The 144,179-nt window shown below is 41.4% G+C and overlaps 2 protein-coding genes and 1 long non-coding RNA gene across 6 annotated transcripts; 1 reads left to right on the plus strand and 2 right to left on the minus strand.

Annotated features, from left to right (window-relative positions):
- The first annotated feature begins 3,832 nt into the window (after positions 1 to 3,832).
- On the plus strand, positions 3,833 to 65,443 carry NRAP (nebulin related anchoring protein). Its single transcript, XM_083504733.1, has 42 exons — positions 3,833 to 4,150; positions 4,531 to 4,625; positions 7,344 to 7,431; positions 11,820 to 11,924; positions 13,252 to 13,350; positions 13,546 to 13,653; positions 14,819 to 14,923; positions 15,009 to 15,116; positions 15,767 to 15,859; positions 16,524 to 16,628; positions 18,927 to 19,043; positions 19,656 to 19,760; positions 21,414 to 21,518; positions 23,658 to 23,762; positions 26,648 to 26,746; positions 27,105 to 27,209; positions 27,387 to 27,494; positions 28,708 to 28,809; positions 30,214 to 30,411; positions 31,596 to 31,700; positions 33,256 to 33,354; positions 34,799 to 34,903; positions 35,667 to 35,774; positions 37,981 to 38,292; positions 39,887 to 39,991; positions 41,240 to 41,338; positions 42,856 to 42,960; positions 44,109 to 44,216; positions 46,302 to 46,412; positions 47,348 to 47,545; positions 47,961 to 48,065; positions 49,593 to 49,691; positions 51,468 to 51,572; positions 53,022 to 53,129; positions 54,953 to 55,264; positions 56,545 to 56,649; positions 57,460 to 57,558; positions 58,595 to 58,699; positions 61,146 to 61,253; positions 62,125 to 62,436; positions 63,412 to 63,564; positions 64,993 to 65,443. The coding sequence occupies exons 1-42, from the start codon at positions 4,079 to 4,081 to the stop codon at positions 65,113 to 65,115; spliced, it is 5,211 nt and encodes a 1,736-aa protein (XP_083360859.1). The 5' UTR covers positions 3,833 to 4,078; the 3' UTR covers positions 65,116 to 65,443.
- LOC310707727 lies at positions 56,426 to 62,700 on the minus strand. Its single transcript, XR_014526698.1, has 2 exons — positions 61,907 to 62,700; positions 56,426 to 61,610 (listed from the first exon to the last, which is right to left on the minus strand). It is a non-coding gene; the product is annotated as an uncharacterized lncRNA (long non-coding RNA).
- On the minus strand, positions 64,265 to 100,929 carry HABP2 (hyaluronan binding protein 2). Of its 4 annotated transcripts, none has more exons than XM_083504971.1 (14): positions 100,767 to 100,929; positions 94,690 to 94,723; positions 86,672 to 86,794; positions 85,785 to 85,895; positions 84,857 to 84,973; positions 84,322 to 84,441; positions 82,541 to 82,712; positions 80,286 to 80,380; positions 78,176 to 78,425; positions 76,861 to 77,003; positions 75,359 to 75,493; positions 72,338 to 72,483; positions 70,553 to 70,755; positions 64,265 to 65,091 (listed from the first exon to the last, which is right to left on the minus strand). In XM_083504971.1, exons 1-13 carry the CDS (start codon positions 100,833 to 100,835, stop codon positions 70,579 to 70,581), a joined length of 1,692 nt encoding a protein of 563 aa, XP_083361097.1. In that variant the 5' UTR covers positions 100,836 to 100,929; the 3' UTR covers positions 64,265 to 65,091; positions 70,553 to 70,578. The 4 variants fall into 4 exon arrangements, with proteins under 4 accessions (XP_083361097.1, XP_083361095.1, XP_083361098.1 ...); XM_083504969.1 differs by having other exon boundaries at positions 86,672 to 86,806; positions 100,767 to 100,917; XM_083504972.1 differs by lacking the exon at positions 64,265 to 65,091 and adding an exon at positions 70,055 to 70,434 and having other exon boundaries at positions 100,767 to 100,917.
- Positions 100,930 to 144,179: the final 43,250 nt, after the last annotated feature.

The raw sequence follows: 144,179 nt of genomic DNA on the forward strand, positions 1-144,179 counted from the left end.
GAAGGGGCAAGCGGGGTGTCCCTCTCCGCCGGCGCTCTGCTACGTGGAGCCGCGAAAGTGAAAGCGAAAGGTCCCGCCTGGGCGGCGCAGGAACCTAGCAGCGCCCCCGCCCGGGCGAAGGTCCCAGAGCGGAGTTTCCGCGTCCCCGGCAGCCCTTTGGAAATTAATAAGGCTGTTGATTCATGGCCTGTAGTCACTTTGCACTCGTCAGCCTTCTAGGCGCACCCGACACGCCGCCAACCCCGCGGGGCAGAGGACGGGTCCGTTTCATTGGGTGTTGTCCGGGCACATACGCCCCACGCGCAACCACATTTCCAAGGAAGTGAAGCGACGCTCCATTGGCGTCTAAGGAAGGAAGGAAGGGAGGGAGGACAGGCGGGCGGGCGGGCGGCACTTCAGTCCGCAGTCTAAAATTACCCGATTGCCCCATAGATTCCACCCAAGCAGGCAGGCCCCGAGGGAAGGCGAGGGGGAAGTAAAATCCTAGGAAGGGAATTCCCTCGGGCTTCTCTCTCCCACCATGTGCCTTGATAGGGAAGCTGCGTGGTTGGGGAATGTTGCAGCTGAGCTGCGTTTGAATCCCTGCTCAGGTGGGAAGCTCACCCGGTGGCTATTCTGTGCCGCAGATTCAAGCTAATATATATTTGACTTCACTTAGCAATTTTTTTTGGAAACGTTTAAAAATTGTTTTTTTGTTAACTTTGTGTTAAATATGTACAGTGTTCTGTAGTTGACCTTTGTAATGATTTATTTTGAAATCTTTAAGATAATATTTTAGTTTTCTGTTAATTATGTTGCTTTGACTATATACGCTGTATTTGACTTTCTTCAGATTGTTTTATTGATGTTTTAATATGCAGCAAACCACTTTGAGATTTTTCTTAAAAATATAAAGCAGTATAAAAATGAAATAAAAAATAAAACATAATAATATATCTCTATTGCTGGCACCACCTGCTTTGAGGGGGCTTGGGTACACACCATACATTGAAATTACATGATGCCTCCCAAAGAGTCCTGGGAAATGTAGTTTAAGGGTGCTAGGAGCTGTGGCCCGTGAGGAGTGCAGTTATTATTACGATTTTTTGAGATAGGAATCGTGCGCTTTAGATGTATTGTTACAAGTTTGGGTGAGCGACAGACTCCCTATAATTTCTAGATTCATTAAAGGGTTAGAATATGGGCAAGCTCATCAACTCACAAGTTAAACAACGTGGTTAAAACTATGTCAAGCTCTGTTGCATTAAAGTTTAGGATCACAAGCCCATTGCCAGCTGGGGATAAGCTGATTGCTGGTCATTATCGCATTAAAGATGGGTCCTTGGGTCTGGAGAAAGGTGTAGAATGTCAGCTTCCATTAGTAGGAAAATGGGAGGGAGGAGGCTTTGCTGGGAGGTGGGGAGTGTCAACTTACAAGAGGCTCTGGTTTTTGGAGAAAGGTGTTCTGGAAGATGAAGGGGAATAAAGGGAGAACCATCTTGGCTTTGGCTGAAGGAGGATGCACTGAGGCACCTGGGACCATGACCAACTGCTGCTTTGGTCCCATGCTGAAGCAATGATGGGCGATGAGAGACACTCTGGGGGCATAATGTTCTGCACCACCTCCAGTGAAGACTTCCAGGTGTCAATGAATAAAGGCACTAGTTTCCACTGCTTTGGATCCTCCCACCGGAAACACAACTCTGGGTAAGTGCCTGGAGCTCCTGGAATCTCCTGCAGCCGCTTAGTGGAGATTGGAGTGGGTACACAGTAGGGGTTCCTAGCTAGGCTGACTGAGCTATCCTCCTGTTCAGTCTTCTGAGTGGGTCTCCGGTCTTTGGAAGGGTTGCAGGTCAGTGATGCAGAATCTGCTTTGCATGCAGAAGTTCCCAGGTTCAATCCTGAGCATCTTCTAGGTAGCGCTTGGAATGTTCCCTGTCTGAAATCCCGAAGAGCAGCTGTCAGTCAGTGTAGACGATACTGAGCTAGATGAACTGATGGTGTGACTTGGTCTAAGGCAGATTCCTAAGTTCCTATTGTGTCTCATTATTTTCAGCCCAAGAAAAATCTCAAATGCCCACTCCTGATGTATTTCAGCAGGCGTTTACCAGAAATCCAGGAGAGCCGCTGCCAGGCAGTGCAAACACTATTGAACTGTAAGAGTCTGATTCTGGTAAGACAGGTCCCTATGCTTTGCTGTAAAGTCCTGCTTTTAAATATATATATATATATAAATATAAAATATGTTTATATAAATATGTATAGGACTATAAATATATAGGGCTTTAAATATAGGAATATTTATATATTTATAGTTCAATAGATATAAGTCCTATAGGTATGTTTTTAAAGTAAAATAAAATAAAATAAATATAACGGGTGGGGAACCTCAGGCAGAATGTGACCCTCCAGGGATCTCTATCAGTTCCTCAGGACTCTTGTGCCACCCGCCCTCTCCCCAGGCCATGTCCATAGAATTCCAATTGTAATACAATAAAGTACATTATAAGAAATAAAATGCAATACAATGCTATTAAAATATTACTGTATTTTTCAGTGTATAAGATGCCCCCATGTATAAGACGACCCCTATTTTTTTTAACCCAAAATTAAGAAATTGTTTAGCTTTTAGGGTGGGGTGGGGGAGGTCACTTTCACCAATTGCTCACCCGCCTGCCCGCCACTGCCGATTACTTGCCACAGCCATTGCTGATTGCACACCTTGCCGCAGCCGCCAATTGTCTGCCGGCTTGCTGTCACCAACAGCGCAGCCACCCACTTGCCTCAGCCGCCAATTGCCTGTCATCTTGCCACAGCCACCAATCACCTGCCCAATCGCCGCTGCCATTCTCCTGCTTGCTGCTGCCATTAATTGCACTTCCCCTCTCTGCATTCACTATCTGTGTATAAGACGTCACCCAATTTTTGCCTATGTTTTTTAATAGCAAAAAAAAATTGTCTTATACACGGAAAAATACGGTAAATTACAATACCATAGATATGCCATCTTCTGTTTCAACCACAAAGCCACAGACACACTACAGACCAGCTGACTGAATATTCACAGAACAAAGTTTGGTGAGCCCTGGTCTAGAATGATGGATGTGGGGATACTGAGGAGAATGCCTGCCAACTCTTCCAGGACAAATTTGTCCCAATCACTACAACGCAGATTTTGACTCAAAATGTATGGTATTCTGCACATATGGAATAAAAGTCATAGCTGTCAACCTTCCCTTTTTTTGTGGGAAAGTCCCTTATTCCAGCACCATTTCCCGCTGCTTCCCACTGCTATTCCAGATTGTTAGATATCCCGTAGACTGTCCCCGGGACAGGCGAGGCTGCTGATCCCTTATTTTTTGAGGCTGCTGATTCCCTATTTTCAAATCTGAAAGTTGACAGCTATGATAAAAGTATATACGGTACTTCATCTAAAGAAATATATGCTGTTAACAAGGCTTTTTCAGTTGGGCAAGGTCCGTTAAGGCTGACTGGCCATAGCATTTTGTGGCCAGATAGTGTATATTCTGAGGAACAGTCTTGATGTGGGGTATATTGTGGGCACTGTATTCCATTTCCTGTCAGTGCTGGAAACTGAATCAAGTTGTGTACAGAACTCTCTTGGGAAGCTTCCTTGCCCTGCTCTTCTTTCTGTAATAATGACACTCTGCAAATAGGTAATAATCTAAAGATGAAGCGACATATATTTAGAAGTCCATCCTGAGGTTCTGGCAAGTCAACGTTAAACCCCATAGCTTAAATATTAACAATTAGATGTTCTTGCTCATATGACCATGATGCTTCACTGTGAGTTCACTCTTCTATTTAGAGAAAGGTGTTGCTGAATTCTCCCGTCTCTTTCCCTTCCATGAACTCTTACACAGTTGCCAAAATAGCCCCTCTTAGTAACTGGCAGCTTTAAAAACCAGACAACAGCTGAGTTCGAAGTAGAAGCTCAGCAGTAGGCAAGCAGAAGCTTTGGACTGTGGATTGGTGTGACAAGACCGGAGTGTGATTTATAGGAAACAAGGCATTTTAAAGTTATAATTTCCTTTGAAATTTTTATACAGTCTTTTCTATTTCCTTCGATAATTTCAGGATGAATATTCAGCCTTGTGCCAGATGTGGCTACGGGGTTTATCCTGCAGAGAAGATTAGCTGTATTGATCAGGTCAGTAGATGCTGTTATTCTTCACCATTATGAAAAAAAATATCTTACATAAATAATCCACTAATATGCTTTCAGATAGACAACCTGCATCTCCTTTAATTTAACTTGGTAGAAAATATTCTACACTTTCATAAGCTTAATTCATGTCGGGTAAGTTGGATGTCAGAACTGAACTTTGCCAAGGGTGTAATTTGGCGAAACATTTTACGTCTTTTAAAGGTTACACGCGGGAAATTGATCTTTGGCATATGCTTTTTCAGACTGTGAGAAGAGATGTTTATTAGACTGCCAAGAATAATCAGTTATACGTTTTTAAAACAGACTAATAAAATCTGAAACACAAGCAACTTTCACTGTATTTTTATCCTTGCTATTTCTAGACATGGCACAAAGCCTGCTTTCACTGCGAGGTCTGCAAGATGATGCTTACTGTGAATAACTTTGTTAGCCACCAGAAAATGCCTTACTGTCAAGCGTAAGTTTTTCTCCAGATATATAGCAAGGCAACATTATGCCTATATTATCCATCAACAGGTTCTGTCTGGATTGAATTCTGATACTATGGAAGTCATTTTTAGATTATCAGTCCACCCCATAGATTAGTTTGCTTTATTCTCAGTGTTTTTACTCTGAAAAACTGTAGGAAACTCCTGAGGTGTAGTCATATTACTTTAACACAGTGAACAACCAAAAAGAAAAGAAAAGTCCTGAAAACAGGATTATGGCACCTTAACATATTATGAGAAAAACTTTTATGAATCAGAGCTGAGTAAATTTAACTTGTGTAAAAGCATACTTTGGTACAGATTATTATATTATTTTTAAATCCAAGGAACTCAATGTAGTTGTTGCTTAGGTTAAGAGCCCAGCTAGATGTGATGTGGCCTATCTGTTGAGTTAATGGTTAAGGTATCTCTCATTGCTAGATATCTATATCTCTTTCTCCATGTCAGCCCCTTTCCACCATGTCGTATACCCAATAAAATTGCCCCCATCTTGAAGTTGCTATGTGCTCAGTGGAGGGGAAATATTCCAGTACCTGAACTGTATCTGTGTGTCCCCCCCCCCCATGGTAAGTTAAGTAGCAACTTCTTGGGCTCATTTTCATGAGGAAAATAATTCAGGCAACAGCATTTACGCACATACACATAGTGTCACAGTTCCAAAATTAATCAGACCCTCCCAATGACTGCTACACAATTTTTTAAATCCAAAAGAGAAAAAATAACCATAGATTTCCTACAACACATTACCGTATTTTTCGCACCATAGGACGCACCGGACAATAGGATGCACTTTGTTTTAGAGGGGGGAGAACAAGAAAAAAAAATTCTCCCCCTCTCTGCCCAGCGCCCCTTCAGTGAAGCGGCAGGAGGCGCTGCACAGAGAGGGGGAGAACTTTCCCCCTCTTGTTTTCCCGTTCTAAAACAAGGTGCCGTTTAAGGTGCGTTCAGGCGGCTACCTTGGAAGCCTGGAGAGCGAGAGGGGTCGGTGTGCACGGACCCCTCTCGCTCTCCAGGCTTCAGGTTCCTTTCAACCTGCTCTTTGGGGCTGGCGGGGGGAAGCCCACCACCAGCCACAAAGAGCAGGTCAGGGAGCAGCGGAGAGGCTCCTGCCATAGCCGCGCGTCACCTCTCCAGCCGGGAGAGGGTCGCGGGGCTATGGCTTCTTTAGCCCCGCGCGCTCTCTCCCAGCTGGGGAGGTGACGCGCGGCTATAGAGGCTCCTGCCATAGCCGCGCGTCACCTCTCCAGCCAGGAGAGGGTTGCAGGGTACTTCTTTAGCCCCGCGCGCGCTCTCCCGGTTGGAGAGGTGACGCGCGGCTATGGCAGGAGCCTCTATAGCCGCGCGTCACCTCCCCAGCCGGGAGAGCGCGCGCGGGGCTATGGCGTCTTCGCTCCATAGGATGCACACACATTTCCCCTTCATTTTTGAAGGGGAAAAAGTGTGTCCTATAGAGCGAAAAATACGGTAAATTGCTGTCTAAGACAACATGACTTGTCCAAGGCCATGTTTTGAGTCCCATAGCTGGAGCGGGATTTAGTAAAAAAACAACTATGATCTAGTCAATACACAACAGTGTCTCTGGGATGATTAAATGCACATTTAAACATTGGTAGTCATTTGCAGTTATTACATTACTGTAAGAAACTTGGAATAATCATTATGTTGTAAACATGTACCCTGTGTGCAGTGACATATATTGCCTTCAATGCATCTTGGTGCTTGATGGATAATGTTGTTATATAGTTTAATCACTAGGTGGCATTGGGCATACAATAGCTAGATATGGGTGATATCAGCAGTCTCCATTCTGCTCTTGTTTGAGAGATACAAATAATGTTTTTGTCCAGTTTCCTGATATGCACTGTATACCTTACATGGCACCAGGTAGTAATGAAAAACAGTTTATGAGGCTTGCCTGTCAGGGTGCAATAAAATCTCATTTTGAATCGCAAAAAGCTTTCAGCGTGTGATGGAGCACTCACATAGCCATTATATTATGAAATCAGAGTTGGCACAATGATGCTCAGTTTATCTGGTGGCAGGCATCTGGGATCAATGGATAGTCCACAAGACAGTTGTAAATACTTTTTTTTTAAAGGGGGGCTAATTTTATGTAGCAACTTTATTGAAGACTAATTGACCCCAAGGTTCCTTAGTCAAAATCTTTATAATGTGCAGCACTGATTATGAAAAGGGCCATGTGGTGTAATAGAAAAAAAGAAAAAGAAATTCTCCTTAAACTTGGATCATTTTATGCCCTCTTGATTTTTTTTATTTGAAAGATCAAATATTAATAACCTGGTTACTGCATTTTGACCTTTGTTACATATGATGATAATTTAATATAAGTGTAGTTGTTAGAGCTGAAAGATAAGTAAAATACAGTGTTTTCAACTTGCACGTCAGTATGTTCAGTTTTTCTCCAATGTTCTGAAATGAAGAAGTGGCTTCTGTTTTTTGGATTTTTTTATTCTGCAATTTCCTTTTGTTATTAGAAAAGCAACATTGAAAGAATGAAACTTGAAGATATAGATAACTATGCAAAATTAAACTTTGCATGTGAGATGCTAGTTGTATTTTAGCAATCAGTTCTGTGTTTTAACATACGTACATACATATAAGAAGTATTTGGTTTTTTGAGAGACATTGATTATTTCTTTCCAAATTGTATCTGCTTTCTTTTACAGACATAATCCAAAAAACAACACATTCACAAGTGTTTTTGAGACACCAGTAAATATAAATGTGAAAAAGCAGACTGAAGCCGTAAGCGAGGTAAGATACCTTAGGAATTAATGTGTTTAATATTTGTCAGTCATATAGCCACCCATACTCTTTTTAGGGTGATGATAGATGGACCAAACCCTTCATCTTCCTTTTTTCATATCTGTATGCAGTTTCCCACCTCTGTTGCTGCTTTGGTGCCGTCTCTTTTCCCAGTTTCATTTCTTCTAAAGCGATCTCACCCAGTCAGCAATCACATACTGTATGTGCCCTATTAAGCACAAATGCTACCTTTAAAGTGAGAGTAATGATTCCTACACTCATCATATGGGTGATCCTAGCCAATCAGATATCTGGCCATCAAAAATGAATTTAACTATCAAATGCTGCCCTTTCAAAATGAATTGGAGGGTATTTCAGTGCCAATGAAGTTGTTTACAATGTGGGTCCCTTTCTTGGATCATCCTGTTTCCTTCTGAAGGTTGTAACAGAAGATAGAACCTGTGTTAGCCAAATCTCAGTTAACTAAACCCCATGTGGAAGCCACACAAGGGCAAACTGACTGCTCTCAGGCTTGACCTTGACACAATGGTATGAATTCTGCATCCATTCAAACACCAGGTTAGAGTTGAAGGAATGGGCTTGTACTGGACTGCACAGGGTTCTCTTGTGGACTTATATTGTAAAGGCAGAAGGGAAAAAATACATTAGCAGCCTGATTCTTTAATAATAATAATAATAATAATAATAATAATAATAATAATAATAATAAAATAAATAAATAAATAAAAACCTTTATTGTCACTACACCACCTGTGTGCAGTGAAATTAAACCACCACCCCCCATACACTCAGTCTTGTTCGCGCTCTGTGTGCTTGTCGGAAGTCAATTGCACCACTATTTTTTTCCATTCAGCAGCCCAACAGCCCACGGATAAAAACTGTTCTTTAACTTGTTGCTGCGGCTGACTATACTTCTGTATCTCCTGCCCGAAGGTAGGAGATTAAAGAGGTGCTGGCCAGGGTGTGAGTCGTCCCTGAGAATTTTCCTCGCTCTCCTGAGGTAGCGGTCTCCTGCGATGTCACCTAGCGAACTCTGAGGACAGCCCATGATGTCATGTGCTGTATTCACCACCCTCAGTAGGGACTTCCTGTCCATGGCTGTCGAACCAGCGTGCCATTCATAGAATTGTAAAGCCATCTAGTCCAGCCGCTTCAATGCAGGAATCTCAACTAGCACAACCATGACAGATGGCCATTCAACCTCTGCTTAAAAACCTCTAATGAAAGAGACTGCACCACCTTCCAAGGGAGTCCATTCCAATTCAAATAGTACCACTGCTGTTGCAATGTACCGTATTTTTCGCACCATAGGACGCCCCGGACAATAGGACGCACTTTGTTTTAGAGGGGGGAGAACAAGAAAAAAAAAATCTCCCTCTCTCTGCCCAGTGCCCCTTCAGTGAAGCGGCAGGAGGCGATGCACAGAGAGGGGGAGAACTTTCCCCCTCTTGTTTTCCTGCTCTAAAACAAGGTGCGGATTAAGGTGCGTTCAGGCGGCTACCTTGGAAGCCTGGAGAGCGAGAGGGGTCGGTGTGCACTGACCCCTCTCGCTCTCCAGGCTTCAGGTTCCTTTCGACCTGCTCTTTGGGGCTGGCAGGGGAAGCCCACCACCAGCCCCAAAGAGCAGGTCAGGGAGCAGCGGAAAGGGGCAGCGGAGAGGCTCCTGCCATAGCCGCGGGTCACCTCCCCAGCTGGGAGAGCGCGCGCGAGGCTAAAGCAGCCCCCGCGACCCTCTCCCGGCTGGGGAGGTGACGCGGGGCTATGGCAGGAGCCTCTACAGCCCCGCGTCACCTCCCCAGCTGGGAGAGCGTGCGCGAGGCTAAAGCAGCCCCCTGCGACCCTCTCCCGGCTGGGGAGGTGACGCGGGGCTATGGCAGGAACCTCTACAGCCCCGTGTCACCTCTCCAGCTGGGAGAGTGCGCGCGAGGCTAAAGCAGCCCCCCGCAACCCTCTCCCGGCTGGGGAGGGCTAAAGCAGACCCCCGCGACCCTCTCCCGGCTGGGGAGGGCTAAAGCAGACCCCCGCGACCCTCTCCCGGCTGGGGAGGTGACGCACAGCTATGGCAGGAGCCTCTACAGCCCCGCGTCACCTCCTCAGCTGGGAGAGCGCGCGCGGGGCTATGGCGTCTTTGCTCCATAGGACGCACACACATTTCCCCTTCATTTTTGAAGGGGGAAAAGTGAGTCCTATAGAGCGAAAAATACGGTATGTACATAGCAGTTGCATAACCAAGTGTTAGCATTTCAGTTCTAAGGACAATTCCACGCACGCAGTGAGGCTGTACATTCAGAGCTGCCCCCAACATTGTAGTGACTAGGGATCCTATTTTGCACATTGACATATGTTTTGTCCACCCAAGACCCTTCAGGTGTAAGGAACTGCAGAACTGAATGATTATGCTTATGACACAATGTGAAAACTCCAAGTTTTAATGTCTGTGCATTTTAAAAACCTGGTTATACTCACAAAGTGCGTCTCTGAAGGAGCCCTACTTAAAGAAGAACTGCAGAACATCTTAGTGGTTCCTTCAGCCACTGAAAATCTACGTTCTTCCTCACCAAAAAAATTGCTAGGGATGCTGATCTAAGGTGTGGAAAGTATGCCGGGTTCAGTCAGTTAGAAGAGTTCGTGCGCACGGTTTCTGCCGCTTTGTTTCACGGTCCCATGTCATCCTTTGAAATTTCATTTCAAATGAACCAGGAAACTCAAAGGAAAACTCCGCTGAAACTGTCAAGTCTTTGACACCAAATCAAAAAGTGTCTGCAGATTCATTAGAATCTGAACCTGGGTTTGCTAAACACACACACAAAAAGACTTTTCAAACCTCTGATGAACCTGGCACTTGGATCTGAGTTTTTAACAAAATTGTAAAGTCGAGTGAGTTTTACATGGTTGCATTGGGTAAACTTGGTGAAATGTCAGGGGGCTGCTAGCTGTTGGAAATCTGAAACCCTTCTGTGCTTTCATTTTTTTTTTAAAAAAAACTTCCTTCCGAGTTACAGCTCTTCCAAATTTCTAGATTTAAATTTTTATATCTTGTCCCAGTTTTCACAGTAGAAAGAGCTGATGCCTAGAACAATTTTATGCATGCTTACTCAGAAGTAAAGCCCTCTGCATTCATTTGGGTTTACTTCCAGGTAAGTGTACACAGGATTGCAGTCTGAATGTATGATAAGAATAGGATAAGGCTATCACACACACACACACACACACACACACACACACACACACACACTTTTGTTTCCTCTGAAGTATCGGGGATATTGTTGTCACAACTTTACCAGCCTCATTCTATATTGTACTTTTCCAAGATAATTCTTGAAAAATTATTACGTATTTAAAACACACATGCAGGATTTGCAATATCTCTCACTAAAGCTATAACAGCAACAAATACATTTCCTTCTAAACTGTGCATGACAGATTTGCTCTGGAATGTGTTTGAGATTAACAACAATTTCTATTTCTGTTTGATGGCTGTGATAAGAGATCCAGTTACTTCAATATATGTGTGTGTGAGTGCCAGATCACTTTCCTTTTCTTTTGTCACTTAAGAAACACCCTGTTCCTTTCAATCACAAAAGGAAGTTTGAGGTTCGTAGAGTGGTTTATAAGACTCAATTTTCATGTTAATATTTTGTACACAGCAAATTCTTATTGGGAAACTGACAAAGGTACCAAGAGAAGCCAATACATGCCCAGTTTCCTGTACTGGGATCAAAAGACAGTATTTTCTACTTTGTATTTTTTATACAAATGTTTGCATACCAAAATAATGGGATTGTCTTTTTCATTTGGTAGTATTGCCATTTGTATCCCTTCAAGCACGTGAGACCATGTCTTATTTCAGAATCTCCCCCCCTCCCCAATACCTGCTGCCTTGTCTTTTTGTTGTTTCAAGTGACTTCAGCTCTAACCCATTCATTTTGGTAGCTCAGGCAGAAGTGGAGAAAATTATACCAAAAAAAAAATTCTGAGGCTGCGACAGGATTTCCCTTTTGAAATTCAGAATATACAGTGGAACCTCGGGTTACATATACTTCAGGTTACATACGCTTCAGGTTACAGACTCTGCTAACCCAGAAATAGTACATCGGGTTAAGAACTTTGCTTCAGGATGAGAACAGAAATCATGCTCCAGTGGTGCGGCTCGGCGGCAGCGGGAGACCTCATTAGCTAAAGTGGTGCTTCAGGTTAAGAACAGTTTCAGGTTAAGAACAGACCTCCGGAACGAATTAAGTACTTAACCCGAGGTACCACTGTATAGGGAACAGATTGAAGAGGAAGCCTATCTTTCTTTAATATTGGATATGAAGGCTGGCATATAATCCACTGAAACAGGTTTCAAAATAACATTTTGGGTTCTGTCTATGCAGATTAAGTACCGAGAAGAGGGTGAGAAGTTCAAATCTGTTTTTCACTGGAATGTGAAATCCGGAGACATGGAGGCTACGAGGAAGATGCAGCAGCTAAGCAGTCAGGTAGGAGACCCGTATCGATAACTTACTTGCTAGTGAACATTCAGCAGATGCTCTGCTATCCTCCAGGCTCCTAGGCTGCGCCATTTACAAAACTGCAATTTTATGCCTTTAACTCTGGTCCATGGGGTCACGAAGAGTCGGACACGACTAAACGACTAAACAACAACAACAATTACTGTAATACAAATGACCCCTTTATGTTTTCATTTGGTTTGGAAGCCATTTTCAAAATATGTCTCCAATTATTCTGACTATTGCCATTGGAATGCTGTGACCTGGATCCCAAACACTCTTTGGGTGTAAGCCTCATCTGGTTCTGTGAAAACGGCGCCAGGAGAATGCTTTATACCTCAGGCCGTACATGTCTTTGGCTAAGATACTGGTAGCTTAATCTGAAGATTTATGATGCCTTCATGCAAATACTTAGGATGATGTATTATGCAATTTACTTGCTTTTTTTAAATCCCATACGGTTTTCATTGTTAATTAGCTAGATATTTGCAATTCTGTTTAAAAAGAAAGAAAACAGTTAAGGGGGAGGGGAAGGAAAGCCCCAGGTCAGCAAAAAGTTGTGCTAGTTGCAGTCTGTGTTTCATAGCACCACTACTTCCAGAACCCCACTACTTTCTCCCCTCTTCCTCCTTATATTATATCTGTAACAGCTCAAGAGAATTGGATGTGGTTAGAGGAAGATGCTTTTTCCTACTCTTGCCTGGGGCCTTCCCTTTGCGTAACCTTCCTTCGGATCACTCATAATTTCAAGAAGTTTAGAGGAAAGGGCTGCCAACTAAAGTGCCTTGAGTGGTTCCTGACCTCCCCCCCCCAAAAAAAAATAAAAAAATAAAAATAGCACTGGCAGTGGAGTTCTTCAAGCTGTGCCTACTCACTTTCAGAAAAGTATAGATTATACTACCTTGTAATTATAGTATGTTGCAATTATGGGCAAACACACCAGGCACATAGGATTAGGATCTTGTCCTCTCTAGATGTGATGAAATAAAATTAACTGGAATGTCAGTTCAACTGAAATGAAAGAGGCTCACTGTGCTCAGAACTAAGGTGCCAGAATTTCATGTGCAGCTTATGGGTGCAAAAGTGCAGGGAATTGCTGGGAACTTTTCCCATGCAGCCACCAGCTTTAGAAAAGTAGAAAGAGAATCTGCATGGTTTGGGGCAGGAGCCACCTAAGAAAGGAATGTGGTCACATCCAGCCACATATTAATAGGTTACATCCTGTCAAGAGTCTAATCCCCTGATCTTTAGAGATGGAGTCAAAAGTGTTTACCACTGTGCCCATTCCTCATTTTATGATGTATTCTGTTTTTAGAAAGCCTACCGTGCTGCGTATGAAGAAGGCAAATCATGGTACTCAGAAACCATCCCAGATGCAGAAATGCTTAGGATAGCTCAAGAACAGGACAATGATGTAAGTGAACCTCCAATTTATGACAGCTTTATTTGTGAGTTAAATATATCAAGGAGAGATCATCCACATGGACTTGCATCCTTAGATGAGTGAACTTAAGAAAATTCATGGCAGAAAAGTTCCCTCTTTTCTCCTACCTCAGAGGAATTAGTTTGATGAACAAAGTTTAAACACACCTTTTTCTCTCTGTTGTAGTTGAAATATACTGAGGAATATGAGCAGCAGAAGGGAAAGGGCAGCTTTCCTGCTCTGATCACTCCAGCTTATCAAATAGCAAAGAAGGCATCTCAGCTATCCAGTAACGTAAGTTCCTGGGGCATGTATTTTTGAGGGAGGGCAAAGAGATTGTAGCATAGGGGGGCAATATTCACAGCAAGAGTCAAAGGTCTAAGTTTGATATATGATTAAATTGCCGAAAAGAAAAGAAAAAGAATGTGGACCATATCTAGTGTTCTTAGTCTGCTAGCATAAGAGCCCTTGTGCTAGTAGACAGCAGCGGGCAAAAGTTGTGCAACAAAGGAATTAAATGAAACAACTGTGCTAGCAAAAACTTGTACAACAGCTGATTTTTCTTGTGCAATCAGTTTCACAAAAATGTACTTGTGCTTTCCCTTTCACTTGGATTTAGTGCTATGTTTGATACAACCTACCCGTTTGAGTACATGTTGTGATTACTTTTTAAATGCTTCATAGCCAGAGATATCAACGATTTGGAGGCATGATTACACGGGGTTTGAAAAACAGGAGTATTTCTTCTCCCCTACCTCTTTAGCTCAGCTGTGTTTAACAGTCTTTATTGGCTGATGTTTTCACTACCTGCCCGCTTTCTTTGTAGGGTATAATATCCGCAACAATCTAGAAATCTATTTTAATTAACAATATGCATGTCGTTTATGATGAGAAAGAAAAAGGAAGCCCAGAAAAGATTCACCTTGAAGATCACGAAGCAAAGTTCTCTAGTTGTTATTCCAAGCATTATGTATAATGCTTCAACAGAGATTGAAAATGAAAGCATGTGAGATTGTTATTGATTAGGCACGCTGGGCTTGTGTCCAAGAAAGCGGTTTCACCCAAATAAAAATTTCAGCATTTCCATTTAGTTTAGTCATTTAACAGACTTTAATAGGCTTCTAGATTGAGCTCTTTAATGCATTTACTCCTCCGCTGCCATTTACTTGTTAAGAAATAAACATCTTTGGCAACTGATGGGCTTGGGGTGAATTAAACTGGAGCAGAACATTTTGACAAATAAGGCCAGGATATGTTATTCCAGCCTCTTTTCATCAATAAGAAACTGCCGTTTCATTTGCATTTGCAACCAAGGAATTTAAATTCAGGGCCAAATATTGGAAACACTTATATCCAAAGATCATCTATTTTTACTGTCATTTGATGCTTGATTGCAAGAGATAAGATGGCAGTTCTTCATAGTTTTCAAATGTTCTTTGACTCTGCTTCTCCACAATAGGTGGAATATAAACGAGGGCATGAAGACCGGGTTTCCAAATTCACCAGTGTTGCGGATACTCCAGATGTAATTCATGCAAAGGCTGGGGGGCAGCTTGCAAGTGATGTAAGTAGAACAGAAGAGCAGACCGAGTAGATAGACTTTCTGCTTGCTTATATCTGTATGATTTAAACTCTCCCGATTTTTCCAGTTAAAATACACAGAAGAGTATGAACAACACAGAGGGAAAGGGAGCTTCCCTGCGATGATCACTCCGGCTTACCAGATAGCTAAAAGAGCCAACGAATTAGCTAGTGACGTAAGTTTCAAAAGTGTGGTCTATATGTTGTCACATATTGGAGAAAAATCTGTACTTGGTCTTCCAAAATTATGGCCACTTTCCTGTTGTGAGAAAAATCCTGACATTGCTAGGTCAAAAAATCTCCACTGTTAAGGAGTGGAGACTTCTCTGTATTTTAGCATTATTGCATTGTCCAAACTTATGTTGAAAATAAGTGTCTGCTAATGAAACAAAGGATAGACTGAAGTTTGAAGGAAATATGCTGATCTTAAGATGCTGGTTACTTCACCCCTCTGTGGCGCTCTAAAGTTGGAGCAGTGGCCTTTGGCTGTTGGTTGGAGTGTTTGTTCTGTGCTCAAACTGTATACTACAAAATGCCATAAACCTCCAGTGACCTCCTTCTAAAGAAAACAGCCTTGGCAAAACTTCTCATTATTTGGAAAAGTTGGGTGAGGACAACCCTTTTATACAGCATGATGGTTTGGCATTGTTCCCCTGCCCACTTCTTAAAGATGGATTCTTTCACTTTGCCTTTCTACTGTATGCCCCTTTGAGCAATTTGTATGGAAAATGAGCTCCGTGGGCTTTAAAAGCAAACAAATGCAATTTGTTTAGGTTGTAAGATCAGCAGAATAAACACATCTTTTTCACCTCCATTGCTTTCTCAGGTGAAGTATCATCAAAGATATGAAAAGGAGATTAAAGGAAAAGCAAGTCATTCTGTTGGTGCCTCAAACGAAAATGTGAATCAGTTTAGTCAGGTAAGGAGCAGTGCAAAAGTATTCACATCTATATATATTAATTCATGCATATTGATGTGACTCTCTTCACATCTATGTAAGGATACTGATCTCAAGGCTTTGATGGCTTGCTCTTATGTAGCCATAGCCATACCAACCACACAGAAGAATTAGATAACAGTAGACTCGGAAGAGTAATAAGGTTTGTAAAAGAACAAGAATATTAATTGGGGGGCAGCCTTAGGAAGCCCTCCCCCCAAAAAAGCATCCCACAGAATGCTGACTGGGCATTGAGAGGCATAAAACAAAAAACTCAGAAGTTGGAAATTGAATGAGATGGCTTGAAAAGGAGACTGGATGAAGAGACGAATCAGTCACATCCACATCATATATTTAAAGCATATGGCTCCTCCCAAAAACAAATTCTGGGAACTGTAGTTTACTCCTAACAAAAGTACACTTCCCAGTATCCATAAAAAACTACAGTTCCCATGATTCTTGGGAAGAAGCCACATGTTTAAAATGTGTGTCAGGTGCGCTTTAAATGTATGGTGTGGAGTTGTGTTATAAAATATGGAAACTGTGAAGTATGCCTGCTTGTTAGGAAGACTGTGGTACAGAAGTGTACCAAAATGAATAAGTTAAAGATAAGTAAATGATAAGTAAACTATTGGATGTTTTTCAGGATTATATGGATGAATATGAAGAGCACCGAGGGAAAGGGAGCTTTCCTGCTATGATCACGCCAGCGTATCTCAATGCTAAGAAGGCAAATGAACTGGCGAGTGATGTAAGTATGAAAGAAGAGGTCTAGGTCAGCGTGGGCCAGATGCAAAAGTTGCTTATAATAACCAGAAGGTTCTCTGGTGTCATATTATTTGAACAACTAGTGGGAAGGAGTGAGACCCCTTAGGACTCTGGGTGTTCTTGTACCACATCCAATGATGTCAAATATAGCTGTCTATGACTGAGCGCACTATTTTAGAGGACCTCCAAAATGGAAGTATTGATATGTGTTTGTATGTTGTGAAAGATCAAACTTTGTTCTCAATTGGAATTAGCTCTAGAGGGTCACCCCCAAAGTAACCACAACATTCCTTTTCTGCTTAGGTATCAAAAGTGAGCAAAGTAGTCATGATTTCTATAATGATCAGGAAGGATACAAAGAAATGCACCACTGAGAGGGCTTCAACCAACAGCCCCCATTTTAGTGTCCCCAAACCACTTTCTAAACAGAGAAGATACTTTTGAAAAACAGCTATATGAAAGGGGTGGGGAGTACAAAATCTACCAATGTCTACCAAACTCTTTGGGATTCCAAAGGCAGCCTTGTGCATGGGCTATTGTCTTTAAATAAGTTTGCTATATGTTTGCTTTGAATATTTGTATCCTGTATGCATGTGTACATATATGCGTGCATATACAGTGGTACCTCAGGTTACATACGCTTCAGGTTACAGACTCCGCTAACCCAGAAATAGTACCTCGGGTTAAGAACTTTGCTTCAGGATGAGAACAGAAATCGTGCTCCGGCAGCATGGCAGCAGCAGGAGGCTCCATTAGCTAAAGTGGTGCTTCAGGTTAAGAACAGTTTCAGGTTAAGGACAGATCTCCAGAACGAATTAAGTACTTAACCTGAGGTACCACTGTATATATAATCTTATTTGCTTGAGCACCACCAAAATGTTCTTCTCGCAGGGTTTTCACGCAATCATTGAATTGTAGGGTTGGAAGGCCCATCTAGTCCCACCACTGCAATGTACATCCTTGGCAGATCTCCCCCCCCCCCAAAAAAAAAAAAACCCCCCATCTGTTTAAAAACCTCCTGTGAAGGATAATCCACAAGCTTCCAAAGTAATCTGATCGGCTGTCGAACAGCTCTTACCATCAGAAAGTTCTTCCTAACGTTTGGTTTAAATCTCAAATTCCAAAGAGATAATTGCTTGGATCCCAACATGCTTTTCCATTTCCAGAATGGCCCGCTCTTTGTGTCCCGTCTAATTAGCTTACTCAAGGAACTAGCACTGGAGTGATTAACCTTCATTCGGCGGCATCTCAGAAAATGTATGCACGCCATAAATAGCAACAGCAACAAAAAGCAGGCAGATGATGGAGTCATCATGAATCACCGTTGCAATTTTACCAGGGCAAACATTCAGTACTAGGACCCTTACTCTTTATTCGTCAATATTTTCGTTCCTGTTTAAACAAGGCTTTGCTCACCATCTATCTCTGAGTGGAAATGTAATATTAAACGCTGGGTAACTATTGAATTATTTAGTACTAGCTTAGTGTCCTGGCATCCCAGCTAATCTGCAGACATGAGTTCAAGCTTCTAATAATAACTCCAGTTAATATTAAAAGTTTTGGGCTGGCTGACTTCTGAAATGAGACGGTTCCTATCACATAATCAGTCTGAATGAAGCCAGTGATTGAACTAAGAGGAGTTTCGTGGCTGAACAGGGAATTAGAACCTAGAGCCCTCTGACCCCAGGTACAGCACTCTAACCACCACACCACACTGGTCCAAGTATTAATCATTGCACAGTGGTACCTTGGGTTACAGATGCTTCAGGTTACAGTCACTTCAGGTTACAGACTCCGCTAACCCAGAAATAGTACCTCAGGTTAAGAACTTTGCTTCAGGATGAGAACAGAAATTGTGTGGCGGCGGCATGGCAGGCCCCATTAGCTAAAGTGGTACGTCAGGTTAAGAACAGTTTCTGGTTAAGAACTGACCTCCAGAATGAATTAAGTTCTTAACCCGAGGTACCAGTGTATAATGATAGCTATCTGGACAGTGATAAATTGTTACACTTTTCTAAGTGGTAGGAAGTCCAAGGGCGGTCCTCTTTATAGGGTTTCTTTCTTTGTAAAGGAGCAAGCTGGGGATATACAGTGTGATGTATTTGTAATAACTGTTTCTTTATAAATACTTGAGCAGGGCATATAGGAAGCAACCAAATTCTTAAAGCAGGGCAGCAAAACCAATTGCCATGCTGACTGTGGAGAAGCAGTAAAGAAAACTGAAAGTGTGGCCAGCCTGTAGCCATTATAACTTGATTTGATCCTGCCTTTTTCTTTCTAGATAAAATACAAGCAGGATTTTTCAAAGATGAAAGGAGCAGCTCACTACCATTCTCTTTCTGCCCAAGAAAACCTAGTTCTTAAGCAAGCCCAGAATGTGAACAAGTTGTACAGTGAGGTAAGAAGGCCAGATGTAAATTTTATCAGGACACCCACACTGGTTTGTCAGAGAAACAAATTGCATGGAATTTGATGGGATTTACTGCATAAGCTGATGCATGTCTACTCAGAAGTAAGTCCCATGGTGTTCATTGGTGCTTCCTCCTGGTTAAGTGTGCCTTAAGCATTTACCGTAATTGAGATTGACATCACATCCACACCAAACAATCTGAGAGCTCTTATACCAGCTTAAAGTCATGGAAAATCCTGGGAATTGCTGTTTGTTCAGGGTAGTTCAGTGAGGCCAGCACTCTTAGCACCAACTACAGTTCCCTCGAATTCTCCATGACTGCTTTAAATGTATGGCGTGGATGTGACCAGAATCCCAGCAGGACTTTTGCCTGCCTAACTCTCTTTGAAATAGGCACCATATCCTCATGACATACAGGACATTTCAGATTTCTTTCATGCTTAGCAACGTGATGCTCGTCCCCTTTGTTTATTATGAGAGTGAGTATTGCTATGCAATAAAGTAGCTTCTTATTTCGCTTATTGCAGGATGTAACTGAAATACGTAGCCAGCCATTGAATATATTTTCACTTCTCACTGTTCTAAATTCTCATTTTGCAGGTGGGCTATAAGAAGGATCTAGAAAGCAGCAAAGGCCACAGTATTAACTACTGTGAGACCCCTCAGTTCAGGAATGATAGCAAGAACTCAAAATACACCAGTGATGTAAGTCCTCAGTCATTTGCATGCAGTTCTGAGAAAGCTTAATGTAGTCACTGTGGGAATCGCAGTTTGTACATATGTGAATTCAAGACAAGAACAGGAAATCTGGGTAAAAACAGGGCTGGGTGTTTGAATTTAGAAATCTTTACAGGGAAGAAAAAGTACAATTAATTTATCAGTAATCCAATCAAACAGTTATTTGTTATTTGTTTATGGTCTCATCTCTGTTTCTTGGTGGGTTCTTAACACCACCAGGTCACCTCAGACAACACTGTCTGAGTGCAAATTACAGAGCAGAATATGACCAAGTCATCTGCTTATAACTTCAGATATAGGAAGATATTTTTGTTGCCTAGTGCATTATATTTCTGCAGTTGAATTCAACACATTATCCTTTATAAACAAAAGGTGTCGGAGTAGATACATTGCGCTTCTTAGTATCATTTATTTGCTGTCCCTTTAAAATCAATGGAATTTAAGAATTAAGCTTGAAAATTAAACTTTCAGATACAGTGGGACCTCAGGTTACGTACTGTCCTCCTTACGAACGCTTCAGGTTACGAGCTGTGCTAACCCGGAAGTAGGCGAACTTTGCCCCGGGATGCGAGCGGAAGTCGTGTGCCAGCGGCACGGCAGCAGCAGGAGGCCCCATTAGCGAAAGCGTGCCTCAGGTTAAGAACAGTTTCGGGTTAAGAACAGACCTCCAGAACAAATTAAGTTCATAAACGGAGGTAGCACTGTATAGACATTTTGCACTGGATAAGGCAAAATATCCTTAAAGGGCAGAAAAAGTCAACCATGGCTACACTAAATATATACTTGATAAACAATAAAATTTAATTGCTTTCCATTTCTGTGGTATGGCACTAAAATAGGAAAGTTCTTTATGGGTGGGATTCACTATGACAAACATTCACCTGTGCAAACATATCAGTATCCTAGATGGGGCAATCCTTGCTCACCTCCTCCTGTGCGCAATTCTGTGCAGGGCTGCCCAATGGTAAGCAAGCAGGCCCTGCCTTAAGACCTTGCTATGGAAGGATTTGTTCACTGTATTTGGGACCAAGGAGGAATTTTCCTTCAGACAAATTGGGCCTGTCTGGGAGTTTTGCCTACCTCATAGCAATTGTCACAACTTGATGGGAGATAAGGCATAGGCGTGTATCCTAGTTGGACGATGTGGTCAGAACCATCGCCAGCCCAAGGAAGCAGGTTGTCCCGTTCAAGGGATCCAGGGTGGAGATGTTTCTGTTCAGACACCCAGACTGGGGCTGATGCACCATGGCTGCTGCATCCACGTGATCTTGGACACCCTGATTTGGTGTGTGTCATAGGGCAATCTGTAAGCTTGGATAACCCTGCCAAAAAATAATCAACCAGCAGATGGGTTGGTTGATTCAGGATACAAATACAATGTCTGCGCCAAAACCTGTTGCCCTCTGTAATCAACAAATTTGTGGCCCATTTAATTTATTGAAATTCTACCAGCCTTGGGGCCACTGTCTGCACCTTCACTGCCCCGGGCAGAAGTCCTTGTGTAGGACTTCCATTGAGAGGGTTCGTGAGGTGAATCCTGCCCTATGCCTTGCTCGTTTTCTTTGCAATATAAAAGAAGGGAAATTCTGGGTCTGAGAGGAGGCTTGTTTTTGTACGCAGCTCAAGTACAGAGAGCACTACCAGAACCAGAAAGGTCATTATGAAGGAGTTGGCATAGACAGACGCACAGCACATGCCATGAAGGTTGGAAGTCTGGCAAGCAACGTAAGTTGTTGTAAATGCTTCGGCAATATACTATTTTGATACGGCTTCTCATCTTAGTAGGGTCAAATGAAGGATAGCCATAGGTTTGATTACTTCTGGGGTGGCGAAAGCGTTAGCAGGAAATATGAAAATGGGAAAAAAACTGTGTTTGTAAATAATATTGAAGTATCTATACACTACCCGTGAACTTTGCGTGAATTGGACAGCATGCCTGCATTGTGTTGCTGGATCACTAGTGTAATATTACGGTTTGTAGCTTTTTACTTACACAGCAGGTAGCACAACTCTCCATAGGATTTAACTAAACAAACTTACACACACACACACACACACACACACACACACACACAATTAATGCAGATTAATTGCTGTAACGGGGACGCGGGTGGCGCTGTGGGTTAAACCACAGAGCCTAGGACTTGCCGATCAGAAGGTCAGCGGTTAGAATCCCTGCAATGGGGTGAGCTCCCGTTGCTCGGTCCCTGCTCCTGCCAACCTAGCAGTTCAAAAGCACGTCAAAGTACAAGTAGATAAATAGGTACTGCTCTGGCGAGAAGGTAAACGGCATTTCTGTGCGCTGTTCTGGTTCGCCAGAAGCAGCTTAGTCATGCTGGCCACATGACCCGGAAGCTGTATGCCGGCTCCCTCGGCCAATAAAGAGAGATGAGCGCTGCAACCCCAGAGTCGGTCACGACTGGACCTAATGGTCAGGGATCCCTTTACCTTTTACTAATTGCTATAACAGTGAGCTATGGGATTGGGCCTTAAGAGGCTTGTGTATTGTTCTGCAGCAGACTGGGCATTTTTTTGCTATTGGTTGTTAAGGTCACACAACATCTTCCAGTGCCCATGCCATTTGTCTTGGTTTACAGTGGTGCCTTGCAAGACGAAATTAATTCGTTCCGCAAGTTTTTTCTTCTTGCGAGTTTTCCGTCTTGCGAAGCATGGTTTCCCATAGGAATGCATTGAAAATCAATTAATGCGTTCCTATGGAGACCGCTTGCCAGGCTGGCGGTGCGGAGAAGGGCTTTTCTCCCCACCGCAAGCCTTCAGGACAGGTACGGGAACAGAGGGGAAGGGGCGCAGCACTTCTCTCCGCCCCACCGCCCGGCTTCGGAGCATCCTTCCAAAGCCTGGCGTGGGGAGAAGGTCTCTCCGCCCCACCGCCCGGCTTCGGAGCAGCCTTCCGAAGGCTGGCGCGGGGAGAAGGTCTCTCCGCCCCACCGCCCGGCTTCGGAGCAGCCTTCTGAAGCCTGGCGGCGTGAGGAGGGTCTCCGCCCCACCACCAGCCTTCGGAGGAGGTCCGAGGACAGTGGGGAAGACGCGCTGCACTTCCCTGCTGTCCCAGAGATTTCCCTATGGGCTTTCGTCTTGCGAAGGAAGCCCATAGGGAAATTCGTTTTGCGAAGCGCCTCCAAAACGGAAAACCCTTTCGTCTAGCGGGTTTTCCGTCTTGCGAGGCGTTCGTCTTGCGGGGCACCACTGTATTTATTATTGGTTTCACTGAGGTGCCATTTCATTATTTATTACTTTTATTTATAAAATTTACTGCACACTTTTCATTATAAAATAATCCCAAAGTAGTAGGGTCCAATAAACAATAAAACACAATAAAATCACACCATCTGTAAATAGGTGGAAGTATGCACACAGTAAAATAACCATCACAGCATGCAGTGACATAGGTTCAACTAAAATCCTAGATGAATAAATAGTTGGCATCAAAAGCTTGTAAGGTTCTGTGCCAACTGTATCTTAAGGGGAAGGGAGTTCCTGTACTGAATGATGGGTGCCTGCGTTGAGACATTGTGTACCATGTCTTGAAATGCGTTATTTGAAGCTCTGTGAGAAGCACAAAAAGTAAGCATGAAGATAAAAGCAATGTGTCACAGGTGGAAGTTAAGGTAATGTTTCTGCGGTTGGCACTGGATTAATTGTGCAGCTGAAAAAGAATCAATTAGCAGTTAAACTATGCAAATAATTTCATTTTCTTTGGCATTGACGCCACTGAATTTACTTTGTTGCTTGTGTTTAATATTAATATTACTGGGTTCCCCCCCCTTTTCTCTTGTCTGATAATTATTCAGAACAAATGACAGCTTTAAAAAAAGTTGATTCTTTTTGTTCTCCTTCTTCCAGATAGCCTATAAATCTGATTACACACACGATGATGTTGACTACAATTACCCAGCCACCCTCACTCCTTCATACCAGACAACAAGGAAGCTGATCCCTTTGAAAGATGTAAATAGCCTTCTGAATTCTCACCCTTCTGCTTGCATGGGATGGAGTACGATTTGCGGTCTGTATAAGGCAGTAATTTAATTACAGTGACAAATATAGCTGATGATAACAGCGCCCTGAAAGAAAGAGATAAAAGTTGTTTTCCAGTTGGTAGACTCATAAATTCTCAGGGCACTGGAAATGAGATATCTAACCTCCTGCATTTAGCTGTCCTAGTGTCAATCCTTTTTTGTTGTAATCCCAAAGTGATTACAGTAATCCCACAATTTGCATCCATTTAATTTATGTGCATTCAGCTTTACATATGTGACAAAAAAATTAACAAATTAAAAAAGGGGTGGAAAGGGGGCAGGGTTTCAGGAAAAATGACTTTTGCAATCCTACCCGCCATTGAACCCAATGGGTTTTGACTATGTGCAATTTTGGCTTTATGAGCAATCTCCAGAACATAACCCCTGCATAGCTTGCGGGTCTATTGAACTACTGCTTCCCATGGTGGTAGTTCTGCACTACAAAATGTATATTGCTTTTATACTAATTTAACAACCTCTCCCAAAAAAGGACTTGGACTGCAGTCTTCACCCCACCCATCTGAGAGTAAGTCCCTTTGAATTCAGAATGACTTACTTCTGAATAAGTTTTCAGACAGTTTCCCACCCAGAATCAGATTTGCTTAGATTTTGCATCTTGTGCCTTTAAAGCATGCCATGAGAAATATATTTGGGTGAAATTCCTTACACCCCCTTACTCAGGCTTCCTCAACCTCGGCCCTCTGGATGTTTTTGGTTTACAACTCCCATGATCCCTAGCTAGCAGGACCAGTGGTGAGGGATGATGGGAATTGTAGTCTCAAGACACCTGGAGGGCCGAGTTTGAGGAAGCCTGCCCTTACTGAACCACAGGTCCCAGGATTCCCTGACGATAGGAAAAGAGTCATTTTAACTCTCACTTCAAAGAGCAAAAACAAGGGATTGGTTATAGCCTTATTTCCCTCTTTCTGGTCACTTCCTATCTTTTTATGTTACACCTGACTAGAAAGAGTATCTGATGGCATGCACTAAGGCTCGATTGAAAAACATGTCTGCAAATGCCTAAGGGATCCTCATCTGTTGTGTGAGGATGAATTTCACATAGGACAAAACAGGCTTTGCAGGTTTTGCCTTTTTAACCTTATTGATTATCTGTAGACCACTGATGCTACATATTTCCGATGTTTACTTTATTCCACTGGGAACAGGATCAATACTAAGGCTATAGCTACATCACAGATGTAAACTGGAGAACAGCCATTACTTTTATTATATCTGGGCACTGAAGCTTAGGAAACCATTGTGCCAAATAAGCTGCATGCCATTTCAAACCTTGGTCCATTTAGCTCAGCACTGGGAATGCCAGGGATTGAACCTTTTGCATGTTCTACCACTTAGCATTTCACATAACTCCAAATTTATTTAGAAGGTTAAAAAATACCCTCTACACATTCTAAATTACACTAAGAATTCAAAGGTAAGTTAAGAGGAGATTTTATGGGGTCAACAGCTCAATCATGTGCTTTGCTCTGCTAGCAGAGCAGTCCACGCAAGAGTGGCGTTGTATTAGATATGTAAAGAAAAATGTTACGTGTATAGCTTTCAAGTAACAGCCCCTGCACCTCAAGTTCAGCCAAGCCCTGGTATATGGCAGTTTGAGTGACAAAGTGCCAGACAGCAGGATGACCATGCAGAGAGCTGTAGAGATTTCCTTTATAAACTAGAATTCTGTAGAGGAGAAGATTTCAGAGGTGCAGCGTTGACACTTGAGGATCTATAAAGTGGCATCTGTTGAAATGTCCTGTTCTACACAAGTGGTTTTCATAGCCACAGTTCCTTTTCCACAAAACAAAAACAATGGTTTATTACTAGAGAGTCCTGCCCTTCTTTCCACCATGTACAGCCAGCCCAAATTTCATTGTTTCATCCATTTAAAACAAAACAAAACAAAATGTGGAATATCAATAGGAAATTGCATTGAACACTCCAGATCATCTGCTGATGTGAGAACTGGACATCAAAACAGAAACAGTGAATTCATTGTTTCAGTTATACTGATCATATTAGATAAGTTATACATTTTTTAATGGAAAATATGTAAGAATGGACTCCATAGCATCAAATAAAATTTGGATGCCACATCCCCCCTCTTTTTTTTTTTTTAAAAAAAAAGAGAAGGTGGGGGGAAAACCTCTCACTAAATCAACTACTTTAAAGTAGCATACAATTTGCATTTTAGTGAGAAGGTAATTAACTAGGGCAAATATTAATTAAAGCCTGCCGAGAATAATAATTGTATCCTGTAGTGTAACATGGAGGTCTTTGGGAAGAATAGGCTTAAAGGGAAACCTCACCATGACATTTTATCTTGCATAATGTGGATTTAATATACTGCTTTGTATGGGTTCGTATTGTTACTGCTGCCTTCATATATTAGCAAGTTAGTGGGCTCTGACCTTATCAGTCGCTCACTTTGAAATAACGTTTTTGCCTTATTAAGATTTTTCACGACACTCTGCATATATAGCTTCTTCTATTTAATGATTTCCCTTTATATTTTTAAATATTTAAAACCACAATTTAACACAATTGATAAGGCTAACCAATGAAAAATGCTGGCAAATAAAAGTGAGCAAGAGACAGAAAGAAAGCTGTTAATTTTATATAAATACCACACCAATGAAATTGCACTGTAGTTAAAAAAACCAAAACCCCACAAGATTTCTGCTTTTGGTTAGCTGCTATGAATATTCTAGATAACGATATATTTGCCATTTGTAGTAAAAGCTACCTTGAGAATTGCTTTACTAAACCTTTTGTGGTAGTCATAATGTGTTTCTCCATTTTTTAATTTAGGTAAACTATAAGCAAAGTATAGACAAGCTGAAATACAGCTCTGTTACCAGCACACCTCAGATTGTTCAAGCGAAAATCAATGCTCAGCAGCTTAGTGATGTAAGTCCTATTTCCATTGTACCCCAACGCATGAGAAGTATTACATAAATAAGAAGGTATCTTGCAGTTGTCCCGTGGATAACATTTTGCAAGTAAAAGGCATTCTGGAGAGTCAGTTTCAGAGCCCCCTTAAGAAGTATTGCAGCCTCACATTTAGGCAGATTTATTAATTATTATTATTATTCAGACATTTCTTGGGGGGGGGGGAAGCTAGGGAGTAGTCATAGTCATTCTTCGTATAATTCCAGATTTTATTTCCTAACGACTTTTTAAGAATAGCTTTTAACAATTAACACTCCTCTTGCCGTTAAATATCATTGTATTTGACATGTTGAATATGCTTTCGATTGTTTGGCAGCTGAACTACCGAGCCCAGTATGAGAAAACCAAAACACAATATACTTTGCCACAGGATGTCCCACAGTTAGTCAAGGCCAAAGCCAATGCGGAATTATACAGTGAGGTAAGGGAACCTACAAATATCCATTTGCATAATATACCCAAAGATGTGATTTTCATTAGAAACATAAGTCACATGCTACGCTAGCTGATTTTATAGTTTGTTGAGCGAATTGCCTGCTAGTTTTTTTGCCTATCTTTATTCACATTAATGACTTACTACTATATTTCCTTCCCTCAGATTAAGTATAAAGAAGGCTGGCAGAAAAGCAGGGGCCACGGCTTTGAAATGAATTTGGATTCCATGTCTTTGCTCGCTGCCAAAGCTTCAGGGGATCTTGCCAGTGATGTAGGTTATACGTATTTATCTGGGGCATATTACTAAGAGACGTCTAAAATAATATAGAGAAATGAAAACATGTTGAGTTGGGGCTTTAAGATGGAAATTTCCTTAAAAAATAATCTGTCACAAACTCTGATAAACTAATGGAGAAATGTAATAACATTCTAGTTATCTGACATACCTTAGTGTTTGAAAGTGGCTCTTTAAATTGCCTAAAACCTAAAATAAATAGTTATAAAGTGAATATATTTCCAGATTGGAAAATTTGACCTGCTGCTTGAAATATCTTAATGGGCCAGTGATGCTTTCATCCTCAAGGGCCAAAAGAATGGATGGCATCCATTGTTGCAAGAGCAGACTTTCAATCACCCAATGGAATTTCCCTTTCCTCATCTCAGCCTTGCCTCCCTAGTCTGCTATGGATAGCTGTTCAGACCTGCTGAGCAGATTTGGAGTACACAGGTGGCTGCAAGGAGGAGAAGAGGAAGGGAAAGTCCTGTTGCATGAAAAGAAATGTGTTGTCCTTGAGGAGGGCCACATATGTAAGTCACCCATTTTCTTTTCCTCCATTTTACAATATTTTCAAACAGTGTCATTCTGTACAGTCGTACCTTGGTTGTCGAACACCTTGGTACTTGGACGTTTTGGCTCCTGAACGCTTCAAATCCGGAAAAGAGTGTTTTTTGGAAGCCAAATGTCCAACGCAGCTTCCGATTGAGTGCAGGAAGCTCCTGCAGCCAATCAAAAGCCGTGGCTTAGTTTTCGAACAGTTCCGGGAGTCGAACAGACCTCCCAGAATGGATTAAGTTTGACAACCAAGGTACTACTGTAGTCTGCTTTATTTATTTCACTTATATTTACTTTTAAGACTATATTTCTAGACATTGTTACTACCTATATATTTATACAAGATTAACTTATCTTCCTTTGCAGTTATTTGAAGAATCTAACATTTCCCAGCGTAATCTCTCAATTTCTTTCCACGTTAGTTTAGTTGTTCCTTTTGAGCCCCCCCTTTTTTGCTATAGTTTAAAATGCAACAGAAAGTGTATTACTTGGCAGACAAACTGGATGAGATTTGAGCAGTTGGCTTTCCATTTTTGTCAGTAGAAAATTTAAGGGGAACAGGTTCTTCTTTAAAGAGTACTTTTAAAAGAAAGATACAGTTTGGGTGGCATTTATCTGTCTTTTCAGTAAATGTTGCCTATTTTCTCCACAGATTAAATACAAAGAAGAATATGAGAAAACGAAAGGAAAAGCAATGGCAACCAAAGATTCAAGACTTATTCACTCTTTACAAGTAGCCAAAATGAGCAGTGAGGTAAATGGCTTCCCATTACTATTTTAAATTTTGTTTTTAATGATGAAACTCCTACTCTCATTATTACCTTGGGATTTATATATCCTTCACTGCACATAGTAAAAAAACCCAACCTCTTCCTGTTGGATCTGGTAAGAGGGTGGTTGCACAAAACTCATAGTTATGTGAGCAGAAGCATGTCACAGACTCATTAAAAACTCTCCCCTTCCAGGCCCCTCTAGTTCCCCCCCTTCTTTTCCTGACCATCTGGACCATCGCTTGCCATGGTTATTGCCAATAAAGAACTCAAAAAGAAAAATGAGTCCTTCAATGCTTCAAAGCTTTTACAGTTTATTGTTGTAACAGAAAATAATAAACGTACTCTTAAAAATGGTTCACCTTAATCAGGGTTTGCAAAACTAACCATGGTTAGCACCAACAGAGATGTAATGTTGCACTGTGGTTAACAGTTGTGAATAGATACACACAGATGAGTGGAGAGGGAGAAGGTGCATGCGGTCACTTTGCACTCCTAATCTCTTGTGCATGTTCAGAAAATTGATAATGTTGGTTCTGCACCAGGCCCTAGGTAAAGGTAAAGGTAAAGGTAAAGGGACCCCTGACCATTAGGTCCAGTCATGACCGCCTCTGGGGTTGCGGCGCTCATCTCACTTTATTGGCCGAGGGAGCCGGTGTACAGCTTCTGGGTCATGTGGCCAGCATGACTAAGCCGCTTCTGGTGAACCAGAGCAGCACACGGAAATGCCGTTTACCTTCCCGCTGGAGCGGTACCTATTTATCTACTTGCACTTTGACATGCATTCGAACTGCTAGGTTGGCAGGAGCAGGGACCGAGCCACGGGAGCTCACCCCGTCGTGGGGATTCGAACTGCTGACCTTCTGATCGGCAAGTCCTAGGCTCTGTGGTTTAACCCACAGCGCCACCCGTGTCCATGCACCAGGCCCTAGTTCCAAGAAATACTGCATTGAAATCTTTGTTAAAAATAAATAAGGCTTGCTATTCTGTGCCTATAATCTGAGATTATATACATAAGATCATTATGTTGTTAACTTTAATGTAAAGTGAACACCGACACATTTTTGTGTGTGGAGATAACGCATAAAACATTTTACATGCTATATACATAATGATAATCAATGATAAATGTATGTTAAGTGATGCTGAGAAACAGTGAGCCGCTACAGGCATCTGAAAGAAGCATTCACATCCAGGGCATAAAGGTTGGATAAGAACTTCAGTCTTTTCAAGCCTCAATCAGGGAAGCATGAATCTGTACACAGCAATTATATTCTAAAGAGTAAGACTGTTGGATATATAGTAGAGATGGTTGCTATTATTCTCCTGCTGTTTTTACCTATACTCTTTTTGTAAAATGTTGAATGCAATTTTTTGATATTCACTAGATTGCATATAAAAAAGAATCTGAGAAGAATAAAGCTCATTTCCACTTACCAATGGACATGATAAACTTGGAACATGCCAAGAGGGCCCAGACTCTGGCTAGTGACCTTGACTATAGGAAGAAATTTCATGAATATACGGTGGTTCCAGAAGACCTAAAGACACAGTGGGCCAAAAAAGCCTATGGACTACAGAGTGAGGTAGGAGCAAAGGTCGAAAGCTGATGATGACAGTGGTGTTACCAGAATTTATTGACTGCAAGGGTAGCCAATGTGGTGCCTTCCAGATGTTGCTGTTAGCCCCAGGGGCAGGGATGAAGGAAATTGTAGTCCAAGAACATCTGGAGGGCAACTTGTTCACTACTATTGTTTCCGAGTAGCTCAACTCTTTGTCATTACAAGCCAGATATTATATTGAACCAATCCATGGGTCTCATATGGGAATGCAGATAACTCAAGTGTCAAATTCAATCCAATTTAAATGTTGTCCAATAGAAGATATTAATGTTCAGTGGAAAGACTTTGCAGGAAGATAGCTTTAAGCAGAACACTAAAGCTTGCTATCAGTATTTGTGTGAAATAGAATTTGTGGGTAATACCAAAGGTTATAAGTTAAAGACTTGTCACCCATGGCTGGCAAATTCTTTTTTTAAAATAATATTTTATTAGGTTTTATCAATAGGAAAGTTTAGAGAACACAAAAGACAAATGCATAACAAATAAAAAATACAAAAGCACAAAAATACAAAATTACAAACATTAAGCACAAAAAGAAGAAAAAACACATATAAAAGAAAAACAAAGTTTCTCTCTTAATCTCTCCACTTTAAATTAACTTATTTTCCTGACTTCCTCACATCTCCCATTTTTGTATCCCTTTTAAATTTAGTTCAGCAAATTCATGATCTATTAGTTTGTCCATTTGTTAATCCCCTTATACTTTTTACCTTGTTGCTAGAGCTCCTTGAATTCATTTCAATGTCATCAACATTCAAAAATTTTACAATATTTCTGCAAATAAATTTTAAATTTCCTCCAATCTTCTTCCACCGACTCTTCTCCCTGGTCTCGGATTCTGCCAGTCATTTCCACCCATGGCTGGCAAATTCATGTCTTTTTGTGATACAACTAAATCTACCTACCTGCCATAGGAGCCAACTCCTGGTGGTCAAGGTCCATTTGCCCCCCCCCCAAATAATATATTTGAGGGGGCTGGGATCCCCAAAGTAGATGGGCATTGCCATTCAAATGGAGTGCATTCATTGCGTCTTGTGGTCGATTATATGGGACGGGGCTTACCCCCCTAATATTTTATTCAAGTTGTTAGCCCTGCAGCCTGCCTACCTAATCAGTCTGTGAAATAATGAGTTTTCTTTTGTCTTCAGCTTCAGTACAAGACAGACCTTACATGGATGAAGGGAGTTGGGTGGATAGCAGACGGGAGTCTCAATATTGAGCAAGCAAAGAAAGCAGGAGAACTTATTAGTGAGGTATGTCTCTTGATTTTCCTGTTAAGTATAATAAAGTCTGGCAGGACCTTCCTGGAAGATGGAAGCAGACTGAAATATTTTGAAACTATGGCACTGTATTGTAATTGGATGGTTTATCAAGTCCCTGGAGAACTGTCATACATGCCTGTTGGGTTGAGCTTGGCTTCTTCGGTCACAAGTTCTGCTAACTTATCAAAGAAAAACAGAAATTAAAAGAAAGAAAATTAGAAGATATGTAAGAGTGAAAGGAAGGAATAGGAGCTAGTTTGGCTTATTTAAAGTTGCCAGTGATTACACTCTGATACTGTAGATCCTTGACATCAGGCTATGCAGGTATTCTGAAGTAGAGGCAGGAAGAAACAGCTCTGCTCAGATCTAATATCTTGCAAGGAAGCAAATTGACATCTACTGCTGGGGTTTGCCACATAAATACTTATTGTCAAAAATGTTGAACCCAGCCATGATCAGGTGACACAATTCTTCATTTCTGAACTGTATAAAAGGTATATCAGTTGAAAACTAACACATAGCTTGGATGCTTCTATTTCCAGCCAAGGACTTGGCATTTTGTTATTCTTTGTATGACATCATATAGAGCTGAACATAATTTTTGAAAACAACTCGTTCCTAATATGCCTCACTCTCTCCCGCATCTTGAATGTGGAATAATGAGCATCTCTTTGAAATCTTTATGCACTTTAATGAAAATAAATCAATCTCAGTCTTATTTTCAGCTGGGAACATCACAGGGCAAGAGTGGGTGTGTTTGCTCTGAGACAGGGTCTTTCCCTGCAGAAATGCCAAGTTGAGGCATGCATGTAACGCATACCCTGGAGTTGGTTGTGTGTTTGATTGATGAATTGTTAGTACAAGAGAATCACATGAAGTATGCAAAAGAATGTGCCTCTTCTTTATCAACAGACATTACTGTGAAAAGGCTGTCTTTTCCTTCCTCTTACGGTGTTTTTGACAGCAATAAATTCGGGCCTCATTCAGAAATAACATGATTTCTGTTATGTTGAGCATTTGCCACAGATGTTGAAAAGCAATGCAGTTTGTGAACTTTTCAGGGCTGCATTTTTCATGGCTTAGCTCCCAGCCGTGCTGCAGGAGCGCACGAGGAGCAAAGCAGCGATGATTTTTGCCCTGTGTACCATTGTGCTGTTTGTTGAACTATAAACCATAGTTAAGCTTGGCTCTAGTTGAAAGCAACTTGTGAAGCAGGCATTGGGGAGGGGGGACAAAAAAGAACCTGGTTCATGTTGAAACCAAATAGGTAAAATGATCGATGGGGGGGGGGGGTAATTAATCAGTGTAAAATGATAGCATAAAAGTTGGGAAACAGAATGGTTATTCCACTTTATGTACTCCACCACTGTGTTATCTGAGTAACCTTGCCTCAATTTCTGAGTTGGTTTTAACATGAAAAGATTGTGTTGTTGTTGCTAGTGCTGGGAGTAAGTGGAAGGCATAACTTGTCAATTTTTTTTTTTACCTTTGAGAAATGTGGTAATGTTATCTATACCATCTTTTTTAAAAAATGCATTTCAATTAGAAAAAGTACAGACAGAAGGCTGATGCTCTAAAGTTCACAAGTGTGGCAGACAGTTCCCAGATCAAACATGCGAAGAAAAGCCAGGAACTGCAGAGTGATGTGAGTCTCCTACTTTACCTTCTCTCCACACAGATTCTTTATCATTAAAACAGGTAATTCTTGGGGACAGGCACAACCACTGAAAAAGCAATAGGATCCAGCCACGGAAATTTGTCATTGCTTTACATAGTTTTGAGGTGTACTTCTAAGATTTTTTTGAACTCCCTGTACTTCTGCAGGTAGAAAACCTTTAAACCCAAAGGGTTATCAAGAGGCGTGCTGACCAGGTTTCAGATACTATGGTGATAAAGGCCATGTACCTAACTAGAGAGAAAAAGACTAAATTGGATCTTTTAGAACATCTGCATGGACCTCTGCGGCTGTTCTTCCTCAGTGAGGCTATTCTTTCTGTCATTAAAAATACACTGCCTGTCTTCTGTGGAACCTGGATTAGATTGTCTGCACATGGCTTCATTTTGAAATATTTCCCATTGCTTAGACTTTATTTAATAATAATAATAATAATCCAGTTTCATTCCCCTTAGACCAATGTTTTGCCTTTACACAATAAGGGAAATCAGTGTTTTATTTAATGCAGAAGTGGAGAATCTGTGGTCCTCCAAATGTTGCTGGACTACAAGTCCCATCATCCCTTATCATTGGCTGGTGCTGATGTGAGTTGTAGTCCAGCAACTTCTGGAGCACCACAGGCTCTGCACCACTGTTTGAGCAAGTATTGCTTTCACCAATACAGGTTAGCAATGTAGTGTAGCTGTATAATATAGCTTACAATCCAGTAGTTGGCACAAGTGAGGCCACGGAGCAGGGGTGGGGAATCATTGGCCCTCCAAGGACTACAACTCCCACCCTTTCTGACCATTGGTTACTATGGACTCCAACATCATCTGGAGGGCTGAGTGTTCGCTATCCCTGTCTTGGTGTTTGGGGAAATGGCAGAAGTAGGCCCCCATCCCTTCTTAACGTTCTGAACAAGATAATCTAAGTCTGTGTACACACTATTCGTTTAAAGCGCATTTGAAACACATTCTTTCTCTTAAATAATTATGTGCACTGTAGTTTATCTCTCACAGAGTTAACAATTCCCAGCAACCCTAAACAAACTGCAGTGCCCGTGTGTGTGTGTGGACTGTGCTTCACATGTGCTTTTAAGACACAACCCTCAATTTAAGCGAAACTATTGTCTAGTGAGGGTTTCAGACTGAGGTAAAAGACACAGTCAGATAGCCAGTCATTCCACAAGTGTTTTAGCACTCATGCTCTTTCATCTTTCTTTTCATTTTATTCTTTGATATCAACCATAATTGTTCAGTCTAAAACATAAATTGATTTTGAGGCAACTTTTAAAAAAAAATCATTGATGGTACAAACCATACACTAACTGGATGTAAGTATCCAGGAAGTTTACCTTTGAAAATTGTTACGTATTGCTTCTTAAAACAAATATGCCCAGTGCTGATACTGTTTGGTCTGCCTTTGTAAACAGGTTGCATACAGGTCAGGAAAAGAGGGTTTTCTTCATAATTACACCATCAGCAAAGATGAGCCCCTCTTCATACAAGCCAGAAGAAATGCAGCAAATATCAGTGAGGTATGGATGGATGGGAATCCTGTGCTTTCAAGCTATTGAAACAATTATTCTGTGGCTAGTAATTGATGTTTTCTCAAGAGTGGTTCAATGCATATATACTATAAATATATGGTTGTTTGGGGTTTATTTTTACCACTTTAACTATCTTTGCTTCCCACAAAGAATTTTGGTAATTACAGTTTAATAAGAGTGTTTGGAATGCAAGCCACTGCCAGATAACTACATTTTCCAGGGGGCCTTAGGAGAAGAAATAACTATTGGGCTTGTTTTGCTCTGTGTTATAGTAGTTATGCCCTTAAACTGCTCTTTCAGCCTTTTAACATATGCAATACAGTGGTATCTCAGGTTACAGATGCTTCAGGTTACATACGCTTCAGGTTACAGACTCTGCTAACCCAGAAATAGTACCTCGGGTTAAGAACTTTGCTTCAGGATGAGAACAGAAATCATGCGGCGGCAGCGGGAGGCCCCATTAGCTAAAGTGGTACCTCAGGTTAAGAACAGTTTCAGGTTAAGAACGGATCTCCAGAATGAATTAAGTTCTTAACACAAGGTACCACTGTATTGGTATGCTAATGGAGGAACTCCTAAATTTAAGCAGTAGGCAACATGCAGGTTAGAATAAGAACAGTTTATCCAGTGTGTTTTTAATAGCTCATGAAGCCACAGGTTTCTGGTACCATTTGAAACTTTGGGTGTTACTGTTATGGCAGCAGTGCATAGTAACAAAAAATAATAATTGCGGCATTGACCATCCTTTTAGAAACTGTACAAAAGTAGTTGGGAGAGCCAGAAGGAGAAGGGATTTGAACTTCATCTTGATGCCATACCATTCCTGACAGCCAAAGCAAAGAGGGACCTGGCAAGTGACGTGAGTACCGATTCAAGTTGAACACACAAGATGGGATTCAGTGTCACCCTAAGGCAGTCATTCCATCTGTGTAAGCATTGGAACGATCTCCCCTCTCCTCCCCCTGTATGCTGTCCTGGGGGAGGGGCGTTCTCTCTACCCTCCTGAGCAGATCTGGGGATGGTTAAGGGGGAAGAGGAGGCAAGTCCTGTTACACTGGCTTCTGCTTGTGCAGCAGCTTAGTTGAATCTGGTCCATCGTTCCTCTAGGGAGCTAAAGTGTGCCCCTGTGAGCAAGTCTTAGGATCTAATTTAAGGGTAGTGTAGTCTATAGCAAGGTTGGGGGACCTGTGACACTCCATATGTTACTGGAATACAGCTCTCATTACCTCTAACTATTGGCTATGCTTGCTGGGACTGATCATGAGCTCCAAATCACAGTACAGAGGGCTGACCAAAACAAATAAACCCCAACCGAAATGACCTTGCTGTCTGTTCCAGATGTTGCTGTTGTTCATTTTATTTATATTAATTTGATTCATATCTCACCCTTCTTCCTGAAAGAGCCCAGGGCACAGAAAATTATAAAGCAAACAAACACAAAAGATCTCAGAACAGTTACAAACATTATCTCAGTGAGCAATTCTCAGGGTTGTCAGGGGCAGTGCCCGTTGGGGATGCTTTTAATTGTTTTCCTGGAAAACCCACAAAATTTCCTGGGCATCCCACAGGGAACTGCTACTGAAAAGACCCTGTCTTGTGTCTCCGCCAGCTGTGTAGACCTCAGCGGCGGCACCACCAACAAGGCCTCACCTGCTGAGATTGTTTATATCCGGGAAGGTATTCTTTTAAGTACTTGGATCCCATGTCATTTACAGCTTTATATGCTAGTCCTGCCACCTCGAATTTGGCCTAGTAGCTCACTGGCAACCAGTACAGCAGTACGATGGTCTCATCTGGCTGCCCCACTTACTAATCCAACATCCTGCAAGAAGTAGTATTTAGTCTCCCACATTATCAGATATTGACACTTTTATCCCTCAAAACACAGGATTGTGAGGTGGAATGCTCTGTAAAAAATGTATTGCACAAGAAAACCAAGCTATTGAATTACCATCAAACGCAATTCTGTGAAAAATTTCAGGGGAAGAACTAAACTCTTGCCACTATGAAAGGTCTTAGGACAGGCTTCCTCAACCTTGGCCCTCCAGATGTTTTGAGACTACAGTTCCCATCATCCCTGACCACTGGTCCTGCTAGCTAGGGATCATGGGAATTGTAGGCCAAAAACATCTGGAGGGCCGAGGTTGAGGAAGCCTGTCTTCGGATCTGATTCCCAAGCCTCTGAGTGTAGATATTACCTGAACTCCGTAACTCTGCACTGACCTTTACCTGAAACAATACATTTTATTTAGCTTGTGCTAGTGCTCAAAAGCACAACTTGACCTTTTGAGCTGCAGCTTCCCAGTACCACTCCAAGATGCTATGACTTCTGCAGAAAAAATAATAATAATACAAAAAGCAAACACTGAAAATGTGCTGCCCTTTCATGGCGTGCAGAAGCTGCCCCTCTAGGCATCTACCTCATTTCTTTGCCAAGTGTGTTGTTCTTTGGGGCTACTGGTTCAGTCAAGAAGGTGCAACACTCTAATGATGCAATACTATGCATTTTTACTTGGAAGCGAATCTCAGTGTATTCAGTGAGAAATGTGTTTAGGACCTTAGACTGTGGTTCTAAACAAATTTACTAGTGTGAATAAGCCCTGCTGAACACAGTAGGACTTAGATGCATAGGACTGTGCTAATAATGACATAAAACGTAAATCATATGATGCATTTTCAAGTAACACAAAGGCTCCCTGCCCCTGGGATAAAGCAGTAAATGAAAAAGATGCTCCATTTGGAAACATTAAAAAAGAGCATGCAAGCATCCTCATTTTGTGCACTTCAACCACATATAAAAGCTAGTCCTTATTACTTGCTTTCTGCTTTTTGTTGAGCGGGAAAAGTATGCTTTTGATGTACGGATGTGTTGTACTTAGACATATTAAGTGTGCTTGTCAGTAGTTTTGCAGGAGGCCAAAGTGCCTTTTCTGAAGTAGCCTATTAAACCGGTTTATTGAAATGTTCCGTTTACTTCAACCCGATGCTGTTGCTTACAATGGCTTTGAGCTTATTACCTTTCTTTGTAACTATGATCCATTCCCTCCCCCCCCCTTCTTTAACAGGTAAAATACAAGGAGAGTTATGAGAAGACGAGAGGAAAGTTGATTGGGGTGAAGGGTGTGAACGAAGACTCGCAGATGGCTCACTCGCTTCATATGTCGAAGATGCAGAGTGATCTGGAATATAAAAGGGCGTTTGAGAATGTAAAGACCCAGTATAATGTGTCCATGGATATGATAAATATTGTCCATGCCAAGAAAGCTCAGGATTTGGCCACTGATAGGGGATACAAGACAATTCTTCATCGCTATACTGCCTTGCCTACAGATATGAAGGTGGAATGGGCAAAGCGGGCATATGACCTGCAGAGTGATGTAAGTTACACCGTCTATTTTTAAATTATTTATTTTAATTTTTATTATTTAAGATTTATATACCACTTTTTTAAAAAACAACAACAACCCTCTAAATAGTTTACATAAAAGAGAATAAAATATTCATAAGAAAATACCAATTAAATCACCATATGGAAAATCCTTTCTGGGTTAATCAAATAAATTAAGCAATTTAAATGAGAACTCGCATTCACAGTCAAGTACAGGTTAACTGTTATGCTAAGAACACTGTTGCACAGGGTCCTGAGCTATATAGTATTTAATTATTTGAAAGAGTCACAGGCTATGCCAGTCCCTACTCTGGTCTAGTTAAAAATCACTACTAGCTTAAAATATGGCGGCTGTTAGCCATAACGGGGTAAAGTATGGCCACATTTTAAATTGAGGAGAAATTTAAAATAATTGTAGCTTGGCTGTATGGAGAATATTTCAGTGATAGGTTGACTGAAGCAATCTGCCCTTTCCCTTCTGCTCCAGCTAAAGACCAAAGGACCAGATAAGCTGTCCTTTTCATTTTTAGACCCCAAAAAAGTGATTACATTTGTTCAGTGGTGGTTGGTACCCATTGGAACTGGTAGTGCAGAAGACAGGGAGGCCAATAGTAGATGGGAACCACCAGTTGACTGAGACAGAGCCAATGACAGGTTGAGCCAACTAATTGTGGGTTGGTTCCCATCTCCCTCCCTCCCGAGTTCTGCAAGGCCAAAGGCGGAAGGTGACAGCCAGGGCTATCTTCTTGCCTTGTTGTCGTAAGGAGTCAGGCAGATGGGGGCTGGTTAAGGGCAGGCTGAGGTTGGTGGGGTAGTGCCTGTTTGCTCTGAGGAACCAGCTTCCACTGCATTTATCCTCCAACCCAGCAGTTTGTATAATGTTATGCTAGACCAGGAAATGAAGGAGCCCTGGATGTTGTGAAGCTACTGCAGCTTTTCACACTTCTGGTATAAAGGAATGTTATGCTTCTCCCCCATATTTGGTTGTATAGGTGCAAGATAAAGGTAAACCACAAACACACGCCTATGGAGATGCCTGTCCCGCCCCCCCAGGCATTATGCCACAAGTTTGATAAGTGGTTACATGTTGTCACACATCAAAAGTTCTGGCAAAGGTCTACCATCCACTCTAGGGCTGCAATCATGTCTGCGCTTACATAGGAATAGTCTCATTGGACCAAGCGGGACTTACTTACAAGTAAACATGCACAGGATAGAGTGGAATGTCTGATGAGAAATCTTCCGGAACATTCCTGCACTGTTTTTAGTACTCAATATCCCTGCAGTGTTGATTTAACCACAAACCATTAGCAAGCTCTAACAGGAGGGTTTTTTAATATAAAAAATAAAGCTTTTGAAAACCTTTTCTTTTAAATCTTATAGCAGAAATGTTTGCTGTTGGTGATATCACCATCTCTTTTCTTAACCCCCCCTCCCATTTCTACCCACAACTGCAAAGAAGTGGATAAAACAAAAGCAGCCACTAATTTGGCTCAGCTGGTGTTCTGATGTGTGAATTCTTTAGGTGGCATTTTAAATGTGCGAGCAGCAACAATGGGGCATTTTTCTTTTCCTTTTGTCAGAACCGATACAGAGCAGATTTGAACTGGATGAAAGGCGTCGGATGGATCGCCACTGGGTCATTAAATGTGAAGCAAGCTAAGAAGGCAGGAGAACTCATTAGTGAGGTGAGATTTCATGACAGCACATAACAAAACTTGCCGCATAATGCGTGCAAAATGTCTGTATAAAATTAAAATAATTTCCACTCAAAGGGGGAAAAGAAAAAGGCATCCCACATGAAAGCCCTCAAAACCAGGAATAGGACTCGTAATTAGAGGGAAGCCAGATACCAAACACAAAACAGTAGGAGTCCATATAGCCTTTGCAAAAACAAAGTAGGTGACAAATGATATCATGAATAATAATGACAATCAAACAATGCTCAATTGCTACCCCACTAGCTTAGGTTTTTTAATGAAGTGAATCAAGAAAAAGCCTTATAAGGTGTACTTATAGACCCAGAGAACCTACTTTTAACCAGGTCTCTCTCTCTCTCACTCACACACACACACACACACACACACACACACACTTCAACAAAGAGCAACAATGCAGCTTGGTGATGATTTTGAACACAATTAAACTGCATCACCCACAGTTAGAACCTCTGAGATTCTAAAGGGTCCCATCACTGACAATTATATTAATTATGCTAAGAAGGCCTTTATGCACACTCAGATTGAAGACAGAGAGGTGAAGACGGTACAATAAGAAGTATATCAATGTCTCAGTCTGAACATAGGTCTTGTAGGAAGTTTTTAGTGCTTTAGCCATGGTGGCGCAAAAGAAATGAAAGTGCACGTTCAAAATGCATATGCCACAGATAGGAATCAGAGCCTCTGTCATACCCACTTGAGTTCAACTCTCTGAAAATATTGTTCGTTACTGGCTTCAGTTTCCCATGAAAGCATGCCCCTTGCATCTTCCCTTCATGTAGCGCTTCTTTTACAAGGACATTGCATTTTCAACACCTGAATGACAGCTCCTGGGAAATATTGCTGTTTTGCCTCCTATTGTTGAATTATTTTGCCTCCAGAAGACCCTGTTAATACAAAATGCTGTTTTGTGTTTCAGGCCATTTGAAAAAGATTTTCCAGTCGTGGGACCTTGGTTATTTTAGTAGGCGTAGATCATCTTGAAATATTTCCCTTAAATTTAAGTGAGATTTCTTTTAAGGATTAATAGGTAAAGGTTATTGTTAAATGGAAACAAATATTAATCTGAAAGTTCCTAGGAGATGAAGCTAAGGAAAGAGGAATAATAATTATGTTCACAAATTCACTCTAATCTCAAGCAACCTATGATTTTTTTCTTTCAAATAGCATGAAAGAGCAGCACAAAATTCACAGCTTTGATCTTTTTCTGCTCAACAGACGAAGTACCGTCAGCATCCATATGCTTTGAAGTTTACCAGTATTAAAGACACTCCTGAGATGATCCAGGCTAGAATTAGTTATAACCAGGCTGTGGATGTAAGTTATAATGTATATACATTATGATTATAAGAGTGGTATCCTCTTTGAACGACCTCATTGAAACACAGGCTTTCTTTTTCACTCCCTGTCACTGAGATCATTCCTAGGAACCAAGAAATTTGTGTTCTAATCAGATGAACCTTACAAAGGCCACTTTTAATCAGAATGGAAACCTTCCATTCTCCGCAGAGCCCAGTGGAAACCCTTGTATAGAACATTTAACATAAATGAACTTTTGTACAGATGCATTTTCAACTGTATTTTGACTGATAAAATTTTATATCCGTGAATTAGAATATTTGCAATCTGTAATTGGACCAGTGCCGTATTGTTTTCTTTTGGGAGGTTCCAAATTTAAACCAAAAAATCTGAATGAATAATATTCTCAAACTGGGTATTGAAAAATTCATTCCAGCAGTCAAGTTCACACTCATTCAAGTCAATGAGAATGGGATCCAAGACGTTCCCTTGCACTAATGGACAGACTTTTGATTCATCAGAAGTATTGGCTAATGAAGGGGTGGTGATATCTATGGATTCCCCCATGTGGCCTCTCATTCCACCTTCCATCCTGTTCTAGAGGGTTCACCAACTATCTGAAGGCATTTTTCAGGGGAAGTTGGGTTCTGAATGGGGAAGGGGACTCTACCAACATCTTCTTTATTCCTCTTCCAATAGTCATTTGGTGGGTACCACTGCTGAATCAAAAGCCTTTCTGTGAGTGCAAGGGCACCAAGTGGATTCCACCCTGTGAAAATGTGTGGTCTGCTTCATAGAGAATTCCCATGTGGTCATAGGCACGGCCATGCCTGAGGACAATTGCATGTTGGGAAATGCCTTATCTTGTAGTATTAAACACCACTACTGTATTACTTAGGGAAGCGGGTGGCACTGTGGGTAAAACCTCAGCGCCTAGGACTTGCCGATCGTCAGGTCAGCGGTTCGAATCCCCGCGGCGGGGTGCGCTCCCGTTGCTCGGTCCCAGCGCCTGCCTAGCAGTTCGAAAGCACCCCCGGGTGCAAGTAGATAAATAGGGACCGCTTACTAGCAGGAAGGTAAACGGTGTTTCCGTGTGCTGCGCTGGCTCGCCAGATGCAGTTTGTCACGCTGGCCATGTGACCCGGAAGTGTCTTCGGACAGCGCTGGCCCCCGGCCTCTTAAGTGAGATGGGCGCGCAACCCCAGAGTCGGACACAACTGGCCCGTACGGGCAGGGGTACCTTTACCTTTACCTTTACTGTGTTACTTATTTAGTAATTTATTTAATATGGGCGGGGCATAAATAATAAATTATTATTATTATTATTATTATTATTATTACTGTTATTATTATTGGTGTGGGGCTCTTCTAAGATCAAAGTGCTCAGACAGCTTCATTTGGGAGAGCTGATCCTTCAAATAATTTTAGTAATTGTAGTAAGAATTGTTTTACACAATATAACTTTTTAGAGGTCTGTGTGAACCACTGTGGCATATGCAGCAAGCGTCCTATACGGTATTTTTCGTATTTTGCAGAGGATATATAAGGAACACGGAGAGAATGTAAAACATCATTACACCCAAACGGCAGAACTTCCGGAGATCTTTCAAGCTAAACAAAATGCTGTGAATATCAGTGAGGTGAGATTTCATTTTGTGCCGTGTCTTGCGGTGACACTTTCAATAGCATATTGTTCTTGGAGACTTCTTTACACTCATCATGGCTGGAATTGATAACAATGCATTGAGATTTCTGCATCCTGAGGGTGATCATGTTAAGACTATCTCAGCCCGCATGCAAGGACTGTCATTGAAGCATTATCCCATGCCCACATGCCTTAGTTTCCTCCTTTACTTTTAGCAAAGGCAGCACAGGATTGTGACTTGGTCTAAAAAGACTTGCTAGGAAGACGCAGAAGAACTAGGGCTGAGGTGAAAACTGCTGAAAAAATAATTTTGCCAATCTTCATGTGAGTCAGAGAATAAATTCAGGTCCCTAAATGGGGTGGGGTATAGTGGAAAAATTTGCTGACAGGTTCATAGGGAGAGGGATTACTTCATTTTCTTTATATGCAGCATCAGTGACTGGCCACCATTTTCTTTACATCAGGATGCTTCTGGTACAGCATCAGTCTGGGCCATTGTGGGGAGGGAAATGGCAGCTGACACGAACATTTGTGCCCCCATATGAACACTGGCAATTACCATTTCCGTTAGTGTCTGGCTGCCATTCCCCACCCCACCCCCAAGATGCCTTGGAACAGTACTGCATCTGAAGTATTTTGTTTAAGAAAACATCCATATTATTGCCACTGCCTCTGGTGGTAGCAGCAAAATGAAGCACGAAAGGAAAAGCATTTGCCACTGCTGAAGGCAAGTGCTCTCTGAAAATATGGCCTCCCAGTGTTGCTGCCTACAGATGGAGTCATGGAATCATAACTCGGTGGGTTGTATCCCTGATTTTTCCGTTTCAACTTACTGGATTAAATCCAGACCAACATAGTTGGACTTGGGTTCCCATAGAAACCAGTAGAGCTTAAGGCATTTGCCCTATTGATTTCATTGTAACCTTAGTTCAAATAACTGGGCCTGGGTCCAGCACACTGTCATCAGTGAAGTGCAGCATTGGAAGAGAGTTGTGACCCTGAAGTGCACAAGATGAGCCTAAAGGTATATTTGCCAAAACTAGGAACAAGGGAATTAATGCAGGTTTCTTTCTCGGCGTAGGTTCATATGCATATGATTGGGGAGAGAGCTTCAAACTGTTCCCATTTACTGTCTTAAAACAGATTTGCTACAAGGAATCCTGGAAGAAGATGCAAGATGGGGGTTATAAACTGAAACTGGATGCCATTCCTTTCCAGACAGCAAAGGCTTCCACTGAGATTATAAGTGATGTAAGTTGATTTAATAGCAATATTGACTGGTACAAAATGGGAGATCTTAGCTGATAAAATTCTCCGGGGTGCAATTGGCGTGGACAGTGGGAAGGCAGAAAGAAAGCCTGTGTTTTATGTTTGAAGGGAAAATACAACCAGCTCTTGATGATCTCTACAAATTGTGTGACTGGACTAAAAAAGCAGACGTAATTCAGTGTTAAGTAAGTGTATCCTGATGTGTGTTAGGTACATAATGATAAATTCGCGTCTTCCTGAGTTTAATACTTACTTGAAATATTTCTTTACCGTCCTTCATGATCAAATTCACATTAACAAATTGGCTGCAATTAAACTGGGAAGAAATCCTGGGGTTTAGTGAAAATAGGACCCTAATGTGCAGTGGTGTAGCAAAGCCAAATGGAACATTAACAAGGGTCTTGGACAGGCTAGAAAATAAAGCAGCATATAACCTGCATCCTTCCTTAGCTCAAGAGCTGTAAGATAAACACAGAAAAGTATTTTTGCTACCATGCTTTGAAATAATCATATCCCTTCAGTCAAAAATAATGTTAAAGGAGTCTTGAATGGAGAAGCCTTCTCTCTTATGGCCTGTTGGGATAAAAGAACTCTTGGGTTTTATTAAATAATAAATATATATCTTTAAATAAAATTATTTTATTAAATGTATAACAAACGCAACCAACAGAGTATTCTGAAAATTCAACAAAAGAGAAAAAACAACAATTGAGCATGGTCAGGTATAAGGTATTGATGCAAAAGATATAAAGAAAAATATAACAAGACACTTGTACAAAAGAGGCAATTCAGCAGTATTCCAAGATAAGAACAGCAGATCAAAAACTCATATCATCAAAAATAGTGCCATATGATACTGTATTTGGTTGGAATTCAAATACAGTCATACCTCGAGTTACAGACGCTTCGGGTTGCGCACCGTGCTGAACCTGGAAGTATCAGAACTGGTTACTTCCGGGTTTCGGCACTTGCGCATGCACAGAAGCACCGAATCGTGGCCCGCGTGTGCACAGACGCGGCGCTGCGGGTTGCGAACGCTGCGGGTTGTGAACCTGCTTTCCACACGGATCACGTTTGCAACCCGAGCGTCCACTGTATATGAATTCATTGTGCCTGAAACCAGGTAGCATGTTGGGTTTTTTTAATGATCCTTCTGCAGATTCTGCTGAAAATATAGCCCTCTTCAAAAATGACAAACCTACACTCATTCGATGCCTGAATGCGAATGAAAGCTGCGCCAACTAGCTTTGCCCACCAGAGCTTGCTGTGCATGCAGTGCAAATGTTTGCAGTACGGAAGCCTTTCACATGTACAGCTGTATATTCTAAGGTTTCTGTGTCATCTGGAACCATAGTCAAGGAAAGGTCTAGATCGCAAGGAGCCTGGGCGAGTGTGTGTGATGTCTTCCCTGCTACAGACGTTCCCACTGAATGCGTGGATGCCAGGGGGCAGGGCTAGTTAGCACAGCTCCACTCCCTACATTGATTGAATTGGCAGGTGTCATTTTTAATGAGGGCCTCTCTCTTAGTGAAACAAAGTTTCTTCTACTTAGTAAAGAGTTTTTTTTTTTTTATTTGATATCCCGCTTTATCACTACCTGAAGGAGTCTCAAAGCGGCTAACATTCTCCTTTCCCCACAACAAGCACTCTGTGAGGTGAGTGGGGCTGAGAGACTTCAAAGAAGTGTGACTAGCCCAAGGTCACCCAGCAGCTGCATGTGGAGGAGCGGGGAATTGAACCCGGTTCACCAGATTACGAGTCTACCACTCTTATCCACTACGCCACACTTGCTCTCAGGAGCCTCATGTCCATTGTGATGAACATGACTGCTGGTCATGGATGATGGCAGTTGTAGTCCGACAACATCTGGAGGCCCACAGATATAAACTGAAATTTCAAACTCCCAATCCTTTTTTTTAAAAAGCAGAATATACCTATTTTAATGCAGGTTTGGATCTTTATTTAAAATACTTGCGGGCTGACAAGACAAGAAAAAGTAATGCTGTAGTGGCCAGTATGTTTCTGTAAATCCTCATGCCCTTGCTTCATTTCCCCCTCTTTCCTCAGTACAAATACAAGGAAGCATTTGAGAAAATGAAAGGACAGATGATTGGCTCCTGTGGCTTGGAAGATATTAACATTTCTCATTCTGTGCATGCAGCTTTGCTGCAGAGTGATGTGAGTATCACAGGGCATGGAAGATGAACCTAGAATAAACATAGCTCAGCACGACAGATGACCTTTGATAGGTACTTTGAATGATGGAGCACTTCCTTTTGAGTTGGCAGTACTCTCACAACAGCAGCACAATTTGTTTATCCATATTGGGCAGGACTCACCTAAGAAGTCCCATCAGTGGAAGCCGGTTCAAGAGGGCTTCCCTCCCATGGGCAGGAACTAAAATCCAGACTTAACAGTGGCTATTGGAGAAGCAGCCTGCAGGCTTATAAGTGTCTTCCGGCTCCCCTTGTATGGTTATTCTCTTACCTTCTCCTCCAAACCATCCCCAGTTCCTTTTCAGAGCAATTGATGGTATATCATTATAGCTGAACTTTGGTTCACTGTGTTGGTGAGGCTTGTTAGACAACAATGAGAAACTCAGCCTTTAGTGTCATTGGAACTACCCGCCAATAGGGATTCAGCAGATGCCAACTTTAAAATGCCTGGTGAAAATTTTTCTATTCTTCCAGGCCTGTCAATGCAGGCTATTAAGAGTACACCGCCTGCCCCACCCCAATGGTCTATTGATGCTTGTTTTTAATATATATTTTAACTTTTTATGATTTTATTGTTTGGTTTTATGTTTTTATCCTGTTGAAAACCACTGTGATGCGATATATATATTGGTATATATACATTTTTTAAATAAATATAGTAAATAAATACACACCTGACATTTCTGATTTCCTAACCATCTCACTGTCACCATCCAGAGGTCTGTATAATGTGCACACTGCACAATAGGCACTGTAGAATGAGGCTGCCTGAGTTTTCTTTGCTGTTCTGTGTATGTGTTGTAAGCAAATAAATTCAACAGAATGTTAAGCAGGTTTGGGTTTAAGCCATGGCGTTGAAATAACAGTATTTCTTCCTCCTTCTTTTCCCTTCCCTAGGTAAATTACAGGAAAGCTTTTGGCCTACAGAAGTCTCAGTTCCGCCTGCCCTTAGACATGGTGAATCTGGTACATGCCAGAAAAGCCCAGTCTTTGGTCAGTGATCAGGAATACAGACAGTGGCTTCATGATTATACTTCTCTGTCTGAAGATGTTAGGCTGAGGTGTGCCAAGAATGCTCATAAATTACAGAGCGAGGTAAATGAAGTTATTCGTGAAGCCTTTAACATTGGGGGGGACTGCAACACTGTGGTTTTATGTTTTGTACTATCTGTATGTCTGTCTCTCAGTATCAGTGACCAGAAATGGTTTTTCTTGCACAGTTTCACTTTAATGGTCTTTCCATCTGAAATTTTTGGGAGGTAAAAACAGCAATAATCTACAATTTTCTTATAGACTATTTATATTGAGCTTCTCTTCCTCTCTTTCCCTCCACCAATATAAGTATGTACAAAGTAAACACATGAACACAGAATCTGAAAATATAATTCCAATATGCTCGAATGATACAGACGTCTTGAGTAGCAGATGTTACTTCTAACGAATGCATTTAGATGGCTATATTGCCTCTCCTATTCCACATTGTAAATTACTTTTGATTGGTTTCCCATAGAATTTATACAGGTCTGACTTGAACTTTATGAGAGGAGTTGCCTGTATTACACCAGGGGCCTTAGAGATTGAAGCAAAGAAGAAAGCTTCTGAACTCATCAGCGAGGTAACAAAAGAGGGTTTTGATTTTTTCACTACAAACAAGAGTTTGCCAGATGTCTGTGTAAAACTGGGCTGGCAAAGTAACTCCCTGGATTAAGGGTGGGCTCCCTTCCTCACCCTCCCTCTTTATTTGATCACTCAATTCATGTCCTGGGTGAACTCAATGGAGTTCAAGGTTTTTCAGACCTTGCTAACTACTTTCACAAACTTTCTATTCTGTAATCAGGACCCAAGTGGTTGGTACATTAGGGTGAACCTTTATAGAAGGAAATGTTCCTTTCCAGATGAAAGAGAGGCTGTGTTCTGTTATTAGACACAGAATCACATTTCTCAAAACCCAGGTGGCTCCATATAAGTGGCCTGGAGAGAGAATTTCTCCTTCTCCCCATCTCTGTTCTTTTTCTTTTTCTTTATTAACTCTCATCACATCTAGTTTGGCCCTGAGTTTGTCTCCAATGATCACATATGTCTCTTTTGTTTCTGGGACTTCTTTCTTTTGCAGAGCACACACACACAAGTTCAAGCTTCGCACGAACCTTGTTGAAGAGCAAAATTCCCATTGGTTTTAGCTGAGCTATATTATACTTCTGGTCAGGAATTTCCTTAGGTTTCCCTCTTTGCTGTTAACTGCCATCATTTTCTGTCTGGGCTCACAAGACATATCTCTATGACATAGTCCTAACTTCACTGAAACCAAGTTCCTCATTGCATTCTCAAAAAGCTGATAATTGCAATGAAAGCCAGAATTTCTCCTTTTCAGAATAAAAATGCCCAGATTTTAAAATCTAAAACAAAGCACAAAAAGTACTGCTGAACAGGCCATTTGGCCTGAAGGCACACCCAGCAAAATGCCCTTCATAAGCCCATTGCACCCTGTCAGCCATGAGCTTACCAGACACAGTTAGTTAATACACAGTGGGAAATAGTGTGTTTCTATTTCTATATTGCCGTTCTCTATTCCTTTGGTGGACTATGAACCAACATTCCTGGTGACTCAGCCTGAAATGTAACTCACAACATAAAACATTCTTCTCACATTGAGACTCTACCCTGGCCCAGGTAGCTGCACGTGAGCAGTTCGTATTTATTTTTATTTAATTAATTACTCATTCAATCTTTTTAATAATAAAAAAATCACCCTACATCCTAACAGATTCCCGAGCAATTCACAATACAATATACTTAAAGTAGCCCCTACCATTTTTAATATCCCAGAAGCTAAAAGTGCCTGCTTCTTTCCATATATATCTGCCATAACCACCTTTCAGAGACAGGTCGCGAGCACACTTCAGCAGTGGTACTGCCAACTGGTCCTTGCATTTATGGGGTCTCTGCTGAACTTAATAAATAGACATGGACCCAGCAGTGAGTTGGGAGCATGGGATTAAATTGGCATAGAGGTCACCGAACCAATCTTTTTTTGCTGACCCCATTGTAAAGTCTGAATCACCAGGAGCATTAAAAATACAATGTCCTCATCTCAAAATCTAACTTAGCTTCTGCATTCCTCTTCCTTTGTGTGTGAATTCAGAGTAAATACCGTCAGCAGCCGAATTCCTTCAAGTACACATCGGTGACAGACTCTCCTGGCCTCCTTCATGCAAAATTCAGCAATATGATTGCTAATGAGGTAGGCTCTGCTAACGTGGATCAGAAAATATGCTGTTTAAAATGCAATGAGCTGAGGAGGGAGTAGGGAAGCAGGCTCTGAGAAATATAATACATCAAAAGGAGAGAAGAAGGCATCATCGATTTATCCTTTAGCATGGTTAGATCATTTTTTATTATTCCTGGACAAACATTTAGTATCATTTTGTCAATCAGATTTGCTCCTTTAAAACAAAACAGCGGCAAAAATAAAAATAAAAATCAGAGCAGCCATTTGATATGAATTCATGCAACTGGCTTTCTTTTTGTACTTGAAAGCAGCCATAATGCAAAGAAATGCAAAGAAGGAGCACACAAGGAGGACAGTCTTCGTGATGGTTAATGTGTGAGGTGCTGAATAATTCGTTCAGGAACCCACTTAATGCACCTGAGGCCAAGAATCTTGTTTCTGATTTTTCAAAAACATACAGATGGCCTTGCAAATTCATTATGCCATTAAAAAAAAGAGGGGGGTGGAATCACATTTGGGAGCTGACATGCTCCAAACTGTGAACTTCCTTTTTAAAGAAAATGTTCATGGCATTTTTCACAGCAATATTGAATGTTCCTAGAGATGTCATCAAATAAGGCTCTTAAGAGTTAACGGGATGTTACCCGTTAACATCCTCTGCCATCAGAGCTCTATTTATTATTGCCAGTTTGAAGCTGGTGCATACCAGTGTTTGACATAAGTCAGCCTTGCTTTGGTAGGTTTGTAGGTAGCCCTTAGCAACTCATTTTGTGGCATCAGTTAGACTAGTTAATTAAAGCATTTTGATGGACTACAATAGTGCCCCAGATTACTTCCAATGCAAGTACTTCTACCAGCAGCAGAAGTCATATTGGATTGTGTGCGGGAACTGCTGGTAAGCTGTCCACTCTGCATGAGAGAAAAGCAGGGGCGCCTCTTTTATCACAATGCCGACCTTAGCTGGGCTATATAGCTTTTTAGATACAGTGGTGCCAAGCAAGACGAATGCCTCGCAAGATGGAAAACTCGCTAGACGAAAGAGTTTTCCGTTTTGGAGGTGCTTCGCAAAACGAATTTCCAATGGGCTTGCTTCGCAAGACGACAATGTCTTGCGAGTTCCTGCTGGTTCCCCCCCCTTTTCTAAGCCGCTAAGCCGCTTATCAGCTGATCCGATCAGCAGATAAGCCGCTAAAAGCCACTAATAGCGCTAATCCGCTAATCCGTCAATGGGCTTGCTTCACAAGACGAAAAAACCGCTAGACGAAGAGAATCACAGAACGGATTCTTTTCGTCTTGCGAGGTGAGGCACCACTGTATTTGCCATGCACTATTGAACCTTGTGCTTCTTAAAAACACTTCTTCCTTTTTTACCTTTTTAAACTTATGGTTTTACCTGTGAATGTTTATAGGGATGGGTGTATGCAATCATTTATCCTGGGGTAGACAACTTAGTTCCCTCCAACTGCTCTTGGACTCTCATCAACTGTCCAGTTGGCCATGCTGGCTGGGCTGATGGGAGTTGGGCTCCAAAAACATCCAGCTGACTAATATGCACCCTCTGTGGCTAGATTTTTTTCAGGCAAAACAATTTTATGGTGAAACATTCAACTCTAAAAGACTGCAGTTCTTTACATAGACATCTGAGAGTAAGTCCCATTGAATTTAATGGGACTTGCTTCTGAGTAGATGCACACAGAGCTGCACTGTCAGATAATTCCTCAGAAAAAGAAAGAATTCCAGTATGCTACTATAAATATATTCATCCATTTTCATTTAAATCTATCCCAGCGCCTCTACAAGGCAGCAGGGGAGGACACTTTGCATCACTGCACTGTGACGTTGGGCCTTCCTGAATTTGAAAGGGCGAGAACAAATGCTATCAATCTCAGTGAGGTAAGTGCCTGGATCTATGCTATCCTACCCCTCTTTTGCCCTGAAATCATTGGGCATCCCTCCTATTGTAGGTGTGGTAAGTGTACAACCACAAAGACTGTATTTTGCAGTCTTGAAGAACTGTTCAAGTTGATTAATTGTTTATTGAGACTTTCAAAGCGGCAAGATATTACCTTGCCATCTGGCTGAAACATATGAATTGCATTTTATATTTGCTGCTGAATTTGTGTTTTTCAGTATTGGATGAATCTGAGAGGGTGTTGTTGCTTTCAGGTGTGGTTTTTTAACATTCTCATTGCACTATCATATGGGCACCATAATTAATTTGTGTTGGTGGTGGTGCTGAGTTCTGCAAATGATTTTTGCTTTGTCGGGTAAACAAATGGTGACTTTTAGAGTGTTGGGACTGTGACCTGGGAGATTTGACCTAGTGTTCAAATCCCCATCAGCCATGAAGCTTACCTTGGGCTAGTCATCATCACATACACAGGTTTATTGTGAGGATGAAATAGGGAGGTGGAGAACCATGTACACAACCTTGAGATTCTTGGAACATAAAGGTGGTATATAAATGTAATTAATCAATAAATAAATATCTCCTGGTGTAATGTGTGGCTAGAAATTAAAGACTTCATTGATGATAGTTTTTGTAATGATCTGAATTATGATATTGTAATGATATTATAATTATGATATGGTATCAATTATTCTTTGAACCGGGTATAGGGCTGTATACAAATTCAATACATAACTAGTGCAGCAATTTCAGACTATATAAATAAACTTGACATGAGAGGATGGAGACTGCACTAGGCAAAGGACAAGTAAGGAGAAAAGAAGGCAGGCTTTGTTTACTTACCTAATAGCTTCCGGATGATAGAGAGGGCTAGTAGTACACCTCCAGTATCTTCAAGATCCAGTACAGGCCCATGTTGTCATATTGGCTATATGGTTGCTAAGAATTCTCTTTGTGATGCCCAACCCAAACCCCAGTTGTGGAGGCAGAATCCCCATGCCAGCACAGAATGCAGCTCAATAATTCAGGACAATAAGATTCCCTCCTGGCCGCTTCCCCTGATTCAGGTCCCACCTTTATGGTTGTGAGGAACTGGCATGATGTGCAGGGGTCCTTGCATTAAGAAGCTGGTCATGGCTTCCTCACTTGCCCTGTGTCAAGCCTTTGCTTGAGTCATCATTGCTTACAGAGCTGTTGGCACTTATTGTTCTGCACACATGCTACAAGGACAGTACCATGCCCAAACGGTTGTCATTTTTTAATTGCATTGTTGTGGCTGTATTTGCTTTGATTGGGGCTTCCTACAATAGAGTAAAAAAGAAAAGAAAAACAAAATCTAGACGTGCTTGCTAACTCTATTCAACAACCAAGAGAAGGTTTATTCTGTCAATTTACTTGCACTTTAAAATTTAAAGTTGCCATTTCCACTTTAGGCAAAATACAGGGAGTCTTGGCATAATCTCCGCGCTCAAGGCTACAAGCTGACAATGGAAGCAATCCCTTTCCAGACTGCCAAGGCCTCAAGAGAAATTGCCAGTGATGTGAGTTGAATTATGCAGCCTTCCATCTTGCCCGATTTTTGTTAACTTCATGTAATACATCGTCTAAAGCAGATTATACCGAATTAAAGCAGCACCATAATCATGTGAGACAAGGATGTGAGACAGAATATATTAGTTATGAATGAGATTCTTTGTGTGAATTAAAAAAAAAAAAGAGTCACTGTTAATCAGAAGCCAAGGCATGCTGAAGATCTTGCAATGGGAATTGGAGAAGGAAAAAGTATCTCTGGATACTCAGTTCCAATTTATCCAAAGTATCCAAAATACTACCTGTCTATGCAAATATTTAATCCATTCCTTTGTTTCCTTGAATAGTCCACCAAAGCAATTAGGGGCAACGAAAGAAAAATAAAGTTAAGCATGCATGAAAGGGCTCAGAGTATTGGTGTATCCATTCGGATGTCTTTCTGCATTCATTTTATACCAATGAATTTAGAGATACTAAGCGGCCAAAGGTAATTTTCAACTTTTCTGAAAAATCTCTTAGAAAATCAAGCATTTAGGCTGCACCCAAACAGTGATACATCTAGATGATTTTAGACTCTGGGCTTAAGGGTCTTGCGTGGGCGTTGGGGTTTTTAGATGACCATGTGTATTACCTCAGTTGTGAAGCACACAATTAACATTTCTCTTCTCCCCCTCCACACATTGAAGCCCATGCCTCACAACTCCTGATACATTACAGTAAAATACCAAACAAAACAGATATATTTTGAGCATTTTTGCATTAAAAAAACCCCTGTCTTAAATCATATCACTGCCATGACTGCAGACATAAAATGGTATTAGCTTCTCCCTTCCTGATCCTACTTGCTTGTATTTGGGAACGAGTACCATTTTGTTATAAGAAAAGATACGGAATATCGTTTAAAGTAAAAATATTAAAATGAGACTCTTTAATCATGTCCATGCCTAACTGGATGTCACCTGAGTATAAAACGTTATATATGAAAATACAAATAGAAGTTGCTCTGGTGGGCCCTGCATGCGTATGCCAACCTAGGTGCTGATGCTGAACTGCCTCTGTCATCCACAATACTCTGGGTGGTCATGTGGTACAGCCCTAGACTTCAGCCCTGAGGTTCAGTCCTACCTGGGCTGAGCAACACCAGAAGTCGTGTGCATACATAGGACTGCCAGCTTTGAGCCCATTGCTGCTGCCAAAGTCCAATGGGAAACTTGTTTGTTGAGAGAACTCCGTAAGAATGGTTGACTCTGTCTGTTGACTCTTGAGCTGTTGTCTCACTGTAGGGAAAGTTACATCCAGACCTGGCTGTTCCATGTTTATCTAAACATGGGATGTCCCATATTGCCCAATCCATCCGTTAAAAGAATTAGTGTTTTGGCTGTAGCGATACCACTTTCACTAAAACATAGGGCACGCTGGGCCACAGTGTAGTATGTTCATTGGAACATAATACCTCCTTAATGCCACGGTTGAATTTTTATTATTTTTTTAATGCTCCAGTGACAATGGCCATGCAGAAACATGCCTTATAACAATGGCAAAACTCTTTCTTCTTCCAAATATTTTCTAAACTATCCTTTCTTAGCTTTAGACCATGTAAAGGGGAAAAAGTTCTGTTTCAGAATATGGTTCTTCAGAGCCATGAATGAAAGATGCAACGGAAGGAAAGATAGACCTGTAATGTGAATGGCATGTGTCTCTTGCGTTGAATTTTACATTGCTAATTCTCTTTTCCATCTCTCTCTATCTCACAGTTACCTAGGCATAATACCTACTTTTAAAGTATCTAAAAACCACGAAAGCCAGCTAAACAGCATTTCCTTTCCTTTTGCAGCTTCAATATAAGCATAGCTTTGTTAAGGAGAGAGGGAAGCACATAGGTGCCAAGAGCGTTTTGGATGATACCAACCTGCTGCACTGCTTGTATGCCGCAAAGCTACAGAGTGAGCAAGAGTACAGGAAAGGATCCCGAGATACCAGTTCTCAGTACCACCTGCCTTTGGACATGGTCAACCTGGTCCATGCCAGGAAGGCCCAGAATCTAGCGAGCGACCAGGATTACAGGAAGAGGCTGCACGAATATACAGTGCTCCCCGAGGACTTGAAGATGAAGTGGGCCAAGAGAGCCCACCTGTTGCAGAGCGAGGTAAAGAAAGATACTGCTTAGACCTTAATATAAATAGTACTCACAAGGTGATGGCCTGTTTGATTTTGTGACTGTGATTAGCTAAAAAAAGGGAGGGGCATGGTGAACCGAAGCCGTGAGTGAGAAAGAAAGACAACTATTTGCTTCAAAAATGTGCCTGTCACATCCCACATATGCCTACATGGCCTTTGGGATTCTGTTGCTAATTGAGCTCAGAATGTGATGGGGCGGCTATTGTTCCATTCAAAACCAATCGCAGAAGCCTGTCTAGATGAACAGTGGAAATGCCATTGATAGGAACCTAGGCCTCAATCAAAGCCCAAGCGTGTCTGCAACCTGTTTGCCTTACTTTACTGTAAGACTCAACTCTATATTGCAACAAAAGGCAACTTGAAAGAGCTCTGTATGCTTTATCTCTTCAATGAAAGCCTCCGAGAAAACGGAAGAATCCCTGTTGGATTTTCCTCTAAGTGTAACAAATGTACCAATTGCCTTTGTTCTTTTTCTGAGGTGAGACAAAGGCAATCTGCTGCAGAAACTGGGAGATCCCAAACTATAAAGCCACCCATTAACATGAGGTTTAGCTATTGCATTAAGAGGGGCTTCAAAATTCTTCCTGCTCTGCTTTGATAGAGACATGGACTTTTACACTTGGATATTAACTACTAGACAGAATATTTAAAAAGGATATGCTGCCAACAGTTTAACTATCCAAGTTTTGGCTTCAGGCCGCAGGTAGAGGGTGGGATACACTTAAGGAGCCCCGTCAATGGAATTCTTGAGAAAGGGCTTCCTGGTAATCTTATTAAATCACATTGTACAACATCTAGCATATGGATTAAGTTGTCACCCCAATTTCTTTTAGCTTGCTGTAAAATCTCCACTTTTAATAAGAAGCAACCACAATATTGTAATCCAGCTGAGAAACCGAGTTACGAATACTTGTGTTGGTTTTGCGCAAAATAATTTGCATCCCTGAATTGGTCCTTCCTTTTAAAATAGCTTTGTACAGGTTTCAGTACCAACAGGTGGCATCACTTCTTGCTTACGGTTATGTTGATTCAGTTGTGGGAGCTCCTTTTGTATCTTGTATATGATGCATTATTTAATTCCAAAAGGAACGGATGAATGCAAAGAAGCTTGGCTCTATGAGATGATGTATGCGTGGAAAAGACAAGACAAAAATTTTAATACAACTCGAGGAGTCATCGCTAGGCCAAAAACAAAAAACAAAATAAAAATCTGACGAAGTCTAAGTTTGTTTTGTTTTTGTTTGACAGTTTCGCTACAAATCAGACCTGAACTTCATGAAGGGGGTTAGCTGGATGGCTCTGAGATCCCCTCAGATAGAGAATGTAAAGAAGGCTGGAGAACTCATCAGTGAGGTACTGATAAATCTTTCATGGGATGGTACGTCTGTAGGAATTGTTTACCATCAAGGCTCCTTGTTACATGACACTTATGGATGTAGCTTAGCATTTCCTTTTGATGTGAGAGCCTGTTTATACAACGGTTGTACGTTACCAAAGAGCAGTACACAAGATAGGAGTCCACCTGTGACATCCTGCTGCATATTTTCTACCCTGAACAGGAGACTCTCAACAACAAAAACACATAGCAATAAATAAAGACGGCAGGCTCGGCAATGGAATGCTAAGCAGCTGATAACATAGTTTTGAAAATTGCATACTTGAAACTGACAGCAAAGTCAGTGGAGAGTGATTCTATTGTGATCAGCATAACTTATTAACAGAGAAAATGTCCTAAATGTGGATTGGAGATCTAACAGGATGACATTTTGGATACAGATTTCTGTTTGCCCAGTCAAAACGATGTGTTTTTCTCTGTGCATCACTGCCATAACATATTGAAATCATTTTGGACAATTGCACAGTAAAGACAAGTGTTGAAAACGACATTTTCCCATTTGTATATCTTTTTGACAAAACGAAATCCATTGGGGATCTCTGGATATAGCCAAATTATATATGCATTTATTTTGGGCAAGCTATTTCAGCAGACACATAGATAGAACAAACCTTCTCTCAATGTTTCTTAAATGGTTTTTTAAAAAATTCTATACAATATGTATTAAAACACACATTTATGTATTATTTCTACATCTGCTGCCACACATATGAAATATTCTGTTTTTAACTCCAGTCTTTATTGCATGTTTTATATTCCACTTATAGACAAAGTACCGTCAGAAACCAGATAGACTCAAGTTCACCACAGTGACCGACTCTCTGGACTTCCTCCATGCTAAGAATAGCTACCTTCAGTGCAATGATGTAAGTTAAGTATTTTTTTTATCATGTAGAGCAGTGGTTCCCAAACCTTATTTTTCCATGGACCACTTGAAAATCGTTGATGGTATTGGCAGACCACTTAATTATTTTTCTGCCCGTTGTTGCGATTTAGGTGTGCTGTGCTAAATGGTGAACGATTGTATTCTATTGCTTCTTTCCCCCCTTTCATTGTATTTTATCGAATTACTGATTACATTCAAATTGCAATGCAGTGAAATACAGCCTAAGAAATAAAAGCAGTGTTAAAAGTACAATTAAAAATCAGTGCAAATATTTATGGCAGGATTTACCTAATGAGCCCTATTAACAGAAGCCCTGTGCAAGGAGTTCCACTCCCGCAACAAAGCTTTCCTCCCATGTGCCCCCTGAAATTGGCTCTGGGGGGTGGGGGTGGACAGAACCCCCAGAATGGAGCACAGGGGGAAGAAAGTGTGGGGGGGTTTCTGTCTGGCAAACTGAACTGCTTGACATGCGAAATGATTGGAAGAGTGTGATATTGAAAGTCAAGCAATATCTTGTCTTAGGTAAAGGACCCCTGACAGTTAAGTCCAGTTGTGAACGACTCTGGGGTTGCAGCGCTCATCTCACTTTATAGGCCGAGGGAGCCGGCATTTGTCTGCAGACAGTTTTTCTGAGTCATGTGGCCAGCATGACTAAGCTGCTTCTGGTGAAACCAGAGCAGCGCACAGAAATGCTGTTTATCTTCCCACCAGAGCTGTACCTATTTATCTACTTGCACTTTGACGTGCTTTCGAACTGCTAGGTTGGCAGGAGCAGGGACCGAGCAACGGGAGCTCACCCCGTCACGGGGATTCGAACCGCCAATCTTCCAGTCAGCAAGCCCTAGCCTTAGTGGTTTAGACCACAGCGCCACCCGCGTCATCTTGTCAAGGCACCTTTAATAAGCATAGGCATAATTTAATATTAAATGCATTTTGTACTGTAGCTCTTGCTGGAAATAGATTTTTGTTATCGTTATAGAAATTGTGAAAGTAACAAATGTCATTTGGTTTGTCAGAGACTGTACCGAGCCGCACACTTGGAATCCATGCATGAATATACTCTGCCTCCTGACCACCCTGACTTCATAAGGGCGCGTCTCAATGCGCTCCATCTCAGTGATGTAAGTGATAGATCTTTTCATTTTAGGGTGATGGGTTTTGTGAATGAACACAGCTACAATTAGTTGTATTTTGATTTCATATGTACCAGCAATACGTCCGGCCGTCACTTGTCCCAGTAATTCCAGTTTGTAGATAATTTTCTTTTTAGCCTAGGTTGCATTGTTTTGAAATGGAATATAGTCGTTTCATGTGTATTAATTCACAATTTTATTTCATGCACAAATTACAGTAATTTTAGAGGAATTGTGTTTCATTAAATTACCTTAAAAGGTGCATTTAGTCAGCTACTGGAAATCAAAATAGAAAGAGCATTGTGCATTGACAAACCTTTACTCTCCTGTTAGAAGAAAAGAATGAGTGAGATGTATTGCTCATGCAGTTAGAAGTGTATTGCCATGCACAGATGAATGTCACAGTTGTAAGTCTGATATGTACCCTTTCTTCTCAAAACATTCAAATGGACCAGCATGTATCTGAACTGAAACAGCCAGGGAGAGCATGGGGAGATGGAAGAGTTGGGGGCCTCTCATTAAAAATGAAACTGTTTTTGGTAGATATACAATTGGATCAGATGCCACACACAGAAAGCTGTTGAGAGAGACTGACCTTACAACACACACAAAAACCACATTGGTATTTGTAAAACTGCAAAGATAGCTGTAAATCAAATGAATGTAATGTGTGAGGATGAGTGCAAAAGCTGTGCAAACTGTGATAAAGTAAAATGATGCATGGGGTTTCAGATCAAAGGACCCATGTTACAGAATGATCCGCAACAGCAAGGCAAAAGCTTTGGCAGATTAAAAAGAGAGAGAGGAAGAGGTAGGAAAGGGCTGGGACTTGCTGGTGCTTGCAAGATAGAAGCTCCCATGGCAAGAGACACTCCAGATTTGGACTTATGGCACAGCTGAGGAGGAAGCACGGCTCTTCCAGCCCACCTGATTCCCTTCCACCCCAAAAGGCTTGTTACTCCAAATAGTCATACCCTGATTATTCTAAATAAATTTAAGGATTTATCTGAATTTGCCCTTTAAATATGCCGTCTGTGGTCATTTTTGGATGGAATGCCTCCCATGTTATCTCATCTGGGATAATTTTGGATTCTACTGGGAGGAAATAATTCAAGAATTAGATCAGGTGCTCTAAGTATGTTTATCAGAAATTGCAAGCCCACTGGGAAGTGTGGATGTCCACTGGGAAGTGTGGATGTCCCATTTCTTGCATTTTCACTCTCCATGTCTTCAGAGGTACATTTTTATCGCAGTCTCATAGTAAATAAACATTATTTGTTCAGTAAGTAATATGAGTTGGAGGCCTGAGATTATTACCTACTATCATGCCGAGCAGTCGTTTCCAAACTAATTTTCCCACAGACCATTTAAAAAATTGCTGGCAGACCACGTAATGATTTTTTTCTGCCTGTTGTAGTGATTTGTACGTGCTGTGCTAGATGCTGTATGTTTTTAAATAGGGTTTGTTTTTGTTTTTTTCTTACATTGTATTTGATTGTGTTACAACTTGCATTCCATAGAATTCAAACTGCAACACAATAAAATACCACATAAGAAGTAAAATAAGCAATACAAATACAATCGAAAATCAATATGTATATTTAATGCAGACATGCCATGGGCCATCTGAATGAAGCCCACAGACCACCAGTGGTCCATAGGCCACAGTTAGGGAACCGCTGTTTTAGAGAATGTGCCCTAACCAAAGTAGACCCTCACCAAAATAGGCTATGTCTCTGCTCATTAGCATCCTTGCACCTATGTACAAAAATATTTTATTTCTCCTAAGCTGAATGGCTAAACTTGAGAAACATCTCTCAGGCAGGATAACGATGTGGCATCACAATAACTTCAGACACTGTAATATAAACCCTTGGGATTGAAATGAGACATGTTATCTTCAAAATTTGCATCTTACTCATATAAATCATATCCAATATTTTATTCGGCAGCTCATTATTTTAGATTAGTTGATGAAACCATCAGGGTATGGAGCTAGCACAGAAAGCATTAGAAGTGCTTGAAGTAACGAAAAGTGGAGACTTGTAGCACTGACATTCCTACACTGTAAAACCCAAGATGCTACTAGGAGATGTTTCGAAAGACAGAATAGGGGCAGTGTGTCGATGCAATATTGATGTGGCTGATGCATCAAAGTGTCTAACAGAAACCAAATAAGCTGGAATCAATGTATGCATGAAATGCCAAACAAAATCTCAATTTGGGTATTTTTGACTCCCCACCAATGAGACTCTAACCAATGTACAGTATTCTGTAGGTGGGGATGTTGAAGGGCTGCAGGGCAGTCGGAAAATCTTAAAGGCCTATATGACTGGCCCAGACACAAATGGTCCCATTAGAATCAAATATTTATTACTATAAGAACAATAGACTTGTAAACTAAGGCATCATCTTTCTTAACTCCTTCCTGCAGAAACTTTATAAAACATCTTGGGAGGAGACACGGGCAGCTGGCTATGATTTCAGACTGGATGCCATCCCTTTCCAGACGGCTAAAGCTTCCAGAGACATTGCCAGTGATGTATGTATTCAAGATTCCTCTTAGCATCCCATTACAAAATTATTGGAATGGCAGGCTCCTATGCAACCCATGGCTTTTCCTTTGCAGTTTAAATGGAGACACTGGTATCCAAAGACTTGAGGAACGTGCACTCAAATTCTTTCAGGCCAATCTGGAACTGCTAGAAAGCCAGAGTACAGTCCAGATGAATTTAGGTGCACATACATTTTGTTGAATTAATGAGCTTCAAGTTCTGAAGTCTCATTGATTTAATGGAACATCAGTCATGGGTCACATTTTTTGAGCTGTGCAAGCTGCCTTACACCATTGGTTTCCATTTCATCCACATGCTTGTTAATGTATTCATCATTAAGTATGCTATTTGAAATATACTCAGAGTCGCAAAGTGATTTCATGCTCTTTATTCAGCTCATAGTGGTGAGGAGGAATGAATGAAAGTCCCCTCAAAGTATCTGCTTTATATACATTATTTACACAATGGGCTGCATATGATTGGCTAATTCCGGAATTCTACTGTAAGCCAATCAGGTTGTGGATTCACTTCTATCTGGAGCATGATTGGGTGGTTCCTGCCAACCAATCATACTGCTGCATTGTTCTAGGACCAATCAGACTGCTGCAGTTTGGATCCTATTCAACTCAGTACATAACACTATTGATAATAAAACTGTATATTCTGTAAATCCAATGACCATTTCTTTCCAGTCAAAAATTGCTCCAACAAGGCAGCTCTGCCCTCTGGATGTAGATGCTAGTACTCTGATTTAGCAAAGTTACATGTCCACATAGAAGTCACAGCTCTCTATACAAAAATAATACAATAAGGGAATAAAAATTATTTTTGTCTTTGCTCTGTCTCACTACTCTGCAGTTCAGATACAGAGAGGCCTTCTTGAGGGATAGGGGGCAGCAGATTGGATTTCACAATGTGAATGATGACCCCAAAATGAGGCACTTTCTCAAGATGGGCTACCTCCAGAGTGACAACCAATACAAGAGGGATTTTGTCAGAAACAGAGCGCAGTTCAAGAGCCACATTGACCAGCCAAGATTTATCCATGCAAAGAAAAGTCAACAGTTGATAAGTGACGTCAATTACAGGCAGCACCTGCATCAGTATACCTGTGACCCAGAACAGCTGAACCTGAAGCATGCTAAGCAAGCACACAACCTCCAGAGTGATGTAAGTGCATTGATCTATAGGCTAGAGCAGGCACCCCCAAACTCGGCCCTCCAGCTGTTTTGGGACTACAACTCCCATCATCCCTAGCTAACAGGACCAGTGGGCAGGGATGGTGCGAATTGTAGTCCCAAAACAACTGGCGGGCCGAGTTTGGGGGTGCCTGGCTAGTCTCTCGTTCCAGGGCTCTGTACTCTGTACCAAAACTCTGTCCTTGAAACATCCGTAAAGTGCCCCCCCCCTTTAAAAAAAGAATATATTTTAAAGAATTGGCTGGTAGAAAAGAAATGCCAATGAAGGACCAAAAGATGCCAGTAAGGAGTGAGTTAGCTATCCCCCCTGCATTCCATTGCCCTGGAACAATGCTGCTTCTATGCAGTTTTGAGGAAAGGAAATGGTGGTTCATGAGCTGCTGAAAAAAGTGTTATATTTGCTACTAACCACAGCTTGTGGCAGGAAAAAAGTGGAGGTGGAGGGAGACAGAAAAGGGGAGGGCTAGTTAAGGGTGAATAGCTGCTCTCCTACCTTGCAATTTCCCACCACCTTGAAAAATTTGAACATCTCCTTTCACTGCTTGCAAAGGGAGTTGTGAAGTAGTGGGACCATTTGGTCTCAACACAAGTAATTTGAAGTTCTGGAGAAAAACGGAAAGATACAATAGCTTGTCCCATTCTTCCTTGGATTTCTGGTAGCCCTCATATGATTTCTGAGGTTTTAGAAGTGATGTTCAGTTAATAATAAGGAAGGAAATGTTGACAAACTGTGGAAATGCACAGCCTTTCGTACATGCTGCGATTCACTTCTTACTTTGTAAACATCTCATCATTATAGAATTCTTAGTGTTTGAAATAAATGAATCAAGTCCTGACAGTGAAGGAAACTGAAAGCTAAGGTGCTGTTCTATGCAATTTACTTCCCATCTGATTTGAAGTGTGCGCGGTTTATTAATTCCGTGAGGTTTGTGTATTTGTTTTGCAGGTCAAGTACAAATCTGATTTGAACTGGATCAGAGGCGTTGGCTGGACACCTCCAGGTTCCTACAAAGTGGAAATGGCCAGGAGGGCTGCCGAGCTGGCATATGCTCAGGAACAGGAACCTCTAGGAACTTTGGATCAGAACAATCTGAAAACTGTACGTGAACCAATAGCCCCTTTCCTTCTAAGCACCTAGGATGCAGAATCCCAAACATAAGCCGGAGTGCTTGTCTCCCACTCTGTGTCATATAGAAAAGCAGTTTAGTGGCAATTGCTCAACAAGGCAGTTTCAGGTATCAGCAGTGAGATTTACTTAATGCCCATATCCTTATAAAGTATTTTTTTCTACTATTAGAAAAAAACAGTAGAAAAATTTATGTGAATAAAGTTTATACAGTCAAACCTCCGTTCCTGAACGGCTCCGTTTTGGAACGTTTCAGCTCCTGAACACTGAAAACCAGGAAGTTATTGCTTCGGTTTTCAATCGTTTTTTAGAAAGCCAAACATCCGACACAGCTTCCACTTGAGGGCAGGAAGCTCTTGCAACCAACTGGAAGCTGTGCCTTGGTTGTCGAACGTCTTGGAAGCCAAACGGGCTTCCGGAACGGATTACATTTGACACTCGAGATTCAACTGTACACCCAACCAGACACAGACAATATTGGGTAGGGAAATGAATTAACTGCTCTTAGCGTGCAGACACACACAATGTTTTTAGAGCAGTGGAGCTTTTCTAGAGGACACTCTTTGCCCATCCCAATGACTGATCATACCAAAAGCACACATCCCTTTCTAGGGTTGAGTTCTGCAAAAAGATTCTGCTGTAAGATTGCAGCAGAAATAGACTGAACGGCTCGTTTACCCTGATGTCACCAATTTTATTTTATTTATTTTTTTCCACTCTAAAAATAAGGCAACAAATTAATGGATAAAGGACATGTAGAGGGTCCTGCAAGCTTTAAAAAAGGCAGCCTGTTGAATCATGGCTGGAGGGACGAGACTCAGCTGGCATACAACATTTTAGTTGCAAAGCAAGACTCACACAATAGTTGAAGAATCTATTATGTTTTTACATCACACAAATCTTCATTCTGACATGTGAATAAGGCTTGCAGGTCTAGCGCTTGTTGCAAAGTCAGTTCCTGTGCAAGCCTCCTGAGAGGTTTAATGGGACTTACTGCTAGGTACGTGCCTATGGGATGCATATCACACCCACAACCTTTTGGCTTCAATACAATGGTTCTTCCAAGCCTAATTTCAGTGGGGAAGGGTAACTGAGAAGCCCTTTGTGGACATATGTGCACGCACAGATGCTGCATTAGCAACACCTGATCTGAAGCATCTACAAGAAGCATTTGATACTCACAGAGGCATTTGGATGAGGAAGCTGGAGTAACCCAGAAGTTGCATCTTCCCTAGAAGTAAGACTATGTTGAAGCTAACAAACCTGTCCAACCACAGAAAGATGGCATTAGCAGAGCTTTAATGTTTTGCCCGATAAAGTACTGTTTCTTTTTAATAAATGGGAATTCTGCAAATTTGTCTTCGTAAGTAGCTCACATTCAGTATCTATTTTGGTTGGCAGGAACAGGCAGCTGGAGAAGGATCCCAAGAAGTGAGAGTCAATCCTGATGCGACAGAGATCTTGCAAGTCAGGCGGAGAAAAATGATGTCAAGGAATGAACTGAAACACAGACATCAGCCTTAAGAAAATGCATAATTTTTTTCAGCTTGCTGTGCAAGTAGACCCCCCCCCCCGAAGCATAGGCTGCACCAAAGCGGTTGAATTTGCTAAAAGAAAAAACAACAGTGAAACCTTACGCAAATAATTTAATATTGTTCTTATATATTATTTTGCATGTAAGTAATTTTTAAGTGTATGTTATTATGAAATGCAGTATTTATTTCTGACAGCGAATGAAATTAGTACTAGATGACTGGCAGGCTCAACTTTGTACTAAAAATTAATGAACATGATTTGTTGAAAGTAAAATTATTTGTATTGAAAATAAATAAGAGGAATCGCTTTCCATAAATAATTTGTTTTGGTATTTTAATTATAGGGTTTTCTTGGTTTATGAAATTTTCCTTTATTTCCTGCATTCCTTTGAGCATTGTAAAGTGGTCTATGTGACTCTTGATAATTTAAAGTTTATTATCTTTGAATGGGTGAGCATGTAAGAGCAAGCGAAATGTTGATGTGTGGCTTTGTTATAGGCCCTTTTAAGTGGAGGAGAATGAGTTCCTGAGTGTGTGATTGAGCTTCTATGAATGGGATGTGAAAGTTGTATATAATGTTTGCAGACAGAGTGGTGGATTTGGACAAGCAAGCTCCAGATTCAAACTCAGCTGCTAAGCTCCCCTGAGGTATATTGGGCTAGCCACTATATTTCAGCCTACGAATCTGACTCATTTTTCAAGATAAAATGGGGATTAGGTCTGCTATCCTGAACACATTGGAGGATAAAAATATAACAAATACTTTTTTTAAAAAAATGGCATTTTGTTCCAAGTGTAGGCTATGTGGTTACACATGCCACTGTATAATAAACTGGTGAAAGCTAAGCCGATACTCTAAATCCTAAGAGAGGGTGTCAGGGTTTGCATTTTGAATAAAACATGGCATGTTTTGAATTATCCAGTGGAACTTTAAAGGGAAGTCTTCTTTCTACACATAACTGTTAGTCTCTTTCTGCATAAAACTGCTCCATTTTGGGGAAGTTTTGCTCCTCTTTTTCTCTTGCTTTCTGAGAAGTCTTGCTCTAGGTTTTTCCCTGCTTTTGCACACACTGTGCGAACCTGCTCTTCACGCCTAGCTGACTACAGAACCTGATTACATTGTTACATGCTATAATCAATCATTAAGTAACAGACATCCCAAGCTCATGGAAAACAAACTGTACTTGCTCTCCATGCCTAGCTGACCATATCTACAGAACCTGATTGTTATATTGTTTGTGCCAATTAATCCCTAGTTACAATTCAATTAGGAGGCTTCATTTCTCAGCCTTCTCTCCATCAATGATAAATGATCACATGTAATCCCCACCTTTAAGATGTAATTCCCGCCTTAGTACTTATGTTAACCAATTACAAGTTTCTGTGTGTATGTATCAACCAATCAACCACAGTAATATTCAATAAAATAGGCTCTCAGGGCCCGCCCTGACAGACGCCTAGCTACACCTGCCTCTCTCGTCTCCCGTGATTTTTCATTCCTACATCTGGTGACCCCGACGTGCCAGATCCCTTGCGCAGCCGAGCAGTCAGCCAGCCTCATACTTCACTCGACTGGAAAAGTCTTAGCCGGCTACACCGTGAGTATGGGGGGGGGAGCTTACAAAGTCCCAGAAAGTGCATGCTACTGAACTGCTTCATTTAGTCAGACAGAGAGGTGCAGGTGCTCATGTTTCTTTAAAGGAAATTGAACAATTGCTAGGTGAGATCGCATTCCAATGTCCCTGGTACCCCGAGGCAGGCTCCTTGGGGGTAGAGGCTTGGCAAAAGATTGGAAAAACTTTTTTTGCAAAACCCAGGGCTCCTATTCATTGTCTGCTAACTTGGCAGAAATGCGCAGTTGCCGTGGCAAACTTAGGGCCCCTGGCCTCTCAGGCGTCTCCCACGGCTCCTGCACTTCTAACTATTGCAGACAATCCCCCTCCTTACCCCAAGCTTTTGCCTCCTGCACAATCCTGCCAATCCCTCCCTCCTTTGCCTGCTTCCACCTCATCCATTCCCCCTTCCCCCCCTCCTGCATCTGCTCATACAGGAGCTATGCCTCAGCCCACACCCATTCCCCCTTCCCCCCCTCCTGCATCTGCTCATACAGGAGCTATGCCTCAGCCCACCCCCATCCCCCCATCCCTCCCTCCTGTGTTTCCTTTGCCTGCATCCGCTTCTTCAGAAGCTGTGTCTCAGCCCACATCCACTTCCCCCCCTCTTTCTTCCCCCCCACTTTCTTCCCTCCCTCCTTCCACCCCTCCCTTGCCTGCCTCAGCTCCTGCCTGTTTCACAGGAGCTGTTCGTGTTGCACTTTCTCAAGCCAGGCAAAAAGGTCTCCTTTCCTTAGAGGAAGAATCTGAGTGGGCTGGTGAAATGCCATCAGCTTTCCCTGTCTCCAGCTCAACCCCATCAGCTTTCCCTGTCTCCAGCTCAACCCCATCTGCTTTCCCCATTTCTTATGTAAACCCAGGCACAGCGCAACAACAGGTGCTATATGAAACCCTTTCTTATTCTGTAAAGCGAGAATTGAGAAGAGCCATTGTTGATTCTGGTCTCAAATCCACTTATGTGACAGGAATGCTGGATGGAATAGCAACTGCTTCAACTGCAATCGCCCAGGTCATTTTGCAAAAGAATGCAGAGCACCTGGCGGTGGGGCGCACAGGAATGGTGATGCCAATAAGGCTAAACCTTCCAAGAAATGCCCAAAGTGCAGTAAAGGCTATCATTGGGCAAATCAGTGCAGGAGTTCGGGAAACTCCTTAGGGGCCCCACTCCCGGGCCAGGACAAATAGGGAGCCCCCCCCCCCCGCCGTTAGTCTCCACTATTAAAACCATCTCAAAGGATACACGCTCTGATTTTACCATCAACTTAATTAATCAAAAAACCAAAGACACTGTTTTACCTGGTGAAATTGTGCTTATGACCACCCAATTACCTCCTAAAGTTGCAGGCTTAATTTTACCCAAATTTTCTGCGGCCAAAGAAGGAATCCAGGTTATTCCAGGAGTTCTGGATCCTGACTATGTAGGCACAATAATGGTTCAATTTTGGAGCCATATGCCCATGCAGTTAAAAAAGGGTGAGTCTTGGGCGCATTTGGTGGTGCTCCCTTCTCATCCTACTGCTTCCATTATGGATATTAATTTGCACGAGCTTTCTTTTTTTTAATTGCAGTCTGGGACGTGGGTGGCCCCCAAAATTCTTCCAAAAGCGTACAGTGGCTGCCTGTTTCTCTGCCTGATAGTTCTGAAACCATTGCATACATCCAGCCCTGTGTGCTGAAAATCCACCTCAACCTGTGGGGAAGAGATTTACTGCAACAATTACAAGCTACCACCCAATTTAATGAGTAAGCTTGCACTTCCCCTCAACTGGAACTCTTCTGGTTGTGTCCTGGCTATACGTTTAATTACATTCCAGCAAACATTAGCCATGGCACACCTTACTGTTTAAGCCGTTTGTCCATCAATTTACCCAAGAAACATCCTTTATCCCACTCTTGATATCACCGCTCTGTGAAATTGACTAACGATTGTGATGCTTTTGTCTCCTTTTTCAGTAGGTCTGAATATATCTCTTTAGTTGTTTCTCTCTTAGGAGTCCCTGGATTGGCTGTATGGAATCGTATGAACATTAATTCTTCAGCTTATTCTGCAGAAAAAGCCCTGAATTTTACTTCAGAAGCTCTTCACCTTTTGAATAAAGAACAGAGTGAATTTCACTATGGACTTTTACAAAATCGTTCTGCTATCACTATTTGCTGATGCTTCATCATTACGGCTGTGAACAAGTGGACAACATGTGCTGTTTTAATATTACTGATAATTCCAAAGCCATCCAAAAGCAGATCTCTCAATTGCAAAATCTTACACACCACATTACACAAGACTTTGGTTTTCCTGGCCTCTGGGATTCTTTCACCCAGTGGCTTACTGCTTGGCTACCTAATCTTACTTGGCTTCGTAATCTCTTTCAATATGCCCTTGTCATTATATGCATCTTAATTTTGTTATGTTGCTTCCTTCAATGCGTTCCTGGCCTCATAAGCCTTTTCTCTCGGCTTCTCTCTCCCCCTCAACCACCTAATAAACTTCTCGCCGCCTACTTTGCGAAATGGCAACACCAACAGTAAACCTAAGGTGAGATGTGGACGGGCTTATTTTGGGCATGCGTTGGCAAACCACGTATCCCAAAGTATTCTTGTCCCATCGACCCTGGCGAACTTATTTTGGGCATTTGTTGGCACACCACTAATCCTGAAATATTTTTGCCTTATCTACCCAGAATGCCTCGCAAACAAGAAAAGAAAGGGGGAGATAAAGGGAAGTCTTCTTTCTACACATAACTGTTAGTCTCTTTCTGCATAAAACTGCTCCATTTTGGGGAAGTTTTGCTCCTCTTTTTCTCTTGCTTTCTGAGAAGTCTTGCTCTAGGTTTTTCCCTGCTTTTGCACACACTGTGCGAACCTGCTCTTCACGCCTAGCTGACTACAGAACCTGATTACATTGTTACATGCTATAATCAATCATTAAGTAACAGACATCCCAAGCTCATGGAAAACAAACTGTACTTGCTCTCCATGCCTAGCTGACCATATCTACAGAACCTGATTGTTATATTGTTTGTGCCAATTAATCCCTAGTTACAATTCAATTAGGAGGCTTCATTTCTCAGCCTTCTCTCCATCAATGATAAATGATCACATGTAATCCCCACCTTTAAGATGTAATTCCCGCCTTAGTACTTATGTTAACCAATTACAAGTTTCTGTGTGTATGTATCAACCAATCAACCACAGTAATATTCAATAAAATAGGCTCTCAGGGCCCGCCCTGACAGACGCCTAGCTACACCTGCCTCTCTCGTCTCCCGTGATTTTTCATTCCTACAGAACTTGCAATTCTCGGTGCTTAAAATCCTATTCAGAAAATATAGTCTTGCAGACAGTCAATTTATTTAAATACCACATTTCCCACAGATTTGTGGCTCAAAGAGGCTTACCAAAATGAACATTCAATACAGTAGTACAGTAACCATAATACACAATTCAAAATTTAACATCACTACAGCAAAGAGTTCAACAATTCATTCAAAGATGTCAATGGAAATTAAGCATAAAGCTTATTAACACACAGGCCAATTAATATTCAAAGGCAACCCTAAAACTAATAGCGGTAGTAACAAACAACCCCCCCCATGACTTGTATACTCCTAGACCCCAAAGTCCAGAACTTCTCTTTTGAAGATTCCTAGGAGGAGGTTGGTGTGTGGCTGGTGGAAGCATAATCATCCCACACATTTCTACAAAGAAGGAAGTGGTGTGTATAAGATTTCAACCGTAATGCCAAAAAGATAATTGGAAAACTAACTTCCTTATCTGAGATTAATAGGAAGGTATATCAGTATGTCTTAGGCTTACCTTTATTTATTTTTCAAAGGGTTTTCCTAGGTATCAAAGCTAGACTCGCGTTGAATTTTTGTACGAATCCAGTTGAGAAATCTTATCACGTGGGTATAGACTCCAGGTTTTTGTCTTAACCCACAGTGTTCTCCCCAGCTCACAATTCCATAGACATAATAAGAGCCATTTTTCACGCAGGTTAGAGGGCCTCCTGAATCTCCCTAGCAACAAATAAAATAGGTCATTTAATTAAGTACAGTGGTACCTCGGGTTACATACACTTCAGGTTACATACGCTTCAGGTTACAGACTCTGCTAACCCAGAAATATTACCTCAGGTTAAGAACTTTGCTTCAGGATGAGAACAGAAATCGTGCTCTGGCGGCGCAGCGGGAGGCCCCATTAGCTAAAGTGGTGCTTCAGGTTAAGAACAGAGCTCCGGAATGAATTAAGCTCTTAACCCGAGGTACCACTGAAATTCAAATATGGACCAACAGTAGTTTTATTTAATGCCTAAACCAGGGAGACCTCAAACCTGAGGTCTCTTCTGGAGCTGATGGCATTGACTCCTGGCCCAGACTTTTCTTCTTCTGTTTTGTCCTCAGCACAGTAAGTAGCCCTTGCGAAAGTGGAGGGCAGTTGTCCGCGATGGACCTAGGCATTGGGTGGTCTTTTCGGAAACTGAGGATATTAAATCCCTGGCCTTGGATTCTCCATTTCATTGCACTTATGCTGCAGTTCTAAGATGGCTGAGGGAGACAGAAGTGGTTCATCTACATTATCCAGTGCCGGCAGGACAAAAGTGAGCATGGACGAATACTATCCAACTCCATTCTTTTCAGTTTCCTTTAGAAATGATGGGAGAGAAATGGTCTGGCATAGTTTAATCTATGATGTGGGGGCATGTCAAGCAATTCCAGTTCTTCAGTGGCAGGCCCTGTGGCACACTCCATTTCCAGCCCTACTGACCTTGGAGCTCTGATATCAATAGAGTAAGGGCCATAAAATTTCATTGGTGGCAGGAGTGGGAATCTGGCACTCCTTATGGCTCCTTCGATGCCCTCAGAGAAGGAGATTCAATACTTCCTATGGCACCCTGGGGTGCAGAGCCCACGTTTTATTAGTAGTGGAATTTCCATCATGATATATTTGTGTGGTGGTAGGCCTTTCATGTTTCAAGGAGTCCTGGGGGGATGCAGCGAGTTTCCATTCATTCACAAAACGGGAGCGTCAGTTCTGGCTATGCTCTTCAGAGGACAACACACATACCCTTCTGTGGCTGCTCTGCTAAATTCTCCAGACCTCAGAAGATGTTACTGATATTTTCAAGTGTTAGTAGATTGCATGATTTGCTTGTAAGCTGCCTGGAGCTAATTTGATAAGGCAGGGTAGAAGTCGGATGTGGGGGGGGGGGAGTAAATAAAGCACATATTCGGTACCACAGATATTTCAGGCTAGCAATACAAAGACCCTGAAGAACATTAAACGTGGTGGTTTGGGGAAAGGAGAGGTGCAGGGATCATGCACCTGTGATGTATTGGGACAGGCCTTATCAAATGACAAAACTCCCAAGTTTGCAGCTGAACTTCTGCGTCTCCCATAGGCTTGCCTGTCACCAGAAGAGCTGCTGTTTGTTTGAAGGACATGCCTCTCACATCATGTTGAAAGGAAGGAAGTTGTTGTAATGTATCTGATACAAGAAGCAGATACATATGTAGTACCCTGCCAGACATTACTCTGCATAGCCTATTTACATTTTGTTAAAAGAGAAATTAGTGTTCAAATACTGAAAAAGCAACAGACCTGACAAGTATCAGCGCTTGTTCTCTGAAGATTTCCTGCACAAAGCATGCTTTCATCCAGTCTGTTATTATGTGCACTTCGTGCGTTACACCGCACCTGGGAAATCAGCTTTACTCTGGCATCTAACAGCTGATGAGATGATTCACCTACAGGATGCAGGAAAATGAAGAAACTCTTAACTTCCCTTCTTCCCTCTGCTAAATCTTTCTTTTCAATCTATGGGATAATAGAATTGTGCCTGGGCCTAAGATATGATCATCTGCTGCAAGGGAAAGCCACAACTCTGGCAGAGCAGGGTTAGGAAATGAACAAGCCCAAAGAAGGCTATCAAGCTAAAAACAGCTTTTGACAGTGAATTTCTGTTACTGCTGCATAGGAGTTTGGTATCTCAATAGTGTTTTGCCTTTGAAAAACCTACACTGTGTTGTATTTGCAAGATGTTGATTGACCTCGGAAGATTCTGGCCTGTAGACTTTACAACCGCAAATGTGTGTTAAATCAGAACTGTTTGAGTCAAATCCTGACATTTGTTATGTTTACTCTGGGATCATTACATCAATAATTTCCATGTATTGATCCATGAATATAATTATATTCATTATAATTATATATAATTATATAATAAGGCTTGCAAGTTATCTCCATAGCCCACCTTTAATAGTGTGTTTGCTGTTGCAGATGTCACAAACAGGAAACAGGTTTGAGAGAATTACCACTAGATCCACAAATGAAACAAGTGGTGGCTAGAGCCATAAAATCTTGAGCAATTAAGTCAATTATGCATGTTATGCAGAAGAATTATTCAGCTCCGCATCTGAGAGATGTCTGTGCTGTTCAATGGGGAACATTATTTGCTTTCATTATTCACATAAATGTGGTGTGCTATAATGATTAGGATTTGCACTGCAAACAAACACATATCGACCGTTGCAGATAAATACACTGATGCCATCAAGCAGAAGGTTGGAAATATCTATGGAAACAGAGATGTTTCGCGCTTCCCATTCCCCAAAATATTTTCTTGCTAGCATATGCCATGCAAGTGTTTCCTGGTTTAATCAAAAGAAGCCAAAGTGTCTCAATTTGCATGTATCAGAAGATGTCACTTGAGAACCCCTGACATAAAGCAAAGGGATGTGTCCTAAAGAGCTCTCATTCATAGAAAGAAGAAGAACAGTTTGGATTTGATATCTCACTTTATCACTACCCTAAGGAGTCTCAAAGCGGCTAACAATCTCCTTTCCCTTCCTCCACCACAACAAACACTCTGTGGGGTGAGTAAGGCTGAGAGACTTCAGGGAAGTGTGACTGGCCCAAGATCACCCTTCCATGAATAGAGCTCTCCTTCCAGTCATGGATCTAGCCACATATTTGCACAGTTGAGTTTAACATCGTAATTTTAAATTAGCAAGGCGAATTTGAATTGCAATTCTAATGTCTTCATTGGTTGACCGGGCCTTTTGTGACACAATGGATTTGTATGAATTATGTGTGTAAAATGCAATTCTTTGCTCAACTATGAAGCTCCCTGGGAAGTCTTGGTCATAAAACTAGCTCTATACTTCAGCTAAGTCATGGGCTGTTGTGAGATTTTTTTAAGGGAAAGGGCAGGATATACAAGCAAATGTTTTTTAAATTGGAGTCATTTCTGGCATCAAAACAGATCAGCTATTCACTCTTGGGCAACATTCATAGACAGTGGACTGTGAATGTGGTAGTTTGCAAAGGAGACTGTGTCATGGAAGAATGATGTTTTATTAACTCGTATCATCAGCACCTAATCTATCAAATCTGCATACCAGATGCTTCTTACTTTCAATATGAATTATATCAAAAGATGTATATACTTCATATTGGATTATATTGCTCATAAAACATAAGGGTACTTTTGGGAACATGATTGACACATTGTCCACCTGCAATTTTACAGCAACTCATTAAGTGAAAAGTGAAAAACTGCATTTTTTTCCAGAAAGGTCTCATTATCTTATTTTTAAGCACAAGAATAATTTTCTCCTTCCAAGGAACTCACAGTATGTCACAGAGGTTTAGCTGAACTTGAATAGATTTGGCAGTTCTGTTTCAATATGCATCCAGAAATCCAGATGCTGCTTATCAAAAACTTATCCAAACCAATAGGCTGGAAAATGCTGTCAAAGTTCCTGGGTTTATTTCTGAGATATGGCTCAGAATCTTTATCTGGAAGCACATAGACTCATTCACTCTGATTTGATTCTTTGAATGAAGTTAAGATGATAAGTGGCATATGACAGAGAAAGGGACAAGGAATTTGATGGGAGGTTTGCCCTAAATACCACTACTTCTTTTATTTTTTTAAAGCTCTAAACAGATTTGCACATTCTGAATTTTTAACAAAGTTTGTTTTCAAAAATTGCTTGATTTTAAAATGCCTGGTATAGCTATTCATAATCTGTAGCATATCTTCTTTGATTGAATTGTTCTGCAGGAATAATGAGGGGTGGTTGGTCTTCCTGAACGTGTTCCCTGGCCAGACAATTAGTCATCTTATCTACAGCCAAGAATTTGGGAGAACAGCCAAATATAATCAGGAGTTTTGGGAGAACAGCCAGGTATAATCATCCATTTGATTTAAATGTGTAAACGCTTAAGTGGATGTCTATATACTGCTAGAAACATGGACACCTGAAGGTATGTGACTTCATACTAGAGAAGCATCCTCTGACATCATATATCTCTCAGTGTTGCGAAAGGTAAAGCATCCTGTTCTCACACTGGCGCACCTCAGTAAGCAGCAGTGACCCATAGTGTTGAGAAGCCAGGGCAGCAACAGAGCCCAGCCAGCCGCTATGGAGAGACAACCTTGGCAAAACACAGACTACAGGAGGGTGGTAATTCTAGTCCATCTAGGAAACAGCGACGACCCTCCTATCTGCAGCAGCAGAGGCCAAATTGAGAAGAGAGGAGGTGGAATACAAAAAGTAATAGAGATTTTGTCAATGTATTAACCATAAAGGACTGCACCATTAAACAATAGCTTACCTGTTTCAGTTTCTCCCCAACCTGATATATAGCATTCTGTGTCATCAGGAAAAGTAGAATCAGGCAAGCACACTCGTTTGACGTATCTCGTTTCCACTGCACAGTGGCCATCAATTGGTTTCAACTTCAACAAAGCTGTGGGCCGAATGGAAGACAATTTTGTGCAATAAAGCCGATGACATGTTCACTCTGAACAGTATCAGGAAAGTAATAAATAACATATTCTCAAGCTTTCTTATTTGAATACTCTTGCTTGTTAGACTACTTAATTTGAAATTATAGAATGGTTTTCATTTCTCTGTTGCTATCTTAGGGTCACCAAGCTACACGTGTTCCCTGATTCTTCCTCTTGATTGTTTTTAAATACGAAAAGCAGCTTTGGGAGCCAAAATGGGATCAGACGGTTGGCAGAGGAGTTGGCAGCTTGACCCCTTTCCCTTCTCAAAGTCCACTGAAAATCATCTCCAGCTGGCTTTCTTCCTGTGGTGAAGATAAGTTAACATCTCTCTTCTTCTATAGGTGACAAACTATCTGGGAGAAGGGGGTGGTTTTGAGCTGACAGCAGGTAGGGAAAGGGTTAAGGAAGTATCATGGATCTGCCAGTCCTATGTCAGAAATAAATCTAGGTCAATAGCATGCAAAGCTAGCTAAGGAAGCGACCAGATCTGTCATCAAACTTAAGCATTATTTCCCCTGATTTCAAACAGATACAGCTAAGTATTTGTAGGCTTCTCACAACCTCATCCAACTTGTTTGTCCTGGGAATGTTAAGTGAGCAAAAGCATCCCTGAAAGGCTTGCCACTTCTTTTTTATACAAAATGTAGAAATTCAATATATTTTTATGGAAATACTACCGTGTTTTTCACCCTATAGGACACACTTCCCCCCCCTCAAAAAATGAAGGGGAAATCTGTGTGCGTCCTATGGGGCGAATGCAGGCTTTCACTGAAGCTTGGAGAGTGAGAGGGGTCGGTGCGCACCAACCCCTCTCGCTCTCCAGGCTTCAGGAAGCTATCAGCAAGCCTGGGGAGCCCGCGGGAGTTCCCGCAGGGCTCCCTAGGCTGTGGATAGCAGCCTGCAGCCCGGAGTGTGTGGCGCGCTGAAGCAGAGCGCCCCACGCTTCGGGCAGATATCTGCAGCCTAGGGAGCCCTGTGGGAGTTCCTGCAGGGCTCCCTAGGCTACGGATAACAGCCTGCTGCCCGGAGCGCGGGGTGCGCTGAAGCCACGGCTGGGGGGGATTATTTGTTTTTCTTTATTCCCCCCCCCAAAAAAACCTAGGTGCGTCCTATGGGCCGGTGCGTCCTATAGGGCGAAAAATACAGTAATTAAACCTATTTTCTGAAGCTTCGAGGAATTTGAATGTTTGTTCCATTGCTTAACTCAAGTCAGAATTATTTTATCCATGATATTTAGCCCACATCAAAGTCATTGAGCCTAATGTCCACTATCTCCATCTTGTAACCACACTGACAGTGATTTGAACATTTGTAAGCAACTTGCCAATATCATTGTATGGGACATCCTCAATTTCTTCATAGTGTCCATGTATAATTATCTTTTCCACATCAAACTTCTGTTCATAATGCTCTTTCCTAAGGAGATCTTTTTTGCCAAGGACCACTTCAAGGGTGTGGGCATCTGTCCTATGAAAGAGAGAAAAATGTCACAAAGAATGATCAGTTGTAATTATAGAACCTCAAGAGATTTCAAAGATAATCCAGTTCAACACGTATACTGGAATTCTCCATCATGGAAACTATCTCTACTAGACTTAAGACTCGGCAGGTTTCCTGGGTACTCATACTTCAGCTAAAGCCTGGGAGAAGACATCAGGAAGTAGATCCTCCCATAGGCCTTTCTCAGACCAGGAAGCCAGGAAATTGCATAGTTCTAGAGAAATGTATATTAGAAAGCACACACACACAACCTTGCATTGATAAGGGAAGCTCAAAACTCTACACTGGCCAAAACTCTAAAGAAATTCTCAAGTGCCTTAGAATGAGGCAGAAAAAAATGGAAACCACATTTTCAGAGGGGTGGGGAAACCTTTCAAGAAACCAAAAGACAGATCTTGGCACAGCACTGCTAGCCAATCAGATCCAAGTCATGTAGAGCTACTCTCATCTACCATATGGGAACCTGAATGCATGAATGTGGACTTTTCTATGTCTATGCTTTAAGTGGGGTAGGTAAGACATGCTCCTTTTAAATATACAGTGGTACCTCAGGTTACATACGCTTCAGGTTACATATGCTTCAGGTTACAGACTCCGCTAACCCAGAAATAGTACCTCGGGTTAAGAACTTTGCTTCAGGATGAGAACAGAAATTGTGCTCCGGTGGCGCGGCAGCAGCAGGAGGCCCCATTAGCTAAAGTGGTGCTTCCGGTTAAGAACAGTTTCAGGTTAAGCACAGACCTCCGGAACGAATTAAGTACTTAACCTGAGGTACCACTGTATATATTTTGGTAAGTATTTTAGTTTCAATTTATTGTTTTTATATCTGATTTTAATATCTCTGCTATTTCTATTCTGCCATTTTGAGCAAAAATGTTGGCTAAATCATAATCACACATAAACCATACCAATAAGGATCTATTCATAGACTCCTAGAACTGCGGAGTTGGAAGGGACCCTGAGGGTCATTTAGTCCAACCCCCTGCAATGCAGGAATCTCAACTAAAGCATACAGGTCAGATGGTCATTCAGTCTCTGCTTAAAAATCTCCAAGGAAGGAGAACCCACCACTTCTTGAAGGAGACCATTCCACTGCCAAACAACTCTTAGTGTCAGAAATGAAAGATGAATTTGCTTACAAAACACAGTGCGCCGCAGTAAGAACCCAACATGGTTCAATCAGTACTCCTCCACAGAAGTGTCCTCTGGGGAAAAATATGCCCCTTGAAACCTTCCTCTGAACAGAGGCTTGCCATGGATGTTTGCCAGGAGTTGACTTGGCACCGCCATAGATTCTCTTTAATGGTCTTTCTGTCTCTGGTCTTCCACATGTATTAGGTCTTCTCTCCGCTGCAGAATTCTTGGTGACTGTATTACCAGAGGACTGTGCTGCAATACAAAAGAAACAACTGGATATGGAAATGGTATAATGGCACTGTCTCTGTTACAAAGGCTCTCTCAGTCCAACCTTTTGTCATTTAACCTAACAACTCATAAACAGACCCTTCCTCCTTCCTACACTTTCAATTTTGTTTTTCAGGAGGACGCTTCAGGCAGTCTGCACAGCTAGATCTGGATTCTCTAAGTGTCACGCAAGACTTGCACATTGTGCTTTGACCACTGACACAGCACATTCACTGGAGTTTCATCTTACCGTATTGGCCTGAATATAAGCCCCACTTTCCCCCCAAATTCTGACCGTGAAAAGTTAGAGTGAGGCTTATATTTGCGATCTTATGGTATGCAGCCAGGAGTGTGGGGCAAACAGCGGCAGGAGCATGGCAAAGCAGCTCCCCCCCGCACATAGTCCCCCCATCCTCTCCCCCAAGGCCAGGAAGGGAGAGAGCGAGGAAGGAAGGAAGGGGAAAGGTCGCCAGCAACGCACCCCCCCCCCCAGTATGCAGCCAGGAGCAGCAAGGAATGGAGCAGCTTATATCCGGGCATTTTTTCTTTTTTTTCTCCCCCCCTCCAATTTTAAAGGTGCGGCTTATATTCAGGCCAATATGATAACTCAAGGCTTGATAAGGCAATTGGGAAAATATTGCAGTATTATGAGCTATGATATAGAAGTTTGGTCCTAATTCTGAAAAAGTTTATATCTTCAAAATAATTGGCAACATCTTTCATATCATCATTGCATTTCTATTTCACCTTTCCTCCAAGGAGCTCAAGATGTGATACATGGTTTTACATGGGAACTAGGCAGAGGGCCTTCTTGGTAGTGGTGCCCGCCCTGTGGAACGCCCTCCCATCAGATGTCAAGGAAATAAGCAACTATCTGACTTTTAGAAGACATCTGAAGGCAGCCCTGTTGAGGGAATGTTTGATGTTTTATCGTGTTTTTAATATCCTGTTGGAAGCAGCCCAGAGTGGCTGGGGAAACCCTGCCAGATGGGCGGGGTATAAATAACAAAATGTTGTTGTTGTTGTCTCTCCCCTCTTTTCTATTTGTAGAATTTCCCATTGCAAAATAGCAATATATTAATTAACATTTCATAAACCTCTCATTTCAAATATACTACAATTATTTCTCACACATTTCTGTATTTCCCTTCTAATCCTCACATTAGCCCTGTGAGACAGGCTAGGACCTTGCCCACCCAATGAGCTTCATCGCTGAGTGGAAGCTGATATCTCCCAGGCCCTTACCTAACTCTAATAATGAAATCACACTGGTGTAGCCATCCTGAAACTACAACAATAGCTAAGCACACAAATACAGAAGACAGGGCCATATTCAGGAACCTAAGTGAATGGGGCATAAATAGAAGCAATCCCTTCTTCCTATGTTCCTGAATATACCTTTCAATTATGAAATAGCTCCCCACAGAAACTGAACCTTGCAGCATCAAAGCTGTCTCTCTCAGTGCATGAGTATAGTTCCTGAAAGATCCATGTAGAATATTATTCCTTCATTCTGTGAATGGTTTATTTTCTGCTGTACTGTTTCATATTTCATTTCCTCTTACATCTCTTGACAATAGATATCCTGATACCTGTTATTTGTTTGTCATACTTCTCCATGCTCTAAAGCTAACAGATCCTACAATTTCACTAAACTCCTGGGCAGAGCTTCAAGAAGACTATTTAAAAAATCATGCTAGAGTCATTACAGTTTTGTGGGCTGCGTTCTTAAAGATAGATGGATGGAGGGCGGGGTGGGGGAATAATCACAATGCCTGTCAATCTGAATTACTGCTACACCTTTCACGTTTATTTTGCCCCACTTTATATTATTACCCATCGTACCTGTTTCTGAGCACGCGGATACATCACAGAAGTCCCACTTCAATTTGTTATTCACACTGACAAAGCACCAGGGCTTTTCGTCACCATCTGGGTTCCTGGAGGAGGAGGTTTCAAAATTCACCAGTCAGAAGAGCGTAATGTCTCAAGAAAGAAAGTTACTAATTGAAGTTCTGAAAGATAGGAGAACTGGGAAATGCTCTCACAAAAGCACAAAAGATCCAGAGATCTCCCCTAAGCAAAAACTGTGCCTGAGGGATAACATGCCTTCTTTTTAGGGTGTTGTCTATGGCCATTGTTTTTACAGGGTCACTGGTATACTGTGGTATATTAGGAACATAAAAAAACCAAGAAGAGCCTGCTGGATCAGACCAATGGCCCATATAATCCAGCATTCTGTTCTTACAGTGTCCAACCACACGCCTGTCAAAAAACTACATGCAGGACCCAAGCATCACCATCACCATCAAGAAATAACAACAACAATAACAATAATAAATACCCCATCTATCTGGCAGGGTTTCCCCAGCCACTCTGGGCGGCCCCCAACCGAATATTAAAAACACAATACAGCATTAAACATTAAAAACTTCCCTAAACAGGGCTGCCTTCAGTTGTCTCCTAAAAGTCAGATAGTTGTTTATTTCCTTGACATTTGATGGGAGGGCATTCCACAGGGTGGGCGCCACTACCGAGAAGGCCCTCTGCCTGGTTCCCTGTAGCTTCACTTCTCACAGTGAGAGTACCACTAGAAGACCCTCGGAAGTGGACTTCAGTGTCTGGGCTGAATGACGGGGTAGAGACGCTCCTTCAGATATTCTGGGCCGAGGCTGTTTAGGGCTTTAAATGTCAGCACCAACACTTTGAATTGTGCTCGGAAACATACTGGGAGCCAACGTAGGTCTTTCAGGACTGGTGTTATATGGTCTCGAGAGTACTCCTGCAGTTTTCAGCAACTGATATTCAGAAGCATACTGCCTCTGCCCACGGAGGCATAGCCATCATGGCTAGTAGCCATTAATTTGTCTAATCCTCTTTTAAAACATCCAAATTAGTGGCCATCAATGTGGAGTGAGTTCCATAGTTTAACTATGCATGGTCTGAAGAAGCACTTTCTTTTATCTGTCCTGAATTTCCCAACATTCCACTTCCTTGGATGTCCACAAATTCTAGTTTAGTGAAAGATGGAGACTCTGTAACCGGTTACCTGTCACACCACAGAGCATTATCCATTTGTGCCAGCAGGAGACTGCCTGTCCACGAGCACAAGCATTATTAGGAATGGCAACATTTTTACAGTTCACACGGCCTACCAGTAAGTGATAAGTTTTTGTACAACCAACAAACACTGGCATCACTTATTGAGTTGCATAAATGCATAACATACATCTTTGCCAGCAACCTATCAGCATTAATAACTACCCGGTAATGTGTATATCGAGGGACGCAGGTGGCGCTGTGGTCTAAACCACAGAGCCTAGGGCGGCAGTTCGAATCCCTGCGACAGGGTGAGCTCCCCTTGCTCGGTCCCAGCTCCTGCCCACCCAGCAGTTCAAAAGCACGAATTGCAAATAGATAAATAGGTACCACTCTGGCAGGAAGGTAAATGGCATTTCCGTGCGCTGCTCTGGTTTTGCCAGAAGCGGCTTAGTCATGCTGGCCACATGACCAGCTGTCTGCGGACAAATGCCGGCTCCCTTGGCCTATAGAGCGAGATGAGTGCCGCAACCCCATAGTTGTCTGCAACTGGACCTAACGGTCAGGGGTACCTTTACCTTTTTAATGTGTATATCTCCAGCTATCAGAGACATAAACAACAGTGGTCAGGGGTGCCAACTTGAATAAAATATTGGGGGGGCAGGTAAGCCTCACCCCACATAATTGATCACATGATATGGTCCACACACACTATTTGAATGACAATGACCATCAGCTTTGAGGGGGTCAGCCCCCTGAAATATTTTATTGGGGTGGGGTCCCTTCAGCTCCTAGGAGTTAGTTCCTATGACAGTGGTCATTATTTCCAAGGTGAAGTCATAAAGTCAACCATCCCAGTGTTGGGGTAATATCCTTGGTGTGTTGGTAGCCAAGAAGAATCAGTAATTATTTCCAATGAGTATCACAGAAAAGAAATGTAATTGAATTACACTGATATAGCTCATGCAGATACTGCATTTTTTGAGTGGGAGGAGCAGACGTATTTGTATGCATGGCATTGACATTCATGGAAGTGGGAGAAAGAATGTGCAGTAGATTACCTGCAGAAGTTATGGTCACCAAGGCCATAAGAGGCAGCATCTTCAATAAATGCATTATAATTCCACTCCAGGAGACGGTGAGAATTCCAGTGAAGACAGGTCTTATGGAGAATTGTTTGACTAACATTTCCTCTGTATGAAATGCCATTTTCTTCAAAACAGTCATCAGGTCCTACAAAAGGATTGCCTTCTTAAGAAATGTGCTCTCTCACCCACCTACCCCTACACCATTCATTTAAAGCACTCTTATACTACCTGAAAAGTCACCTGGGACCTGTCATTTGTTAAGGTGCTGGATACCATAGTTGCAGTTCCCACAATTCTTTGGGTGAAGCCATGACGGTTAAGTAATTAATAATAATAATAATAATAATAATAATAATAATAATAATAATACATTTTTATTTATACCCCACCCTCAGGGCGGCTAACACTGAATATGAATTACAAAAAAAGTAATAGAAAAAACAAAAAAGAAAAAAACAGTTTATTAAAATATGGCTTAAAATACAGCCTCAGTTTAGTAGTAGCACATAAATCAAGACCATAAAGGGAGGAAACATTAGCTATTCACCCGAGCCAGCTATGCAAGCTGGTCCTATATGGACCAGCAAAAAAGCCAAGGGAAAAGTTATATACTAGATCCCTTATAAGGGGTGAGAATGAGTCCAAGCCAAAGGCCAGGCGGAAAGATGTCAAATCCCGTAGGGCCCTGGTCTCCAGTGACACCAAGTCGGGACCAGTGCTGAAAAGGCCCTGGCCCTAGTTGAGACCAATCTAACCTCCTTGAGGCTCGGGGCTTCCAAAGTGTTGTTATTTATGGACCTTAAGGTCCTCTGCGGGGCATAGCAGGAGAGGTGGTCCCGCAGGTACGAGGGTCCTAGGCCACATAGGGCTTTAAAGGTAAAAACCAGCACCTTAAACCTGAACCTGTACTCCAGGGCAGCTGGTAAAGCACTGGATGAATGTGATCCTGCAGCAAGGACCCTGTAAGGAGCCTTGCTGCGGCATTCTGCCCCCCTGGAGTTTCTGGGTCAGCTTCAAGCTACAATAATCAAGCCTGGAAGTGACTGTCACATGGATCACTGTGGCCAGATCAGGGCGAGAAAGGTAAGGGGCCAACTGCTTAATAAGGTGGAGATGGAAAAATGCCACCTTTGCTGTGGCTGCAACATGCGCCTCCATAGAAAGGGAGGCATCGAAGGTTGTACCCAAACTCTTGACAGAAGGTGCTGGCACTAATTGAGCCCCCACAAGAGATGGGAGTTGGCCCCCCCAACCCCATGTCGTCCCAACCCAGCCAGAGGACCTCTGTCTTTGAAGGATTTAACTTCAACAGGCTCCCACACAGCCATCCAGCCACAGCTTCCAAGCATCTGGTCAGTGTATCTGGGGCCGAGTCAGGGCGGCCGTCCATCAGCAGATAAAGCTGGTATAAATGTGCTTTAAATGCTTTAAATGTATGCTGTGGATCTGACCGACTATCTCACAGTGATTCTCATTTCATCTAAGCTGACCCAGCCTAACAATGTTTAAGCAGACTCCCTTCCCAATTTCCTCCTTAATTTATAGCTCAGTTTGTTGTTTTGACCTTTGGCTTTTGTAAAAGTGCAAATCTGGGCATCTTGAATCTACTTCCTGCATGCCAATGGCAACATGAATGAGGATAAAACCACTTCCATGTGCCAAATTCTGCAGCACGGTCATATGTGCTTAGAAACATTCACAGATCCCTCTTCTTGGTAAATCCGTAGCCAGAAGGCCAGAACTGGATCCCTCACCTATTTCGCAAAGCCTTCCTTTGAATGGCTCAGGACACTTGCAGCTGAACTTGGACCTTATCCGATGCCGTTGACAGATGCCCCCATTTTTGCAAGGATTTGGTCGGCAAGATGACTGTGCTGTTAGTTTCCAGAAAACAAAACAAAACAGAGCACTTAAGTACGATTCATAGCTTGCATGAACAAAGCGCTAACCAGGAAGAAACACCTTTATAGGCAGAAAAGGAAAGCGAAGCAAAGCATAGTGGGAAGCCCACCGTCAAATTCCTCATCAAAGCTCACCAGGTGGTGCTATCGCTCTCCCTACAATCATCCCTACACAGTGAGATAGCTTCACCCTAGCCTTCTTGAGCCCCTTGTAAAAAGGAGGAAGCACTTCTGTCGGAATTTTAGAAATACTAACAGGATAGGCAGCAACTGCCACAATTTGGAGAGCAAATTTGGAGATCAAAGGTCATGATTTATTCTTAGGCATATAGGGCAGCAGTAAGACAAATGTCTGATAGTAACCATATCCCTCAAGTTTGGTACTCACCTTTGTCACAGAACGGTGCTTTGTAGGGGTGTTTGCAATGGCATCTATAATAAGGCGCTCTTAAGCTTATAAGGCAATCTCCTCTATTGCAGTTGATCCTTTCACATGTGTTTTTCACTATGTTGCATGATATAGATAAAATGGACAAGTGTGTTAAGGTTATCTCTCTACTGTTCATTCATTGCCAAACTCTACTCGGAAGCCTTCCCAATAAATGTTTCTATGGTCCTTGCTCCTATCTCTGTGAACCCATAAATACCACCCCTCTGCTGCCACCCCAAAAAGCCAGGCTTTATCATTTGTTTTCTAGGGCAGCTTTCACCAGCCTGGTACCTGGGACTTATGAAAAACTTGGAGGGTACAAGGCTGATGAAGATTTTTCTAGAACTATGCCTTTGCTCTTTGTGGTTTGGATCCCTTCCATTTCCTTTCCAGCCTTGATCCTTCTGTGGACCTGATTTTGCATGGCAAGAGCTTGAAGCATTCAGCTGAATAAAGTAAGGAGTATATAGTCTACCACATTTGAGTACATTATTATGAAGTTCATTGAAGACAGCAACCCCCACAACCAAAGAAATATATTCAACAAATATATATAGGTGACATTTTATATATGTTAGTGATCAGGACTGGGAATTTCTTTTTTTGTGATTTTTTGTTTGTGGGGAGGGGAATGTGACAAACACAATAGAATTAAAAAACAACAACCTATAGATCTAAGCTTGAAGCTCCTGGCAAGTCTCCTAAATTTGCAATAAAACCATACTATCTTATTAAGCTGGAATGCAAATAAAATATTTTCTGTCCAAAACATAAATACAGTAAGTATGCACTTGTGATCATAACCATTCAAATAAAGTAGCTATCAAGTTCCTTGAAAGACAATGTCCCACTCAGCTTTATCTAACACTATGAAAATTCTGCTTACCATTCTCACACTTAGACCCTTCATATGGCTCGGGGCAGCGACATGTATACTTGTTTCTTTTCCTTTCACATACACCATTATTCTGGCATGGCATCTCCAGGCATGGGTTTTCTAGTACAGGGAGTGGAAAGATGAAGCTTATTTTACAATTAGCTTGCTGTGTGTGTGCAACTAAGGTTTTCTAAAAGCAGTCATGGATTGGATTACCCAGTTTATTACTTAACAGTCAGTTCAAGCCAATAATATTTGCGAAAATGGTTGGTTTACACATAGAACATCTAGATTGCAGGTGTCAACTAGTATGCACAGTCAAATAGTGGAACAAGCATAGAACACATAGTAGATCACTAGGCATCTCTGCATTCATCCACAGCTGCCATCTCTAGATGGAGCTCTATACAATCTCAGAAAAGTATTGGACATTTTGTGGAAAATATAAGGTTTTCCTCCATTCAGATTTTCTACATATGACACAAACCATGGTGTAGCATCCCATGCTAATTATAAAATGACACAGATGAACTCATATTCATAATAAAAATAATAATAAATAATAAAATTCATAATAAAAGCTGCTGGATCTTGGGAGCTGTATCAACACAGAAATAACTATATCTCACATCTCTCTGTGTTACAGGTATAGATGGAACCTAAGTTGAAAAGAATGAAGCTATTTAAAAGTTGCTAGAATCCAAAGTGAATTGCAGAGTCTGAATTTGTTCTGTCAGTAGATGAGGTTTAGATCCTTTACTACAGGATTACAGTAATAGACAATACATTAATAACAACCAGTATAGCAATTCCTGTTACCCTGGAAGTAGTTTTCAATTCTCCCCAACCCCACACTTCCCCATTTCCCCATCACAAAGTGTGACCCAGTAAAATACCTTCATAACTGACGTATTCATGAAACCAGTCAGGATGTATAGCAGGGAGGCCATATCTAGTATTATCCTGCATTGGCTGGGCATCTTCATCGGTGTATTCATAGTAATAGCTGTCAGCTGCACCTATAGACCATACTACTACATGAATTATGAAATAGCATTTCAAGAAGTATTTCAGAAAATACTTACTTATGTAGCGGACCTCAGAAGTAACTGGAAGCACTTTTTCTATAAGAGGTCCTACTAGATTTGAATGAGCTTGGGCCAGTTGCTATCTCTAAGCTTAATCTACCTCAAAGGTTGGTTGATCTGGAGATAACATTGGGGTATTGACACTGCTTAGAGCTCCTTTGAGGAAAGACAGAATATACATGTAATAAAAAAAAAATGCAATACATAAAGTCCAGGTGATTTATAAATTTTCTTCCCATCATCGCTGTAGGCTCAGGCCAGGTCATCAATACATCCTTAATTTATTTTACCTTTACAACAGAAGATGAGATTCAGAGAAAATGACATGTCCTATGCTACAAAATGTGTTTTATGGCTGAGCAGGGTTCTGACCTTAAATCTTCCACACAGAGGTCATTATCCAGACTAATTATTTTGCTACTGAGACAATGTATCTAATTGCATCCCATAGGGAACAATGGGACTCCAGTTCAATTCTCACAATACTGAACATGATGAAGTCACATAAGCTCATTCTTACTGTGTCAGTTTTCTATGGCACATCCTTTGTTTGAATATTTGTCTTTATTATTTGATGAAAGCTAGTATATTTATCCTTTCTGGTGAATTCTTAATAACTAGAGCTCACATGCATGTGTTATAAATAGATAGCAGTTTTGAGAGCTTATAAAAAGAAAATACTCATCATACAGAATTAATGTGGCAATTTCAATTGTATCTTTGGAAGTGGGCTTTAGTTTTATGGTCATGTGAATGTGCATGCAGTTGCAAACACACTTGTGATGACTGAAGACATGGGCATTTACCAACCTGATCTGCTCAAAACAATGGTACTTTACCTCACACATAAAATATATATTTACAATTTTTATTTAAAATGGCATATCAACAAAGAATGTGACATTTTGAAACCTCCATTTAAACAGCAATCTTATCCTAAATATTTATATCTGTATATTTTTTAGTCTGCCTAGCACATGGCTAAAAGAACACAGTTCCATCATAGGGTGCAGTTCATATTCCATCCCAGTCTATGACAAAGCTTCTATTGGTTTTAGCACTTACATTTCAACTTTTAATGCTCATTTCTTTTCTTTACCTGCATTGTCTAGCCAGCTTATTTTTATCCCCCTCATAAGTCGAGACTACTCGCATACTCCTGCAAGGTCACTGCAACTTTGCTAATGGTCTTTGGGCCAGGAGAAAGTATATAGACTGCTTTAGGGTCCCAACCCCACTCAGGGACTGCCGAAATCACACTACTAGAATACAAGTAGTACGATAAAGTACAGATAATTATTCCAGTCTTCGTAGCTGCATAAGAGAAGGGACATATTCACGAACAAAGGGAACAAGTGGGAGATTCTCCTTAGCTTTGATCATGGTGCCACATTTCCAATGCACAGAAACAGATCTTTGTTCATAGCCATGGCTCTCAGGATACCCATTGACAAATAGCTTTCAGAACAGCAAAGTGAAGATGGGACGGCAGTTCTTTCCATAGACTTTTCACAGAAGTAGTTGATTAAGACGGGTCATCCGCTCTTTCCGGCAGGTGTCACTGCAGTTTGTTGGAACCACCGGTGAGTTTCAAAGAGCAGGTATGGTAATGAGGAGAGCGAAAAAGCATACAGGGACACTTTTAAAAGCTCTCCCCTAGGGCTGGGCCGATGGCCTGGTGGATAGCGCTTTGCCTTGAACTGATTATCAACGGTATTATCTTAGTTTTCTCAACTCATTCATTCTGTTGCAGCCTTTATCTTTATTCTTCCTTTGCTTCTGATGAAAAAAAAAAATACTTTTTGTACAATGGATGCTTTATATTTCATATTAAAATAGTACTTTCTTTTTTTCTATGTGCCAACCCTGGTATCTTGACGGCAAAAAAAAAAGAAAAAAAAGTTTCACCTCATTTATCGTTATGTCAAGTCAAGACTTCTTTTCTTCGCTCATTATTTCACAAGAGTTGAGTCTTTGCAATATGAAAGTGCTGCAGGAGTGCACGCCGGGCGGAGGAATAAGGATCTCATTCCAAGATAAGGCCATTGTCTTCACTGAGCAAATAAACTTTAATGTGATACAATAGAAAAGCAGAGGAAACCAAAGGGAGACTTCAAGCTGACATCGCGTGGGAGGATTTTCAAGAAGTTAGATTTCCCTCTGTTTATTTATTAAACTTCATCTAAGTAAAGGTGCCTTTGGCTCCACATGTACTTTTAACATCTGCATGTCATCCAGACATTCTACGGTACAGATGAAACAAACAGGACTTTTCCCCTTTTCTGAACAAAGGATCCATTTTTGGATCCTTTGAGGCCATCTTGATAGTTTCTCCCCCCTTGAGGACTTCTCCTTGATTATTATTATTTTTTGTCTAACTTGCGTTTCTTAGTTCCTGATGAAATGTTGGGTGACATCATTTGAGCCAGCTGCATGATAGCACCAGCCATTCAGAACTTCTATTTCAGTATGTTTCACACAGTGGTTGGTCTTTCTTTGTTCCTCTTTCTGTGAACATTTCTATTTGGATCATTTTGTTCAGTAATTGCTAATGAAAATTCAACCCACAAAGCTGGCAGAAGCAGAGAGAAGTTTATATCTGGGTCCAGACCATTTCAGTCAGCTAATTTTGACAGGAACAATCTGCTGTGTTGTGTCTGCTTAATCTAGTTCTAAATCTATGATTACGCACATAGGAGAGTCATTAATCATTCCAATAGGAAGCCCATGAATAGATATCATGAACAGACATTAGAAATGAATAGCATGTACTTATAAGATAATACAGTATATGTAACTTGCCAATATAGGTGTGAGGTTGTTTTTTTAAAAGGGACAAGTGAAGCCCATTTGAACATTGGTAGTAACTGGCTCCCAGATATGGACTTTAATCTTCAACAGTGACAGAAAAGTAACTGAGTCAATATTTGAGACTCCCAATGAGTTTTGAATAAAACTCCTTCTTCAGGGTTGATAATTATCATCAAAACAAATCTTCTCTTTGAGCAGGTAATTTTTAATGAAAGTCATTTTTGATTCATTCATTTTTGATACACCCTCTTACATTATTTCATACATTAAAAAACTACATAAGTAGGGCTCCAGGCTTTCTGCTCCAAGCCCTACAGTTTTCTTCTTCTTCTGTTTAACTTTGAATTTTGAAGCGAAAGTAGTCAAGTGGCCATACCATTTGTTTGCTAGCCTGGATGTGGCCTGATAATCTATTTTAGGTTACAGAATGGCCACTCAACACTTCACCTGATGGGACTGGAGGTTCCCACTTTTTACAGAGTCATGCACTTGGGCTGAGGTTACTACTGAGGCATATTTCAGACATTTGTTAGCTTCCAGTGCTCCTCTCTTTATCTTTATATGGTAAAAATGTACAGAAAATAATATAATATAATCTTGCCTCCTCCCCACCCAGCAATTTTCTTGGAAGTAGGTGATCCTATAGCTAATCCTCTTACAGTCAGCAATGTTTCAAAACATTTAGGTTCACTGGGTGAGTTTTAACTTGCAGAATGACACCAGTCTATGGTATACGAGTCCAGGGATCCTATATGCTAATAGGAAACATGTTCTCTAAGTGTGGATCCCTACATAGCCAAAACAGCAGTAGACGTACAAAAGAGAGGGGCACCCACAGGCTTGGGAGAACACTAAAGGTAGAAGAAGTACAAAAAACATTTCGAAAAGTTATGTCAGGATAGATTCCCAAAGCAGCCCAGTGAAGAATGAGCATGTTGAGTGGATACAGAATGCTGGCTGACTGGTGGGGTGGGTGGAGAAAATGGAGGACGGAAAATGAAATTGAGTATCCTGCAAACGAGCGCGGCTGGCACCATGAATAGGAGCACTTTGATATGTTAATGTTTTCAACAAGTCCCTCTTGTGTATTTTAATTGCTAATCTTTAGAGAGATAGGAAAAGCTGAAATAGAGCAGACCTCATAAAAAAACACACACAAAAGTTTTAAAATACTTCTGTCTCTATGTCTAGCTCTACACTGATGGCACTATGCTGAGCTGATTCTAAAACATAAAAATGGATAGGATTCAGATATACACATGACAGAACAACAGTTCTCCAGAGATGGGGTAAATACAACATTTTCATGGGGAAGAAGATTCCTTTTTCACATTGTTCCTAGGAAATGTAAGGATTAGCTTCTAACCCAATTCACTTCAAGGAGTCTGAACTAATTTAAAATGCCAATTTAGGAGCAGCCAATCTCACCAGACTTCCACAGTCAGGTAGGAAATAAAAATACTATCTTTAAAGCTAGAAATTCATTTAAGGTGTTAATAATGGGTATAACTTTATAAGATTAAAAACAGTATACTTGCCTAATTTACCACTTTACTATCGAAGGTAAAAATGGGTATTAAGATAAGGGAAGAGTATATATCTGGGCAAACAATGTCCATTTGCATTTAACAAGCAAAGTTTTTGTCCACATTGTCCGGAATCAATTCAGGAGCCAGCTGTATCAGTTGCACATCTCTAATAAGCATGATGAACCTATGAATTTGTTGTGAAATATAGGTTCATTATTATGGCAACTGTTTACACATGGCAGTATCACATGAAAGTCACTGGTTCTGTGTAGCATCCACAAATGTGCTCACAACTGAGTAGATGATTTCACCATGGCAGTTAAACTTTCCTCTTGGAACATTTTCATTGGTATGGCAAGAAAAAACTGCTTCCCTTATCCATTTGATGAGCTTCTGAACAAAACTGCCTTGCTTTGTGATATCAGGCACCATATACAATGGTACCTCGGTTTTCCAGCGTCTCGGAAGCATAATGTTTTGGTTTTCACTGAAATCCCGGAAGTGAATGATTCCATTTTTGAACGCGCCTCAGAAGTCGAACGGCTTCCGAGGCATGTTTCTCAATTTTCTCAATTGCATTTGCTGACCGCCCATTGCGCTTTGGTTGTCAAATGTTTCAGAAGTCGAATGGTCTTCTGGAGTGGATTACGTTTGACAACCAAGGTACCACTGTAGAATGATTACAGTAGCTTCCACATGACAGCCATAAAACGTAAACCAGCCCTGAGTCAAACTGCAGAAGGATTAGGTTTCAATAAGGATTCTTTTGGACAGGAAGAACTTGAATGTGTGAATCATATAATTCCTCAAGATGATGACGTTCCCTCATGTTTTTAGCATAAAGTGATTGGGGGAAATTGCAACCTGATTCTTAAGCTATACGATTACAAAGGTGGGTCCTGCTTAGTAGTTTTACCTCAGGAGCAGCGTTAAATATGAATCAATAGACAGCATGGTAGAATGCTGACACTCACCTGACCTTTGGTTTATTGCACCACTGCTACTTCCTGGGAGGTTTAGAAGGAGGAGTGAGATGGCAGTGAGGTCAGTATATTGCAAATGTAATGGCAGGAGCATCAGATTGGCTCAACTGTCTCCCCCTCCCCCTCTCCCTTTCTTCATGGTTGTCTTCTCCTTTCCCTATCCTTAGATTTTACCTCTTTCAAATGACCTTGAGAATGTCTCAGTGTAGTATCATATGCACACTACTTAATAGCGTTTCACTCCAGTTCTGACCATGTCTATTCAAATGTAAATCTAATTTTTAAAAATGGATTTACTCCACAGTGTGTGCAGGATTGCAACCTCAGTACCTTGGTTTTTCCCTTTGGCATAAATTCTGTTGCCGAGCTAGGGTTTTATTGTGAAAAATAAAAATCCTCTTTTTACTGATAGGTGAAATTGACCTTCACACATGAAGGCAAATTGGAATACATTCCATGAAACAGTTTTTATTACTCCTCTTCTCTAGCTCCTCAGTACTAAATAACTTTGTGGATCTAATATCTTTTATTTAAGAAATGTGTCTGTTCCATTCATTTAAATTATTCATAACAAGCCATTGGTTTTGTAAAGTAAAAGCAACATTTTTTTAAAAAAATATATCTAAGCACATAATTAACACTCAAATTCTGATACATTGGCTTATTTTAACATATTACAGAATCACAGCCTTCATTCTCTGTAAATGCAGAAAAATCTTAACACACTTAAAGATGCAGTGATTTGACATTTGTCACTGAAATGTGACTATTACACAAAATTAAATGAGACATCCTACATGTATTTTCAAAGCATAACTTTCTTCTGTGTAGTACAAAAAAGACCCTCCTCTCTGTTACTGTAGTTGATAGGCAGAGATTGACTTTAAAAGCTTGAAATTAGCTTTGAGGACTTGGACGATCTTTTAAACTGCTTATACTTTCATCTGCATTTTTGTATGTTGTTTGAGCTGTGAATCAATTAGTGAATTTCTGATCAATACTCTCTGATTCATTCATTTATAGAGACCCTGTTCCAGAGAAAAGAACCACTCTACCATAGAGAACTGCTGTTATATCTCTGAACCGTCCCAATGAAGCCTCTGCCACCTTGGAGATCCTTTATTTACTAAGTCCTCATGAAAATTCACCAGCTTTTTAGCACAAATGTATCCTGATAGACCCATTTTGCAAAGCAATGTCCCCCCAATACAATGCATTTGTGCATATTATTTTCACTAATATATGCTTTTTGATGCTTATTTTACCCTACTGTTTGCATTTTTGTACACATTATTTGATTGGACAACTGCATTGCAAAATTCGGAGTGTGAATTTTGAAGGATTTCAGTTATTGTACCGTTTTGAATTACTTAGGTTTGCCTTTAAATAGTAACTGAGTGGAATTTCTTCTCCATCCCTAGTCCAAGAAGTTGGACTGTTTATTTCTAAGGTTAGTAAAGGTCTCCAGCTGTACAAAGTTATACCATTTTGTATAATAGTTTTCAAAAAGTACAAGATGACAAATAGAAAATGGCCCAACATTATATTTTAATGTGTCATTCCAAAATAATGTAAAGATTGATACTTTCCGTATAAACATATTTTTCATAGTATGTGAAGGGCACCTCAGAGAAGTATTACATCGTTTTTGACATAAATTTATTCCAAACTCTGTAAACTTTAATACAGGAAGTAAAGCAGATCACTTTCCATAACATGTAATACACATTTTATCTGCTATTAATTCATTACTGCTTTTGCGTCAGACTTACCAACCACCAGGATATAATGTTCAGTATTCTCCTATGCATGTCTACTCAGACGTATGCAGTACTGAACTCAGTGGGACTGACTTCCGAGTAGACATTTATATACTTATTCCCATTTAGGAATCATTTCCTGTGAAACATCTCAAAGTAATTGAACAATAGAAACATCAGTAATAGAAATATATGTAAAACAATTTGATATATTTGATGAAAAACAAATTCAAACAATTTCCTATAAAGACAATTTCAAACCCAACAGGTTTTATTCAGTGCTGCTGTTCTGCTAGTGCAGCAGATTTCTGTCTGTGAAACCAAACTTTCCCCTCCTTCTTTCCCCTACAGAGCTTACTGCCCCAACCCCCAAAATCTGTTCCAGAGGACTGAAGGATCCTCCAGAGCAGATTTTGAGGGCACCTGAGAAAGGAGAGAGGGGGAAATCGCACCGCGTTGCACTGGATGCAACCCAGAGCAAATACAGCCTAGAATAAAAAAATCTCCACTTAAAAGAGCAGTTGAAAAAGGACAAGCATAGGATTGTGCTGTTAATTTTCCACACTGCCAGCAAAAGTTTCAAGTCTTATTCCACCAGAATCAGTGGATTTGCTAAGCTGCTTAAAATCAAACCTTCAATTATGCTTCTTGCTCAGTTAAGTTATAGCCTCCTTAGCTATATGATAGTGCACATGTTCTGAAGTATTTGCCACAAAGGAAAAAGAAGAAGTTGTATTGCTTACCAGCTTGCTGGTCAAATGACAGGATATAAGAAAGCTGCAAGAGAAGAAGAAAAATGGACATGTATAAAGCCAACTAAGTCAGATTTTAGGCACTGCCTGGGAAGTCCTTTTAATAAAGCTGCTCCATTTGGAAATTGGATTATCCTAAACCCTTCCTTGTTACTCAAAGCAAATGCATTTGAACAATACGGACGGTAATATTGTGCAGTTTTCAAGGACGAAGTTGCACATTTATTTATTTAAAATCGTCTCTATGCAGCTTTCTCTTAACAATTTTAAAAGCAGCTCACAAACTCAACAAATGCTTTACGTTTTGTGGAGAATCTCTGCTGGACAATGGATAGATCATTTCAGAGGGGAGAAGAGAGATAGATTTAGATTTCTAGGACTCCACTTCTCTGAAATGCTTTATAGTCCTTCCCATAAATCCTATTTACTAATAGTGAACTCATTCTTTGAGTGCTGATTAATTCAAAATGACACTATCCACAAACAAGGGGAAAGTATCAGCACTAGATCTGGGGAGAACTGCTTAGCCAGGTATAATAAATACATACACAAATGAAATGAAATAAATAAATAAATAAATACACACACACACAAATGCAATAAATAAATACACAAATGCAACTTTTAGGAAAACACCTTAAGGAGGGGAAGAGCCACTGCCAGATAACTACAGTTTCCAGGGGGCCTTATGAGAAGAAATAACTATTGGGCTTGTTTTACTCTGTGTTATAGTAAAGGTAAAGGGACCCCTGACCATTAGGTCCAGTCATGACCGACTCTGGGGTTGCGGCGCTTATCTCGCTTTAGTGGCCGAGGGAGCTGGCGTACAGCTTCCAGGTCATGTGGCCAGCATGACTAAGCCACTTCTGGCGAGCCAGAGCAGTGCACAGAACCGCCATTTACCTTCCCGCCAGAGTGGTACCTATTTATCTACTTGCACTTTGATGTGCTTTCGAACTGCTAGGTGGGCAGGTGCTGGGACCGAGCAACAGGAACTCACCCTGTCGCAGGGATTCAAACCACCAACCTTCTGATTGGCAAGCCCTATAGGCTCTGTGATTTAGACCACAGCACCACCTGAGTCCATGTTAAAGCCACCTAGAATGCTTAACTGCGCAAGTTAAGACACCCACCACTTGCTTGCTACTCTTGTATATAAATTCAGCACGCTCCTGAATATATATAACCAGTATTTTACTATTGAACTACAAGCTAGTACATATGCCACCATTTAAAGCCTGCAATCTTTCATTTGCTTGTCCATTTCTTTTTTGCTTGTTATGTTCTACGTTGCCAGAAGAGGGAGGGCTTGTCTTTCAAAGTTTGAAAGGAAACGGAAAAATAGGTACTGATACTGTATTTCACAAAACCAATTGTTTCTGCTATCCAGCGTAGCTAGATACTGCATTTTTATTAAGGGACAAATATACTAAATACCATAATTGTGTATAATTTTGTATAATATACATGCTAATTCTGTAATCAGCTGAGACAATATTCATTTTGAAGTTTGAGAGACTTTCGGGAGCTTTATTTTAATGCACTATTTCAGGAAACCAATGACAAAAACACTTAACTCAAAAATGCAAGAAACAACTGTTTTTAGAATCATTTTGAGATTCCTGAGCCTATATTAATATATTGGAATTTTATTTGAAAAATGGTTGCAGTTCAAAATGTCAAAACTTGAAATTATCTTAATTTCACCTGACAACATGCGGGACGTTTTCCAAAGTACAGTGTTGCTCAGGTAAAAGAAGCCAAAGATTACAGAGAATAATTTGTACCCTAGAGAGTTTGGTGTATTTTTGTTTAAAAGAGCCTGGAGGATGCAGGTAATGAAAAATAATAATACTCTGAGCACCTGGAATTTGGTGCTATTTCATTCATTCATTCAGTATATTTCTATCTTACTCCTCAATTCTAAAAATGTGCAAGGTGGCCAATGGGCACCCTAAAGCTGGTATGGGTGTAACATAGAGACTCAAGGTGCCTCTGACCTCTATGGCTGCACAAACACCATGCAGAATCCTGCCTCCCCCCCCAAAAAAAATAACCCTGGGAATTGTAGTTTACAAATCACAGGGGTAAAGTTCTCAGCACACTTAAACTACAGTTCCCAGGATTCTTGGGCTAGGTGTGCTTTAAATGTGCATTAAATGTACAGTGGATGCAACAGCCTTAGAGTGCTGTATGCTCAGTTAGATTATGGCTACGCTGGTAGAAAATTGGTCTCTTTGCTTGTTTTGGGGTCCTGTTAAATGCTCAAGTTTTCCATGTTCTGGATCAGGCCATAATATAGAATGAAAACAGCAAAATTAAGAGTTGTGTGCTGTAACACATTCACTTGTAGATGTGCAATAGAATTCCCCTAGTATAGGTCATTTCAGTCTGGAACTACAGTGGTACTCGGGTTACAGACGCTTCAGGTTACAGACTCCGCTAACCCAGAAATAGTACCTTGGGTTAAGAACTTTGTTTCAGGATGAGAACAGAAATCGTGCAGCGGCAGCGGGAGGCGCCATTAGCTAAAGTGGTACCTCAGGTTAAGAACAGTTTCAGGTTAAGAACGGACCTCCAGAAAGAATTAAGTTCTTAACCTGAGGTACCACTGTATAAGAGATGAAACCCGAAAAGTGCTTAAAAGTCTGCCATACAAAGCAAAGAGAAAATGTATTTTCATAGCAACCGAGGAAAAGAAAAATGGAAGTAAGTTTCACCACAAATATTTCCAACCTTTTCATATTTATAAACTACTTAAATGAAAACAACAATTCCACAGTACTGGGGAACAATAAGAGAGAATGGCAAAACTAGGTATTTCCAGAGGGATAGCCATGTTGGTTTCTCCCCCCCTCCCCGGCTGTTGGCATTAAAATAAAACTTGCTTTGTCATTCAAATACAAGTTCCTACCCACAGAAGTGGATCAGCAGATGAGAGGAGAGCTGCTATACCAGCTTCCCAGAAGGTGTGTTGCTGTTGCTTACGGGGAGGTAGCAAGGAAGTTGCCTTGGTGCAAACACATTGGCAGGGCCATTCCAGGGTTCTTGCTGGTGCCTTTGCACCATGCTAGCCTCCCTGCTGCCTCCCCTCCCTTTAAGCAGCAGTGTTGGGAAGCTAGCATAGCAGTTATACCCCACCCCATGAGCCACTTCTGCCTGCCTAATATACATAATTTTTAACACATTATTTCATTGACGAACTGCATTACAAAATTCAGAAAAGTGTGATGGTTGGGGTTTTTTTGTTTTTTTGTTATTTAAAGCCATACAATGACATTCTAAACAGAGTTTCAAAGGATAGTTGGTTTTTCTTCAGGTATTGTTTTAGGGACTGCAAATCAGGTAAAATCAAAATACAACAAAATTTCATCACCAGTCACCTTCATGTGAATGAGGCAGATGCTGCAGTAACATTACAGTGTAGCCTTGAGCACCGAAGCACCTTTTCCCTGCTTTGCTCAACAATTTTAAGGCTTAGAGAATTACTTTGGGTAAGCTGAAGAATCAGAAAATTACATAAAAATATTGTAGAATTCAAAATAGAGTGAAACATTTATTTTTTTAAAAAAATATCCTGTAAGTAGTAGCACCTCCAGGTTTAAGGTTCTATCTCTCACCCTATCCCAAAGTCAGACCATTTAATTTCATTTTACGGCAAGAATTTACACCCTTTTGCACCATTTCAGCTGAGCTTGCGTATTTGGTCCCTTTGACAGGGCAGATTTCATTTAGACAGGGACAGCAAAGCCTGTTGGGTTACAGCTCAAGAGGCAGGCCTTCCGATGAGCCTGACACAAGATTTCTGCATCATCAAACCTTTTGCTATCTGTGCTGAGAATGCAGGTTATGCAGCTCGACTTAAAGCTTATGGAAGCCCATTAAGACTCTTTAGCTGTAAGGGAACTCTCATGCTTCAGGGCATATGCTGATTGCCTTCAGGGGTCAGAAAGAATTTTTCCCTCTATAAGAGATCAGTGCAACATTTGCTAATGCATCTAGCTAAGACATTTTGCAATCCTGTAGCTTCAGGCAGACCCAGACCCATCCTGTAAAAAGAGCATATTGGGTTTCCTTGATCAATGAACAATGCTGAATTGGCAACTTGCTTCCCCCCTCTAGAGACTAATAGGTTACAATGCAGCAGAACAGAAGACATTTTCTCGCATGCACAGAACAGATGCCTGGCGATCATTTTAAAGAGCAAACTCCTTTTGTAAATGTTTGCAGCCAACTCTTAAGCAGTTCTACTCAGAAGTAAGTTCTAAGTTCAGGGCTTAATTCCTAATAAGTATGCATAGTGCCAATTGTGTGCAGGCTAAACATGTGTCTGTCACGTTCACATAGCAAGTTTGTGTGTGTGCATGTCTATACTTAACAGAAAAGAAAGCATGTAAGAAAAGAAGCAAAACCTGCCTCCCTTTCCTCTGCTGTACCTCATTGCACCAACTTTCAGCCTTTGACTTTTCTTGTATTAAATGTTATGAACTGCTGGTACTGTCATAAATACACTCAGGCTATATACTTCCTTAATTCAGCAATGGAAACATCAATATTATTTAGTCAGTGACTGCATTCTCTTGGAGGAGTAGTTGGGCGGGACTGAAACTGGGTGGATCAAATGCAAACACCCTCCTCCCCCCACTCTCCCTCTCCCACCACCACCCATAAAGTCAAACACCTATCCTCTCTTTCCCATGCTTTCAGACACAAACACACACTGTTGAGATTTCCATTCCACCTTAAGGAGCAGACATGGAACTGTTGCGTGTCACATGTCTGTTTACATTCCAGCACAGTATGCTGGGAACTTCCATTGTGTGTATAGCTTTTGCTTCTCTCTCCCCCCCCCCCGAGAAGACAAAGAGGGACCACATTTTTTTTGTCCTGATTTATGATTAATAAATCCGTAGTTGTAGTATGCTTCCACAAGCCTCACACCTATTCTGTGTGTGCAGTTCGCTCTGCTGAGATAGTGTGCCCTGGCTTTGAAACCCGGGTCGCTGATGTACATCTGAGCAGAGGCTGATGGGTCTTTGCAGTGGGACAGCTGGAAGGAGATGAGTCAGCTGGGGCTAGCCAGCTGGCCTTGCGACCCTCTGCATGCTGACACACACACACACACACACACACACACACACACACACACAAAATGACCCAATTCACCTATCATCCATTCATTCATTTTCTCTCTCATTCCCCTCCTCCCTTACATGCACCCCTAAGTCAACCTACCCACACAGTCATTGTTTACTGCCTTCTAGACGGAACTTTCAACGCAACCCTACCCAGAACATGTCACACACCTACTCCTAGATCACAAGGTCCCCCAGCACACAACACATTTCATAACTGAATTACATTGGCAACAGATGTTTTCTCACATCTTATTTGGAAAGGGCCTCCATGGCCAAGAATATAGTCAGCTTACAACATATTTGCCATCAAGTGATCACAACACATTCCCGGCAGGATTTATTCCAAGAAGTTCATATTACATTAATTACAATGAAACACCATGTTTTATTAAAAACTATCCCGCTGCATATTCTGCTGTGTTCTTTCTCTGTGATTGCTTTGCATTTTAGCAACATTAATTGATTTTCAGTAAGAAAACCCTATATTTCCATGAATGTTGAATTCCAGACAGTGGTTGGTCAACTTTTTGGACAGGAGTAAACAAAATATGTAATATGCACCTTGTAAAGCAAGTAGCAACCCACAATTTGCATAAATTATTGGCATTCACAGATACAGATTTTGTTTTGAGGAAGAAAGAAAAAGAATCATGGAAGAAGCAGGAACAGAAAATGCCAAAGCTGGAAAATGTGTTTACTAATTTTACATTTTTAAAGTGATGTGTCCCTTTTCCAACCTTTTCCATGTTTCCACTGGATTAGGGACATATTTTCCCAATAATGTTCTGATAAATATTAAATCCATAAAATTCTGCTATGTATTTTGCTTGGTTGCTGATCTAAAGGCTCAGCTTTATGAGCAGTCTGATATTCTTCTGACATGAATTCATCAATCCACATTAAAGAAGTTCTTTAAATAGATATACTTACACAAACAGTTGCTCTTCCAACAAAGACAATGAGGGGAAGAATCGACAGACAGACAAAAGAGTTAACCATCCTTATTTTCACAAGGCTTTCCCCCCCTTTTTGTGAACAAGCTTTTCGTTCTTTCCAATTCCCCCTCCTGTTAAGTCAATCTAAATAGTTAGAGAACAGGTTTACGCATTGCAAATTATTAACTACATTTTCCATTTTGATTATCCTGATCCAAGAAGTACTATTGCTAGAGAGTTTCCCAATCTGAGCTTTCTCTATGGCATATATTAAGGGACACTGCAGCTGTTTATTTATCAACCTTTATTCTTTTTCATCTGGATTTATCACTAGTTTCAGTCATCTGATTCCTACAGTGGGAGATGTAGCAGGTCCACAGTAAGATCTAAGAGTTGCTTCAAGTCCTCATTTTTCTTTCAGGAAGCTAAATGTCCTTGCTGTCTAAGGCCGTAATCCAACCAAAATTAAGCACATATTTTATTAAGTTATTGTTTTTAAGGCTGCAATCCTACAGCCAGCGGATATAATGAAGAAACATTATTTATTTATTATTTCTATTTATAACTCACCCTTCACAAAATGGCCCCAGGGTGGAGCACATACATCATCAAAGCAACCATTAAGACATTATTCCAAAATAAAAAGAAATGGGATAAGTGCAGCTCTGCTGGCAGAAAGGGAAATCCAAGTTTAGGATAATATCTACACCGCCAGGGTGTCCCCCACCACACCCCAATGCCTGAAAAGAACTCTACAAGTATACATGTCCCTCTGCTGGTGGTGACCATACTGGGGCATTCCAGGGAAGTGGGTAGGTCAGGTGTGGTGGCAGATCCACTGGATCCAACTCCCTTCTCAATTTCCTGGTATACCCATAAAATTGGCCTAGAACTCATTAACACCCCCCACCCCAAAGTCAAATGAAAAATCCTATTCGCCCTGCCCTACGGCTGCAGCAAGTAGGCAGACTGATAGGCATGGTGATTCTCCACCACAGAATCTTTCTCCGTCTTCTCATCTCTGCCCCTCATTTAGGATTGCTTTGCCCAGCATTCGCAGCCTACTTTTCTGTTTAAACTTTCAAAGCTGCATTGCCATACCTACCAAGGTACCAGGGATGAAGCCCCTTTGAACACAATGGGACTTTTGAGTAGATGCATTGAATGATGCACCAGTGAGGCAATGCATTGATGTACACGGGCAAGATTGAAGCAAAGGAGACTGGGCCAATCTCCAGTTGTTTTGTTTACAGTGGTACCTTGGGTTACATACGCTTCAGGTTACAGACTCCGCTAACCCAGAAATATTACCTGGGGTTAAGAACTTTGCTTCAGGATGAGAACAGAAATCGTGTTCTGGCGGTGCGGCAGCAGCAGGAGGCCCCATTAGCTAAAGTGGTGCTTCAGGTTAAGAACAGTTTCAGGTTAAGAACGGACCTCCAGAACAAATTAAGTACTTAACCCAAGGTACCACTGTATTGTATCACAATCTTTCTCCAATTGATAGGAAATTTGTGGCAGTTTGTACAGAGGCACAACACACCCATCCCTCCTGTGAAGGAAAAACTGCTGCATAAGATGGACAGGTTGAACAAGTACAGTTAGCAGAGGCATTGCTTATAGGCCATCTAAAGCTTAACAAGTCTCTTCTAAACTGCTTTCCAACTGTTGCCCTACCAATCTCCCCTGCCACTACGGTCTATCATTCCAGAGAAATACCAAAGATTCCAGGAGCAGTCAAAATGGCTGATAGTGTTGAGGCCACTGGGACAGAGTGGTAGGAAAGCTCTCTTCCAGGGATGTTTTTCCACATTGTCTCACTGTAAAGAACTAACCCCCCCAAATCAGCTACGGAAGAACTCATATTCCCCAGAATATATTATGAGAAGCACTGTCAGAGAATGAAGTAATTCTTCTGTAATGTTATGATTCTGATTCAGGCAACGTCAGAGACAGGACACTGGACCATTATGTCAATCCAGTATGGCTATATTTATGTTCTTGTATTAATCCACGCAGATCTTAGCACACACGTTCATGTGGAGGTGCTCACTGCCAAACAGTGTTTGCTGTCTTACAAAAGTTTCCATAAATAAGGTAACTTTCTCTAGCTAGAAAGACAGGAAGATGAAAGGAATGTAATAAAGCACAGCTTTATGTAATCTGTCCTTGACAAAGATGAGGTGCACTGAATTTTAATAAAGCCCTGATTCATCAAATCTCAAACAGAATTAAAGTGTGGACTGGATCCTAATAACAACATGCTTTAAACCCATGAAAGATAAATTAAAGGATGCAAAACTGCTATTGACAAACATTGATTATATGTACTTTGAAGGACTTTGAAGTTGTGCCAGATGCATCTTGTCAGCCTCCTAAGTTTTCTTTTAAATCTCATTGCATAAGGCTTTTACTTTTTAATTATTTCCCCCTGCAAAGTCTTTGATCAAGTGAAATATAGATCATATTTGGGTGATGCCACTTCCTTTGCTTTCTATTAAGATGTGCCCTTGTGCATCACTTCAGTGACTTCTTTTCAAAAATAATATAGTACACACTAAACATAATGTCGTGCTGATACCAATATAGTTAAAAATCCTGCTTCTTGTATGTGTGGGCAAAACTGGTCACACTGCACAGATTTGTCTGTACTATGCAAGCATTAGGTTGGGCAAATGTATCATAAATCAATCTTTCCCAACATCAGGGTCTTTTCCAGGGAGTCTTCTCTTCTGATGAGGTGGCCAAAGTATTGCAGCCTCAGCTTCAGGATCTGTCCTTCCAGTGAGAACTCAGGGCTGATTTCCTTAAGAATGGATAGGTTTGATCTTCTTGCAGACCATGGGACTCTCAAGAGTCTCCTCCAGCACCATAATTCAAAAGCATCAATTCTTCGGTGATCAGCCTTCTTTATGGTCCAGCTCTCACTTCCAAACATCACTACTGGGAAAACCATAGCTTTAACTATATGGACCTTTGTTGGCAAGGTGGTGTCTCTGCTTTTTAAGACGCTGTTGAAAGAGGTCATGGAATCATAGAACCACCGAGTTGTAGAGTTGGAAGGAACTACAAGGGTAATCTAGAGCAGTGTTTCCCAACCTTTTTTGGGCAAAGGCACACTTGTTTCATGAAAAAAATCTCGAGGCACACCACCATGTCAGATGGGGAAAGGTCACTTTTTACTTATGTAAAAAAAAAAAAAAAAAAAAATAGTAACAGCATAGAAGGTAATGGTTAGGCTAGCATCCCTCTTCCAAATATGCTAGGTTTTTATTTGCAGGGACTGTTCTACATGGGAAAGCATTCAGCACTGTCATTCTCCCATCTGCCATCTGAATTGGTACTATTCTGGGTCAACTTACTCTGCTGCATGTGTAGATGAAAATGGCACCAAGTGTGGGGGAGGGGGCAGAACAGGTTTCAGATACAGGATATTAAGCATACACGTACTTCAGATTGAACTGGTTGCTTGCTTTGCAAGTTTTCATTTCCCAAATGACTGCCTTGGCAAGCGCAATACCTACCAGGCTCAACGCCGGACTCGCGCTGCCGCTTCCCGCGCTCTCAAGGACCCGGGAGGAGGAAGGCGTGAAGGGAATCCCGAAGGCGCGAAAACCTTGCGCATGCGCAGGCCTTCCGCCTGCGACAGCCCAGTAGGCCGGCCGAAGCGAGTGGCGATGGGATGTGGGAGGGAGCTCGCTTGCCGCCCCGCGTGTGCCTATGTGGGGCACGTTACAGCCCCGTGACGTCAGCGCCACGCAGGCAGCCAGGCAGGCAGACGGTGAGAGCCCCGCGCTGGGCGGCTTCTCCTCGCCGCCGCCCCCCCGCCTCTCGCCGCCCGACTCGCCTGCCTCCCTCCCACGGCACACCAGGCAACGTCTCGCGGCACACTAGTGTGCCGCGGAACACCGGTTGGGAAACACTGATCTAGAGCAACCCTCTTCAGCATAGGAATCGTTTTGTGCAGAAAGGAGGTTGAACTCACAACCCTGTGATTAAGTGTCCCATGTTCTACCAACTGAGCTACCCTACATAGGTGTGACAAGGTACCATTTTACATTTCATATCTGAGAAAGTGAGAGAGAATCAGTCAGTTACTCCCCCTCCCCCATGGCTGTGACTCACTCCATTTCATGCATGCTAGCTACTGAACTACAGCAGTTCCTACAGAAATGTTGTGAATGTCAATGAGGTTTGGATGACAAAACAGCCAAGGTGCCTTTGAAAAATATATACTAATGCATTTGTAAGATCTGTGTGACACAGAAGATCTTTGCGGCTTATGATTTTGTGTAATGCCTTCAACAAACTTTGATACAACTGTAATAGTAGCAGCAGCACGGTGGAAATTATGGAATAATATATACCATTGATTTTGAAGTACATATAGAAATGGCAAAATAGAAGTGTTCAAAAGGTAGGTTACATGAGATGTACAAAGACAGTTTCTATAGGAGTATCCTAACTGGATAGTTTAGTTGAAGATTAGAGGCGATTTTTAAAAATCTGAAATACTGAATCAAAGTTTTGTAGGCATTTACCAAGTGGAAGTATCAGCTGAATGGAAGAGAATAGATAGAAATTCATGTAAAATATTGGAAGGGTTAAAATATTCAGATTTGAAATGGATGACACTTCCTTTTTACTTTGTCCACATTAATTCTCTACTAGAATTCCCTGCGGAAAAAAATTGAAAAGTGAAGAGATATTCCTAAGCGGGTTGCAGTTTGTTAAAGAGTTGGAAATGCAGCTTTTCATATTTTTTTAAAAAATGTATTTATTTAGGTGTATTTGGGCCCATGAAATTTGCACAATGATAAACAAACAAGGATTGTGGTGAGGGTGGGGGAATACAGTGAATTTAACAGCTACAACAATTTTTTCCTGGTCCCCATTTGGGCTAAACAAACGAAATATTCTATAGTATTACTGCATGTGTTTTGTTGAGACATACTTCCTTTGTTTAGCCCACATGAAATAAATGCCAGTAGATTCCCAACATGGGGCCATGTTGGGCCTATTGCATCTTGTATGTACATGAAAAATCACAGAAAGTTGCCTCCAGTTAGTGAAGTCTGTTCCTCAAAAAATCTGTGTTCATTTGACTTTCTGCTCAGTTTCAGCTTCATGAAAGCACGACTCTTTTAAGCCCCCCACATCCTGAATGCCTAATCTTGTGGTTCTCTCATATTAGTATCACTTACTTCCACATCATTGTGGAAATCAATATGACAGTGTGGATGAACCCAGTTAACACTCTCAGAATTGATGCTCAGGATCAGACCTCCATTTCATAACACTTACCCTCAAAGGATTACCCATTCCCATAGAATCAGATGCCAGAGACAGAACTAAAAGAAACATCAATAAAAAAAACAGAAAATAAACTGTGAGGGAGCCTAATATAGCACAGACCACTATGAATTAAACAACATCCTAGAAATCTTCACACAATAATTGATTTGCTCATTTGTACTTCTCTCTCTTCTTTAATCTTTCAGCAGGGCTCCTCTCTTCCCTCCTTGCTTTTTAAATATTCTGTGTTCATCTGTTGTCTGCAATATTGTTTCTGATCTCTCCCCATTCTATCAGTCATTTGTACACAGAGACTAGTCCACATGCTCTGGTCTCCTTTTCTAATAACTTAAAAAGACACACACAAAAAACTAATCACCTAGACTGAGCCATTCACATTGTTGTAAGAGTCTCTTTGATTTGTTAAACACCTCTGCATAAACTGTTCCTTTCCAAGTACTTGAATGAAAGGAGGGTGAGAATGTGCCACTGTGTTTGCTTAAGATCTATGGAATCAGCTTAAAAAAGAGAGAGGGAGAGAAATGCTATCACAGGAAATGTCTTCTAAATTTATATTGTCAAAAGCCCACCTGGAACCAAATGGCTGCTGGGATTTAGGAACACCCTTTTTTTTTTAGTGTCTGTCGCATTGACAGAACAATGTTGCTCCACATCAAGCTGACAGCCAATTTAGACTTGATCCAGGAGCCATACGTACCCACTTAAAAAGTTTACTGCCTGGCATCAATACTGTCATTTCTATCCTGTCCATGCATTTGAGTCTTTGGAATTAAGGCCCCTTCACCTTGCAGGTGGCTGAAAGGTAATGATGAGCTGAAAATTATGGTTGGAGGCTAGAGCTTACAGAGAGAACTGCCGCATACATTGTAAGCTTTTAAATGTTTAAACTTATCTGCAATCACCTCAATGTTTACTTCTCTGGCCAAATGGTTAGTTCGATCAGATACCTCTGGGTTTCCTAGAGGAAACATAAACACAGAACTTCATTTTGCCTTGGCACCATGTTTGCTCATGTGAAACACCACAAAACTTCCTCTTTTCAACATCCTACCCTCAGGTGTAATCAATTGTGAGTGGCAAGGAAAACATTACATGTAGACAGCTGCCGTGTTTGGTTTAGATGGACAGACCAATCTGATCTTGGCAAGGGAGGGGGAATCAAAAGTGGATGAACCGCCAAAACTTGTATTTTTGTCCTTGCAAGGGGGGGGGGGGAATGGGATGGCATGATTGTTACATCAGTGTTTCTTCCTCTCTTCTTTAAGGACACCCAGGGCCCGTGTACTTTTTGTCTCATTTTGGGTGTGTGTTAGGAGAATGAGAGGGCATTGTATCTGGCATATCCATAGCCTTCTGTGATCTCCCCACCACCACCACCTATGCCCATTTTTGCCCTTTCTGACACCAAAGCACCAATGATGGGGGAGCATAACAAGATCTCTCTACTATGTGGTCAGACCTCTCTCTGCCCACAGAGGGGTAGATCCCTGGGATGCCTGTCAAGAGTATAGTATTGTGCCCTAATTGATTAATTTCTGATCAAGTAAAAACAAGTCCCCCAGTTAATTGGCTGATTATATTTTTTGTATGTAAATATGCTTAAAAACCAATTGTTTTCAAAAACTGAGTAACAAGACCCCTATCAGCAGCAGTATTCTACCTTTTCTCTCGCTGAGAAGGAATGCATCCTCTAACATGGTGACTCAGGCTGCAATCCCAACCCTACTTACCTGAGAGTAAGCCCCATTGAATTCAACAGGACTTACTTTTAAGTAGACATGTTTAGGGTTGCATTGTTAGATGTGACATAGGCATATATAATCCAAGCACATCTCTCTCTCTCTCTCTCTCTCTCTCTCTCTCTCTCTCTCTCTCTCCAAAGCTCTTTTACCCTTCTCCAGATTCTTGTTATCTAATAAATTTGTTGCCCAAGTTAAATCCAAACTATAGGGCCTGGTGCAATTGGTATCTTGCCTGCCAGAAGGCTGGAGCATTTTTTCTTTGCAATTATGTGAGGAAGGCCTGTATAAGCATTTTAAACATGGCTAGAGTAACATTTAAGGAGCTCCTTATATTTCTTTAATATGGCTACATTAAAGAAATGGCTTTATTATCAGTATATTCCTGGTTCACCTATCGCAGCAGGTTACAAGAGGCCATCAATAGTGGGTTGTTAGTGACTACAAGGCCTGTAGTTGCTGGGGAAGGACAACTTGTGGGCTTTTCAGAAGCATCAGGTTAGTTGCTAGGGGAGACCAAATTTCGTGTTCTTATGTCCCTACAGAAAGTTTTGCCATGGTGAATTTCAGAAGACAGCCACCAACATGAAGTATCTTGGTGGCTTCAATTCCTGAGGTAATTATTCCTGGAAGAGGTGCACTGGTGGCCAAAGAGTAGGTGTGGTGGTCAAAGGTGTGTGATAAATCCAATGTATCCTGTGGATCTTACCGCTGCATGCCCAGTTTTGTGTTTGTAGCTATTAATACACTGCACTATTACAAGCCCTAGGCTTAGCTGCCAGAGGTGCTGAATGAAGATCATCATCCCAGCAGTTCTAGTGAGATTACTCAGCTGTGAACAGATAACTCAATACAAAGAAGAGGAAGAAGAAAAAGCTGGGGGGGGGGGAAGAGTAGAAGCCGACAATTTCATACCAGCCCAAACTAGACAAGCCTCTCTCTCTCTTTCTCTCTCTGATGACCAAGGGGAAAGCTTTGATAAACGGTAGGGCAGCTCCTGAAATCCACGTCTCTGAAAGTGGAGGTGGAACGCTGCGGGAAATAATATGAGAGTCCCTGCTGTGGGAGTCAAGGGAGACAGGGGAAATAGTTCAGGTAATAAAAAAAAAAATGTTAATATTACAAGAGAGAAATGCATCTGAGTATAATTCCAGACTTTTAACTTCAGTTTTCAAATCTTGGTGAAAGAAAGAGGCAGCCCGCTGCCATCTCAGAATTTTGTCACATTGGGTTTAAGGTATGGAATAAATCAAAACTTTTTTTTTTTACCTCCTTCTTTCGAACACCGAACAAAGAAATGCATTAATAATACATGAAAAATGTTCGTTATGGCGGTGTGTATCACCGGGAACACTGTTTTAAAGGAATTAGGAGCAACACTTGAAAAGAATAGGCCTGAGATTTGCATCTTGCGAGCCACGGGTTGGAAGAGGGGAAGAGGGAATCTCCATACATTCTGATCTATGTCTTTGGCTTCTCAACTGGGAAGAATGGACGTCAAAATCAAAGGACCTCTTTTGAGAGTTAGGGAAAGTGCTATCAAAAGCTAGAGGCCTTCACCTCAACATACAAGTGAAGAGCAGTAGGAGGATAAAAAGATTTCCCGGCTAGCTGGAGATACACTTGGCTATGCAGCTGTGTGCTTTCCCGTGTGAGGATAGGGCCTCTGTTACTGGTGGAGCCCAACCCTTTGTATGCTTACTCAGAAGTAAGCCTCACAGACGTCAATGAGACACAATCTCATTCAAGGATTGAAGACACCAAGCTACTTGAGGTTGGCAGCTACCTTTTAGAAAAGCATCCTTGGAGTGCTTGGATGTCATAGAGTGGCCGCCATTTTGAATTTCATTCTGCCTCAGATGCCACAAAGAAGAGGTGCATATGTAGCATAGATCACTATTCCCTCATATAGGAAAGACAGTAATTACATTCTACTATTACCTGTTTCATCTGGTTATGTACACATATCACACTTTGGACCAAAACTAATAATCATGCCCAAGTACAGCTCACGCCTAGGATGCAAAATAGCTGTCACTTTATGAGCTGCCCAATATTGCTAACATACATTGATATGGTGCAGCTTTCAAACCCTAATTTTCTCCAAGGTGCTAAGGCATTAACGCTAACATGTGTAGAAGAAAGGATATGGAGAAGCTTGACTACGTAAGAGCCAAGAATCTAACTGAAATCGTAGAAGTCTTCTTGGTATGAGCTTCAGTGATCCAAGAGAGCAGATTTCCACTCTACCCTTCTAGGTTCTAGAATATATTCAATAGCTTTTGCATCCCTGCTGATTCACCCTATTCTTTTACTTCATCTCAGTTCTGCAACTTAGTTCTGCAAAAATAGAGCTTTTTCTTGTTTATTTCAATAAAGCATTTTATTTGAATTGCATGAGCCCTCAGGGCAATGCCCAAGAACCATATCAGAGTTACAGCAAAGTTATAACACAAGGATAAGTTATGTAAACACGGAATGCAGGGTGCTAGGTAGTATATGTCTTTATGCATTGCTTGTGTGGATTAAGATTGCTCATTTTGGACAGGGTGAAGTTGACAACAGAATTTTCAATCTATCCAATGATAGAATTGGCAAAAAAAGGAACAGCTGGAGTAGCAGTTTCAAGGACTGTTTAGCTGCCCCGTTTCAGTCAAAGCTATTGGTGAAAATGCTGAGAGAGCCATTGTAGCAATTCACGCTGGTGATGCCAATGTCAGAGGGCTCATTAGGACTTGTCATTAGATCTCATAATCCCTTTGTATGCTATGACAGTGGCATTACTTGAATTACTTATATGGGGTTTTAAAAAAATAAAAACCTAAGGTGAAAGGATCCAAAAGAATTGAAGCTGCTAAAAATGGAAAAATCAGATTAATTGCACATAAATTACACCTAGAGTCTTCTAAGAACTTTCAGCTTTATTGACTTCAAGATAAATCCTCCTGAAATGATGTAACAGTTATAAAACCTCTAACATAGAAGGTAAGTAGTAGGTGCTGAATTTCTGGGGAAGGAAAGAGAAGATGACTTCCACTGTGTAGTGGAGATTGGTCTACTGGACTGAATGGAGCTCTGCCCAACCAACCTCAGTCTGCCCTCAGCCAGTTCCCACCTCCCTGCCTACTTATTTGCAACCAGTCCATAAGATGACGCTGCCTGCCAGCATCCTGGTCCTTAGTCTCAGTGTTGCCCTTGGAGAGCTAAGCAGATAGGACACTGGGGACTGTTGGAGTTGGAACTTAACGGGTTAAGTTCTTCCCATGATGCCACACCATTCTGACGTCAATTTTGGAAACTTGGGAGGAGCTTGGGCAAAGTTTGCCAGTCCCACTCTGTGTTCTGTGGGGAACAGATGCAGTTTTGGCATGGCTGCAAATAGTCCTGGAAATTCCTGAGAAATGTTGGAATAAAAGCTGTAAATAGACAAACTGGACTCTGTGTGTTTGTCTGGAAGCTGAATCAAGCTGCGTGACAGTTTTACACCGCTGTGCGAAACTCTGCTGAGCCGTGACGGAGAGCCGGAGCGGAAGTGTGCCGGGCGGCCATAAATCGCTAATCGAGGTTCGTAAATCAATTAGCGGGAGTCACGGCTGATAACAAACTGCCATAGGTTATGGGTAACCTTAATCATCGCTTGTAAAACTGTCACGGGAGTCTGCCGGGAGCTGTGAAATCTGCGGTGTCGAGCAGAGACGGCAGGAGGCGGAGGCAGAAGCAAACAGGCAAGCTGAAAAACGCAGAGATTTGCCTGTGTTGCTGAGAGCTAAGGGCAGCAAGGTACCGTTTCTCCACGGAGCTGAGGAGCCGGAGGAGCTGGTGCGTTTGTAAGTACAGCTTGGGGCCCCTTGGGAGAACGGGAGAACATGGCAGATGGCCAGGAGGTGTTTCAAGCTCCGTTTGAACAGCTTGAAGAACTCACCGTCCAAGCGTGGAATACCTGGACAAAAAGGGTGAGAGCGTGGTTCATGGCCACGGAAGTTTGGGACATTTCCCAAAGGGAACCAGTGCAACTGGTGGACAGAGATGACAGAGATGCAGGAAAGTCGCAATCTGCTTCTCTGGAGGAGAAAATGCAGAGGGAGAAAGCTATGAGAGCTGAGTTCTGCATGTTAAGAGCAGGTGTTCATGCAAATTTGCAACATCACCTGGGAGGCGTTGAATCTGCGTGTGAGGCCTGGAGTGTGCTGAAACGTCTGTGTGAAGGCTCAGCAGGAGGCCAAGGGCAGGTGAAAGCTGAAAGCCTAGAGATGGCTGGAGCCCCTGTTCCTGATGTTTTAGCCTCAAGGAGTGCTAGTGAGCAAGTCGGGGGGGCGGAAACTTCCAAAGGCAAGTTTGAAGAGTTTTCCACTGAACCTGCTGGAATGAAGCGGCAGTTCAGGGGGGGCGGATCTGGCAAGGAGTGCTTTTCCGGAAGAAGGAGGGCCAGGCCAGCTGGGAGGAGCCCCGGGCAGTGTTTTTCCACTGGAGTTCGTCGTTGCTACGTGTGTAAAGCTCCGGGACATTTGCGGCGAGATTGCCCCCACCGGAGCAGAGAGGCAAGACAGGATGTTGCCAAGGTCAAACAGCTGAACTCTCATGGGAACCAGTCGGGTTTCCATGGCATCCAGTCTGGGAAAACACCCAGGCGTGGGACTGAGGCTGGTGGACGTGCCAGGTGCCAGGAAGAGACTTATCTGATCACGGCTAGTCTGGCGTTGGCTAAAGACAGCTGTGGTACAGAGGAGCTAAATTTTGTTATTGACTCTGCAGCTAATCGCAATTTGATTCCAGAGACACCTGCTGTCGAGAGGTGGAACTGCACGGCAATTCCTGCCGGGAAAACTGTACTGTTTGCAAATGGACAGAAAAGAAATATAACTAATGCTGTAAATTTGAATTTTGCTGTTTTACAGGAAACGTTGGAGTGTTGTACCGTTCCTGGGATGCACCACTGTCTTTTATCTGTGCCTTATTTACTGAAAATGGGATTTACGGTTTGTTTTCAGGATGATGTGTGCACGATCTCCAAAGGAGGGAGGATGCTTGCCAAGGTTAAAAAGGGGCAGAATGATCTCTTCATTCTTAAAACGTCTCTGGAGGGTGATGGGAAGGTTGAAAAAGCACAAGCACTGCGTGCTACAATTCCCAATCATGATGAATGTGTTCATGCTTGGCATACACGAACAGCTCATAGTTCTCTAGAAGAACTACAGGTGCTGCTGGAGGTTTCTAAAGGGTGTAGGATCTCAGAATGTGGATCTGCTGTGAAATGTGAAACTTGCAAGCTGGCAAAGGTAAAAGGATGCAGTTATCCAAAGGTTGAGAGGATAACCACTAGGCCTTTTGAACAAATTCACATAGATTTGTGGGGTCCTGTAAAGGAACCAAGTCTGGGAGGGTCAAGGTTTCTGCTTACGATGCAGGAGGATTTTACACAGAATTCCTGGATACACGGTCTCAAATCCAAGGATGATGCAGCACAGCTGATCAAACATTGGATTGAGGAGGTAGAAGTAAGGTTTTCCACCAAAGTGCAGGCTGTCACGAGTGACAGAGGAGCTGAGTTTACAGGTTCTGCTTTGCAGAAGTACTTTCGCAAGAAAGGGATACGTCACACAGTGACTTCACCCAATCAGTGGGGGGTGGCAGGGCTGAAGTGTCAGGCTCTGGTTAAAACTGCACAGGTGTTGCTGAAAGATTCTGGGTTACCTCCAAGGTTTTGGCTGGAGGCAATCAAGTATGTGAGCTTCACCTGGAATCGCACCTACAATTCCATGGTAGGGGACACACCGTTTGGGCTGTTGCATGGCAGGAAACCCCAGATTCATTTTTTGCGTATGTTCGGGTCACGTGCGTCTGTGTCAGTACCTGCTGCTTTGCAGGGGCCAGATGGATCCAAGTTCCGGAAAATGATCTTCTGTGGGTATGAGCCAACAGCAAGTGCATGGAGGTTTGCATTTCCATCAGGTGATCAGAGTAAGTTACTGATCAGCAAGCACGCTGAGTTCTATGAGCAGGATGAAAAGTCAAAACCTGCTGTCAAGCGTGATGTTCTCTCAGAGTGTCTTTCTGATTCAGAACAGGAAAATTCTGAGGGGGAGGAAGAAGAAACTGGGTCTGATGATGACGATCAGGGAACTGACCAAGGTCAGGAACAGGAGGAGGTATCTGTAGTTTCTCCACAGGTAAAGAGAACACCCAAAAGCGAGCCCAGTTCTCCTGTGAGTGTAATGGAAAGGATTCGAAAATGCTTTAAGTCAGAAGGGGAATCCCGTGACGCTGAGGACACATCTTCTGGTGGCAGTGAGTCAGAGGTAACATCTGAGTTTGTGCCCAGAAGGTCAAGTCGCGCAACAAAGGGCGTTCCACCTGAAAGGTACCAAGCGACAAGTGCGTGGGCAAAATTCGCACAGTGTGATTCTGGAAGTGTTGAAGGGGTTCAACAGTTGCCTGGGAAAGATGCTGGGAAGGAGCACAAGGCAAAGGGGAAGGTGTTGAACTCAAAAGGGTCTTGTCAGAAGGTGCGGCAAAGGGGGGTGTTGGAGTTGGAACTTAACGGGTTAAGTTCTTCCCATGATGCCACACCATTCTGACGTCAATTTTGGAAACTTGGGAGGAGCTTGGGCAAAGTTTGCCAGTCCCACTCTGTGTTCTGTGGGGAACAGATGCAGTTTTGGCATGGCTGCAAATAGTCCTGGAAATTCCTGAGAAATGTTGGAATAAAAGCTGTAAATAGACAAACTGGACTCTGTGTGTTTGTCTGGAAGCTGAATCAAGCTGCGTGACAGTTTTACACCGCTGTGCGAAACTCTGCTGAGCCGTGACGGAGAGCCGGAGCGGAAGTGTGCTGGGCGGCCATAAATCGCTAATCGAGGTTCGTAAATCAATTAGCGGGAGTCACGGCTGATAACAAACTGCCATAGGGACAAAACTAGCATTAGTTGACTCTGCCTATCAGGACTCTTAGATCCAGGAACCACTCACCCACATCAACTCCATCTTGTCAAGGTTCAGGTTAATCTATTGACCCTCATCCAGTGCACCATCTGTCAAGAACCTGCATGGCTACACTGAATCAGATGTAAAAGAAAACATGAAGTTGGTGTCATCTTACTTTTTGTATGTATGAGTGCCATCCACTTACTAGTGGGAAAATCTCCTAATGGCTGTTCATATAGATATATGTAATGTTGTCAATGACATATGCAATTTAACGCAGTAAAGTATGTCCCCAATAAAATACTGTTAAGATGCTGTTGAAACTTTTGGTATATATTTCCAGAATGGAGCGATAAATTAGGGTGATATAATCTAAATGAATAAAAGTATTCCTAGATGGATGTGTGGATGTAATTTGTATCCACATGCAATATATGCCATAAATGTAGCCAATAGATTTGTGTACACTTGTCATATTTGAAGGGACAAATTTCAGATATACAGTGGTACCTCGGGTTACATAGGCTTCAGGTTACATAGGCTTCAGGTTACAGACTCCACTAAGCCAGAAATAGTGCTTCAGGTTAAGAACTTTGCTTCAGGATGAGAACAGAAATCGTGCTTCGGCGGCGCGGCAGCAGCAGGAGGCCCCATTAGCTAAAGTGGTGCTTCAGGTTAAGAACAGTTTCAGGTTAAGGATGGATCTCCGGAATGAATTAAGTACTTAACCAGAGGTACCACTGTATAATCAAATACATAACCACTAACTTTCAGTGACTGTTTTCTACCCACAGACCTTTTGAAAAGCCTTTTTAGATATTATAAACCATTCATCACTTGCAGTGTTGCTAATCGAAGAGAAGCCACACCAAAAAGCTGTGTGTTACCAGGTGTGTTTGTGCTTTTAACGTGTGTATGTGTGTGTGGTGATGACAGCTGATCTGTTTGCAGTAGATAGGTCAGAGTCTGAGTTAGCACACAGCTAACCATTAATCTGGCCTTTTCTCCCTATATTACAAAATGTTTGGTTAAGCAATTCTGTTACAGGAAGCACATTATTTACATATGTCGGAATGGTAATGGGAAGGAAGGAGTAGCTTCTTTGTTCACACCCACACCATCCATTTAAAGCACATTTATAGCCCTTTAACAGTCATGACTTCTCCCAAAGAATACTGGGAACTGTAGTTTGCTCATACAGAGCTTTAATTCTCAGGACCCTTAAACTACAGTTCTCAGAAGTATTTGGGGGAAAGCCACGTGCTCTAAATGTGTGGTGTCTCTTAACGCCCTCACACCTGCAAAGGAGTTCGGATTAGAACAAGCACTGAACGGGCTGCACTTGATGGTTTTATTTAATGTTTGTATTTCACTTTTCCACTACCAAATGCCGAGCTGAAAGTGGATCACAACAATCACAACAGCGTTAAAGAAAGAACAAACACTGCAGTCACTATGCTATCAAACACAATAGCACACAAAGCAAATGACAAATTCATCAAAACGATTAATGCAATTCAATAAACTCATAGTAATTCAAAATTTCAGAAAGAGCTGCTGAGCACCTACCCTGTGGCAGACGGCATCCTCTCTTAGAAGCGGTCTCTATTTTCTTCAGGGCAGCAGGCCACAGGTAGCACACTTCCAGGCAGCAAGATCTGGCATAGTTTTTAGCCTTGACTTCGTATGCACCCTGTATGGCTCCACAGGCACACTTTCAGGTGGGAGCTCCTGGTACACCAGCACATGGTGAACTTCTAGCTGGGTCAGCAGGTATTAACAGTGCTGCCTGCTCACCCAGGGTCCTAGTTCATGCATGACTCTCTGCTGGTCTGCAGGCCCAGGTGCATGGAGACAGATGGAAGTGCTCAAGTAGCAGCTGCAGGTCCAGGCACATGGAGGCCCCCAAGGCAGGCAGGCAGGCTTTATAGTTCTGCCCCAGCAGCTGGTCCACACCTAGCTAGAACAGCAAGTGTTATCAATGCTTCCTGCCTGCCCAGGGTCCTAGTCCCTGCACTACTCTCAGCAGCTGCAGGTCTGTAGGTCCAAAGATGGTGGAGAAGACAGGAGGCCCCCAAGCAGCAACATGAAAGGATGAGCATGAAAGGAAGAAGGACTTAAATACAGCTGGTAGTTCTGAGACTAGCGTACCAGTTAGTGCTCAGTCTTTACAGCAGGTAGAAATTGCTAATGGTAAATGGATAGGAATATGAATATATTTCTGAAGTATATAGCTTGAAGTCTTAGCATTATACAAGATGGTCATCCCGCAACAATTGGGTCAGCCCCATGCAGTGATCAATGGAGGAAAGTGAAAGGGATTTGGCCAGCGCATTGGATTGGCTCCACGGCCGTGGCTGTACTGAGTTCACCTTACCCCTCACCCTCTCAGGAACTGACAGCAGCACTTAGGGTTCAGAAGGCAAGTGAGCTATCCCAAGCCATGACTGGGTTGTTCTTGTTAATTGAAGTGTATTGTGCAACATCCTCCTGATATAACACTACCCTGGAGAAAAGAAATTTGAAACAGGATGCCTTTGTGGTTACAACTGGACAAAAGTATATTTGTTTGGGACATGTAGTTATGGGCATGTGTAACAAGATGCACTGATCTTGTTACACTTGTTACCCAAAAAATAAATAAATAGCAGGAGAAGGTGCATTAAAAAAGGACAAAACATATTCTTGGAGGGGTAACTTGTATCACCAAGAATGCTAAAAAACAGCATTGTGCTTCTTTGCTCATTCATCAGCTACAATTCCCATGGTGTCTGGCTGTGCATGCTGCAAAGTGTACTCTCCCAGCAATGGAAAAAAGGAAGAACAGATTTTTCCCCACTGGAATGATACATACACTCTCTTAGAACCCTGTAGAATCAACAGTACATGACCTCTGTGTAGGAATGATTATTTATAGATACATGTGTGTATATAAAAAATGTCCAGAATTGCTGTTGAATGCTGCTTAAGACAACACTTGAAGGAGATTCCTCAGGTCTGGAATGAAACCGTGGCAGATTTTGGGATTGAATGTTTTACCAAACCCACAAGAACATCTCTGATGAGCTGGCACACCTTCCAATGCCTGATGGATGAAAATAGGGATACAGTTAACTATCCCCTATTTATAACATCCCACTGTTTTTGGACCACAAGTCCCATCATCCCTAGCTAGCAGGGCCAGGAGTCAGGAATGATGGGAACTGTAGTTCAAAAACAGCTGGAGACCCAAGTTTGGGAAACCCTGGCCTAACTTAACTAGACTTTCAAACACACTAATTAGAGAATTTGAAGTGTCTAGTACACAACTCAAATAAACACATGGCTCTAGCCTAAATACACATGAGTCTGGCTATTTCCAGGTTTTAATACTCCAAGCCTTAGTTAAATTATAATACTATTGGTTCCAGGAATTTAGGGCACCTTGCATCCACATATAGAAAAATCCTTCCCAGTTCATTTTCATATACTGCCGTACCCGTCCTGTATAAACTGCGAGGTGGACTCTCCTGAATAAATGTAGGGCATTCTGGAATGCTGGTTCGAATTGAGGTGGGGTGAAGTTCACCTTTCTGTAAAACTTTGAAAATGTGCTACGAGTCAGAATGAACAGAAAACCAGATTAGCTGATGATTTAACTCAACAAAAGTTATTCTTTAAACCCTCTATTTTGACTTCTTTCAATTTGCTAATGCCTACACTATCTTTATGTGCATGGTGACTCAGTCACCATAAAACTCAAGCTGCTTTTGTGAGGTGAAAAATATACATACATATGAAACTGCGCACATCTAGCTATCTGTTCTTGCCACTTAATAGGACTAATTTGCTGGGCTTAGACTAGGTTTGTGTAGAAAAGAAGCCAGCTAGGGGGGAAGTCCAACAATGGCTATGTGCATTGTCCCTCTGGCTATACACAGTGAGGTAAAATGTTCATTTCTGCCCAATGATGAATGTTTTAGTTTCTTTATTCTCACCCCTCCTCTCACATCACAACAGAAAATTGTGAATTCAGCCACTAGAGGACACTAAAGTACAAGGCTACATGAGCTGAAATAGTTCCGCTTTAAAAAATATGTTGAGCTACTCTTGTCCACTTCGGGGATGAGGAATTGACCTGCAATCTGATATGAATTATTCTTTTTTCTGCAGTTATATTTTCAGTTAAAAATGGGAAAGAACCAGCATATAGATACATTTACTACTACATATCCAGTTGCAAGAAGGAGTTTGAAACAAAACTAGTGCTCATTTCCATTTATACAAGCGTCTTTGCAAAGCAAGCTTGTACTTGATAGAACATTGGACTGTTTTAAAAACTACAACCAGCAAAATATATTTGAAATTTATTTTAAAGGAACAAAATACTCATAATATAAGTTTTCTAGTTCTGTTGGTTTTTGTTGCTGTATATTTACTATTAGCTACAACATTATAGCAACAATTTATGCATGCTATAAAGAATTAGAATCAAGTAGATATATGTAGCTGTATTTAGATCTATCTAAATAGGTGTGTTTTAGCTATCTTTTTGATTTGCTAACACAGTTCTCATAGAATTTTTACTAAAAGAAAGGAAGACGAAAAGCACACATATTTAAAATGGTATTGCATTTGAGGCAACAATTCTGGCAGAGTAAAAAATTAGCAACTGTGCTGTTTAAATAAAACCACTGCCAATATAATGCAAAATATGTACAGCATAATGGGAATGTCAAAGTCAGCTCTGAAATGGAAGTGATGAAACACCACCTGAAATTCTTCCAGAGATAACATCAGCAAGAGCAAATAATAAAGATTTTGCGATATGCCTCTTTTTAGAGTAATTCTTTTGTATCTTATGCAGATTAGTTGGCTTCCCGGCTTATTATATTGAAACAACGTTAGGGTTTTTATAGGAAACATTAGGGGGGAAAGGATTCCAAGTGATGGAAGAAAAGAAAACATAAAGAAAATTATCATGACCAGAAGGTACCTATGATATCAAATAGTACCAATTTTGGCTGCCTTGGAGTGAAGAGATTATCATAAATGATTCTAAAATCTTCCCCATGTCTGTGATAATGAATGTAATACAACATCCAGTTTTTTAAATGGTTCTTCCCTACTTTCACATGAATAATATCCACAACCGTTTTCACAGTGTCATTTCTAAATGCCCTTTGCCATGCAAAAATGATTTATATTACCGTATACTTATTGACAATGAACAGCTTGAACAAAAACTATAGAATGTAATTTTGTTAATTTAAGGCAAAATGATCAATACTGGGATGCTGGGTCCAAGCTACGTATAATGAGAGTGGTCCACGATCAAGCTGCATATAACTTGAGCGCACCATCTTCAACATGCTGAATCTCTGAGGGTAGTGGAATTGCTAACAGAGCCTCACTAGATGAATACAGCATCCATGAGAGGCATGGGAGGCAATATTGCTCTTTTACGTATGTGGGACCCAAGTTGTTTAGGGCCTACTTTTAAAGCACTCTTCTTACTTTAACCATCCTAGCTTTGCCCAAAGTATTCTGGGAACTGTAGTTTGTTAAGGGTGATGTGATTAACAGCTCATAGTATCCTTAACAAACTACATTTCCCAGGATCCTTTGGGGACATCTATGACTGTCGGAGTGCTTTAAATATATGGTGTTGATGTGTCCCAAACCTTGAACTGGAGCATATATATAGCACCAGAGATGCTGGGAGATGGTTTGTTGAACACTTCCTCCTTTTTCAAGCCATTTACCTAGTTACCAAGACTGCTATTAGCTCTGCTGGGGGAAAATACAGGTATTTCAACTGAGATATGCTTTAGATCAGTGTAACCACAGGGGTGGGGAGAAAAACGGCTGTGCCAATCCCATCTGAACCGCCCCCACTTTTCCACAGCTGCTTTTAAGCAAAAATTAAAATGTTGGGACAATTGAGTCATGGATCTCCTGAATCACATGTTGGTTATCCGAAGGAGTATGGAGTAATTTATGAGTTCCCTTTCATTTAATAAAAGTAAAGAAAACACTTGATCAAGATACTTCCACATTGTTTCTTTGTGAAGGTATTCTAAAATACCCAGAAGTAATGACACAGATATCAATCTGAATGTTTTATCTGAATAGGAATCTAGGACACCATGAGAGTGTCTAAAGTGAATCGGCAGCACTTAACAGCTAAATTTTATATTTCAATTGCCACATTTTCCTCATTGTCACCATACAGAGACCATTTCCGTTCGAGTAACTCTCAGAAGATAGAAAATTTTGGCTCATCTATAAATGCCAATTCTGATGAATTTGCTTTGATTTATTATACACTGAAGTTTGTATTATATTTTGAATCCCAAATGGCTGGTTTTTCTTTTTTCTGTGTGTGGCCAGCATCCCAAGAAAACAATGTTGTCTGGTACAACTACATTTTGATTTATAATCAAAATAATATTCTCTCATTTCTCTTTCTCTCTTCAGTTATATTTGGGGGCAGAATTCAGATGGTAACTTGCATATGTTTGTGCTAGCTTGCCATAAATACGTCTGGCCACTGTTAAAAGGGACTTTTCCTTCATTTACCAAAGAACCCTATGAGGCATGTCATTCTTATCCCCATTTTATAGATGAAGAACTGAGGCATAGCAGCTGGACAAACAGCCCATTACCTATGTTATCTACACTAATAAGGGGAATTCTATCAGGAAAGCAGGAGAGGCCAGTGATTCAACAGCAGTCATATGGTGAACACCCATATTTGCTGACAGCTTAGTGGCTTCTTAAGATTACACAAAATTACATATATATCATGCTAATAAAGACTGCATGCCTGACCTGTGATCATCTGAAACCCAGTTTTGCAGATTTGGGACTATCTTTCTGGTGCACACAGAGGGCTGAATTGGAAACATTAAATTGGAATGGAATGCCATGAATTCAGCCCTGGAAGTATGGTAAAAACTAAGAGGAGTATATACAAAGTGCTTTCTTTTCATCACCAAGTAATCCCACCTTGTCCTCACATATGTGGGATTAGGAGTAAATAAGGATAACAAGGATATTATGCTTATGACTGGCCCGAGCTCCACAACTTTTCTTCTTATAAATGACCTACCATAGGCCAGATTTGCTTTCTGCTTTTGTCTGCAGTACTTTTGCCATTTCTGCACACACACACTACAAAATTCCTGAATGCAAAGCAGAAATAAACAAAAACAAATCAGAAAGAAACACCTGTCTTAAAACCTGGAAGGATTGCTTTTGCTGCTAAAGGAAACTACAATATTAAGAAGAATAAACTATCTTTCTTTAAATCATCTTTCTCTCTCCTGGGGTGACTGGGTTATTTGCAGAACATTCAGCATGCACCAAGTTTAAATCACCCTGATATCTTGCAGTGCAGGCAGAAGAAAACACTTGAACCATTTTCTCCCTAACACAAATTATGTCTTCGCTAAACGACAACTGCTAAACATTCCTGACTTCAGTATGCATTCACCCACCCTCTTTTGCATCACTGGGAGATTTATAGACCAATATTCCTCCCATCAGGAACAAATATGAAAACACCAGCTCTTTGGACACAGACTCCTTTTAAAAAGAAGGCTTTTAAATTCTCTGTGAAGATATTGGTATTTTTCTCTAACTCTTTCCACTTTTCTTTTCTTCCAGTTAAACTGTTCTCCTGCACAGCTCTGACTTCAATAGTCATCTAGTCCAGAAGCAAAACAAAACTGCAAAACATTTCACTTTCTGCTCAAACTTTTTCAGAGGTGCTCTATTTTACAGAGAGTTTCTGTATTCAGCCTGCTTTGCTTATGTTTGGCTCAGAAGCAGCAATGCAATTTGTGCATCTGTGTTGCTCCATCACTGATATGGATGGAGCTGATGGAATTTAAAGTAATAGTATATTTATTACAAACTGTGAAATTACCCGGTGGGGGTGGATATGCTGCATTTAGCTTGCTTCCTGAGCAGAATTTTGAGCTAGTCAGACAGGACTGTAACAGCTGTGGAAGCTTCATCCAAATCATTTTAATGGTGCAGCCTAGAAACAGGGGTTACAGTAGGGCTAAATATTTCTTCTCTGTTGCTAGTATGTTCAGTTTTGGATACAGGATCCCCTTTTCCCTATTCCTAAAATGTGATTTGTTTGGCAAAGACATTCCGATTGGCTCAAGATAGTGTGGTGTGGTGTTTTGCCTTCAAAAGCCCCAGTCCTTATACCACTTACTTTGCAGTAACCCATTAACTTCATTGGGGTATAGTTTTTAAATAAGAAGTTTTGATAGGATAGAAACTAGAGCTGTATTACAAGACTAAGCCAAGTCAGGATGTCAGCTGATCATTTTATTAGGCCAGGGTATTCTTCATTCATCTGTGATGTCAGCTTTGATGCTATATGGCCATGTCTCTGAGAGACAGGTGTGGGGATGCTGTTGAACTACAAAGCCTGTCATCCTTGGCCATTGGCCATGTTTGCAAGGGCTAATGGGAGTTTACCACTTCTGCTGCAAGATAAATGGCCTATGCAGAAGACAGAAAAACGTACATAATTCAACAGCCGAATTTCTAGAGATTACAATTTGAATTCAAATTGCTTTATTTTCCGTGTCATCACTACATTCCTAATGTTTCTTTGTGAAATACAGAAATGCATTCCTTGCAAATTCATCCTTGGAAATACAATGGCAACGTTCATGTGGAGAACGAATATTGCAATGAGCCACGAGACTTTTGTTTATTTGTTGTAGGGAATTCAGTGTTCACCACATCCAGTTTCCTACAAATGAATATCATAAATCATTGTAACACAGCGATAGGGAGAAAGAATTATTGATATTAATGCAGACATAGATATTCTAGGTGTTATGTCCCTGCTCACTAGCCTTCTTGCCTCTCCGCCATTAATTCCCATGCCTCCCTGTCCTTTTGTGCACACCCGGTGTGGTGTAATGGTTAAGAGCGGTAGATCCGTAATCTGGGGAACCGGGTTCGCGTCTCCGCTCCTCCACATGCAGCTGCTGGGTGACCTTGGGCTAGTCACACTTCTCTGGAGTCTCTCAGCCCCACTCACCTCACAGAGTGTTTGTTGTGGGGGAGGAAGGGAAAGGAGAATGTTAGCCGCTTTGAGACTCCTTAGGGTAGTGATAAAGTGGGATATAAAATCCAAACTCTTCTTCTTCTTCTTGCACTCAAAGCCCCTCTGTGGTAATCTCCTGCGTCTTTCTCCTCCCTTTCAGTGCAACTACTAAGCAACCTTTTCACTTTCTGCTCAGTTATAAAGCCACCATCCTCTCCTATTATTCAGACCTTTTCGTGCCTCTACTTACGTCTTCAACCCCATTCCCATATCTCTTCCTTTACACCCCATTTTCACCTTCACTCCCCTTTCCCCCTCCACACCCCTCACTTTTCCCAACTCTACTTTACATCCCCATTTCCATGCCTTATCCTCTCTCCTCTTCAGCACCCCTCCTTTATGCACACATCCCAGGCTGCTAATTGTTACTGTATCTTTAAGAGGAACAGAATATTAAGAGCAAGTCTGTCTGTCTGTTGGAGAAGGTTAAGTTCCGTTTATCGATGTTGCACGTGTATTTTTTCCTGTTAATAAAGTATCTCTTTTAAATTACTACACTGAGTTTGGAGCTTCATGCTAAAGAGAACACATGGTACCAGGAATGAAATACATTGTAGGAAGGCATTATGGAATATTTGAGGGCTTTGCATCATTTATCACTCTCATATGAAGCAGCTGAGGTATACAAGAGGGCGAAGTTTTAAATACCCTTTTAAAAATTATTATTTCTGTGCTGCTGCCTTCTCACTGTCAAATAATGAGAGAAAATTGAGAAAAGCATGGGTGGAGATACACTGGGTTGAACTAGAGAAGCCTCAGCTTCCCTCCCAACTCTGCAATTCTATGATTCTATGATTTCAACCAGATTTCAGGGCAGACATATGGAAACATGCTCTGTGGTTTACTTAATTTGGCCCACAAACATGCTGAACAAAGTTTTGCAGTATGATGCACTTCTATAAAGCGGCATTCATTTCAAGTTTTTGCTTCTTAAATAAAATGCGGTATATTTGCGAAATACGTCCCATGATTTTCCAATGTATGTTCTTCCAGTAATCGGACCCTTCCCCCGCCCCCATTCCAAGTTGTTTTCTCTATAATTGGTTATTTATAGTAGAATATCAGTCACCATCCATCATGTTGGGAGAATGGATGTCACTACATTCATTCATGGACAATCATCCTTGAACTTCCCAGAATATGTCAGTTCAAGATTCCATGTTAACACTTTCTCCTATCAACTCCGCTGGGCTATAAATGAGAGAGGAAGGGAGGGGGAAAAATGAAAGAGAAAAGATAGCTCTTTACTACAGAGATAGTGATGCAGCACCACTTCCTTCTTGCCAATACTGGAGGCCTGCTCAGCATTGCAGACCAGCTGTGTAACCTTTTAAACAGCTTTGGCTGTAAAACACAAGTCTGCATTTGCCATAACAAAAACGCTTCATTCCCAACAGTCGAATAAAAGGATTTACGAAAAAAGAAAGGGCATCAAAAGTCTCTGCTTTGTGCTCTGAGTTCTTTCTCTCTCTCTTTTTTTACAGCATCTTCCTTTTAATACGTTGAAAAAGGAGTGGGGGTGGGGAATACTTTTTTTAAAAAGTGTTTTCCCATGAAATATCACACACAGAATTGAAACACCTTATCTACAAGGAGGTCCTGGTGGCAACGGTAGATTCAACAGAGAAGAAAATCAATACAGCCCACAGAGATTAAAAACGTACGGGAAAGACTCAAGAAAAAAGGTGACAATTAATGTTAGTTGTGCATATAATATATGAAAACAAAGCCAAGCAGCATTAGTGTCTACAGCCAGATTTATCAGATAGGTAATGCTTTCATCTCAACGTGAAAATGGAAGTTTTATTAGATTGTATCCCAACAGGAGGCACCATACCAAAAAAGAAAAAGGAGGAAAAAGGGAAAGGCAAGGAAGGGGGGCACTGCAGTCTGAAGCTCTAACTAGCAAAATGGCTTTCCTATTTCTTTTATTGCAAATATTCATATGGGAAAATTCAGCTGGCTCAACCTTAGATGGGAGAATTGAAAGGGAGGTTCAGTTTCATTAGCTAAAAGAGAGCCATGCACATACACAGAAAGACATTTTAACAGCTAGTGAAACTTTGCGACTTAACTGTTGAAAGTATCTGCTTAAGAAACCAAGCAAAAACTCTCTGATGGCATTGCAGTTGGAAACTGACCTCTTGCACATTTGACTCAATATCATATATTGCTATGTCTAGTTTTATTGTGCTTGGGCTGATGCACAGACCTCCCCGGAATCAAAAGGGAAATGGGATTACTAGTTATTGAAAAAAGTAAATTGCATCTTCACTATATGCAATAATTTTCAGTGGGGTAGCTGTGCTAGATTAAGCCCATTCATTTGTGTGAACGTAGAGACTGGCCTGTATATAGAATGCAAAAGAGCATTGGTGGAAGACAATGGCATTTCTCAGACTGAAAGATGAGCAGATAAACGAACCTTGTTGTAGGCCTGTTGTTGCCTCTTGTCGCTGGTCATCAGCTGTTTTAGGTTGCGAGGCTGCCTGTGATCAAGTACAGGCCTGCCACCCAAGGCCTGTGAGAAGGAAGTGCCATTCTATTGGATAGGCTGTAGATCACTGAGGATACGTTTGAATGCTTTTAACTGGGAGTTGTAAGTGACAATAAGTGGTGGGTTATCATTTCCTCTTTTAGGGCTATCTTGTAGTAGTCTATTCCTGGCTACCAATCATGCCGTAATGATTGCAGTTTGTTGGGTGGATATTATGGTCTGATGCAGTGCTTTTTTTTGGAGGGGGGTTACTCAAGGGTACCTTTTTTCTAGACAAAAAGCACTGGTTAAAAATGTGGCACTTATTGTAACAATTTCCTGATGAGTACTGACACCATTTTTTCTAGAAGAAGCACTGGTCTGACTCTGATGAATGCCTAATGCAACTTTTTAAGCTGTGGGTCTCTGTCGGACAAGTTTGAATAGTTGCAGTTGTATTGTAGGGCTTGGCTGTAGGCAATGGACCTTGTGGAAGCTGGAAGTATATAAGTTAGGCCAGTGTAGAGAGGGGGGGGCAGCCGGGTACATTTGCATCGGGCATTGGGCTAAGCTGGGTGGGTGGCCCTGCCAGGGCGTTGCCGGACTTCTGTTGTCATGCCAAGAATAAGACTCCCACCCTGGGCCTCAGACAAGCTCTGCATGGGCCTGATATAAGTAATTTTGTAAGTAATTTTGAGCAGAAAATGACAGATTACCTGGCAATGTATAGCTTCTCATTCAGCTAACAATAATATCTTTCAATATGTAAATATCCTGGACAATTTGCCATTGAACACCTGCAATGTCAACATTTTTCAGAATGTCATTGGTCTTTTATTCCATTCCACTACTGGTCAAATCCTGCAGAGAAAGGCTAATGAATATATCCACTATTCGTTTTTTCTAGCGGACAAAGAAGAGAAGACACTTGGGTCTTCTGTGCTACATCCATGCAGGATACAACTATGGACTTCCATGGATAGTCTATAAAGGAAATTAATGTTATGTGTTGCTGGGTGAGATAAGGGTTCCCATTGTAAAGCACATGAAACATGAAGAACGTACCACCAGTGAGGCTGGTAGATTGCTCAATATCAACACTGTGGGAACATCATCTTTTGAATGTGATACACAAAGCTATTCATTTATTATTATTATTTTTTTTAAAAACCCCAGAACAAAAACCTCTATAATACCAGCCTTAAGAAGAAAATATCCTGGCACTGCAAAGCATAAAATCAACAATACAATTACATTCATAAAGAAAAATAAAATGCATAACTGATCCGTAGATCAGATTGCTACATCAACATAACTGGATAACCCCTCAGGGAAAGCCTGGATGAGCAGATATATTTTAAGTAGATGCCTAAATGCCAGTATTATAGATGCCAGTCTGATGTTCATTGGGAGCACATTGCAAATGGCGGGTGCTATCACACTAAAGGACCTGATCTTAGTAGACTTTTACTGAATCCTGGGAGCATCTTCTCCAAAACTCATGCAGAGCTTCTTAAACAGGTAATTTTATCTACTGTTGTGGGCACTGCTTTCACTCCTTATATGAGTTGGTACAAAGTTATATGAAAACAACTCCTTTCTTTCTCTTAAATGTACAACATAACCACAGTGCAGCTAGCTGTGCAACTCACCAAATTATATTCAGCCAGTAAGTGTAGTTTGATATTATAAGTTAATAAAATTTCCTTGCCTTGAAACCCCCCACCCCCCATTGTAATATCTGATCCTAGGCAGAAAAAAGCTAGTATTCGTGATTCCCGGGTGGTCAGATTTAAGTATCAGGTTTTACAATAGGCTTTCTGTGCAATGTTAAGCAGGTCACTTTCTCTGCAGCACTTTTGCCATCTGTAAAATATGGATTATATGACACCAGACACGACTGCCAGTAATGGGCCCCTAGACATGGAAATGGTAAGGCCATTCCCTGTCCTGTCACGGGATATTCACAGAGCAAAGATGGTGCCCAGCAGTATCTTCTCATTAGGAAGCTTGCCTTGTACAAGGTCACACTGTTTGCTAATCTCGGTCAGTGTTGTCCACTCTGGCTGGTAGCAGCTGCCCAAAGTCTTAGGCAGAGGTCTTTCAAATCTCCTTTTAACTGGAGATGCCAGGGATTAAACCTGGAACCATCTGTGAGCAAAGTATATGCTTTGCCACTGGGCTCTGGTCCCTCGTTGCTCAGATGAATGAGCAAGCCTGGCCTTTAAATGAAGACTTTAAAGGAGTCAGGAAATATTTCACTGCTTGTGTGGCTGCACACTCCCTGCAGTTTCTTTCTTTGGCTAGAACTGGATAGTGATGCATAGGCTGATTTCTTTTCTTCTATCCCTCAAGTTGCCTGTTCAAGACCAACTGAGCATTTTGAGTCTTTGACTTCTGCAGAACTGGAAGCAATATTCTGGGCAGATACCCACCCTATTTGCACAAGGCCCTCTTCTCTTTGTTTATATAATACTATGTTATTTATTTTACACATACACCATAGCTGTGAACTTTTCCCTTTTTTTGCAAGGAATCCTATTCAGAATAAGGGAATTTCCCTTAAAAAAGGGGGAAAGTTGCCAGCTATGACACACACACACACACACACACACACACACACACACACACTACTTTCCCCCTCCACACAAGAAGGTGCTCAAAGCAGCTTGAAGAAAGAAATACAAAACATAGAAACAGCAATTCAACTATTCAAACACAAATTTGCAAACTAAGAACTGTGGCAAAAAGAAAAGAGCAGCACTTGCATTCAGCACCTTAAACAGCAAGAGAATAAAAACATTGCTTAAAAAGGAATGTTTTCTACAGCCAGAATAATGAAAATAGAGAGAAAGAGAAACTAACCTCTTGTGGCAGACTACCAAGTTCAAGGGGCACGGACACAGAAAAAGCCCTTTGCTGCATTGCCACCAATCTTTCCTCAAAAGGCAATAATACTTGCAAGCTCTCCAAGGATAGGCAGATTCACTTTAAAGAGGAGATGGTCCTTCAAGGAACTTGGTGCCAAGCACAGCAAAGTTTATAAGTAACAACTGACACCTTGAATTGCATCCAGAAATGGGCTGGAAGTCAGGAAAGCTGATACAAGTGAGGGGCTCACATGATCCTAGGTCTTTGCTCCAGTCAAGATCTTTGCAGCAACATTCTGCAGTGACTGAAGTTTCCAGGTGATTTTCAAGGACACCCACAACCACACAGCTGCATGTTACTCTCAGAAGATCAAAGCACTTGGCTGAGAACATCAAGTATCAAGGACAGCTGTTTCATGTAGGGTTCTCCAAGCTCCTCATTTTTCCACTCCAAAATTCATTTCTTCACATTTCTACATGTCTGTGTTTTTTCATTTAATCCTCAGGAAAATTTATCAGCATTTTTGTGTGAACTTTCCTTAAGAAACATGATTTTGTATTCAGTTTTAGTTAAAATACACAATTTTGCAAGGTATTTTCCCTAACAGAATGTATTTGTGTACATTCTTTTCACAAACATGTCCATTTTTATGCACACTTTACCGAATTATTGTTGCACACAATACTTGGCTGGAGAACTGCAGCGGAAAATTTGGAGAAGTGCAGAGTTTGAATGTTTTGGTTCATATATAGTTTCAAAAAGTACCAGTTTGGGAAGTGCACCTTCAAATGCAAAGTGAATAGATTTTGTTCCCTATCCCTAACAGGCACAAACCCTTGGGAAATTTTGCCACCCACTGAAGGCATTTTTATTCCAACAGACCTTCCCTGAAGGATAATTCTGGCCTTGCCATTGTCAGTTTTGGGAAATAGAATGTTATTTTAATAGGTTTATAGTTGATCACTGATATATTCCATTGCATAGTATTTTTGTTTTGTACATCATTTTGAGGTTCTTTTGAATATAAAGGGATTAAGAAATTTTCTACATACATACATACATACATACATACAATTTTCTACATACTTCCACATACATAAATACAGCTGCTATAATCTTTGTAGCTTGGGGAAACTCTCTGGAGGACTGCCTAAAACAGGCCAACACTCCCCTCAAACGAAACAAAACAAAAAACAACAACATCATTCACAGGCCTATAGGATCTTGACAAGAGAAAGAGGCTGGTGTGGAGAGATGACAGGGTGCAAGATTGTGGCAGCAATTGCTTCATCAACAGATGATGGCAGGAAGTAAGTAGAGTTGCTGTGCTTCTCCTCTAGCCTACATAGTCTAAGGAGAGATATCAGATCACTGCTACCCAGCATACCAGGGACAGCTCTCATAGCACACTATGGATGAAAGAAGGCTACTTGACAGTATCTCTGCATCCTCAAATTTCTTCTCCTTTTATTTGGTCAGCCCTGTTGATTTCTCAGGGGGTTTCTTCCACATGTTTGACTTGTGAAGTTCACCAAACCTGAAAAGGGAGGCTTGCTCTGAAGAGTCCACAATCGGCTGCAGTTTCGACGCTGTGTTGTCATTATCGTGACCATTTTACGTGGCATGGATCTCCCTGCTCTCATTAGAGTGCTCACAGGTACTTACTAGAATATTTCTTGACAAGAAAGAGGCATCAGATTTTTCCCAGTGACACACTTGTCAAGTTTGACACAATGGTGGAGATTGGTTTATTTATTTATTTATCTTCTAATCCCACATGCCTCTGTTGCTGCAATATCCCTTCGTGGCTCCTCTCCTTACAGCCAGGTAGTTATACGAAGGATATGACAAGGGATTTCAAATGGTGTACAATTAAGGTTCAGAAAGAAGAATACAGAAAAGCAAACCTGGCTTCCTTTGCTTGGCGCTTGCAAATCTTCCTTTTGGGGCCTCGGGTTTCTTACAATCATAATAAATAATTTCACATTAAATAGCTATCTTTTAAATAAATAAAAAAGGTTAATCATTTTGTAAAATCGGTTTTAGTAACTGGAGAGCCATCAAGGAGCAGGGGTTTCCAAAGATGGGGTGCAACCTCAACAACATGGGTTGTATAAGAGTAGATTCACTGAAATTAATGAACTGAAGTTAGTCGTGGCTATCATTTCAGTGGGTTGACCATGAGTAGGACAACTCTATACTGTCCCTCATACCCTGTCTCTCCTCACTCTTTAGTGTGCTCGTGAAAGAGACTTTCTGAGAAGAGCACTTGGAAGTACTTATTCTACAGAATGGAGAGAGCTGGAGCAAAACCCAAACTATATTTAACCTCTTTTAGCTGGTGAACAGCATTCTTGGAAAGATGCTCAGAGAACACCAGTAGCTAAAGAAGGCTGAGTAGTTTTGAAGAAACCCCAAGCTGCTCTTCTTTCCCACTGGAAATCATGGATTGGCTGCACTGGAAACCTATATTTTTAGATTGCTTGTCTGCAAGGTTTCAGAGAACTGAATATGCAATTAACTTTTCATACTTTCAGAATCAGCTGTACTCTTGCCATTCAGCTTACCTTTGCCTTGCGCGGTGAGCTCATCATCACACCCCAAAGCAAGACAAAAACCTCCTTCAGTAGACAAAGGGAAGCTTCTTAACTTAAAAAGGGACAGGATTTAGTTCTTCATTTTGCCTGTGGTGGTGTTGACTTTGAGCAGCTTTCTCCAAGAGCTAGCGCTCTCTCACTCTCTCTCTATTCTAATATAGCACCAAAGAACCTCAGAGTCATGGTATTAAAAAAAGGGAGAGATACATTTAATAAACACAGTTTGAAAATGCTGGGTTCTAGTGTGTTTTTAAACCTGGATAATTAATTAAGGAATGTTTACTTTCACCAAAGAAGTGGAAATTTGAAAGCTTGCTTTTGAAATGCAGGACAAAAGGCTTACTAACAAATGCAGATGACTTCATGAAGATAATTCAAAAGTCAAAATGCCTCATTCATTACACTTCACACTTACTGCACAGCATAATTTTTTCCTCTCAGGCTACACAGTACCTTCGCTCCTGCCTTCACTTAAATGAAATGCCAATTCCAGCTCTTAGGTAGAAGAGTAGCATTTGTTTTGCATACTTCTCTTATGGAGGTTATGTGGGAAAGAAGAAGGGAGAGCAGACATTTTAAGCACCTTGAAAAGCAGAATTACTCCTGCCCAGAGATGGAAAGAAGGCACAGTCCCTACCAGAGAAGAATGGCAGATTAAACTGATGGACTATGCAGAAATGGCCAAACTGACCAGAAGAATTAGGAACCAGGAAGACCAAAATTTCAACAAGGAATGGGAAAAATATATAATTTACCTAAAAAAAAGAAAAGAAAACATTGTAAACAATTAAACTTATTAGTAGGATTGGAATGATGCTTGTAGTTAAAAGTTGGACTATGGTTCTATCTGAGATTTAACAGAATTGGATTAACAGAGAAGATGCAGGAGAAAAAGTTAGCGGAAGGACCCACAAAAGGGGAGGAAGTCCAGGGGAACTTATGGAAATTGTTTTATCTGTCTGCTTGATGACTGCTTGTAAATCTGAAAAACTAAAAGTGTGTGTGTGTGTATGCAGAATTACTCCTTGTATAATTAGAGTTAGGAGAACAACACTGAACTGAATGAACCGAAGCAGGTCTCAATCTTGTGGTCATGGTTTCCCTTTCTCTCTCTCTTCAGAAGCAATACTAATGGAAATCTATGTTCCTCGTTTAAAGTTCTCCACATTTTTCCACCAGTTTGCTTCCACCCGCCCTCCCCTCATGAAAATTCTTCAGCACTTTAGTGGGAATGTCTCCTAATATTCACATTGGTATGTAATTCTGCCTCACGTACACATTTGCAAATCAATATCCCCTAAGATAAATATTTTTTATGCATGCTTTTTATGCATATTTTATTCTAGTATATGCATTTTTTGTACATATTACTTGGCTGGAGAATTGCAATGCAAAATTCTGAGACATGAATTTTGAAGAGTGACTCTGTTTTGGATTGTGTATTGTTCCAGAAAGTATGAATTAGCTAGGCTTGCATGTAAATGTCAGCTGAGTTGAAGTTATCCCATCTCTGATTTCAGTCATGAAATTGAAGGAAAGAGTATCAGAAGAAAAGGACTTGTGGTCAGACAAGAAGTTTACAACCCTATCCAAAGTCCACAATGCAAAACAGTGAGCTTTATCCAACCCTGTCATTCTACCTGAGAAACAGACTTCCACTTGTGCAACACAACCTTCCATTCCTCTTCTCTCCTGTCCATCTCCCTGTGTGTCCACAAAATCTGCTCCAGAGGGTTGAGGTGTTGACCCCACTGAAAAATAATATTCTCTAATCAATAAAACCGCCACCAAACCACTCCATTATTGTGTCCCATGTTAAATGAAAGAGTTGTAAGCATTACTGTATGAAAGCAAAAGACCAAGCTTACCATTAATCTGACTTCTCTCTAGCCTCTCAAACACATAATAATTGAATGCAACAAGTCCTACGTGTTTAAATAAAGCTCCTAACATAAACCGTGGATTATTTTACCCCTTTTGAGTCATTTTAAGCCCACCTAGGAGCATGACCTCTTCCCCCAGATTACTAATAAGATTATTCTATGGCTGCAGAGGTACAGCGATTTGACCTTGTAAACCAAAAATTGACCCACTAGTTAGAGGAGAAACGGTTTTGCCATATGGATTCTTAGCTTTATTCAACTTGGTTTCACTGGATCAATTTGTTGATACATCAGCATGCTTACTAGGGAGTAAGTCCCATTGAACTCAGTGGAGATTGGTTCCAAATAGACATGCATAGGACTGCATGTTAAAAATCTGGTTTCAATAAAGCACCCTGGGATTTTACAGCTCATTATTTTTAAAAAGAAAATTTAAAAAACCCCAAAATAAGAAATATTTTACTAATTTTTCACACTGAAAAATAGGGTTGCATGGAGCTAGACACCGTGACTTCATATTTTCTATCAGTTTGTTTCAATCACTGCCTTTGTTTGAACGAGTATTGATGCAGTAACGAATGATCTACCCACTGGAGAAACGATCCACCCACTCTGAACAAGTATGTCTTTTTCTAGAGCTATTTATTGGCTGCCCACTACCATGGGAGACCCAATTCTTACGGCAGTAATAATTTTAAATTTCCCAACATTCAAAAAGCACCCAGGAATTGGGCTTTCTGCAGATAGATAGATGATAGATGATAGATGATAGATGATAGATGATAGATGATAGATGATAGATGATAGATGATAGATGATAGATGATAGATGATAGATGATAGATGATAGATGATAGATAGATAGATAGATAGATAGATAGATAGATAGATAGATGTGATTGCACTATCCAGTTGGAGCTCTGATTCACCTCCTGCCAAATACAGCCAAATCAAAGCAACTTACCTCAAGGTGGGTGAGCACACAGACCTCCATAGCTCAGAGTTCACCCCACAAGCTGTGAATAGGGGCTTCTGTAATTCAGGACTGAAATTGTCACAACCCTAGAGAAAGAGGGAATTTATGACTCATGGGCTAATTAGGTTTGGCATGGTTCCCAATTTGGCTCCCGAGTCAACCTGTCCCCCACCTGATGCCATATGTAGTGCCTGGTTGGGGCAGTTAAGGACATGGTTATGAAGGAACAATTGGGAGCTTAGGCTGTGCTCGTGAATCTTCCTTTACAGTGGGACTCACTGACAATGTCAATCAGCTGATAGGTGTGGACAGCAAGCCCCACCAGTGGCAGTAAGGAGTTCTTTATTGCATGCCATCCAATCAAAAAAGGTAAAGTTTGGGAAAGTGAAATATGGGTAAGGAAGAACAGCAGCGATGTATAGTAGGAAAGCACTGGCCAACATTACTATAACATGTTTGCATGCTTTATCTGTCTTTGCAGGGATAATGACATCCATGCCAAATGTGTCTTTGCAGCTTGCTGGATACTAACAAAGGCACCAGGAAATAACTGAGTGGTGGCAGCCAAATTCAGAAAATGCTGAATTAAAAGGCTATTTTGTAAGTAAACATCCTCAGGATGTATGCAGATAAAGAAAAAAAGGGGTAAGGAAGACAACTGAACAAAAATGCCTCCAATTTGCCATCCTATTCACAAGCAACAGGTTTTGGGGGGAGCCTTTCAGTAACAGAGCTCTGCCATTTCCCCTCAAATGACCTGTATGCAGCCATTTTCCTGGCAGTGCCGTTTCCTTAGAAGGTTGCCAGTCACTGCCAACTGAGAGGGGCTCTGGTGCTACTGACTGCAGTAAAGTTGGTCCTCTTCGGCTCAATTCCCCCATTTATTTTGGGGGGCAAGAATATTGCTAGTATCCAATTTTGAGCCGGACATTTTCAAACAGGAGGTTTCAGTTCAGTCTGAGTCAATAGAGTTTAATACTGATAAAAGTAGTCTGACTCCAAACCAGATTATCTCTACAGCAGCACCACTCTTTACCGCTGGAGGTGGAAGTGAGGAGAACACGTTCTTCTTTATGAAATTCATAGATTGTACAATGCAGGGCAAAGTCAGTACAAAACATGAGGTACATTCCTGCTTTCTTTTTAGAAAACACATCCGTATAAAGACTCTGGTATAGTTTCAGAGTGCCTTATTATTAAAAAAATTATATAGAATTAAGAAAGCAACAATTCAATGGATTAAATTTACAAAAGCACATTGGAGATAATCATCTATGCAATTTGCCTAAATTTATCCGAAAGCATGGATGAGCACCTCTGGCCTAAAAGCCAAATTAGGCCCCTGGGTTGTGCATTAATGGGAGAAATAATATGGAAAGGTGGATTTTGAGGAGGAACTTGAGGAAAGAATAGAGATGGTGCCGTGTACATGTAAAGCAGGAGTAATGGGAAGGTGTAGTTTAAGGACACAGATGGTGCCAAAGAAAGACAGAACATTCTTTATGTATGCTACAACAGCAGCAAGAATACTTATCGCAAAGTATTGGAAGACACAAGACATACCCACCTTGGAAGAATGGCAGATGAAGGTGATAGACTATATGGGACTGGCAGAAATGACTGGCAGAATCCGAGACCAGGTAAAAGAGACGGCGGAAGATGATTGGAAGAAATTCAAGAATTATCTTAAGAAATATTGTAAAATTAATGAGTGTTAGAATGATGTGGTTTTAGAAATTAAGTGGAGTACAGTTGTAAAGATTAAGTTAAAAGAAAAGAAAGGTTGACAATTAGATAAAATTAAGGGTGAGGATTTGCTGAACATAATATTTGAAATGGGAATGCAGAAAGGGGAGGTATGAGGTCGGTGAAGTAAGTTTTAAGAAAATAAGGTTTTGAAATTATACTTGTTCTTGTTCTTTTTGTTTGTTTGTATTGTTGTGTGTGATAAAATTTGTAAAACTTTAATAAATATTTTATATATAAAAAAAATAGTTTAAGGACACAGAAAACATATGGTTGGCTGAGGGTGACAGAGAGGAGGTCGGACAATGGGAAACAGGAGTGAAAAAATAAGGTGGGGCAAGGCTGTGAATAGCTTTAAAAGAAAGGACAGGAATCTTGTACTGAATATGGAAAGAACTGGGAAGCAATATTCTCCACGCACTGCAGTAATCCCAGATTGGTTTGATTTTCTTCTATAGTTGTTAGATGCTGTTAAGTGTCAAACTCTGTCACTGATCAGGACAGTTGGCCAAAGGAAGCACCTTCAAATTCGCCAGTCTAATCAGAAAGATACTGCACTTGGGCTATTGGGGGGAAGAAATAATATCGTCCCACCAGCAAACTCTTAAAATGTTAGGAAAAGTACTAAACAATCAAGGGAATGAATGAATGGATAATCAGTGCCAGAGATGCTCTTGTTGGTGAATGGGATAGGACTGCCCTTCAGCACAAAATGTGTTGTTGAAATTTTAAGGACTTGGGTAGATGTCTGCTTTGTTGTACACCATCCTCGGATCCTAATTCCTGCATCACCAAGATGAAAAGGATCTCATCGTTTCTACCCAGAAATAATGTGAGGGAACTTTGTTTTTCTTTATCCTTTTGGACAAAGACCTGGACAAAAACTTTTAGACAAAACAACACATAAGGTACTTTGTACTTTGCTTCTGGAATACATTGGCTCCCAGGTATAATTAAAAGCTATTATAATCATCCAATAAACAGCTCCCAAGTGGAAGTGTGTGGCGAGAACAACTGTGCTTCTGAAATCATGCTTATGCTTAGCGAAGCCTTATCTCTCAGCTGAAAAGGACATCTGTCTAAAATACTGTAAACAAAAATATGAAGGTTGCCTGGCCCTTTTGTCATGGGGACTGATGACCATGATCCGCACCGAATGTTGTTAAAGCACAGCACATTGAGAAATAAGCAAGCACCTGCTTTTAATTTCTTTGGAAATTGTCAAGAACGTATATTGAGATTTATTTATTTGTTGCATTTATATCCCAACTTGTTCTCCAAGCAGCTCAAAGTGGAGTACAGGGTTCTCCCCCTCCTCAACTAATCCTCACAACAATCATGTGAGGTAGGTTAGGCTGAGAGACAGTGACTGGCCCAAGGTCACCCAGGGAGCATATTGGCCAGGTGGGGATTTGAACTCTGGTTTCCCAGATCCTAGTCCATTACTCTAATGGCTAAACCACAATGGAATATAGGACACATACACGCCATAGAATCATAGAGGAAGGCAGGCTCGTGTAGGCTATCTAGTTCAGCCACTGCTTGATGCAAGAGACCCGTAGCTACAGCATCCTCAACAGACTGCTGTCCTATCTCTGCTTGATGACCTCCAGTAAGGGATAGCCCCCTCCTCAGATAATATTATATTGCATATAGTACATTATATCACAGAGCAGATTTGGTGACTATCCACATTTTCTTGATTTTTTGGAATTGGCAGCATTTACATATGACAGTATTGACATCTATCAAATTCTGGACATTCACTGTAAGGTGCACATGTGCACATGCACACCGACAGATACACTGCTAGCTCACCTTCACCATTTGCAACCATGGGCTGCTGTGAGGGACTAGGGAGAAAGGACTGGTGTTCCTAAAGGAAAAGGAATTGACCCAGAATTTCAGAGCTATTTCTAAGTGTATCCAACCGAGACAGAAAAAAATAAGGGGAAGCAGAAATGTGTGTGTGACCAAGATGTGCTATTGAAACAGCACCAAAATCCTATGCTGTCTGGAGTGCTAATGAGCCCCAAACTTAACAACAAACCTTAGCGTAATAAGCATATTTGCATAATCCAGTTTTCTCCCTTGCAATTACAGATAGCAAAGTCTTGCGTCCATAAGAGGATAGAGATTTATTTTATGCCACCAAAAAGAGAAATAAGTGGGAAATGGCACTTCACGAAGGAAAGGCCTAAGGGATAAAAAATTAAAAATGACGAAGAGCAACTGCCAATTTACCGATAGAAGTCTCAGCAAGGGTAAATAAATGAAGCTTAACCGAGGTTAATACAGAAGCAGAGTGTGTAGAATTTAAGTTTTCAGGAATTGTGTATCAGGAATGACCAAACTTTCTGACCATGCCGGCTATTCACAAATGACTGCGAAGCTGTAGATACACATTCTCTCCTTTTACACACACACACACACACACACACACACACATATTATATATGCTAATAATGCAAATATACTATTAAATTATTTACAGATTGTAAAAAATCAGGATAGATAGCCAGTATATACAAACATTTTAGGGAATGCTGGGACAGGGGGGCAGAGGGAGCCAGACCAAGGGAGGCTGAACCTCCATCCCAGATGCTGAAGCAAGGGAAGACTATTTCAAACTAACTGACAAAGAAGGGAGAGAGGTGCAGACTTTTTCTAGGATGGCTGCACCATCTTGCCTGCTCTGCCTTAGGAGATAATTTTGCTGTTGACAGAGGAAAAGAGCTGACCTGCACTGAGGACTAATGTGTGAGGTGAGAAAGATCAATATTGTGCTACAAGTCTGATTATATACGGCCACAAAACTGAGCATTAAGTAACCGTGTGACCTAACCATGCGATTTGGCTAGGCAGTCCCTGCACTTCCTCCTGCTTGTGCCTTATTGTGTAAGGAACCAGGAAAAGTGAACATGATGCCGATGGGGGAATCAATTTGCACATCCCACTGAAGGATGTGGTAGAATTTCAGATAGTATCGTTTCAAAGAGCAGGGAGAAAGAGCCATGGTTTTGAATGCTGCCTATACAGTAAATTGGCACATACAAAAAGGAAAAGGAAAAGTTTAGCATAGTCTCCCTACTTGTTGTGATCATTTACTGTCAGCAGGAATATACTATGCCATGTATTCTTCATGGTACAATCTCTATCATCTCCTCAGTCTACCATTTTATTAGTTTGTGATGTGTAGATTGTCTGTGGAAAATAGTACAGTCGTACCTTGGTTGATAAAAGGGACGCAGGTGGCGCTGTGGGTAAAACCTCAACGCCTAGGGCTTGCCAATCGCATGGTTGGCGGTTCGAATCCCCGCGGCGGGGTGAGCTCCCATCGTTCGGTCCCAGCTCCTGCCCACCTAGCAGTTCGAAAGCACCCTTAAGTGCAAGTAGATAAATAGGTACCGCTTTATAGCGGGAAGGTAAATGGCGTTCTGTGTGCTGCGCTGGCTTGCCAGATGCAGCTTGTCACGCTGGCCACGTGACCCGGAAGTGTCTGCGGACAGCGCCGGCTCCCGGCCTCTAGAGTGAGATGAGTGCACAACCCTAGAGTCTGTCAAGTCTGGCTCGTATGGGCAGGGGTACATTTTTACCTTTTTACCTTGGCTGATGAACACCTTAGCAGTCAAATGTTTTGGCTCCCGAACACCGCAAACCCGGAAGTGAGTGTTCTGGTTTGCGAACGTTCTTTTGGAAGCCGAATGTCCGGCAGGGCTTCCGTGGCTTCCAATTGGCTGCAGGAAGCTCCTGCAGCCAATGAGAAGCAGCGCCTTGGAAGTCGAACGGACTTCCGTAATGGATTCCGTTTGGCTTCTAAAGTATGACTGTATCTGGCCCTGAACAATTCTGCCCCTGCTATTCACATTGGCTTTGTGAACTGATGAGGAATTCGAGGTCAGTTCTGTGAGCATCAGCTACGTATGTGCACAAAGTGAGAAAAGACTTTCCAAATAGCATAGTTGGAGAAAACATCAAATGACTGGTTTGTGGATGCAAGTCTCAGGGAACTTGGTCATTGCCCTGATCACTGTCAAAGCCTTTCCAAGGCTAAGCTAGAGGATACTGGACAACTACTGCAGCAACTCTTACGAATGCAAATTTTTAGTAATCTGATAAATCTGAACCTTCCTTTATGAAGTAGGATAATCTAGCATCTTGTGGGGGGGAAGGATCTTCCCCCTCCTAATCCTTGTGTTTGTACATCCCTTGCAGCAGTCCTGTGCTGTGAACTTGACAACAGAAAGCTCGCTGCCAATTTGTATGCACATCCTGGCCCTGCCAACCAATTGCCACCCCGGTGGCTTCTAATGCAGATCGATAGATAAATAGAAAGATTGAGATGGTAGCTAGAAAGGCAGCGAGTCCTTGCATTGCACATATAACATGAGCAGGCAGCAGCCGTTCAACCATTTTGACCAGGAAACCTGGGGGTGGGGGGTGGGGAATCCATCTGCTTGGCCCCATGGAAACGAAAGGGAAGGAGCCAAGTTTCTTTGATTCATGTTGACTACACACAGAAGCCCTCACCTCATTCTCTATGGGATTGTTCTCATTTGGGTAATTGCAAGATTTGTTCTACAAACATTTCTCGTGTGCTTTTGTGTGTGTGTCTTTTCTCCCCACCGTCTCCATTGCATTGCTGCTGTATGGCTCCTCATTGCAATTCATACGCCTGTCATTTTCGGGTGTCACTGGCTCCTGCCATGCTGATTAAAAAGCAAACAAAAAGAGAGAGGGGGAGGGAGGGAGGCAGAGGAAAAATAGCTGTATAAATAAAAAATTACGCTCTGTCACATTTGGAAAAGGGATCTGTGTTTAAAACAGCCATTTTTATTTTACATTTTAAGAAAATGCCTGTTTCCTGGTTATTACAAGCTTGGAAGGGGAAGGGGGTGGGGAGGAAGAGAAGAAACAACTAATGGCTTGTTTTTAGTGATTAAGTGGTTAATGATTTAATGAACTAAAAAAAATCTCATTTGTTGCATCCCTTGGATTTAGAAAAAACCTCAAAGAGCTGATTTTCTGTGTACCTCAGTCCAATATTGCTACCTGCTGGGATATGAACACAATCTCTAAATAAATTGCAAGTGGCCGTGGGCAAATGGAAGAGTTTCTCTTTGATCTTGCTAGAGAGAATGAAGTCAAATGTTCAATCAATCAATCAAATTCATAACTTCTAGCTACAATCGGCCTGACAACAGCCTATTATTTATTTTTAAAATCATATATTTCATTATTGCAAAACACAGAGGCTCTCATGGGGGTGGGGGGGGGAAGGACTAAATTATTGATAAGCCTTATATGTGACTGAGTTTGTTGTTTCTGACATGCTTGTCACTAACTATTGTCAGGAAGAATTTACTAAGCTGTTGAGTCTGAAAAGTTGGCAGTGAATGTGTGTTGTGCCAAATTTAAACTGGGTAGAGTAAACTTTAATGGCCTCTTTCTTATAGAATTCCTAGTTGGTAAAGACAGCTGAAGGCAGAACAGCTTTCTAGTGTGGGGGAAAAACATACACACAATACTCTTTTAAAAGAGAAAGAGAGAGGGAGCAATAATAATCACTCCCTACCTTTTGTTTTAATTGCTGGAAAAGAGATTAGTTTGTTCTTTAAAACCTATGTACCTAGAAGAGGCAGGACACTATTAATTGATTTCCACCTTTCTGGAGAAAATCATTCTCAGTTTGGAGAAGAATTATGAAAACCAAAACATGAAGACGAATTAACCAGCAAATATATCTCAAGGGTCTCTCTTTACTGGAGTATCTGTCAAAAGCAGCAGAACCGCTGCAAAGGGGTGGTGGGAAGAGAAACACTTTATAAAACAACAATGTAAGGAGAGTTACCTTGGGCACATTTGTAGAGGAAGATGCGGGGTGTCCACAAATGCATTAAAATGGCTGCTTGCAATCTTGATTAAATATGGCATTCCTAACCTGGGGTGACCTCTATATGTGTATGTTAGAGATTTTGTGAAGGGCAATCCATTTGTATTTTTATAGAGCATCCAGAAGAATAGATCCTACATACTTATCAAAATAGTTTTTCAACAGTTGGTATTGTGGGGCGGGGGCTGAGAGCATTGCATTTGTATTCTCTCAATGGAATGCAGTGCTGTGGCAGGACACCTCTGGTTTATCAGTTTCTGGGGAAGAACAGTGGGAGATAGCAATCACCCTCATGTCCTGATTGTAGGCTCCCCAAAGACATCTGGATGGCCACACTGGCAATGGGATGATGGACTAGATAGGCCTTTACTCAGATCCAGAAGTTCTCTGCAGGGGATAAATGCAGTTTTTTTATTAACTTTTTGGTGTCACAACAAACACAATCAGGTGGGGTAGGGTGGCAGTGCTCCCCTGACCTATCCATAGTGAAGTCACTGCTGTTTGTCTGGGGTGAGAGGAGGTGGGAGAAGGTCAGTGTGCAGTGGCAGGAGTGCCACGTTGACCACAATAACCAGCAAACTGGGATATAAGCTGTGGCCATTTGAATTGTTTCAAGTTATACTGGCTTTGCATACATGATTCCCTGAACAAGGGATAACTAAAATGTTAACAGCTAGGAAAAGTTAACCATTGACATACCTCTTAAGGAAGTCACTGCATTCACATACAGTAGAAGATAAACTATGTTACTGCACACCGATCCTATTTGGATATACCATAATGTTAATCTCTCCCATAGAGCTATTTGCCATATTCTGTTAACATATTCTGAACTTCTGAGGATCTTTACCACTAGATAAAGTGGCAAGATTAGGCATATTCAGGCATTTGCATGGCGGGATTCACAAGCTCCACCTCCTTCTTGTTGTTGTTTAGTCGTTTAGTCATGTCTAACTCTTCGTGATCCCATGGACTAGAGCACGCCAGGCACTCCTGTCTTCCACTGCCTCCCGCAGTTTGGTCAAACTCATGCTGGTAGCTTCGAGAACACTATCCAACCATCTCACCCTCTGTCGTCCCCTTCTCCTTGTGCCCTCCATCTTTCCCAACATCAGGGTCTTTTCCAGGGAGTCTTCTCTTCTCATGAGGTGGCCAAAGTATTGGAGCCTCAGCTTCACGATCTGTCCTTCCAGTGAGCTCTCGGAGCTGATTTCCTTAAGAATGGATAGGTTTGATCTTCTTGCAGTCCAGGGGACTCTCAAGAGTCTCCTCCAGCACCATAATTCAAAAGCACCAATTCTTCAGCGATCAGCCTTCTTTATGGTCCAGCTTTCACCTCCATACATCACTACTGGAAAAACCATAGCTTTTACTATACAGATCTTTGTTGGCAAGGTGATGTCTCGACTTTTTAAGATGCTGTCTAGGTTTGTCATTGCTTTTCTCCCAAGAAGCAGGCGCCTTTTAATTTCGTGGCTGTTGTCACCATCTGCAGTGATCATGGAGCCCAAGAAAGTAAAATCTCTCACTGCCTCCATTTCTTCCCCTTCTATTTGCCAGGAGGTGATGGGACCAGTGGCCATGATCTTCATTTTTTTGATGTTGCGTTTCAAACCATATTTTGCACTCTCCTCTTTCACCCTCAATAAAAGGTTCTTTAATTCCTCCTCACTTTCTGCCACTTGCTGTCCCACACAACCATCAAAATCAGATGGCCAGAAAAGTCTGCAAGGGACTTCTGCTTGGCTTTACTTCCATGCAAGTAAAACCTTCTGTACACCTAGGGAATGTGCTAACCCCCCCCCCTGCACACCTTCCCCATTCAAAATAGCAATGGTCAGTAGACACAATGATGTTGGAGATGGGCACA

Source organism: Podarcis liolepis (genome assembly GCF_965112155.1).
Source record: "Podarcis liolepis genome assembly, chromosome: 5".
Taxonomy (NCBI): Eukaryota; Metazoa; Chordata; class Lepidosauria; order Squamata; family Lacertidae; genus Podarcis; species Podarcis liolepis.

Excerpts from the sequence above, each read along its gene's own strand:
- NRAP (XM_083504733.1), top strand. The coding sequence starts at position 4,079 with ATGAATATTCAGCCTTGTGCCAGATGTGGCTACGGGGTTTATCCTGCA. Across the intron at positions 30,412-31,595 it reads CCTATGGACTACAGAGTGAG|CTTCAGTACAAGACAGACCT; the intron begins GTAGGAGCAAAG and ends TTTTGTCTTCAG. Across the intron at positions 48,066-49,592 it reads CTTCTGAACTCATCAGCGAG|AGTAAATACCGTCAGCAGCC; the intron begins GTAACAAAAGAG and ends GTGTGAATTCAG.
- HABP2 (XM_083504969.1), bottom strand. The coding sequence starts at position 100,835 with ATGGTTAACTCTTTTGTCTGTCTGTCGATTCTTCCCCTCATTGTCTTT. Across the intron at positions 94,724-100,766 it reads TTGGAAGAGCAACTGTTTGT|CTTTCTTATATCCTGTCATT; the intron begins GTAAGTATATCT and ends CTTCTCTTGCAG. Across the intron at positions 78,426-80,285 it reads ATCCGCGTGCTCAGAAACAG|CACAGTCCTCTGGTAATACA; the intron begins GTACGATGGGTA and ends TTTGTATTGCAG.